The sequence below is a fragment of the Gobius niger genome, assembly GCF_951799975.1.
Source record: "Gobius niger genome assembly, chromosome: 4".
Taxonomy (NCBI): Eukaryota; Metazoa; Chordata; class Actinopteri; order Gobiiformes; family Gobiidae; genus Gobius; species Gobius niger.
In genome coordinates, this window is record NC_136855.1 from 34,584,500 (window position 1) to 34,688,281 (window position 103,782).

The 103,782-nt window shown below is 41.6% G+C and overlaps 5 protein-coding genes across 5 annotated transcripts; 2 read left to right on the plus strand and 3 right to left on the minus strand.

Moving 5' to 3' along the window:
- The first annotated feature begins 13,904 nt into the window (after window positions 1-13,904).
- lrrk1 (leucine-rich repeat kinase 1) lies at window positions 13,905-50,824 on the plus strand. Its single transcript, XM_079554647.1, has 37 exons — window positions 13,905-14,039; window positions 14,394-14,578; window positions 16,605-16,779; window positions 16,873-17,052; window positions 18,356-18,492; window positions 20,240-20,466; window positions 20,545-20,672; window positions 21,973-22,136; window positions 22,294-22,431; window positions 23,122-23,234; window positions 23,335-23,405; window positions 23,501-23,630; window positions 25,825-25,937; window positions 26,053-26,267; window positions 28,035-28,199; window positions 28,913-29,085; window positions 29,219-29,339; window positions 30,468-30,627; window positions 30,815-30,993; window positions 33,257-33,354; window positions 33,455-33,626; window positions 34,089-34,258; window positions 35,632-35,771; window positions 36,098-36,320; window positions 37,917-38,086; window positions 39,200-39,403; window positions 40,764-40,903; window positions 41,790-41,927; window positions 42,004-42,198; window positions 42,335-42,486; window positions 43,707-43,824; window positions 45,238-45,354; window positions 45,435-45,629; window positions 47,617-47,831; window positions 48,570-48,989; window positions 49,155-49,280; window positions 50,595-50,824. Exons 1-37 carry the CDS (start codon window positions 13,967-13,969, stop codon window positions 50,776-50,778), a joined length of 6,024 nt encoding a protein of 2,007 aa, XP_079410773.1. The 5' UTR covers window positions 13,905-13,966; the 3' UTR covers window positions 50,779-50,824.
- A 5,190-nt stretch (window positions 50,825-56,014) lies between these two features.
- chsy1 (chondroitin sulfate synthase 1) lies at window positions 56,015-63,650 on the minus strand. The gene is made up of 4 exons (XM_079554697.1): window positions 62,875-63,650; window positions 61,676-62,171; window positions 58,059-58,475; window positions 56,015-57,243 (listed from the first exon to the last, which is right to left on the minus strand). Exons 1-4 carry the CDS (start codon window positions 63,183-63,185, stop codon window positions 56,071-56,073), a joined length of 2,397 nt encoding a protein of 798 aa, XP_079410823.1. The 5' UTR covers window positions 63,186-63,650; the 3' UTR covers window positions 56,015-56,070.
- A 370-nt stretch (window positions 63,651-64,020) lies between these two features.
- On the minus strand, window positions 64,021-68,149 carry selenos (selenoprotein S). Its single transcript, XM_079555912.1, has 6 exons — window positions 67,950-68,149; window positions 66,455-66,589; window positions 66,126-66,232; window positions 65,808-65,891; window positions 64,890-64,959; window positions 64,021-64,651 (listed from the first exon to the last, which is right to left on the minus strand). Exons 1-6 carry the CDS (start codon window positions 68,032-68,034, stop codon window positions 64,572-64,574), a joined length of 561 nt encoding a protein of 186 aa, XP_079412038.1. The 5' UTR covers window positions 68,035-68,149; the 3' UTR covers window positions 64,021-64,571.
- A 1,478-nt stretch (window positions 68,150-69,627) lies between these two features.
- Window positions 69,628-73,738, minus strand: snrpa1 (small nuclear ribonucleoprotein polypeptide A'). The gene is made up of 9 exons (XM_079555767.1): window positions 73,523-73,738; window positions 72,780-72,927; window positions 72,483-72,561; window positions 72,107-72,153; window positions 71,931-72,033; window positions 71,065-71,144; window positions 70,793-70,868; window positions 70,564-70,657; window positions 69,628-69,834 (listed from the first exon to the last, which is right to left on the minus strand). Exons 1-9 carry the CDS (start codon window positions 73,602-73,604, stop codon window positions 69,719-69,721), a joined length of 825 nt encoding a protein of 274 aa, XP_079411893.1. The 5' UTR covers window positions 73,605-73,738; the 3' UTR covers window positions 69,628-69,718.
- A 5,641-nt stretch (window positions 73,739-79,379) lies between these two features.
- Window positions 79,380-93,399, plus strand: LOC306961679 (mucin-2-like; the record flags this gene model as incomplete). The annotated part of the gene is made up of 16 exons (XM_079554523.1): window positions 79,380-79,437; window positions 79,513-79,563; window positions 81,734-81,998; window positions 83,241-83,352; window positions 83,533-83,620; window positions 84,772-84,881; window positions 84,963-85,191; window positions 86,705-86,830; window positions 87,148-87,265; window positions 87,426-87,564; window positions 89,382-89,562; window positions 91,196-91,333; window positions 91,497-91,661; window positions 92,594-92,688; window positions 92,763-92,889; window positions 93,140-93,399. The coding sequence occupies 16 exons, from the start codon at window positions 79,380-79,382 to the stop codon at window positions 93,397-93,399; spliced, it is 2,262 nt and encodes a 753-aa protein (XP_079410649.1).
- Window positions 93,400-103,782: the final 10,383 nt, after the last annotated feature.

A 103,782-nucleotide genomic window follows, 5' to 3' on the forward strand; every position in this document is an offset into this window, starting at 1 on the left:
TAGGTGAGAGTGGGAACGTAGATCGATCGGTAAATCGAGAGCTTTGCCCTCCGACTCAGCTCCCTCTTCACCACGACAGACCGATACAGCGACCGCATCACTGCTGACGCCGCACCGATCCGTCTATCGATCTCACGCTCCATCCGTCCCTCACTCGTGAACAAGACCCCGAGATACTTGAACTCCTCCACTTGAGGCAAGGACTCCCCACCGACCTGCAGAGGGGAAGCCACCTTTTTCCGGTGGAGAACCATGGCCTCGGATTTGGAGGTGCTGATCCTCATCCCGGCCGCTACACACTCGGCTGCAAACCGCCCCAGTGCGTGCTGAAGGTCCTGGTTCGTTGAAGCCATCAGAACAACATCGTCCGCAAACAGCAGAGATGAGACTCTGAGGCTCCCAAACCGGACACCCTCCGGCCCCTGGCTGCGCCTAGAAATTCTGTCCATAAAAGTAATGAACAGAACCGGTGACAAAGGGCAGCCCTGGCGGAGACCAACACGCACCGGGAACAGGTCTGACTTACTGCCGGCAATGCGAACCAAGCTCCTGCTGCGGTCATACAGGGAACGGACAGCCCTTAGCAGAGGGCCCCGGACCCCATACTCCCGGAGCACCTCCCACAGGGCACCACGAGGGACGCGGTCGAACGCTTTCTCCAGATCCACAAAACACATGTGGACTGGTTGGGCGAACTCCCACGAACCCTCGAGTACCCGATGAAGGGTATAGAGCTGGTCCAGTGTGCCACGACCAGGACGAAAACCGCATTGTTCCTCCTGGATCCGAGGTTCAACTATCGGCCGGATCCTCCTCTCCAGCACCCCGGAATAGACCTTACCGGGGAGGCTAAGGAGGGTGATTCCACTGTAATTGGAACACACCCTCCGATCCCCCTTTTTAAAGAGAGGGACCACCACCCCGGTCTGCCAATCCAGAGGCACTGTCCCCGACCGCCACGCGATGTTGCAGAGACGTGTCAGCCAAGACAGTCCTACAACATCCAGAGACTTAAGGTACTCAGGGCGAATCTCATCCACCCCCGGAGCCTTGCCACCAAGGAGCTTTCTCACCACCTTGGTGACTTCAGCCCCGGTGATGGGCGAGCCCACCTCCGAGTCCCCAGCCTCTGCTTCCTCATTGGAAGACGTGACGACGGGATTGAGGAGGTCCTCGAAGTACTCCTTCCACCGCCCGACGACATCCCCAGTCGAGGTCAGCAGCCCCCCACCCGCACTGTAAACAGTGTTGGTGAAGCACTGCTTCCCCCTCCTGAGGCGCCGGATGGTTTGCCAGAATCTCTTCGAGGCCGACCGATAGTCTTCCTCCATGGCCTCCCCGAACTCCTCCCAGACCCGAGTTTTTGCCTCCGCAACCGCACGAGCCGCAGCACGCTTGGCCTGCCGGTACCTCTCAGCTGCCTCAGGAGTCCCACAAGCCAACAAGGCCAGGTAGGACTCCTTCTTCAGCTTGACGGCATCCCTTACTTCCGGGCGCCACCACCGGGTTCGGGGATTGCCGCCGCGACAGGCACCAGAGACCTTACGGCCACAACTACGAGCAGCCGCATCGACAATGGAGGAGGAGAACAGAGTCCACTCTGACTCCATGTCCCCCGCCTCCCCCGGAATCTGGGTGAAGCTCTTCCGGAGGTGGGAGTTGAAGACCCCACTGACAGAGGGATCCGCCAGACGTTCCCAGCAGACCCTCACAACACGCTTGGGCCTGCCAGGTCTGACCGGCTTCCTCCCCTGCCAGCGGATCCAGCTCACCACCAGGTGGTGATCGGTTGACAGCTCAGCCCCTCTCTTCACCCGAGTGTCCGAGACACGCGGCCGGAGGTCAGATGACACAACTACAAAGTCGATCATCGACCTCCTGCCTAGGGTGTCCTGGTGCCACGTGCACTTATGGACACCCTTGTGCTCGAACATGGTGTTCGTTATGGACAAACTGTGACTAGCACAGAAGTCCAATAACAGAACACCACTCGGGTTCAGATCGGGGAGGCCGTTCTTCCCAATCACCCCCTCCCAGGTCTCACTGTCGTTACCCACATGGGCGTTGAAGTCCCCCAGCAGAACAATGGAGTCCCCAGTCGGAGCACTATCTAGTACCCCTCCCAGGGACTCCAAGAAGGCCGGGTACTCTGCACCGATGTTGGGCCCGTAGGCCGAAACAACGGTGAGAGACCTGTCCCCGACCCGAAGGCGTAGGGACGCGACCCTCTCGTCCACCGGGGTGAACTCCAACACGTGGCGGCTGAGCTGGGGGGATATGAGCAAACCCACCCCAGCCCGCCGCCTCTCCCCGCGGGCAACTCCAGAAAAATGGAGAGTCCAGCCTCTCTCCAGGAGTTGGGATCCGGAACCCAAGCTGTGCGTGGAGGTGAGCCCGACTATATCTAGTCGGTATCTCTCCACCTCCCGCACAAGCTCAGGCTCCTTCCCCCCCAGCGAGGTGACGTTCCATGTCCCGAACGCCAGAAGCTGTGCATGCGGACCAGGTCGTCGAGGCACCCGGCCTCGACTGCCACCCAGTCCTCTCCGCACCCGACCCCTACGGATCCCTCTGCGGGTGGTGGGTCCACAGGAGGGCGGGCCCACGTCGTCCCTTCGGGCTGGGCCCGGCCGGGCCCCGTGGGCAGAGACCCGGCCACCAGACGCTCGCGTTCGGGCCCCAACCCCAGGTCTGGCTCCAGGGTGGGGCCCCGGCTGCGCCATGCCGGGCGACGTCACGGTCCTTGTATAGTGTACGTCCATGGGGGTCTTTTGAACTGCTCTTCGTCTGACCCGTCACCTCGGACCTGTTTTTTGAAGAAGAATGAATGTTTATTCGGTTACAAAAATATAAAACAAAAAGTACAGTATGTACTGCAAATTCGTCACAGACAAGGCGGGTAACCGAAAAGGTGTAGGCTGAAGCCGTGGCTTATTTTTCCTACCCTGTTTACAAAACAACAAAACAACATCTACCCATCAAAGACGTTACAAAAAAAAACAAATGTATACAATATATTATATATATATACATTCACACATATACAGTACACATTTTTTTTCTTTACTAAAATAATAATATGGTAAATTGTAAATACAAATGCTTGTTTGTTTCTCTATTCCAATTTATGCACAACAGTAATGCATGAGCTTAACTTAACCACATTTTCTTAGGCATTTTTTGTATATTTCTCAAAAATTAAGGTTTTAAACTGTTTTTTGAAATAATGAATGGAATTGCTCCTTTTAAGATCATTGTTGAGATTGTTCCACAAGTCGACCCCTTTGACCGAAATAGTGTTCATTTTAAAGTTTGTTTGGACCATTTGTTTTTTAAACATGTTTTCTCCTCTCAGGTTGTATTTCTGGTCCCTGTTTGCAAACAGACAAAGTATATTTTCTGGCAGTATTTTCCTATGGACTTTGTACATAAAGACAGCGGTGTTCAGGCTGACTAGATCACAGAATTTAATTGCTTTAAATTTGCAGAATATTTCGTTTGTTGGTTCATTATACGGAGAATGATTGACTATCCTTATGGCTTTTTTTTGTAAAATAAAAATAGGTTTTGTGTTTGTAGCATAGGCATGCCCCCATATTTCAACACAATAGGTAATGTATGGAACAATAAGAGAGCAATACAGAATATACAGAGAGGGTGTATTTAGAAAATGTTTGGCTTTATGTAATATAGCTATTGTTTTGGACAGTTTTGATTGAACATGAGCGATGTGTGGTTTCCAGGATAATTTATGATCTAATAATATACCAAGAAACTTGTTTTCATTCACCCTTTCTAGTACCACATCATCAATCTTTAGGCTCATGCTAGTTTTAATTTGTCGATTACTGAATATAATATATTTGGTTTTACTTAGATTAAAAGCTAGTTTATTTTGATCAAACCATTGCTTGATTCTAGATAGTTCTCTGGTCACATCAGTAATTAGTTGGTGAAGATTGTCCCCAGATACATACAGTGTTGTGTCATCTGCGAATAAAACACATTTTAACAAATCGGATACCTTACAGATGTCATTAATGTATAAAATAAACAACTTTGGACCAATCAGGGAACCCTGGGGCACCCCACAGGTTACTTTACGCATTTCTGATTGGTGGTCATTAAAATGTACATACTGGTATCTATTGTCAAGATAACTTTCTAACCATGAGTGAGCACGTCCTCTAAAACCAAACTGCTCTAGTTTGTTCATTAACAGTTTATGATCTATGGTATCGAAGGCTTTCTTGAGGTCGACAAAAACACCCAGAGTAAAATGCTTTTTGTCTAATGCAGATGCTATATAATCAAGTAATTTAATAACTGCCATTGAAGTTGATCGTCCGCTCCTAAATCCGTATTGATCATCACTTAATATCACACTTTTTTCCATGAAACTATCAAGCCTCTTCAGAAAGAGTTTTTCCAGTATTTTAGAAAATTGGGATAATAGTGAAATTGGTCTATAATTTGAATGTAGGTGACTGTCACCACTCTTATAAATGGGGATGATTTTTGCAATTTTCATCTGATCTGGGAAGACACCCGATTTAAAGGACAAATTAAAGATATAAGTTAGAGGTTCTAATATTAAGTGGATTATATTTTTTACTAGTTTCATATCGATATCCGTCCAATCGGTTGACCTTTTATTTTTAAAGTCATTCACAATTCCCAGTATTTCATTTTTGGTGATGTCAGACACATACATAGAAGAGGTGTTCCTACTGATACGTTCACAACTCTTTATGTTTTTACTTTTTGAATCAGCAATACCTTTTGCCAGATTGGGGCCAACGTTAACAAAGTAGTCATTGAATTCGTTCGCCACCTCCTTAGGATTTGTAATAAGGACTTCATTGTCGTTTTTGAAGTAACTTGGACACTCTCGTTTGTTATTTGTTTTTTTTATAATTTTGTTTAGTATTTTCCAAGTTCCTTGCATATTTTGCTTTTGTTGTTCTAAGAGAGTGTAAAAATATTGCTTTTTACTATTTCTGATAATACTTACCAATTTATTTTTATATTTTTTGTATTTTTCTTCCGACTCAATAGTCCTGTTTTTTACAAACTTTGCATATAATGTATTTTTCTTTTTGCATGCTTTTTCAATGCCTTTTGTTATCCATGGTTTTTTTGCTGATTTGTTTTCTTGGTTATGGATCTTCTTCATTGGACAGTTGATATTATACAGCTCTGTAAATCTGTACAGGAAAGTATCATATGCCATATTTGCGTCAGTAGTTGCGTAAACATCACACCAGTTTTGGTTACTGAGCTCCTTTTTGAATTCTTCAATATTTTTTGGCGTGCAGCTTCTTATGAATTTAGTAATGGTCTGAGATTGATTTTCTCGTGTAAAAAAATTTGGAAATATTGCAAACACTGGCAAATGATCACTAACATCCCTAATGAATAAGCCCCCAACGACTTTTTCCTCGAATCTGTTGGTAAAAATATGGTCTATTAGTGTTGCTGTTTCTGTTGTAATTCTGCTTGGCTTGTCAATGACTGGACATAAATTATTGCTGTACATTATGTTTATAAACTCAGAAGTACCTTTGAGGACATGTTGATTAAGTATATCAATGTTGAAGTCTCCACACACAATTTGTACTTTATCAGTGGTCATGTTGTTCAGCAAATCTGCAATTTTTTCATTAAATGTTGGCAAACTTGTACCTGGTGGTCTGTACACACAGCTAATGATTATGTTTCTGAAATGTTCTAGTTCAATTTCCACTGTTACACAGTCCAGAACATTGTCTATGCTGTATGAAACATTTTTTACAATTTTGCTTCTTAATGATTGATCTATATACAAAGCAACTCCTCCGCCCTTTTTGTTGTTCCTATTGATAGTATACAACTCATATCCCTCAAGGCCCACGTCACCCACTTTGCCATCATCAAGCCAAGTCTCTGATATGGCTATTATAGTGAATTTTTTAAAGGACTTCAGAAATTCTTTGATAGCAGAGTAATTTTTGCAAAGACTTCTGCTATTGAAGTGTATGACGGACAGAGCACCCAACATTTCCACACTCTTGTTGAATTCTTGTTCTGTGTAATAATTACAGTTTATGTCAAGATTGTTATAATAATGCATGTCCGGGTCAATTTCATTGTCAAAATCATACTTCTTAAGTTCATCCCGGTCAGACAAATCATTTCGGATTGTATTCCCCAATTTCTTCACATGTTCGTCCATAACACTACAAGGGCCTTTATCCTTTATGTAAGGAGTAACAGTGTTCACTTCAGATCCTTGTGCCGCCATATACACATCTTTTGTTGCAATTTCCTATGATATGACACACAATTGTCTGACTCTCTCCAATTTTGCCCAAGCATTTCCGCTTTGGTTTCCACATACCTGTTGAAGTGGATCATCACTTGTAGCTGTCCAATTCTTGCAGTTTTCTTATTATGGTTGTCTTGTTTTGATCTTCTCCATTTGGTCGGATGTACACCTTCCCATTCCTTGTCCATGTTGCTTGTATTTTGTCTTGCTTCCTGAGTATACGGCTCCATTTTGCTATTTCAGCATTTTTCTTTGTTAAATGCTCGTTTATGTATACTCCGGTACCTTTTAGTTTTCTAGTCTGTCGCAGTAGCTCAATCTTGTGCTTTTGCGAAACAAACTGTACAACTATGGATGGCTTCTGTTTGCGATCCTTGTTTGGGATTGCATGGCAGCCAGAGATATTGCTCTTATTCAGGTTGATTTGTTTACTGCTTAAATACAGCAAAACCTGTTGTTCCAATGTCTGTAATTCTTCTGGGGGAGAATCCTCACCTTCATTTGCTCCGGCTGCTGCTCTTGCGTAGCTCCGGTGCTTGGTCTCTAATCCAGTAATGATGACATCTTTACTCAGGCTTTGTTGTTCCAGTGTGTCAATCCTTTGTTCAAGTTCTTCAATCTTTTTGTCTCTCAAATTTACTGTTTCTCTCAGGCTACGTATCTCTTCCATGAGGGCCAGGATGTTTTGTTGTGAAGTGGCAACTTTGCTGATCTCATCTGCCATAAACTTTAGGGATGCCTTTATTTCATCCATCTCGGCTTTTCTTGTTGCCATTGATTTTGTGCACTGATGTGTTCTCAAGGATCCGAATATCTAGGTAGATTTGTAATACTGCAGTGATCACAGTTACAATGTGCTTAGTAGGCCTGGAGGCCTGTGGGCCTTTGCTTCACTTACAGTTTAGGTCCCAATATCCAACTGTTTGCCATGGGAGACCCTACCAGGGGCATAAAGCCCCAGACAACATAGCTCCTCGGATCATTCGGGCACTCAAACAACCCCACCACGTTAAGGTAGCAGTTCATGGGGTTGTCACTTTTATCTTCCCCTTGTTATTCCACAATCCCATTTAGTGGTTGGTGGTGGTCGGAGGAACCGTTGGCACAGATGTGAGCAGCCTCGCTTCTGTCAGTCTGCCCCAGGGGAAACTGTGGCTACAAATGTAGCTTTACCACCATCACCATGGAGTAAATGAACCCCCTCCCTTTCATGTGTGAAGCCTTTTGGGTGTGACTTGTTTCATATGAAAAGCGCTACACAAATAAGATTTCCTTCCCTTTTTTCCATCAAGCGAGTTGGAGACAATTTTCATAATTTGCATCCAACTCTCTAAATATTTACGGTTTTACTGATATTACTGTGTGTTTTATGTACAGTATTTACAATATACAAACTCAAAACCATCATATTCCTGCTCAATACCAATAGCTCACATTATTCGTGTCCAAATCTAATTTTCAGACACTTTTGCTTTTATGTGTGTCCTGAATGCCAGGAGAGTTTCTGACTCCTTTATTTCTTTCTGAAGTGCTTTCCATAAACTAATTCCTGTCGCTGTGACGGTGCGTTCTGTCGCTCTGGAATTGACTTTCTCCTTTTTCAAACCTTTCTTGGCTGTGCATTGGCAATATCTTTTTATTAGCTTTATTCAAAACATGAAGAATATTACAATCAACTATACCATCAAATGTGCGCTGAAACGAGATGATTTGGCGACAGTGGCTCAGACGGTAGAGCAGGGTGCAAGTCACTCAAAAAGTACAATCAAAGTTGTGTTCATACTTTTCACCTCATAAAATACTGTATTTGAGCTTCCAAGTACCACCTGGCCTCGATAGATCAAATCAGGACTAAACCTGTTCCAGAAAGGTCTGAAATACACCTGATCTGGGTTAAATTATGTCGTGAACCATGTCTTAACTGGAAAAAACTATCTCCAATTAAAGTGAATACAATCTGAAACTAGGGCTGCTCGATTATTGAAAAAATAATGATCACGATCATTTTAGTCATAATTGAAATCACGATTATTCAAAGTCTTTTTTTATTTATATATTTATTAATAATAATAAAAAACTATGCTGAATATTTTCTGTTTTCTGAACAGTCATAAAAGTACAAATGATTTCAAGTTTGCCTCGATTAAGGAGAGGTCTCTGTTTCACACCTGCCCCCTGCTGGCCAGCCCTCACACCTGCGCAAGTAAACAGAGCAGCGCGGCCTGATGACATCATCACACAGCGCTGTTTGTTTTTATGTCAGGGAAAAGTTTGAGCCATAGCACGTGAAATGCGAAGGCAAAATAATCCCAGCGCCATGAAATAATGCAAGTCTGCTTTGCAAAAACAAAACTTTTTTTTTTTTTTCAATTATGCTAATTTTGTAATCGTTTAGTGTAATAATCGAAATTGTAATCACATTTCGATTAATTGCACAGCCCCTTTCTGAAGCTGCAGATGGCCTTGAGTATCACCTGAACAAACCCCAGTACAACTCACAGTTTGAAACAGTTTCTTAGCTAAGGGCCAATGTTTTAGCCCGATTTAAACCGATTCACTCCAGTTCATGCCCTCAATTCTGGCAACAATTTCATTTTACATAGAATAGGGCTGAATCACTTTGAGGTGTTGTCCATTAAAGCAGACGCAGGCAAACCAATTTATTCTTTGTAAGAGAAAATGTATTTTGCCATGTCTCGTAAACGCAGCAATTTCCCCTTCGTGGGTTAGTCTTTAAATATAGCATGTGTTTATCAAGCAGTAACACAGAAGTAAGAGTCTAAATCTAAAACGACGCTACTGTCTGACAAAGCTGTGCATTTAATTAATACAAATGGGAGAAACTGGTTTAAATACTACGATAATGTGCCCAAACGTTGCAGAAATAACAAAGAAACACAAAGCGTATCTGTCTGTGTATCTGTATTGTATTTACCGTGAAACAAGTACGCCAATTTTGCCGAGCAATTGTAGAAAAGAAAACAGTCTCCCTGGAGCTTTCTTGTTCCTCTCTGTAACGCACAGGGCCCCTTGTTGTGGAAATGGCAGCGGTTTCGGAGAGTGTTTTTTTATTAAAATGTGCATAATATTCTGTCCACTAATGTATTCCATTGTGCGAGGCAGAGGAGCCACCTGCTGAGCCAGTTGTGCATAATGGTCCAGATGGCTTTGGAGACAAACACCAAAACAGTAACCCGTGTCGGAGAGACAGTAGCATCCAGTATTTAGGCTGGACAGATGACTGTTTTTGTGCAACATGAGCGAAAGAAAAACGATTTAGTCCACGCTGCCCATTTATCCCTGTTATGCTGCATTTCAACTTGGTGCCAATTTTATGCTAAACGTGCCTTTTTAAGCACAATAATGACTAAAAGAAAACTTTAAAATCTATGTATACAGTATGTCGTTAAAGGGACTATATCTGCTTTTTTTTTTTTTTTTTACCTCTTAACACCCGCCTGAACCGAGAGCATTTTCTCCAGCTTTACCCAAATCCTGTAGGCCAGTGTAACACCTCATTTGAACGCTAAGACTTACAAAACTCATCTCATTTTCATCGCTTTTTGTCACATTTTTGTCACATTTTTTGGTCACATTTTCTGTCACCTTTTTCTACATTTTTCGTCACTTTTTTTTGTCAAATTTTCATATTTTTTTTGCAACATTTTTGTCATTTTTTTTGTCAATTTTTTGTCACTTTTTTTTTGGGGCATTTTTTGTCACTTTTTGCTACATCTTTTGGTCACTTTTTTGTCATGTTTTTCTAAATTTTTCGTTATCTTTTTGTAACACTTTCATCATTTTTTTGTACATTTTTTGTCAAATTGTTGTAATTTTTTGTAACATTTTCCCCCCCACTTTTTTGTAACATTTTCATCCTTGTTTTCGTCTCAGTTTTGTTGATATTTTCACTCCATTTTCCAGAAGCTTTTGGATTGGGGTAAAGCCAAACTGGAGAAAATGTGCTTTGTTCAAGTGGGAGTTAAGGGATTAAAGGAATGAAATTATTTTGTCCTCCTTTTGTATATTATTAACTTTGGCCTGCCGTGATAACAAAATCTAAAGTTCGATATATTGAGGCAGAAACTGCGATAAACGATATTATTGAAGACCTCATAAAGCAACAGAAACTAAATCTAAAGCTTAAAAATGAGGGTCAAGCTCTGTTCGAAAAGTGCTTAAAATATCCCACAATTAACATGAAATACAACGAGACACAACTTACTTTGGGTAAAAAATAAAGTATTACATTAGAAACACTACAAATACTGAGCCTTAAAATGTATTGCTCATCTGTCATTTATCAAAAGATATGTCGATATTGTAATGATCGTGACGGCCCATAAGCATTTGTGTCATTGTCATGAACTTGCAGGGTAGTTTTCGAGCATTTCTAAGAAAGTGACTTTGGAGAGGGACCTATAAACTCTTCCATATGAATGAAGAATTGGGATGCTACAGATATATTGGGAAAGATAGGAATGAGTTTGGACCACAACTAACATTGTAATTTAGTGGCTTTCTTTTTCACTGTTTGTAATAATAATACAAAAATCAGACCATCGCCATTCATTCAGTCACACTCACACAGGCAAGGTGGGTGTCTTGTGTGTCTTGCCCAGGGACACAACGACAATCTCCCCCTGTGGGAGCCAGGAGTCCAACCGCCGACTTACAACGACCATCCAAGCCACTGTTGGCCCAATAGTGTCTCGCTTCACGTCCTTCATTTATTCATTCTGTCACTCTTTATTAAAGAGACTAGATGCAAGTTGGTCATTTTTATACTCACTACTGCCACCTCTATATTAAAGGAAGAGTTCACAGTTTTTGCATACTGAGATATGTTCTTACCTGAGCTTAGACGAGTTGATGCGTACCTGTCTGGTCTTTGTGCACGTGAAAGAGCTTGGTCGCTTCTAGCTTCACCCCGTTTGGAGCCATAAGAATACACTGGGAGAGGCCAAATGCTAAAAACATTTCTGGTCTTTTTGTGTGACTGAGGGCACACAAAAAGACCAGACAGGTATGTATCAACTTGTCTAAGCTCAGGTAAGAACATATCTCAGTATATAAAAACGGTGGCCTGTTCCTTTAAGGACAGAAGTGCGGAAACATGATCCATCGATAAGGGAAATAATATGTAATATATATATTTCAAAAATCAAATATCAAAGTTGAACGTGTCCAAAAATAATCCCAAGAGCCAAAATGAGAAGACTAAAAGGACAAGTCACTCATTGTGTTGCAGAGCCATGTTGCAACCACTAGATGGAGCCACAGCCTTACAAAACACACACAGGAGCGCTGCAGATGTTACTGCTTGTACTTGGTTTGCGTAACTGTTCTCAAGCCGCGATACAACTGTGGACTCATGAGGTTATGTTATGTTTTGAGTGGATCCTTAAATGTGTTCATGAGCAAGACACCTCACTCTCCCTACCCATTCGGACGAAGTCGCACAATAATATTTATGTTTCATGTGCAATGAAGCGGTGTTCATTTCATCGACTGAAATATTTTGTCATCATTTTACTCAGAAGCTAATGTTTTTGCTGACTAACATCGAAACCTCAAATTGAAATGATGTGAGACTCTTTCAAACTGTCATGGAAGTTTGGATTATTTTAGTCTCTTCTTTTATTCATGGTTTTAGTCTCATAAACAACTTTTAATTTAGGTTTAGTCTAATTTTAACCTCTTAACTCCCGCCTGAACCGAGAGATCTTTTCCCTCACGTCATCAGATTGTTTTTCCATCATTTTTTTGTCGGGCATTCAACTCATTTTTGTAACTTTTTTGTCATTTTTTTGTGTGTCATTTTTTGGTCAATTTTTTGTCAATTTTTTATCACATTTTTGTCATTTTTTGGTCATTTTTTGGTCATTTTTTCGTCATTTTTTGTAATTTTCTTGTCAAATTTTTATCACATTTTTGTCCAATTATTGTCATTTTTTTGTCATTTTTTTGTCACATTTTGTCATATTTTGGTCATATTTTCGTCACATTTTCGTCACATTTTCGTCAATTTCTTGTGATATTTTTGTGACATTTTCATCATTGTTTTCGTCTCAGTTTTGTCTCTATTTTCACACCTTTTTTTCCAGAAGCTTTTGGATTGGGGTAAAGCCAAACTGGAGAAAATGTCCTCGGTTCAGGTTAAGGGGTTAAATCAGCAAAAATCCCACTTCGACAAAAATTATAATGAAATATTTCAGTCGACGAAACTTTGCAACAATTCCTCCCAACATCGCTCATATTTGACGCAAACTGAACCCGATACCTCGGCCCACTCCGCGGTTGATGTGTTTCTCCGCCCCCCAGTTTCCAGGCTGCCGCTGCCGCGTCCATCGTCCGGGGCCGTGTTGCGGTTTGACACTGCGCCGCCGCCTCTTGTGTGTGAGATTAGCCTCGGAACAGCTCACGTCTTTCTCTAAACCTCCAACAGCCACGAGCCCCGGTTCACAGACGAGCTCCGTTTCCTGGGATTGACCCAGTTCTCCGAGCGCCCGAGAGAGCGACGCCTTTGTGGAATCAGGAAGTTTACGTGTCGGGTTTTGTTTTGACACCGAAGGATGCGGCGGCGGCGGACTCCCAGTGCTGTAAGTAAGCTACATAAACGTGCCTTCTTGGACTTGGCTATGGAGGTTATTCTGCGGTGGCGAAACATATCTGCAAGTCAACAACGGCTGGGACGTGAACAGTCAAACTTTACGCACAGTTAGTTGGAAAAGGAGCAGTGGAACCTATTAGGCGCACGCTTTTCTGTGCGTGACTCAAGAAGTTGGCTCACGTTTCAGCCTGGTAACCTGGAAAATCACTGCAATGTGTCTAGCGGATATGTGAAATCTAACTAATGTGTACAGCTGATATATAAAACATGATTTAGCCGGGTGTGTATGGCTCTGCGCACGCACCATACAAATCAAACACGAGCGCATTCAAGTGAAGCGAGTTTGAGGAAATGTTTGAATAGAAATGTGCGTGACTTTGAGAATGAACGACTTGAATGAAATATTGGCATTGTGTGATCTGTTTTGCTTTGGTTAAATGGTGAAGAAGACGAGCGCTCAGACTCGGGGCAGGAAGAATCATCATCGCGTGCTTTCATAAAGAATGGCTGGGTATCACCTTGCCAGCTCAAACAGTCAACAAAAGCCTGTTTGGCAACGCACGATGATAAGTAGATTAGGGAAAGACTGTCAACTTGCTTCTGGCATGCAACTACAAAAGGTTTAACTCATGAAAGTCTTCAACAAAAAAAGTAATAAGATTAAACAAATGTAAAATTAGGACTCCGGAAAAACAAGAATAATCATCGTGAGGAAGAAGTGACAAAAATGGACTTGAATGAAATGATTAAACCTAAAGTTTTAGTAGGTTTGGGCTTGTCTTAGATGAGATAAAACTTCTTGTTGCCAGTGGAATGAGCACATTTTTTCTTCATTGAGGTTATTTCAGGTATCATTTCAAGTGGGAAAAAAGGACGTATGCTCGTACCATTTTTATCTTATCTTAGATTAGTTCAAACTGACTCAAACTCGACATAAGATACCTTAAATAAAGAAGTAATTTATCTGATTTTTTTCCCCTGTTTGCAGGTGTGTGAGACTGGTTTGGAGGACGGATGTGCTTCACTGTCAAAGCGCCTGACTCAGAATGTCCTATTGGTCGGTTAAAGAGGGCCCGGACCCGGACCCTGGGCCCTCCAAAGTGGAGATGCAGCAGAACAGTAGGTCCCTGCTTTTTATCTAATGGCTGGGATACGGTTGTTAACTGACTTCAAGGAACATGCCACCGTTTTTCCATACTGAGCTGTTACCTGAGCTTCGATGAGTTGATACGTACCTGTCTGGTCTTTGTGTGTGCCCGTGGAAGAACGTGGTAGCTTCCAACTTCACCTCGTTTGGAGCTATTGGAATACATGGGGAGAGGCCAAACGCTAACAATATCTTTGGTCGTTTTGCGTGACTGAGGGCACGCACAAAGACCAGACAGGTGCGCATCAACATATCTCAGCATGTAGAAACGGTGGCCTGTTCCTTTAAGGTCGGAGACAATGGTTGAGATGTTCTGTGTGTCACAGGTCCCGGTGAGAACGTGGGACCTCCCCCGGCTTCAGACCTGGACCAGGGCTCAGCCGTGGGCTCCGCTCCCACTTTGGAGAAGATCCAGTCCACATACGAGTCTGGAGATCTGGAAGCGGCGCAGGAGCTGATCCAAGAGGCCTTCTGTAGCGAGTCCAGCGCGGGTCAGCCTCGGATCAATGGGGTGAGGACGGTCACACTGTTAAACTGGGCGTTTTACAGGGGGTATATGAAGCATACAGTGCACTGGTTTCAGCTGTAGGATGCAGCAACTTAAAATGGGGGTCGCCTGCTTTTGATCGGTTAATCAGCTTGAGACCCAACCAAAATCATCTAAACATAGACTGTGCCCTAATGTCCACCCTATAGCCCCTAACTCCTCAGTTACTACATAGCGCCGCACTATGTAATTGACTTTATAGTGCACTCATTCTGTTGGCCATTCAGACTCGCAGATCTCTTGTTTCTCCTCACTGCAGATCACATTTGGGTTGTAACGTGTTCTGTGCTGTGGAGAAGGTAGTGAGTGTTGTGTCTGAGTGGCCAATAGAGTGCGTCCTCTACATCTACTATAAATTTCGCCACGTCGCGAATAATGTATTTCTGTAATAAACACCGACAATATTCAAAAGACTCTTTCATATATATGGATAAAGATTAGTCAGATCAGTTCTACATGGATTTAACATGAATAAAGAAAACGGCTTGGATTGTTGCCTTTTTTGTCTGAGAGGGGAGGCTATCCATCGTTTAACGGCTCAAGCTAACGCTCAGCAGCTAATGCTAGCTACTCTTCTTTTTATGTGGGTGGTTTATTCATGATTAATACACAACACGATATCAAAACGTTGTTCTCATTCAATCATGTGTGGTCTATATTGACCCATCTCGTGACCATCACTACTTTTCAGAATCCTTTGTGTGAGATTTTAAATTGGCTTTACTTCTTTCTCCTGGACATTCGGACACCACTACAAAATGGCGTGACCAATATTCAGTGCACAATAGGGAATAGTGTTGACATTCGGACACACAGTCATCAAATTCGTCAGTTATGTAAAATGATTATATTATATAAAATGTTGGGCACAACCCGGTGGTTTGAGAGTCTATGGGTCTTTCCGAAACCGTTCCCTTCCCTCTTCCCCTGCACCCTTCCACTCAGGCCTCAGTGAGGGCACTTTCAGAGGTTCACTCATCAGAGAAATTCGAGCAGTGACTTTCAGACGCACAGCCCCCCTTTCCCACGGCCTGCACAGCCCACTAATCCTGCAAAAATCACAAGTTCGACTGATCATACTTTTAAATGAACAAAATGTTCCCTTATGAGTTTACAAAGTAATTCAGATCAACATATGTCATACTTATGTTATATAATTTTGCCGGAACGCACAGTGTTGGCGGTTTCGGTGAGGGAGGAGGGAGTGGTTTCGGAAAAGCTCTAGATGTGTCTTGTGTTTGGTGCTCTGGTTTGGTTTGTAAAATGTGATTAATGACCAACTCTCAACTACAAACCAAGTCTACCTACGGGTATAAATAAAGTTACATTGAACAATGGCTCCAAAAAAAAGATCAAATTCATACATTTTTTCTCCTTTTCTGAAATACAACAATTCACCGCTTACACTCATCTCTATAAAATGTCACATTAATTTGTCACATTAATCTATACCTTTATCCCTAGAATGCACAACAGCACTGAATTCATCCATAATTCTAGCCAATCATTTGTATGAGTATAAATACAGTTACCTGAACCTTTAAAATACACATGATTCATTGATAAGCACTGAACTGGAAAACTCCATTGTCAACACATTCGGTAGCATTATTAACAACAGAAAAGGGTTAATGTGCAAGTGACACATTAGGCACATATTTTGCTAAAACATAGTTCTATTTCTATTAAGATTTTACCCAGTTCAGTTTTTACCATTTTTGTGATGTTCATAGTTTCACTTCCTTATTGGACACCGATGGGAAGTGACTTAGATAGAGGTGAGTCAAACTGCTATGAAACTTTACATCTATCTATGTCACTTCCTGTCAGTAGCTTTAAAAATTGTAATAAAAATAACTTTTCTGCCCAACATTTCTTCATAAAACTGCTGACATCTAAAGAAGTCATAATATTATTTTCAATAGCATATGCACTTTAACGTTGACGAGCCAGGCTTTTGATTGGCTCATGGTTCTAATGTGTGGTGCAGGTGGATCTCCTGCGCGTGGCTGTGCAGCACGACGACCATGACAGCGTGCGGTACCTGCTGAAGGAGGCCCGGGTCTCGGTGCCTCAGGAGCCCACAGACAACCACCCGGCTCTGCTCGCTGCGCACCGTGGACATGTGGGGCTCGTCAGGCAGATGCTCGACTCTCTGCCCAACGGTAAGATATGCTAGTCTTCCTGCATAGACACAAATCTGTTTATCTTACTCTGGCTCTGTAATATGACGCCGTTCTTGTTGTTATATTTTTGAGGTTGTGCCGCAGGAGAGGAGCTTCTGCACTCCCTGCTGACCATGGCCTGTCAGCAGGGACACTCGGAGCTGGTGAAGACGCTGGTGGACATGTACAACGTAGACGTCAAGGACTGCGGTCACTACAGCCAGGAGTTCACCCATATCACAGAGCTGCCCCTGTATGCTGCTGCTAAGGCCGGTATGAGGCTCTTCCTTGACATCTAAGCCAGTGTTCCCAAACCTTTCGAAGCCATGTACCCCCTGAAGCTTTGGGTGACCAGTCCTGTACGACCTCTGCTTTGATTGAAAACACTGTGAATATAACACATCCGTTATTACATTGAACTCAAGCAAGTTTTCCACATATAAATAATTTCAGCTTGTCTGGGTGATAGGTCATTAAGAATATGTTGACCTAATGAAATAGTCTTCAAAAAAATTAAAAGAAATTGTCAGCGTTGAATTATTTTAAGAACGAGGCTGTTGGTGTAAAGGGGAAAAGCTGTTTTACTTTGACCCAGTTGGATCAGGACTCTGCTGCCTTTGTCGCTCATTCAGGTTCAGTTCTGGAGTAAACAGCATTAAAGGGATATTTCAGGATTTTTGAAATAGGGCCTCATTTCCTAGTAATGCAGAGTGTGATTTCTGGAAATTTTGTTTTGTTTTTTAATTCATGCAGTCCTTATATTTGAAGAGTTTAGTGGTGCTAGGCTAGTGCATGTCTATGGTAACTAGTAGCCTGCATTAAAAACCTCTTCAAAATCATCGGGTAGTCCTCCAAACGTTGCCATATCTGATTTGTAGAAAGCTCCTTTGTGAATTCGCAGGTAAACAAACTACTGTAGATCATGTAACCTAGCAGATCACTCCGCCGCTAGCCGTAGCTTACAACCAGGAAGCTGATGCTGCTCAAATAGAAGTTCTTTTAAATGCAAAATGGTTTTATTTCAAAAATTATTCAGTCATCACAGACATTTATATCGGTAGTGGTTATACTCGTGTTATAAGTGATTTGCCTCAGGTGCACTGTGCTTGGGTCAGACTGTTTTTAATGCAGGCTACTAGTTACCATAGACATGCGCTAGCCTAGCACTAGCCTAGCGCAACTAAACTCTTCAAATATAAGGACTGCATGAAAAAAAATATCTCCAGAAATCAACAACACTCTGGATAACTAGGAAATTAGGCCCTATGTCGACAATCCTTAAATATCCCTTTAAGGTCCAGAACTACTACATCCCATTTCTATTAAATTGTGTGAACATATTTTTTTCCTTCAAAATGTCTTTGCGTATCACCACACTTTGGGAATCACTGATCCAAGCCATTTCCCAGAACACCTCAGTGAAACAAGATCTTCCACCTCGAGGGGTTTTCCATCAATAAAATTCAAAATATCCCTCGACAGGAAAGACAGGATTGCATGCAGCTGAGCAGCTTTCTGTGGGCACGGTGTAGTTGTCACTTCCTCTTTGAATGTGTGTTTGTTTTATTTATCGCAGGTAACATGGAGATCGCCGGCTTCCTACTGCAAAACGGAGCAGGTTTCTCATCTTACACGCTGATCGACCACCCACACTTCTGCAAACAGCTCCTCCAACAGAGGGTCTCGGAGCGCGACCACATAGACGGGGAAAAGGTTTGTCAAAACATCCCCTCGTGCAAAAGCTATGAAACACGAGGAGCTGCCACAGTGTGATTTGGTTTGTTTACCCTAAAATTGCACACGATTACAGACTTGTATCAGTACTACTTTCTCAGGCAGGGAAGTAAAGTTTGCCATCAAAATGTAACCAGATTCTGCCTGTGTCTAACACGAGAAGTTCTGCTTTTGTTGCAGTTATCTGGGTAAAAAGTAGCACCAACATTACATGCTTCAGGACTTTACATCTAATGAAAACTGGGCTGGATGGAGGGTCAGGCGTGAGATGCCACTTCAGTAAAAAAAGTACATTAGTTCATGAGCAGAGGCAAAAAAAAAAAAGTGTAGGGACTTCAGTAAGCATTTGGTGATAATGCTACTTGAATAATGTGTGTAGAAGAAGAAGAAGAAGATCTTTATTTATATAGCGCCTTTCACAGACATATAGTCACAAAGCGCTTTACATGAGACAATTGTACATTCACTCCACACTCGGTGGTGGTAAACTACGTTTGTAGCTTCAGTTTCCCCTGGGGGAGACTGTCAGAGGCGCTTTAATTACTCAGTACTGAGTAGCTGAGTAATTATAATGCATAGGTTTAATTTTAATTTTCAGTGTATTCTGACAAACAAACTTTAAAGGTGCATTATGGAACATTTTATGCCATTTATTATTCTAGTTTACATACCCTGGCAGTTTTTTACAGTTTTTCAAATAATATGAAAGATAACACGTTTTTTTTTTTTCAGTCAAAGTTAGTGGTTGTGTGAAGCCATAAATCATAATAAAAAAGGAAGTACCAAAATGACCCGGATCCAAAGTTTACATACCCCAGTTCTGTGTATTGCCCCGTTTAACATCAATGACAGCTTGTGGTTTTTTGTGTTAGTTTGTGGAAGGTTCTGTATATAATCTAATGGTAAAGCGACCCATTCCTCTTGATCATAAAGTTTTGATCACTAACTATGAGTGAACATTTTTTGTGTGTTATCTTTCGTATTCAGAAGTTCTGCCAGGGTATGTGAACTTTTGAGCACAACTGTGTATATATACGTATATATTTGTGTGTATTTTACCTTTTTGTGACCAATGGCTGTATGGGTGGTTAGCAGTGAATACCTACCAGAAACTCTAAAAACAATTGATCCTGGAACACCTACAGGCCACCGTGATGAAAAACAAAGGCACTATGCTTATCACTCATACAGCTGCTGGGTCACTAAAAGGTCAAATATGCACTTTTTTTTCCACATAAAAAGTTTCATAATGCACCTTTAAAATCAGGCAAACATCCTGATGTTTTGAAGAAAACTTAGAGAAATAAAACAAAATATACTTCTTAAGATAGTTTTAAACTAATTTGACTTTTCATAAGTCAACGTGAAGCTTTTATCACGTACACAGTTACTCACTCAAGTAATGGTACTTTTAAACTAAACTATGACTCAAATGGAAGCAATGATGTGATAAAACATGTCCTTGTGCAGATGCTTCAGTAAGACACACTAAGACACCATTTCTCTGGTCTTTAGGTGGCAAGTGGCATTTAACAAAAATCTAGGGAGAAAGAGCCAATAAGAAAGAGTTTTAAGGCAGTTCTTCATTGTTGCCTCATCATTATAAATCAATCACAGGCTGATGGAAAGCGAAGAATATGATTGAGGGATGACGTATGAACCTTTGCTAAAAGCTAATTGACTTCAGAGTCTTGCCGTGTCATTCTGTGTATGTGTGTGTTTGCAGAGTGTCGACGTGAGCTGGACCGGGCTGCATCTGCCCTGGTTAGAGCTCACCTGGTTCATGGACCTCTCAACACGGATCACGCACCTGGACTTGTCGACCAACAGCCTCACCGCCTTGCCCTCTGTCGTGCCTTGGGGCCTGGTGCACTTGCAGAGCCTCGACCTCCAGGAAAACCTCTTGAGCGAGCTGCCGCTGGTGGGCAGTTCTCATGAGGTCCTCTGCACAAGGTACCGAAGCTACATGCAGTTAACAAGGCTTCCTTCGCTTTCCCTCCCCTTGGAGTGAACTTTGTTGCTGTGTTGCAGTTTGAAAGTGGTGAACGTCTCTCAGAACCGGCTGACCTCTCTTCCCTGTGGACTGCTCCATCTCACTCACCTGAAGACACTGTGCGCCTCCAAGAACCAGCTTTCTGACCTCTTCCAACTGCACACTGGTATCTTCATTTCAAATCATTTCAATGATTTTAAATCATGTTAATCACAGCAACCACTTATACAATTATTTGCAGCTAAGTTAGTAACTGTTAAAGGTATTTTACAAAATCAACTTTTCAGAGCTTGTTCTCTCATCAAAACCACTCCTGGAGTTGTGTTTCAATCCACTCATGCATTTTTGAATCTTCCCCAGAGGCTTATTTTTTACAGTATCACTTTTTGGGTTCATTTTGTCAGACACTAGGGTTAGAGTTTTTTACACCATGGCCACTACTCTCAAACAGCTCCTTCTGAGGTCCTATGTATCCAGGAAATGCTTTCATCACCTCTCGATCTCTTGCTTAGCTCAATCCTTTCATAGTGAAGTAAAAACTCTTACTTCAACCCACTCCTTTTCGAACATATGCTTTGTATTGTTATAGATTGCATGCATTTTTATTATTTTTAAGTTGTTCTAAATAAATTAAAATAAACTCTGGCCATCGCTTCACAACAACTGCACAGACCGCTGTGGAGTGAAGGGGAGTGAAAGAAGAAGGAGGAGGGGGTGGGGGAGACTTGCTATAGCTTATTCATTCTCCTGATAAATGTGTGTTGCACACAAGATTATTGAGATTTCCGTGTCTCATTGAATCCATCATCAGGGCAGCATGTGCAGAGGGGGGAAAGCCAGGTGAGGGGAAGGGGGCAGGGTAAGGTAAAAAAAAAAAGTCTAGTATAAACACAATTTAACTGGAAATATCATTCTCAGGATTATATTTGTTCAGTATTCCAGTCAATCAATCAAGTAATCAGTCAAAGTTTATTTTTATAGCACTTTCCAACAACACCAAGGAACACCCCAAATTACTACAACCCAGATATAATACAGTGAATCCAAGGAGTAAAAAAAACAAAACTGTGATCTTAAAGGCTCACTAACTTTTAATCGCTTCACTAGTCGACTAATATAAAATGTAAAATAGTTAAATAGTCATTAGTTGCAGCCATAACCAAAGCCCTTCCAGCTCCTCTGGGAGATGCCGAGTTGTTCCCTGGCAGCTTCCCGGGGCCTCGTCCTCCCGGTGGGACTTGCCTTCTGTGCACCTCCTTAGGGACGTGTTCAGGAAGCTTTCTAATCACGCCTCAGCTGGCTCCTCTCAGTGGTTTCCGTATTGAAGGGCAATTTTGACTAATATTTAAAATTGCCCTTCAATATTGTACGTGTCAGTCTGCACAAGTGGGATGGTGCTTTTGCGCCTTGCGTTGTATGTTGTGCATGTTTCTGTGTAGATAAAACTGTATCTTTTCTTTCGTCAGACACAAACTGGATCGGCCTTCGGCGGCTGGAGGAGCTGGACGTGTCGGAGAACTGTCTGAGCATTCTGCCTCCGAGCATAATGCACCGCCTTAAAGCTTTAAGGATCCTCAACGCCAGCAAGAACAAGCTGACGCAGCTGACCGAGTCGTGGGGCTGCCCACTGGTAATGGTGCATTCATGTGCATCTTAGAAACTCTAGACAAATATATATCAATGTATATACAGTATCAGAAGTGTGGGTGGAAACACTGCCCAACCACTCTTTTGAGTGTGTGCTAAGAGTTGTATCAAATGGGAATGTTGTTGTCGTTGTTGTGCAGAAGCAGTGCAGAGCCTCGGGTAACATGATCAAGAATCTCCCTGAAACCATCTCAGTCCAGTGGAGAAAACATCTACAGAAGCTGGACTTCTGCAACAACAAACTCACGGAGCTGCCAGTTTATCTGTTTGAACTGGAGGTACGACAGACACGAGAGCGAAATCTTTGTTACAACTTTCCCCCAATGCTTTATTCCGCCACAAACTGTCAAACTTAAGATCTTCTCTACATAGTCTATTTAAAAATGGGCTGCAAACAACCAGCCGAGGGCCCTTCTGTTGTGATATTTAAAATAAAAACTTAGAAAATAATGTGTACTTCCTTAAACCTCTACTTCAACTATAGAGTATACAAAAATACATATTTAAAAATCCTTTTTACAATAGGAGCAAACTTGGACTTGGCTTCTTGATGGCCCAGTGCTTCATGAAATAAAATAGACTTGTTGAAACGGTCGGAGGTCGACAGAACAACAAAACATTTTCATCTCACATTTAGAACAGCAGATAAGAAAAAAAAAAAGAATGAAACAAGAATTAAATGAATGAAACAGGACAAAAAAAATAATAAAGGAAAAAAGGGTGGCACTTTAATATTGTTTTATCACCCATTTTGTTTCCTACATTCATAGTGTATTCATAGTTCACACAATGTAAATATATCATAAAAAGTGTTTCCGAACTTTAGATCAGTAATGTATGTTTTTTGACAAAGGAATAACTTTAAGAATTGAAAAGAAAGCTAAACAAAAGCCATTTTCCCTCAATACCCCCTCTTCAGTTCACATTATACTGCAGGATCATTTCTTTCTTTTCTTTCCGTGAGCCAGGCCCTCGTGTCCCTGCATCTGGGAGGGAACCAGCTGACCTCACTGCCTCCCCCTGACGAGTGGAGGTGCTCCCAGCTCCGAGTCCTTGACCTGTCCCACAACCTGCTCGGAAAGTACGCGCGCCGCACATTCTGCTAGCGTAAAAAAAAAGGGGATATCGGGCATCGGCTGTGGAGTTAATGTCGCTTTAACTTGATCTTTTTGAACATTCAGGAGTGAGGATTCGCCCAGATCTAAAAGACTGGCCTTCTTCTACACATGGACAAAGAGAGACACTGACACGGGTATGACTTCCATCCGCTGTGTTCAAGTTGGAATGTTCTGCTGGTGTACGACATAATATGGCTAATAACTTGGTCTTGTTTGGTGTGTGTGGCAGCCCCTTCTGTGACGCTGCCTGCCATGCTGAAGGACAGTCTGGAGGTGCTGCTCTTGAACGACAACCAGCTGGAGGCAGTTCCACCGTCTGTCTGTTGTCTGCACAGCCTCACCGAGCTCTACCTGTCCAAGTGAGTCACCGCTTCACAAACATCTCTAAGCAGGACCAGCAGCAGAACAATGCTCTTACACAATTTGGCTGTAGAGTCAGAAAAATGACCAAGCCGTTTTTCTGGGACCAAAAAGAGGAAGGGCAAGAATTGAAAAAGATTTTGGACTTGTAATAGGTTGAGATAAAATGTCATTAAAAAGAAGCGCAAATATCACTATTGGAGAGTCGGTCTCATACCCTGTTTACAAAGAGCTACTGTATATGAAAGCATGGGCAAAATCTCACATTAGAATAGAACTGAGTGGCCTTTTTTCTACAGCAATGAAAAACGCATTGTGAGGCGTCATTGAGTGAAGCCGATTGCCTGGCTCTGCCATAGTATTCCCTGTCCATTCCACGCAGGGAATTAGTCTGGTCACAGAGCAATTGAAGCAGTTTGAACGGGCGGGCCTAATGTGCACAGATTGTCAGTGAAATAAACCAATAAGCAATTAGCGGACGTGACGACAGCTTTAGTCCAATTCACTAAATATGAACTGAATATAAACTCACGCGGAGGCAAAATCCTCGACTACTTCATCCATGATAAGTTTTGGCTAATGTTAATGTTAATTCAACTAACAACATAGCGTAACCGTGTCATTTTTCTGTGACGGTCGTGATTGGTTCGGCCTTAACCGCCAATCAGCAACTTGTTCACCGTGCATGGCCAGACCCATGGTTTATCAGGCTAGGAAGGCAAAGCACTTTAATCTTAAAGCAGTACTAAGTAACTCTTCCCCCTAGAGGCCATAAGCGCAACTGCAGGTGTTGTAGCAAGTTACGATTTTTTAATTTATTAATTGTCTTGGAGAGTAAATACTACGCTGACAGGAAAGGCGAAGAGAGAGAGGGTTACTGTGCATCCAATTATACAATAGAATTTTTTTTTTTCACTCAAACTTGGCTGTAAATACTGTTTAAAGTGACGTTAGCCCGCAGTTAGCTTTGCCCGTTAGCATGTTAGCTTCTTCTTCGTGATTACATTAGTGTGTATTGCTTTCTCCGCACCGGGGGCAGTCAAGTTGCAAACATGGTTTTCTGGCCAGAGACACCAGGGGGAGATGAAAGACCCTCCAATCATCCCATAAACACTTATATTACCCCCACAGGGACTACGGAAAGGATTTATTAAGGTAAATAAGTTACTTAGTACTGCTTTAAAGCAAGAAAGCCACCGGTTTGACCCAAACTTGGTGATAGTAAGGTACTTGTATAACCATGTCTGTACTGTTGGCTGCCACTTTGCGCCTCTTCACTCATCACCAACAACAATACAGCATATTACACGGGCAAGGTGAGATTAAAGTGCCTTGCCCAAGGACTCCCAATGAAGGTTCTTGAGTCATCTTCTTCAAAGTTTTTTGGATGAGAGGCGAAATGTTCTACAATTCAACTACAGAGTACAGAAGATGACTCAACAACCTTCATAGAAGATGGACAACTCAAGACTGAGAGCCTACACTGACATCTCGCCCAAGGACATAAGGACCTGAAACTGACCGCTCTACCGTTGTCACTCCCATGTCAATGTTTACAGGTTGCTTGCACTTAAGTTAAAGTTACAGTGCAAACAACATGGTACAGTAATGTCAATCTGGAAAGGTAGAGCCTATATCGAAGCGGGTGGACTTTTGGGGGGATTTTTTGCTGGTGTTGATTAAAAGCACCTCTTTTCACAGTCAAGTTTCAAAGCATATATAAACCACAAACCACCAGACGAGAGGTTATATTGTTAATTGGTATGGAAAATGATAACAATGATAACGGCTTACACTTTAATTGCACTTTTTAAGCCTGTATCCCATGTTTCTCAAAGCGCTACACTGTAGTTATTATTAATTCACTGCAAACTATGTGGTGGTAAGCTCCTATTGTTGCCACAACTGCCCTGATGTAGACTTAAAGACTTCGACCACCACCAATCACTCACAGCACTTTTATTCAGGCGGTGGGTGAACAAAAAGACAATCTGCACCGACTGGAGCCAGGATTTAAACTGTCAACCTCTCGGTTACTGGACGACCTGCTTTACTGTCTGCTTTATTTTCTGCTCATTGTTGTCGACGGTAGACAATATTGTTTAAAAAAAAAGTGAAAAATTTAAATGTTTGACAAGGTTTTTTTCAACAATTTATTATCACCATATTTACCAAATTGTGGTTCATACCCAGTAACCCAGGAATCCGAGAGCTGCCAGAAGAACTCGGTCAGCTGTCAAACCTGTGGCAGCTGGACATAGAAAACCTCAACATCACCAATGTTCCTCAGAACATCCAGAGTGAAGGTACAGCTTTGTCCTTTCAAATGGAAGACGCTGGTGGTTTTGTTGCTTCTTCTGATGTGGACGATATTTTCTGCGGCCCTAAAGCCAAACAATCTCTCTATAATAATCTCTGCAGGTACTTTGTCTCTGCTGGCGTTCTTGCGAGCCCACCTCCGTAAGGCCGTCCCCTGTCGCATACTGAAGATGGTTGTGGTCGGACCGCCGCGCCAGGGAAAGTCCACTCTGCTGGAGGCGCTGCATACGGGACGCTCTTCTCAGCCCGGCTCCCTTCACTGTGGCATCCTCACCTGGGCGTGGCACCTGGACAGACCCAGCGCAGGCAAGGGCAATGTCAGTGCACACGGCAAACAGGACAAAACTAAACACTAACAGGCTGATTAGGCCACAGTTGTGTTGTTGCCACAAAATTAAGTTAACACTTTCGTTTTAATGATTTTCATAGATTAAATTGGCCCAAGTTTATTTTGAGCCTTAAAACCACACTGCAGAACATTTCAGATTATTCAATATATTGCCAAAAGATTTAATGCCCTGAAGAAGACCACCTTTGGTTGAAACGTGTTGCCGTGTTCATGCATTAAAAAAGGGACTTTTACTGTAAGTATCCTCTCCTTTGTATATTGCTGTGTGTTTGGTCACCCATTGTGTGCAGAGGGCAGTAACTGATCACAATCCTTTGCTCCAGACCTTCATGTTTTGTGTGGCTTTCAGGGCTGACGTACAAAGCATAGAGAAAGTTACATGGAATTGGTTTCCATTGCTGAATAGCTGCATCCAAGCCACACATCAAGGCAAGACAAGGCAACTTTATTTATGCCGCGCATTTCGTACACAAGGCAGCTCAATGCGCCGTATCACCAAGTGCAATGCAAAGCAGTGGATCCAGTGGTGTAAAGCACAACGCCAGTGTCCTCTAGAGAATTTTCCATTTGAATATCTGACAGAAATGTCTTGGTTTGGTGATTGCCAGGAGAATGGTACATTATTGTGCCAAGTGTAAAGTTTGGTGGGTGAGAGTTTATGGTATAGGGTGGTAATAGTATTTGACTTGACAGAGGCTTGTTTGGAGCCGATACGGGTGGAAGAAACCAGCATTATGTTTTAAAAGATTTTAAGATTGATCAGCCCAGCAAAATAACGGCTTTTTAAATTGAAATAGAGAATTATGATGTGGGAGGAGTGCCTTGGTTTATTGTTTTTCTTTTGAGTATTTGACCTTAATGATAATAATGCATTGGTTTTGTATAGCGCTTTTCTGGACACTCAAAGACGCTCCACATTGCACTATTCGTTCACTCAATACTCGGTGGTGGTAAACTACTATTGTAGCCACAGCTGCCCAGGGGTAGACTGACGGAAGCGAGGCAACCAGTCTGCGTCATCGGCCCCTCCGACCTCCACCAACCACTCACTACATTCGCTAGGCTTCCTGGTGTTCCCAAACAGTCTCCCATCCAAGTCCTGCCAAGCCCTTCCCTGCTTAGCTTCCAAGGTCTGACGGGATTGGGCAGAGCAAAGGCGGCATGGCCACAATACCTTAATCAAAACAGTCATTTTGCCCTGCTAAGTAAAAAAAATCTGTCAGAAAAATAAGTAAATTGAGATTCATTATCAAATTTTCAGTGCAATGTGACACATATTGTTCATTTTAGTGTAAAAATACTTGGCAAGTTAAAATTACTCAAACTGAGGTCAAATACTATTATTTGGAGTAATTTTAACTTTTCAACATTTCCTGTTCCTACATGACACTGCACCAGCGCACAAACCAGGTCCATAAAGACAAGGATGAGAGTGAGAGAGTTTGATGTGGATGAACTTGGTCCTGACCTCAACCCCACAAAACACCTTTGGGATGAATTGGAGCAGAGACTGAGAGCCAGGTCGTCTCCTCCAACATCAGCCTGTGACCTAATAGATCCACCTCTGAAAGAATGGTCAAAATATCTCATAAACACACTCCTAAGCCTTATGTACAGAAATGTCTTGATCAAGTTCTTTTCAGTCCGTCCACATAATCAGTTGGTAATTTATTTCTTGTAACTGCCTTTTTTGTGCATGGCCATTTTGAACTCTGGCCTGTCCTGTTGTTTACAGAAGGACTATGTGGACTTTAATGTGTGGGACATAGGAGGGAGGACCAGCATGTCCACAGTGAACCACTGCTTCTTCACTAACAAGGCCCTGTACCTGGTGGTGTGGAACCTGGCTCTGGGGGAGGAGGCTGTGGCCAACCTGCAAACGTGGCTGCTCAGCATAGAGGTACTGACTCGCACCTACAGCACATGCTCACAAAACAGTACTTACCATGCATGATAAGTTACTTACCAGTAACTTATCATGCAACTATTTGGAGCTTTTAACCATGTTTTAGCATTGTTCCTTCATGAAAACTGGACTTTACGTAATATATGACATCATTTTCGTAGGTTTGAGTAATTCTGTTTACTTGGGGTCATCTACAATTCTTGGATTTTGTGCGCAATAAGTAGAAGCCGAAATCCCCCCTCTCATTTTTTTATTACGATTATTGATTTGCTACCTTGCCTGTAACTAAAAATGGTGGCTTATATTTAGTTTTGAGTATTTTCAATTAAATGAGACGCTAAAAGAGTCCTTTCTCTAGTCTCAAAACACTTCTTTTTCACTATTGTATACTTTGCTGCTTAGAAAGTGCAGTATTGATTTAAAACAGCTGAATCAAAATGGCTAGTAGTTTCACTTCCTGATTTTCATGTGATCTCCCCATCAGCCCCTCCCACCCCTTCTTCTGTTGCTCCCCTTCGCTGCACAGCTGTTTCAATAAAGAGTAAAAAAAAGAGTGGCAGCTTGTATGACTGTAATGAGGCTATAGCAAGTGTTTTACTTAGCGATGAGATGATTCTAAGATCACTCAAAGATGTGCTAGTGGATCAATTATGGACTGTTCCCTGGTGTTCCACACTGACCCATGTGGTGTGGTCATGCACTTACAGGCTCGCGCTCCCAACTCGACGGTGGTGGTGGTCGGGACGCACCTGGACCTGATAGACGCTCGGTTCCGCATAGAGAGGATGGCCACGCTCAGAGCCTACGTGCTGGCTCTGTGCCGGTCTCCATCCGGTGCAAGGGCCACGGGCTTCCCAGACATCACCTGCAAAAACATCCAGTAAGAGCAAACTCCTTCATCGATTGAACTGTAAATGCTTTCAGATTCACTTGGAGCCACCTCTTTCGACTGAGTTAGTGCTCCCTGGTGCTAGTAATTGATTAGTAATTGATTGTTGGATTGTGGCTGACAGTGAAGTGTCCTGTACGACTCTGGAGGGAGTGGATGACCTGAAGAAGCTGCTGTTCCACGTGGCCCTCTCTATGAAGGACAACAGTGGCTCCTGTGGGGGCTCGAAGCTGATTGGACGGCTGGTGAGCTCAGCAAGTTATTGTCCACTAGACTGTATATAACACAATTTAATATATGGATTTACACGCCCACTTTTTAATCAATAGTTTGACACATGTTATTTGGTAAAAATACTGAGTACAAAGAAGATACCATCTTTTCATCTTCTACATAAGATCCATTCTCTCTTAAAGTCGCTCTTATTACCCAGCACTTTTTAATCCTAGAGTAATGTTATTTTGAAGAATGGGCGGTGTTTGTGCTTCACATCTAGAAGGTGCTTGGTTTAGAGCTTGCATGTTCACCCCCTGCATGTGTAGGTTTCCTCCAGGTGCTTTGGTTTCCCTTTCCACGAAACATGTACAATAGTTCAGGATGAGAGAGAGTGAGTTTGAGAGAGTGAATGCGGGACGATGGATGAAAATGAGCTAATGCTTTGATTTACACAAACTTAATGAACTAATTTCGTGATATATCTAAGCTAAAAAATACATTTCATTACCTGAGCATAATTCACTGTCTCAAACTTACAGGCATCTACTTCATGAATCATATATGAAGTGCTCTCATTCTTCTCCTTTTAGAGCTGTTTAATGTTGTAGATATTATCTGTTTATTAGCACACACTATCCCGACCAAATAAATAAACAAGAATCAATAGTTTAACTCTATTAAACTGTTATTCTTTCCACTTTCCCAAAATGTCTAAGAGACAAATGTTTAATGTTTAATCTGTAACATGAATCAGATTATTATACGCATTATTTTCACCACATACGTTTTTGCTTTAAGTAATTATTTCAGTGACTACTTTGTATTTCTATTTATTATTAGATTATTTTTAAGTAACATGACTTGTACTCGAGTATATATTTTGATTGCTTGACCCACCACTGGCTGTGACTGCTGCAGTGCCAACAAACACCACAAGGAAATCCTATTAAAACCCTACCTTTTAAGTTATGCATTGTCTTTTTGGTCAAGCTTTTTTCTGAAAAGTCTTACAAAGCTGGAGGCGAGTCGCTGCATGACTTTACAATCAACTGTGCAAGTTTATATCCCAGAAACTCTTCCTGAGAGCAGCATTTGCCTCTGAAATGTCGGCTGATGCAGTAAACATACGGTTTTATATCGTGTCTGCTCTTTTTCAGATCCCCCGGAGCTACCTGAGCGTGCAGGAGGCTGTGATCTCAGAGAAGCTGAGGAGAAGTTCGTCTGAGCAGGTCCAGTACCTCTCTGACACTGAGCTGGAGAGCCTGGTGCAGCAGAGCCCTGACAGCGACATCAAGGACTACCAGGACCTCCAGACGGGTACTGCCAGGCTTAAGCTGCTGCCGTCACATCTGAGTGGCACTGTTGTTATTGCTGTTTTATTCTAATTAGAAGTTGGTATTGAGAATTTCAAGTGTACGACATGCTGCTCTCTTGACTCTCTTACCTAAATCCTTAATTCACTGCATGGATTGATAAATACCGAGCGCTTTTGTTGCTTCTGCAGCCATTGGTTTCCTGATTGACACCGGGACGCTGCTGCACTTCCCGGACACCAGCCACGGCCTGTGCACCCTGTACTTCCTGTGCCCGCTGTGGCTGTCCGAGTGCCTGGAGCGCATTCTGGATCTGAAATCATCCCGCCCTGTGATCAGGAATGGAGTCATCAGTACGGGGAACCTGCGGGTATGAGCCGCTAATGTCATTGCGTTACGTTAACATATTTAACGCTTAGATGTTTTTATCAAAAGATTAAAGTTAGTTTTATCACCTAAAAGAAACTTTTGACAATTTATTTGAGCTTTAACCCCTTAACTCCCACCTGAACCGAGCACATTTTCTCCAGTTTGGCTTTACCCCAGTCCAAAAGCTTCTGGTAAAAAGCTGTGAAAATAGCAACAAAACTGAGATGAAAACAATGATGGAAATGTGACAAAAAAGTGAGAAAACATTAACAAAAAAGTGACGAAAAATTTATGAAAAAGTGGCAAAATGTCACAAAAATGTCACAAGAAATTGATGAAAAAATGACAAAAATGTGACAAAATGTGACAAAAAAAATTACAAAAATATGACAAGCATTTGATAAAAAAAAATGACCAAAAAAATGATTAAAAAAAATGAAGAAAAAATGACAAAAAATGTGACAAAAAATGACCCAAAAAATTACAAAAATGTGACAAAAAATGACAAAAAAATGACAAAAAAGTTACAAAAATGAGTTGAATACCCAACAAAAAAAATGATGGAAAAAAAATCTGTTGACGTGAGGAAAAAGATCCTTTCGGTTCAGGCGGGAGTTAAGAGGTTAAACGCTTTAAACATTGTTATGATGTTCCCTCATCAAAACCATACAGTACCTGTACAATGTCAGTTCATTCAGGCAGGTTTGAGAAATCCCATTCCCTTTGGTCTTTTCTTCTCCTACTGCTCCAATCTGTACTTCCTGCTGCAGAATTTAATTTTGGAAAAAGTACAGTAATATTATTCTAAAGGACTTTATGTGACTAATTAGTTTTTCTTTGCTAATATGCTGGGAAAAGGTGGTATGTCCTGTAATGTACTATCTCTGTGTGTGTATTAATTGAGCTTTGAACAGGGGCGTGCTGGGACCTTGTTTCGGCCTGGGAGTTTAATGATTTATACCGGTCCGCATGCTCACAGAGTTTTGGCTCAACTCATAGGGCGTTGGCTTTATGAATCAAAGTTTGTAGGAACGGTCTCCGCTGATAAAACCTTCCCTTTTCACGTGGGTCGCTGCACACATTGTCTGAGGTCAGCTCCACAGTCAGCACCAAGTTCTGTAGATGAAAAACATATTATTTATACACTTATTCTTCATTGATTGTTGTCATTTTTAGAGAATTAACAATGGTGTTCGAGAGGATAGATGAAATATGATAATAGCGATTTAATGTTATCCTCTAGCAATTGCTAATGCCTTTCTTTTCTGTTTCCCTCTTTACTCACACTGGACTGAACCAACTTGAACTAAAGCGGAGGGGTGTTCCACTGACACACTCTTAAAGACCGCTCTGGGTTAGTTCAGCTGGTGTCTCCCTGCCACAATGAATGAAAAGTGCGATGTGTTCCTTCTAATTTTGATGAAGTTCAATACATTGAGGCAGGAAAGTATTGCGATAAACGATATTATTGACTCTAACGATACTAGAAACTGTCAACTAAAGATCAGAGTAAACCGTTGTTCTAAAAGTGCATCATCATGTCCTAAAATACCACACAAGCTGCAATAAACATGAAATATAATGTAACTCAATTTGCTTCAGTTAAACATCAAAGCTTAAAGGGACTATATGGAGTTTAAAAATGTTAAAATTAAGTATTTTCCTCCCTCTACATGTTCCAGCAATGTCCTAGTGTGTAGAATGAGCCCAGACCTATTCACCACAACTGCCTCTAAAATTCTGCACTGTCACTCAAAAAGGTGTTCATTCGGGTCCGAAGTGCCGTCATGCACAAGCTTAATATAGAAACTGCAGCTACGTGTAAGACCTGAGGTGGCAGTAGTGAGTGTAAAATGACCAACTTGCATCAAGTCCCTTTAACAAAGGAAAAATAGGGGGTAAATGCTAATAAATGTACAGATGATAAATATTGAGCCCAAAAATGTATCGTCTATATGTTTTTTATTGAACGACAAGTCGATCGTGACAGATGATCGTGACAGCCCTAGGCTTGCATTACTTAGTTTATATCTCCAACTGAAGCCCGGGCTCCTGCTGCAGCCCCGTTAAAGCCTTTAGGCCTGGAATAGCACAGCTGTGGGAGTCTGTAATTAATTAATTGTTTTTTTCTGACGGCCCAAAAGAACTGTGGCCCACCGGGAAATGTCCCGACACTCCCGAATACCCAGCACGCCACTCTACCTGAATGCCCCTCACATCCACCTTTTCTCAGTCTTTGTAATATTGCGGTGCACATCTTGCAGGATCTGATGGTGGGGACGGGCTTCACTCAGCAGACAGAGGAGCAGTATTTTCAATTTCTGGCCAAATTTGAGATAGCACTTCCCGTCGCCAACAATGGGTAACTACTTTATTTAAGAGCATGTTTGGTCCTGTCTGGATTTTTAACAATTTAGGATTTAATCGTTTTCTGTGTTTGTTTCCATTTTCTCGGTGCGCAGTTACCTGTTGCCTCACCTGCTGCCGCCCAGGCCTGCCTTGGACATGCACTCCCTCCAGCAGCCCTCCACCAACTCCCTGCAGCGCCTCTTCAAGATGAGCTTTGTTCCCGCGGGATTCTGGGAGAGATTCATCGCCCGCATGTTGATCAGTCTGACGGAGATGGACCTGCAGGTACTGAGCTGTCCTTAATTGCTGGGTTGCAGGTTCTAGAATATGATTATGTCATCGGACACAACAGGGGGCAGGAGCCAGTTTTATTAACAGCATTACACTTTCACAAGTCGTAGCTAAAAAGAAAATGCATGAATAAAAAAAAAAAGATCATTAATATCAGTCACTGGGTCCATGATCTTTCTGTACAAGACCAAAAATTTCCTCATAAACTAAATAATTTTTCCTCTATGTAATAGTATTGGCCTTTAGATTGCTGTGATGTCACCTGCAACCCGGCAATAGGCTTGTTTTGATTTGTACCAAGACTTTATTATTGAATTATTATCGACATAAACCAGCAAAATCAGAGTAAATACAGCATTATCAAAAGGTTTTTCAGTATTGCAAAGTCTTTAGAGTGCATCAAAGCAGTATTAACAGCTGAACAAGTAAAGTGAATGTGACTTTGTGTGTGCGCAGTCCTTCGAGCCCCACAGAAGGGCCCACAGAGCCAGCACCAGGGGCTCGGTGATGTACAGCTTTGCCGGGGCTTTACAGAGGAGCCGCTGCAGCACCTTCAGAGTGCGGCGCCAACAGACTATCTACTGGAGAGAGGGGCTGATGGTCGCCTTCCACGGAGGATATCTCAGGTGCACTATGTCACTGAGGGAATCTTTAGAAAGAAACTTTATTGATCTACTATCTGATCTGAGTCACTACACGAAGTGATAAATGTTGACATTTTTAGCCTGTTTTGTTCCTAAACATTTGAGGTCGTTTCCACACAGGCTCTAGTCAGGTCGACCTAAAGGGGCTGGCTCAGTGTGAATTGAGCCGCAGCTCTTTAGACTAGTCTAAACAGCCGCTCCAAGACCGGCTGAAACAGTTGGTCTTGGAGCGGCCTGGGGCGGAGTGGGTGTGGCGGGAAGGCGGCTGAATTAGTCTCACTTTCATTACCCTTTTTTGTGTGAAGAAATAACTTTATATTTCAAGGAATAGGCCACCATTTTTTAAATTCTGAGACATGTTCTTACCTTAGCTTAGACAAGTTGATATGCCCTCAGTCACGTAAACAGCTCATAAAAAAGGGAACTATATTGCAAGGCGTAGTAATATTATTACGCCTTGCAATATAGTTCCCCTTTTTATCCGCTTAGAAAATCGACATGTTAAATTTTGTGTGACTATACTTGGATCGTGTAAAGGCTAATGTAGCCATATTTAAATAGGGAAAGAGCTTTGTAGCAACTAACTTCACCTCAGTTTGGAGCTATACCTATGCTAACGCTGTCTGTGCTGTTTACGTGACTGAGCGCACGCATAAAGACCAGACAGGTACATATCAACTCGTCTAAGCTAAGGTGAGAACATGTCTCAGTATTTAAAAACGGTGGCCTATTACAGGATGTTTGGATAATCAGCTTTAGAATAAGTTCAGTGACAGCTGATCTTTGTTATGTGGCTGATGGTGTAACGTTTGGTGTGGGCACATGTGAACTAGGGCGGTGTCTGGGAGGCCCACAAGGCGCTCCAACATGTGTTAACCAACGTTTTTTCCATGAGTAAAATATCCAGGAAATGGCTACAACGACATGTTTTGTTCATTCACAAATATTTATATATTTTTGTATCCACGTGTACTGCGAAAGAAGACCGACGCTTTAATCCAAATATGGTCATTTCCTTTCTGTGAGACAGACGCGGCAAAAAAGGCAGTTTTTGTTGCTAAATTTGATGTAATAATAATGAACATAACAAATATGCCAAACCGGGGAAAACCTTAAATTTAAATGTGTCAGCTTTGTTTTGATTAAAGCCAATACTACGCTATGGCTGGGGGACTTGTCCTGACTTTTACCAGAGATACTTTTTACTGAAGGGGAAGACGTCAAACTTTATGCTAGTTTCACGTCGATGGCCCCCAAGATTCTGCATTTTGAATCTAACAAAGCAGATTTTACATCTCAAATCCGTCTGTTTGCCCTGTTTGCCGAATGACACTTCTTGACTTGGTGTGTTGCAGTGTGGAGTCAGCTGAGGTGGACTGGAAGAGGAAGAAGAGCGGAGGGATCCGGATCACCTGCCAGTCTGAGGCCAGGGACTTTTCCGCCATGGCCTTCATCACCGATCATGTCAACTCCCTGATCGAGCAGTGGTTCCCCGGTCAGTCCCTCTGCCAATACTCTAATACTCTACTCCCCTGTCGCCCGTTGATGGTGTTGGTGCTCCGTTTCCTGATTCCGATGGCTTCTTTTATCCAGCTGTTGAATTTGTTGGTTTCAGATCCGATAACCCGCGCCTCATCCCGGTCCATAATGTGATTATTTCTTTGCAATGATCTGAAATAGCCGATTTTAAATTCTCTTTTTTTTGTCCACATTCACTACAAACACAGGCTGCTTGCTCCATCTGGCACCAGCCTTGAGAACACAGTCATTCTTTACAAACACTAAAAGAGTCTATACTGACAGTGTGTTCTGTGTCCTCAGCTCTGACCGGCACCGAGAGCGACGGGAGCCTCCTGATGGAGCAGTACGCCCCCTGCCCGCTGTGCGCTCCTGGGCCAGAGCAGCAGGGACACTACTTCAGTATGGAGGACTGTGTGTTGGCGGCGGTGGACAGTGAATGCATCTTCTGTCCACAGCACCCAGAGCGGCCGGTTCTCCTGCAAGAGCTGGTCCCCGAATTCTTCATGACGGACTTCCCCTCTCGGTAATCAGAGATGTACAAGAATGTACAGTATTGGTCATTTTTTCTTTATTTTCAACACTATTTACATTGTGTGATTCTCATTAAAGACATTAGACTTTGATCAAACACTGGGGATTATGTAGAGAACAAAGCAGAATGAAGTAGCTCAAAATATGTTGTATGTCTAAAATTCTTGAAAATCTCCGCCCTTTATTTTTGTAATTTTTTAAAATGAGCTTCATAAGGCAGTCACCTGAAATGCTTTTCAACAGTTTGTGAAGTCAAAACCCTTTCTGGTGACTACTTTGTGAAGCCCATTGAGAAAATCCATCCATCCATCCATCCATCCATCCATCCATCCATCCATCCATCCATCCATCCATCCATCCATCCATCCATCCATCCATCCATCCATCCATCCATCCATCCATCCATCCATCCATCCATCCATCCATCCATCCATCCATCTATCCATCTATCCATCTATCCATCTATCCATCTTCCACTTTTCCGTTTCTGGGTCATGGGGGCAGCTGTTGGAGCTGCCCAAATCACATTTTACCGGCCCCTTATGGCTCCTCCTGCAGGTGGTGAATCCACAGAAGGACGGCCTCATGGTTCTAACTGGGCCTGTTGGTCTCTCATTAGGGGCTTCTGAACGGTGACGGTTCCAGGAGAAAATGCAAAAGGAAAAGGCGGCTATTTTGAGAAATCCATGAACCAAATCCATATGGGTTTATTCATAAATGAAATGCTTCCGTGAGAAACTACAATGTAAATAGTGGCTCAAAACACATTTCCAGGAAGGTTTTTGAAAAACTGCATTCAATGAGAAAAGTCCCACTGAAATTTCAGAAACCTTTTTTCGGAGGGTGGCCCCAGAGGGTGACCTATTGTACATTTGTTCCACAGTACTGAGAGGAAACCTATACAGACACTGGGGGATACAGAGACACAGAAAGTTGTGCTCAAAACAGAGGAAGGCGCGTGAAACAGAGCTTTTTAAGGCCAATGGATGGACGTTTACTTGTTCTTCTTACTTGGAGGCAGCACAAAACCAGGGTCTCATTTGTTCCGGTCTGTCACTGTCGCAATATTATGCAGAACTATCATGAGGCAAACCAATCAAATGCTGCTAAAATACATATTCTGTATTTAAAGTCACAATGCCCGCTGGTAAAAGCATTGATTTTTCATGCAGTGGTCGATGTTTAAATTTCAGCTAGTTTTCTCCCTTATTTACAGTTTTAATGTCAGTGTAAAAAAAAAAAAAGACATAATTCCCCTTGTTCTACCTGGCAACAAGCACTTTATTTTAGATTTAAAGTTAATACTTTCTTTTAAATGGCCTCTACAATAACACTAAAATAAAAAGCAACAGATAATATTTTTATTTTTTATGTTCCCTGACCTTCACTGCTTGTTGTTGCTGCTGATTTGTAATTCATGACCAAGTTCTATGTGGACAACAGTGGCATTTTGTATGAGCCGACATCAGGGCTGAATCGCTTTGACCACACACATACATATTCACTATATTGAAAAACATGAATTATTAATGGTAAAGTGAGCCTGAATAATGTATAAAAATGTCTCTGCGCCTTGTGTACTCCTCAGCTTGTTCCTGGAGCCGTCCGAGCTGGAGTTCTCCGAGGAGGAGAGCAGCATCCTGGGGCAGGGGGGCAGCGGGACCACCATCTACCGCGCCGTGTACCGCTCGCAGCCCGTGGCCCTCAAGATGTTCTCCTTCAGGAAGTTCAGCCGGGAGCGCCGCAGCTCGGACTCGGGTACTTTGATTTACTCACTTTGGGAACTTTTTACAAGCATCGTTTCTCAGTCGATGTATTATTGTTTGTACGTGACCTAAATCAGATCTTCTGTTCAAACTTCACCGTTAAAAATCAGACTTTATATGACGAATGGAGCCCCAGAGATACAGTCATATCTAAGAAAGAATAACATTTCACTCTTTTGTCAGTCAACTTTTTCAATCCGAAATCCCCACAAAGAAACACCATTGAAGATTGCAGTACTTTTCCTTACCACAAGGTAGCAACAATGCACTGCAGAAAAAGAATAAAGAACTGCTATATTTAATTCAGTCTTTTATCTTTTTATACTTCCCAGCATCTAGCACTGCTTGAGTTTTTAATATAAAAAAAACAAAACATTTAATTTTAATATTTGTATTACTTGTATCTATCTTTATCTCTGGTAGAATTAGTTAAGATAAGATAATCCTTTATTGATCTCAAAATGGAGAAATTCACTTGTTTCATTAAAATAGACAGGAAACAGTTAAATAGCAAAAAAAAAGAAAAAAAAGTGAGATCTTATGTACAATGAGTAAAAGCCAAAATCTTAAGGGGCAGAAATAGAAACAATAAGGAAATAAAGAATAAAATAAAAGTAGAATACACCAGTGTTAATTTCGTCAACTAAAATATTTAGTCTTAATTTTAGTCAAAGTGATATTTTTGACGACTACAATTGGACTAAAACTAAATTAAACGTTTTTCATGAGACTAAGACTGTGACTTTTATTTTAGTCGACTAAAATAAGACTAAATATAAATGAAAAGGAGAGACTAAAATCATCCAAACTTCACTGACCGTCTGAAAGAGCCTCAGATCGTGTAAATTCACAGCCAAAGGAGCAGCTCTGAGCTTTGTTCATGTGGAGCAGCTCCATGAAGCAGAGGAACAAGATTAAATATGATTATAATAAATATTATAAATGCAAAGTCGACTAAATTTACTTGTAATTGTAGTCGACTAAAACTAGACTAAAATTGAAGATTTTTTTTTTACTAAATCTCGACACCATATCTCACACTGGAATACGCACCATCTCCCTAAAATAGTGCTCTTCTTCTCTGGTGGTTCTCCTCCACGTGCAGACACCATGCTGAGGCACCTGCAGTCCGCCGACGCCTGCCGCAGCTTCTCAGAGTTCCGTCAGGAGGCCACCATGCTGCGCGCTCTGCACCACCCCTGCATCGTGTCCTTGCTGGGCATCAGCATTCACCCTCTGTGCTTCGCCCTGCAGCTGGCGCCTCTGGGGAGCCTCAACACGGTCCTGGAGGAGAGCAACAAGCGGTCAGGTGAGACTGTCATTTACTTTCACTATCCAAGGTTTCATCAACGTAATGGAGTCAGGGTTTTCTTTGGCTATGCTTGTTCTAAAGTCCGAAGCCATTGTTTGTTTAGCCATAGTTGTCTAGTTGGTCATCAGATAGAAGTAGTAGAAATGTTTTGACTTCTTGAGACGGGGAATGTCAAAATGTGACTTTAAATTAGCTGTTAAAATCATAAGCTTGCAAAAAGAGAGTTTTTTACATTTTTAAATGAACACCTGATTGGTCACGAAAGCCACTCAAAATGAGGCGTGCGAGAACAAACTTAAAGAAAAAGATCAAGCTTTCTCCCTCTCCACAGGACTGGACCTGATTGGCCGGTTTACAGGAAAGCTCGTCTCATTGGTCAAAGCGGTCGCCCGGGGATTCTGATTAGTTGCTCAAATCCGCAAAGGGAGGACTAAATATTTTTATTATGTAATATAATTTACATTATGTCACATTTCAGGCGCAGGTGGTCAATTATACACAATCTATCAAATTTGTAAAACCTTTAAACTTACAGACTCTCACTTTAAAGAGCAACTAAAGACCAATCAAAGCCACATTTGCGGTTTGAAATTGCTGCTGATGTGGGTCTGCACCCATGTCAAATAAAAACATCTGACATCTCCAGAGTGCGCTAAATGCTGCTGCTTTGTGGCATGGATCTATAATAGTATAAATAGCTTTGTGGATGTAATACAGAAAATCTGCACTTGCGCTTCCTCCTTCGCTGGGGAAGGATCCGCTTTTACAAAAAAGTGGAGGTTCACGAAATCTAAATTCCATATACTTTTTAGCCATGAGGGGCAGTGCACACACGGTTTGAGATGGTTTCAGCCTCTGTAAGTGAAAAATATATTTGTTTACACTATAATGGCAAAAGATTGACAGCAGATAACACTCTAAAATCATCAGATATACAGTTTATCAGCAGAAAGTTGGTTTGGCCCTTAGATGCTTTTTAAGTTTTTGTCTGTGCATAATTTATAATATTACCTCCTATAATGTTTTGCTCTTATGTCTGATCTTTCTAAGAATTATAGTGTTCACATGCTTTTTGATGATTCATTCTTATGTTTAGAAAATGTGTCCAAACAGTAGAAAGTCAGTACTGTTTTGAAGTCTAGGGACATAACACATCAAAATGGAAATCAGCATTTGGCTACTTGGCTAGTGTTCATGTCAAGCCTATGGAAACTTTAAATGAGTTGCTTGCTATCATTCTGCTTTTCATTACATATAAAGACATGATAATGTGCACAGATGGTTGTGATTCAGTTGTGCTACCCTTTTGAAACCTAAGACAAGTTGAGTGACTGTATTTTCTTTTATATCGTTCTAGGTGTGAAGTACATGCCGCTCGGCCACATGTTGACCTTTAAAATGTCCTATCAGATCGCTGCGGGACTGGCCTACTTACACCGCAAGAACATCATCTTCTGTGACCTGAAGTCCGACAACATCCTGGTGTGGTCCCTGGAGGTCAGTGGCCCTGTGTCCTGTACTTGTGTGCATACGACAGGTTTCTGTTGCTTAGTTTGCTGATAATGCCCGCGGTATGTGCAAGGTGTCAGTGACATCTGCCATAGGAGGAAAGAGAATTCCATATTCCAAAAGATGGAAATGGTTCATGGCCTTTATGTATATACAGTATGGTTGCTTGGTGACAGTTTTCCTTGTGTTTTGTCAAATTCTTTGCTGATTTGTCTAAGCAAAATACCCTTTAACTCTAAGGTGCAGCAAGTTATTTATAAAAATCATTCACTAACCTCAGATTTATGGGTATTTAGTTGTGTAACAATAATGTTAAAATAATTGAAATACTGTTCAGTTTCACCTTTTTTTTAAAATCTGAAATATTTCCAAGTACCCCCTGCTAAGTGTTCATGTACCCCCTGGTGTCCCCGTGCCCCTGGTTGGGAAACATTGGTCTAAACTGTCATAAAGAAAAGAAATATAAATCCAGAATTGTTTCACAAAAGGCAATAAATTCAATTAAAAACATGTTTTGTATGACTGGATTTTCACAGAGGGATCGAATAAACAGTAGTTGGTCAACCATTAACCTTTTAACCCCCACTGAAACGTCCACATTTTCTCCCAAACAAAACTCAGACAAAAAACGTAACAAAAAACGACAAGACCGTAAAAAAAAAAAAAACCAGAAAGACAAATACAAAAAAAGCAACAAAAAAAGCAGCAAAAATGACGAAAACGTGAAAAGATTTTGCTGTGTTTATAACTCACCCGGAGGTGGTAAAAACAAATTTACTTTTTAACAACAAAAAGTCAGGTACCCCAGCTTTAATAGTATAAAACTCTAAAATGATAACATTTTATTGATAGTATAAATCCACATTCCTCTCAGGTGCAGGAGGCCGTGAACATAAAGCTCTCTGACTACGGCATCTCGCGTCAGTCGTTCCGTGAGGGGGCCCTGGGTGTGGAAGGGACCCCGGGATACCAGGCCCCCGAGATCCGCCCCGGCATTGTCTATGACGAGAAGGTACAAGCTCCGGTTTTACAGTCAGGATTTATAGTTATTAAGGAGCTCATTTTACTCTCTTTTGTTCTGTCCTGAGGTGGACATGTTCTCCTACGGCATGGTGCTGTATGAGCTTCTCTCGGGACAGCGGCCCGCTCTGGGGAACCACCAGCATCAGATCTCAAAGACACTGTCCAAAGGCATCCGACCTGCTTTGGGACGTCCCGAGGAAGTGCAGTTTATCTGTCTGCACAACCTCCTCACACACTGCTGGGACACTAAGCCAGAGAAGGTGCGCTCAAGCTCTCTGCGGTTCTGTGTGTAATATAATAAACTCCCCTTCAGATCAGCCTTTAAAAGAAACAGTAAAAGAATCCCGTGATAAATCAACCTGCAGGTGAACTCAAATGTGCTCTTGTGCTGCGCAGAGGCCAGTGGCTGCTCGCTGTGTGCAGGAGATGCGGGAGCCTTCGTTCCCCTGTCTGAAGTATGTCCTCTCCTGTGGGGCCCACGCTCAGCTCTTCCTGTCCTCACTGCAGGGGCCCTCAGTCGTCTTCTGGGACGGCGCCAAGGCTCAAAGGTTTGTTCCGGCCTTACTGGGTTTTATTCTCTACTACAACCACATGAACCCACGGGGGGGTGGCCAGGAGTAGCACGGGCCGTCCCTGGAATCTCATTTGAATGAAGGCGAGACACTGCAGGTCAATTGGGATTTATTCTTTTTTTTTGGAGATATCGATTTTCTTTAAAATATTTTTCCTGTATTTAGATCAAAATAAGGAATTTTGTGCATAAAAATGGCCATAATTGACAATATTTTCTATTCTATTTTATCAAAATAATTATGGAACCAGTTTGAAGTTCATGGTTTTATTGTGTGAAATATGTTTTTGGATATCGTGTTAAGTTTTTAAATACAGTTTGTTGAAATTTGTAAAGGGGGCGACAGTGGTTCCTTGATGTAAATCGCTTTGAGTCCCTAAAGCAGGTAGAAAGGGCGCTTTATCAATGCGACCATTTACCATTTAAAACACAAAATCAAAAGGTTTGAAGTTCGATATATACGGTATTCAAACATCCCTCTGATAAAACCTTCAAAATGTCCAAGGCTGCAAAGTTTAGAGTTAGAGCTAAAGTGCACATATAGATGAAAGAGTGCAATGAACCTAATTTTGACAAAATAGGCTGTGAAATTTTACATACAGTATGCCCCTGTATATTTCTCCCTCGTCTTTAACTGTAGCTATGGCATGGCAGCAGCGATGTTTGACAGTAAAAAATGTCATAAAATAAGTATTGCAAAGGGTGAGGTTCATGTTTTTTTTTTTTACAAGATGTTAAGTGAGAAAACTAGATCCAAATCTCAACATTGACCACTGCATGAAAAATCAAGTTTTGTGTCTCGCCTTAATTGTATTATAACCCAAAGCTATATATAAGCATCATAATACCTGCAACTGTACCAGAATGCGGAAAGGTTCAATTCTCAATTCAGACATAGACCGAGAATAACATAAGTGCCCCCTCTAGGCAACCCAAGCGACAAAAGTTTCTCTGCTCGTGCGTCATCCCGTAACCTCCAAATGTTTGATATTCATTTGAAGGTTTTCACTCTGAAACATGTTGATATCTTGTGCCAGTGTGAGGTATTTGGCCTCTTAACTAAATAAACAGGATTATCTGGTCCACTCCGAGACTAAATAGCGATAACCCCATAACACTCTGCAGTTTCCAAAAAAAAAACCTGTGTTGCCTTGATATAATAACTCCCTGTAAGCCTGAATGTGATGTTCTCTTTAGAAACTACAGTGTGGTGAACGTGGAAACTGGCCTGATGGAGGTGAAGAGCCTGACGTGCCCAGGAGACGCCATCAGCTGCCAGCTCAAAGTGGGCAACTCCCTGTGGATGGCCACTCAGGTGCACAGCTACACCGGATTAGTATAATGTGTCTGCGCTGTCGGGCAGCCAACACACTCTCGGGGTGTTTTTGCAAATAGACTCGAAACTTTGGCACAGCTACTCTAGATTTGGTATAGGTCATTGACTCTGAAATGTTTTGTATGGATTCAATAACAGAAGCACATTTATAGCACGTCACTCAAAAGACTCTTGAGTCCTATATCAATCAGAACAAACTTTATCACTTCTCTCACCATTAATGAAAATATTGTAGTGGTTCTCCTGTTGATTTGGTAGAAGATGACACTGTTTCTCACTCTTCTGTGTGATTTAGCTGAGGGATTAGCCTAGCAGGGATAGGCAATGTCAGGCCCGGGGGCAAAATCTGGCCCTCCAGCATACCACCTCTAGCCTCCAAGATGATTTTGAGAAAAATTATTACGCAAATCAGAGATGAAACACCTGTTAAAGAACTTAAAATGTGGAAGAATGTCCCACTAGTTCATTAACGATGTACAACATTGGCATATGTTAACAGCGCTTTTCTTCGTGCTACACTCGGGAGGTTTGGCCCTTGGTGTTTTGAGGGTGAATCAAATCAGCCCTCCATGGCACATACTTGCCTACCCCTGCCGTAGACTGTATGTTTTAGGCCAGGGGTAGGCAACGTCAGGCCCGGGGGCCAAAACCGGCCGTCCATCACCAAACTCTGGCCCTCGAGATGATTTTGAGAAATATTATGACCCAAATCAGAGATCAAATGCCTGTTAAAGTACTCTAGAAATGTGAAAAATACTTCAAAAAATACCTTAAAATGTCTTGGCAGAGCACCCTTTTCGGCCATAATCCTAAAAGAATACTCATCTATAGGTAGAAATGACTTAAATCTACTTGAATTAAGAGATTAAATCTAAAGTTGGAGTAGATTTGGTCTGGCCTTAGAGCAGATAAAACCTATTCTCGCCAATGGAACAAGCACAAGTGTTTTCTTACTTCAGATTATTTTGCATAATTTCAAGTGAATAATAAAACATTTTTACAGTAAAAGATAATTTGCCTGATTTCCAGTGGGATTTCTATTTGTTCCATTGGCCGACTCAAATTTAGCATAAAAAAACCTTTATTCAGGTGATTTTAAGTAATTTATCTATATGTATGTGATGTACAACACTGGCATATGTAGAAAGTGATGCTTTACTTCAGTTGCTTCAATTGGAGGGTCCGGCCCTTGGTCTTTTGACGATGAAGAAAACCAGCCCTCCACCGAAGAAACTTGCCTACCCCTGTTTTAGGCTGATGAAGGGAAAAGGAAACGCACTCCAGCCAAGGGGAAAACATGCAAACTCAAACAGAAACAGACAGAGAAGGAATGTGTATGCGTCCCACTTTTTACATTTGAATCTCAGTAATTGTTGGCGGTTGTTTGAACAGGAGCAGGAGGTGTTGATCTACAGCCTGAAGGACATGTGTCCACTGAGCCAGCCCCAGAAGCACTTCTCCTGTCCGGCCGTTGTCACCTGCTTCCTCCTGGTGCTGCCTACCCAACAGGTTTGACTAACTTACACTTACAAACTATTGTAAAAAAAATCTGTAAAATGAGTTGTTTGTGTTGTCTGTGTGCCCTGCAGAGCCTGGGCCGTGTATTTGCCGGCATGTCTGACGGCCTGATCGCGGTCTACAGCCTGCTGAACGACCAGCCGCTGGAGGGAGAGACCTACATCTGCTCTCACTCCATCAACAAGGGGCTGGGCGTGCACGAGGCTGACCCGCGGCAGAAAGCGTACCCCGTGAACGCCATGGTGCGGCTGGGATCAGACAAGGAGGTGAGACATTTGGTCGGCCTGTCACGATAACAAATGTGAAGTTCAATATATTGAGGCAGGAAAGTATCGCGATAAATGATATTATTAACGATACTCTGTCAACTCTTAGGCATAAAAATGACAGTAAACCTTTGTTCTAAAAGTGCATAATCATATTTTAAAGCCACACCGCGTAAGATTTCACCCAATAAACAAAATTGAAATACAAGCATTTATTTTATGATAGATATTTTCACCATTGAAAAACACCTGATGCAAACATGTGCTTTTGCTCTGAGCGGCTCACGTCTGCTTAAACATGACTTTAACTTTACCAGAAGTGGGTGCGTCTCCAGCTCGTTTCCATGGAGATGTCGACTAAAGTCAGTAGTAATGTTCATTTTGACAACATATTTTAATTTAGTTTTAGTCTTAGTCTTTTGACTAAAATGTAATTTAATTTTAGTCCAGATTTAGTCAAAAAAATCTTTTAAATTTTAGTCTAGTTTTAGTCGACTAAAATTGCATCTCAATTTAGTCGACTAAATTTAAGACTAATTTAGTCGACTTATATTTATAATATTCATTATAATCATATTTAATCTCGTTCCTCTGCTTCATGGAGCTGCTCCACATGAACAAAGCTCAGAGCTGATCCTTTGGCTGTGAATTTACATGATCTGAGGCTCTTTCAGACGGTCAATAGAAGTTTGAATGATTTTAGTCTCTCCTTTTCATTTTTATTTAGTCTTATTTTAGTCGACTAAGATATCTGGACATTTTAGTCATAGTTTTAGTCTCATGAAAAACTTTTAATTTAGTTTTAGTCCAATTTTAGTCGTCAAAAATATCACTTTGACTAAAATTAAGACTAAATATTTTAGTCGACGAAATTAACACTGGTCAGTAGATTTGAGAGTTAAACAGGCTCATCCAGATCCATTCTTTGACTATCCACTGCAAAAATATAGCATTTTCTGTGTCGAGCTGGTCATTGAGAGCATGTTTTGTGTTGATGGTACAGTATAGTCCAAAATGTTACACAGTGTGCCTTTAAAATACCACACAAGCTGCAATAAACATGCTATACTATACTAACTATAATGTAACACAATTTGCTTCTGTTTGAAATCAAAGGTTTACAAGAAAAAATAAAGGGGAAATGCTAATAAATGTGCCCAAATAGGTAAATAGGGAAATAAATTACATTTGGAAATATCAATTCTAAACTTTTGCTGTAGATTACTGACACAAATATGAGGGGGAAACATTTGTTGCACATTTTCTGTCATTTTCTGTTTTCATATAACAATAAGACATGCATAAAAATAGCCAACATTGCTGATATTTTCAGCGAAGAAATCTAAATAATGGGCAGAGCCAGGTTCGATTCCCACCTGGAATCCTTTCTGTGTGGAGTTTGCATGTTCTCGCTGTGTCTGCGTAGGTTTCCTCCGGTTTTCTTCTTCTTCTTCTTCTTCTTCTTCCTCTACCACTAAAAACATGTACAATAGGTTCACCCCTGGGGCCAGGACTGAAAACTAGATTCCTAATCCCAGTGATATAAATAACATGTCAGATCCTGTTTAGTTTTTGAATACCATTTACTATTTAAGTTTCAAAGCTCAATAAATCAGGCTAGGACTTAGATATTGAAAAAAAAAACATATTAAATAGTACAAGAATGGAAATTGTGGAGTCTATTGGAGCTATGTAAGTGGAGATGTTGCAATAGTGTAAAGAAAAACTTTAGAACTTTGTAATGTCTGTGCATGCCCCTGTGTATTTCTCTCATCTTGAGCTGCAGCCATGGCCCAGAAATAAAATTGGCATATTTGGATTACAGCGACCAAACACATTTCTTCTGTACACTTTGAAAATTGTGTATTGATCTAAAAAAGTTTATTGAAAATTTCCCTTGGCCTTTCTTCCTGGTTCAACAAGCTGCTTTGTAACAGCACAGTAATCCCACAGCCAGCGCTTTCGTCACACTGCCCTGTCTCCTCAGCTGTGGTACTCCAACGGGCCGGGCGTCCTGGTGATCGACCTCCTCCGACTGCAGCCCATCCGCAGACTGGAGCCCTACGCTCCTCCCTCCAACATCGTGTCCATGACAACCAGCTTCTGCCTGTGGGGGCAGGAGGCCGTGTGGGTACTGGACGACCTCACCAATGCAGTGCTGCTGTATGACGCCGCCTCCTACCAGCTCTGTGCCAAGTACTGGTGAGTACAAGTACACATAACCAAGTACTGCAAAGTTCATTTTGACAAGAAAGTTTAGTTTAAGGATTTAGTTTTAATCAAGTTTGTCAGCAATATTATTACTTTGACAAAAATGACAAAGAAATGAACACTAACTTAACACTAACCAAGAACTAGCAGCAATTGTGGCTCGCTGGTTGGTCCATTCATCCACGGATTCACAGGTCATGGGTTTGAGTCCTGGCTCTAAATTGGGCAGACTGTCCTTGTATCCTTGGCAAACATGCGTCAAAATCTTGTATATATGAAATGCAGTGAGTGAGTTGTTAATGTTTGAAGGGGCCGATGTTTTTTTTAAATTCTTTGTATAACACTCACTTTACAACTGCAGTACTTGGACATGAAAGCCCCTCTGCTTCCTGCAGTTAGAGTTCTATAGCAGGTAATAAAGCTGAGCAGGTCGTTCAGAGGAAATAGTGTATTGGTGAGAGTGCCCCCCCAGGTGTATTCCCAGCTCACACCACACACAATAATGGCCACAGCTGACTGTGACTGCGGACACTGTAGAGGAAGAAACTGCTACATTAAACAGGATAAATAGGGGAACTATATATACACCTTAGGAGCACTTCAACCTCCGCGCAGTAAAGTGACGATATTTCTGTGTAAGTTCAAAGTGGTTGGAGCCGTGGTCTGTCATAATGCATCAAGTCTTCTTTCATCTTTTGTTTGTTTGTGCTTTGTGTGTGTTTTCTTCAGCTGTGGAGATAGCAGTCCTCTCCGAGATGTCTTCCCGGTCCAACATCCCACCTGTCCTCTCTCCACGGCCCCCGCAGACCCCGGCGACACCAGAGCCGAGAGGGATCAGCCCATGGTGATTACGTACATGTGCAGTGCAAACGCCGGGGCTCAGTTCATCCAACCGCAGGACTCCGTCACGTCAGAACTCTCCAACCAGGACGGGTCCACCAGCAGCACGGAGCCCAGCCTCTCCACGTCCTCCAGCACGACCCCCAGCCTGGAGGATACCCTCTCCACGTCCCCCAGCACAGAGCCCAGTCTGCACGGGTCCGACAGGGGGCGGGGGGACGAGTCGCCTGTGGAAGCTGACCTGAGCGGGAGCGCTGGACTACGGGCTGTCGCTGTCCTCTGTGTCGGAGAAGCTCTGTGGATCCCCAGGTAACACATGAACTCACATACATGCCACATCGAGCAACAACATCAGCCCCCGTCCTGGCTTTATCATTACAGACAGACAGAACTGTTCACTAAACAATCCTTTTTATTTATTGGTATTTGATGGACTTTTTGGTAAGGGACATATGTGTGTCCTTGTATGTGCAGGTGTGGAGGGGACGTGCTGGTGCTGGAACTGCAGCCAGGGCCCCAAGAACCAGGGCAGCCAGGGCCCCAACAGCTGCGTGGCCGTGTCACTGCTGTGCTGCTTCCACCTGAGGGAGCTAAACTAGGGTAAGGATAATGGACACCGGTATGATAAAACATCTTTAGGGAAATGTTCAATGTGAGGGTTTGTGTTATAAACATTCGGCAACTATCGAGCGCAGGTATTTGTCGGAACTACATTCCACATGTTTATGCATAACAAGGGCAGATGAGCCACACAACGTGCTGCAATCCTTTTCCGGACAGTTTACTGAACCTGTTGAAGCTCTTAAAGAAGTGGAACTTAGTAATTCGACACTAAAACCAACATCATGCCATGTAGTCTACTGCACTGATGACAGAGCAGAAAGCACAGTCATTACTGTTTTACAGCAGCCACAGCTGTGTTCTGCCTAAGAAGGCTGTGTGTGCTTTCATGTGACCCCTGACCTGTGTCAGTATCTCCATAAAGGGCCCCAGAACGACCCCTAATGACAGGACAGAGCCTACTGCACCTGTACATTGGGTCCTTAGGGCATCCTCTTCTCTCTTCACAGAACACACACATCACACGACCTCGTCAGATTCTTTGTCAATTTCAAGGAAACCACCATTCAAGGGTGGACAAAGTCTTTTTTTCCTATAACTTGAGTAAAAGTACAGGTACATTGGGGCTAATATAACTCAAATAAAAATAAAGGTCTCTCAGTCATTTTTTTTCTATTTACTTTTTTTTTTTGGAGTGGAGCGGAATTGGTTTTATACTAGACTTGTACATTTGTAGGGAAAGTCACTTTATTTTATAGACATTTTATCAAATTCATGAAGTTGCAGGCTAGTTTTCTAGCAAGGTGTTTTTTCTGAAATTGACCATGAAAAGTGACACTGCAGTAAAATGTGCCTATAAACTTGACGCTGTGAAGAATTCAGATGCTACAAATGTTAGAAATGTTGAAAATGAGTTTGGACCACAACAAACATTTTAACTGTGACTTCCTGTTTCAATGTCTCGATTTAAAAAAACAAATCATAAGGCCTTTAAGTTAAAGTATTTGCTGTAGATCATATTCAAAGAAGAAATTCAAAACATGAAGATCATGGCTGACTTTTTCACCTGTACGGCAACATAATGGGGACAAATCTTTTCCTTGTGGCAAATCATTGGCTTTGACAATACATCTGCACAGCGCCACCTGGTGTTCTGGAGTGTGCATCATCAGCCTTTTAAATTGGACAAAATATGCTGCTTTTTTTCTTTTTTTTCTACTTTATAGAAATGTAGTGTAGTAGAAAAGTATTATATCTATCTGTGAAATCTAGTCAAATTAATAAGTTAACCCTATCCCTTTGAGTATACCGACGTGTTTATTGAAGAGAGTAAAGTAAGTGCTCTGTCCGCAGCTCTCTGGAGATGGCCTCAGTGCTGCACCGGGACTCTGTGGTGTGTGCTCATCGGGACAGCGCCTCCCAGTGGACAGTGTGCGTGTGGAGGGCCTGGGGCGGTGAGCAGCTCCAGCTCTTCTACAGCGGCTGGGAGACCCTGACCCAGCAGGAGAGCAGGCTGAGAAGGACCAGGGAGCGCTGAGAGTAGAAGGAACTACGTTTACATGCTCACACTCCGCTCAGGGCAACGTAGCCCCAAAGCTCAGATTTTAGCCTTTGTTCACTTCTTTTTTGACTCCTTAGCTTTGGTATATCAAGAATAAAATCAGATGAATGGAGACACGCAGACGCCAAAGTGGGCAGTGACACATAACAGTGTAAAATTAAGAAGTGTTAATTTCCAACTGCCGGCTCAAGAAATCCAGAAAATGCAGATGCAGAATAAAGCCCCAAAAGGGTATTTTATTTAACCAGGAAAGCACACTGAGATTCATCATCTCTCTTTCTGCAAAGTCTTAGCCCCAGACGAGAGCCTATTGCACGTGGTTTTAGTAGTAGTAGCTTGGGGATATAATATGGATAATATGGGCAGCGTTTTAGTGAGAGTTTTCAATGACATGTACTGTATAGGCCAATTATCTGACCCTAATGGTGATGCTTTTGTTTTCAGCCCATTTTAATCTAACACAGCTCGTTTGATCCCAGAAGTGAAAAACCTCCTTCTTTGAGGTTCTTCTTTTAAAAAAACAAAAAGTAATAGTATGTAAGTAGTAGTAATGTATGAGGAAATTCACTTGCAGTTGCAGTGCGTAAAAACAAAAGACTAAAGACGACATTCTCCACAACAAATCCAGACATTGTCCAATGAGCAGCACGCACGCCTGGGCACAAACCCATACCATAGACTCAAAAAGCTAAGATCAAAGTATAATTTCCTGAATAAATACATCCTCTCTGTGCTTTTGGTGTAGGAAAAAAAGGGTAAAACATGGCCATGAAAATTAAACGTTTACCATTTAGAATTTTTCAGTGGCTATCAGGTTTTTCTGAAAGTGTAGGAACCAGATTTGGAGCTGGTATCACAATATGAACAATTTTTGGCTTTAGCTGCTGCGCTGTCACTCAACATGCCTGAAAGAAACAAAACCCAACCATTATTGTCAATGGAAGGAACATTATATTCACTACTTAGAAGAGAGACTCATTTGTCGTGGTTTTCCTTGAACAAAACCGTTGTCGGATCATACGGTGTTTCTGCATCACCGCCCAGAGTGTCTGAGAAGTGTGTGAAGTTTTTTTGTTATTTGGAAATGTGTTCGAAGAATCCAAAGGAACAATGCACAAAAACACTGCTGCTGTGGACCTCATTCAGCCAAAAAACGTCTGGTGAGTCCCTTGTTTTTATGTCCTTTCATCAGAACAAAAGGCACCAAAAGCTATTTCCTGAATCCAGTTGGACACATGAATGCAACAAGCTCACTTTTTTGTATGACTTGTCCTGGAATATGCTCTTTTGATATTATTGTTGATGAAGACCTTTATTTTTAGTGTAAGTTAATATTGTAACATATCATTTTTTGTTAAATAAAGAATCTTGTGGTGATGGTTTGTGTTGACTCTATGGGAAAAATCCAGCTTTATTTTACCGGGTAGCGTGTGGGGTGAGGGACTGATGGAAGGCCCGCCACGAGGCTGTGTTTCTGATCGCCCGTTGATTTTATGGATGCCTTCAGGCAACTTCTTCTGCAACCTTGAATTCCCCGACTGATTTCCCTTAGAGTGGACGTACACTGGCCTGCGTGCTCGCCTGATTTAGCCCTTGTGATGATTCCCTGTGGATTAAAACGTTCATCCACAGACCCTGTGACACCTACAGAATAACATCCAAACCCACATTACCAACATACCGGTCAACATGCTTGAAAGAGTGGACCAAAACTTAAAAAATTATCAGTGTATTAACAATGGAGGCCGACATTTGAAAGATATACATACATTTTTTAAATTAAATCTCCTTTGTTGTGTGACAGGCAAAAACATATTTTGAAATGTGTCCAGTTCATTTCATTTTCATTTTCATTTCATTTTTTCATTTCAAGAAGTTTCTAAGGGTGATTTTGGATGTAAAAGGTGAGGAATGGGAACAAAGTTGTCTTTCAGAGGTAACTAAAGTCATCAAGTCAAGATTATGACGAGACTGACGTATGTGGGGAAGATTGTGGATTTGTGCATAGAGCTACATTGGATCATGACATGGTGATCTCTCCAAAATACATTATATACACAGTATTCAGCTTTTATGTTTTCCCGCATATTTCCAATATGACGATTCTGATCATAGTCTTTTAACAAGTTGAAAGACTTTTTAATCAGGCTTAGATTAAATAGTGACCAATCACATCAATGTTTCTGATCAGCTGCTCAAAAAATGAAGGTTTTGGCTCCTGGCATAATTTTAGACCAGGTTTAGTCCTGATTTGAACTTGATCTAGGTCTGGAGTAGCCTGGCTATTGCCAGACAAAATATCACGAGTTACATTTATATGTTGTGCAGTTTGAAACGATTGGAGCGCACACAGCAGCATGGGTATTCCCAGGCTAGGTCTGGAGGTACCAAGAAGGTGAAATACTTTGAGTAGTTACTTGTAAAAGGTTTGGAGAAACTCTGATATAAACTAGAGTTCAGGATTGTGATGTCATAGCGCTAAGCATGATGGGATTTGCAGCAACAATAATGGAAATACTGAAGTTCACATGAAAACACTTGCACTACAGTGTGTTAGCTGCTGAGTCACAACTGGTAAATACATCTTAATACATCTATTCCACGGCTTTTTTCTCCACTTTTCATACGTTTTTAAAATGTTTGCTAGTATCCACAAACATGGCAAATTTCCATGGTAACAGTGAATTCATAACATCCCATCCCGAACTCTACAGGCTGGCTCCATAGAGTACTGACATAACTTCATGCCTCTTTAAAACAGAAAGATCTCACTCTCTACGGGAATAAAGACACAGCTTTCAGAATAAAGCTTTTATTAAAATGTGAAAATGTGCACAGCAACATTCATCTCTCACAGACAAAACTCTCATCCCAAACCTTGCAGTTATCTTCTGAACGGGACAATCCTACAGAAATAAGTTACGAATAAAACCCGAAACATTGTGAACAAAGGAAATAACTGAATAAAATGGCAAACTTAAAAGGTATTTGAAAATATAAAAGAAGAGAGATGGAGACGAGGAATGGATAAAGTTCATTAGCGTTTTAGGTTGGCACTTTTTGGCAACAATTAAATGTAAAGAACCAAACCTTGATGATTCTCATTTCAATATCGAAGTCACATAAATGGATATGCACCACACAGATATGATGAAACAGGCAAGCCCTTTCAAAACGTCCTCCCAAGTGCCCCCTACGAAAACAACACAACAACCATCGGATTCATACTTTAGCAGTTCATATTGCAGTCTTCTCTCCAATGTTAATGCTCCATGACGGGTTTGACTTTAAAGTAAGTTACAATTGCAATATTGGTCAGAGAAATCAGAATTAGTTTTTCCCCAAATAAAAAAAAACATTCAGCCCTACTTAAAGAGGTACGCAAAACTTTAAGCACCTCCTGGTCATCAGAAGAAATGACTCTTCTGCTTCCTCACCACAAAAATCTAAAATCCTCCTGTACGTTTCAAGTGGAAGATGTTGGAACATCTGTCCAAGCCTGGGGGTGGAAATGAATTAAATGAATTCCAACAAATTCTGGAGGCAAACATAACAGCAAATGTGAAGAAACTGAAGTTAAAAAGAAGATGTCTTCTACGAATGGGTAATGATTGTAAACACAGCTCAAAATCCACAATGGGCGACCTCATGACGCGCTGTCGGAAGGTTTTTCCTAAACATCATTAAAGATCTGTGGACGGGCGTGACAGACAATCCGGAAATCTCTCAGAACAGGGTTTGGAACTTGGATACTTGCCAAAGGTTTCGTCGACTACAACAATTGTCATAATTTTAAGTGATATTTTTGCTGAATACAATTAGACCAAAACTAAATTAAAAGTTGTTTATGAGATTATAACTATGACCGAAATGTCCAGATATTTTCATCAACTAAAATATGACTAAATACAAATCAAAAGAAGCTAAAATCATACAAACGTTCAATGACAGTTTGAAAGCGCTTCATATAATTTAAAGCAGGGTTAGGTAAGTTTGCTTGGTGGAAGGTGGATTTTCTTCATTGTAAAAAGACCAAGGGCCTAACCTGCTATATTTAGCCATAACTGAGTGTTCTGTTTGGAAATTTTGAAAGAATTGACTATTTCTCACATTTCTACTTACATTAGTACTTTGAGCTCTGATTTGTGTAATAGTATCATCTTTAAAATCATCTTGGTTCTGTGCTGGAGGGCTGGATTTGGCCCCTGGGCCGGACGTTGACTACCCCTTTAATAAATAAATGCACAGTTGACTAAAATAATCTTGGATTTAGTTGACTAAAATTGAATATAAATTTCACAAAATCTTGGTTAAAACCTTTTCTGTTTTGAAAATGTAAAAGATGGAAATAAAACCTTGTGTGAAATGTAATCTGGGGATTTCTCATACCTTTCATTTCAGCTTCACTGTTCACATTATGACCAGAGGTGCCCAAAAGTTTGCATTCCACTGTAGTACATTCATCTATGTCTATTTGGTCTGCTGCTGAAATCAGATGCCCCCAGGTAGTCCTACTTTTGTTACATGGTCTCGGTTTGAATAGTTAAGGCTATTGAGTCAACAGTGTGTGTTTCTTAAATAATAATAATAATAATAAAAACATTTCAAAAGGAGAACAGTTGCAAATAAATAGGTAAGCAATGAACCACAGCTCAGGCCGGTGCGGGATAACGTACGCGAGTACATTTTGACCTTTGAGAAGCTAAAAGAGTGAAACAGATTGCGTCCCGGTGAAATCTCTGTAACATTGCCAAAACGAATCGAACGAAAAACAAAAAGAAGCTACATTTTCTTGAAACAGGAACATACATCCTTGATAGGAGTGGGTATGTGAAATAATCTGCCAATAGAATAAGTAGCTTAAAATAAGAGTGGAGAAAACTTCTTGCTTATTGCACCTAAAATAACATAAAAAATATTAGTGTGCTTAAAAAAAAATGTAGTATTAGGACTTTGGGAATTTTACAAGAAAAATAAACCTCTTATTCCATTGGTAGATATGTTTTACAGAATTATTCAAATTAACTTCCAAGCACAGTAAGGAATGTGGATTTTTCAGTGTGTATAACTGCTTTACACATGACACATTGCACTGAGGTCAATTCATTTTGGATTTTTTCAGAAATAAAATGTTTTCATTGTTTTCAGTACCATAAAAAAAATCAAAATCAAACGCATGAAACGTTGGACTGCGTGTACCACACTTTTAAAACCTCTGGCCGCCTCTCGTGTTCATGTCCCGTACAACCCGAGTGCGCGGCGTCGGCCTCACAGTTTGTGCTCCTGCGGTCTGACGGAGCCGTTGTTGCTGTAGCTCTGCTGGTTCTTCTCCAGCCACAGCTCGGCCAGCTGCTGCGTGGAGCCGTGCGACGAGGCCCGCGAGCCCAGGCACATCTTGTACTGCTTGGGCTCCAGGTTGGGGTCACACACGACCGGGTGGTGCACGTGTACGATGCCCGTGTCTGCGCTGCGGAACAGCCGCACGCCCGACTGGATGAACTTATTGAACAGGTCCACGTCCTCCATCCCCCAGCCCTGGATGGAGGTGTCGAAGCCCCCCGCCTTCACCAGGTCCCCCTTGTACACGCACACGATGCCGAAGCCGTAGGTCCTCCACAGGCCGGTCTTGGAGGTGAAGACGTAGTGGTTATCGCTGGGCACCTTCCCGATGTAGACCACTTTGGGGTCGTACTGGCTGAAGATGATGGGGAAGTACGTCTGCTCCCCCGGCGCCGTGTTGTCCCGGCAGCGCTTCAGGAAGTCGCTGTTGAAGAGCAGGTCCACGTCGCAGTAGAACAGCAGCGAGTCGTTGGAGAAGTGCGAGGAGCCCGCCTCTAAAGCCAGCGCCCGGGAGAAGGCCCCATCCACCGGGCGCACCTCCATGTCGGCGCGCGGGTACTTCATGTGGTACTCCCGCATCAGCTCCACCTGCTTGATCCGCTCGGGGTTATCCGTGTTGAAGAGCAGAACCACCAGCTTGACGTTCTGCTTCGGGATGAGGCACACGCGCTCAAAGTTGGCCATGAAGCGCACGAAGATATCGTATCGTCCCGACAGAGGCACCAGGATGTTGACTTTCTTCTCCTTGGGCTCCCGCTGGTCTGGACTCGAGCTGCCGAGCTTGAAAGGCACCAGCATCTTGAGCGAGTTGGACAGGAAGGACAGCGAGTCGGACTCTTGGTTGATGTGGCTGGAGAGGGCGTGCGCGTCCATCTCCTGGTCTTCTCGGAACTGGATCTGGCTGAAGGTCTGCTGGAGGTAGGCGTGTCTGCGGACCGGCACAGTCATGGTCTTTCCTTTGTGCTTCTTGTAGAGCAGCAGCAGGTCCAGCACGTACTCTGCTCCGTACAGAGGGCTGATGCGCCGGTACCCGTACTGGATCTCTTTGAAGTCGATCACTCTGCCTCGCGCTTTGGCGTTGGCGTTGATCATCTCCATCACCTGGTAAAATAAAGCAAGCTGATTAGCCCAATTTGAAAACAAAGTCATTCAAAGCGGTTTACAAGGTTTAGAAGGTTGTGTTGAAAGTATTTCAGGGACACTTAAAGTGATTAATAGATTCCATGTAATTGGTCACATCAGCCTGCAATTTGATGTAACGTCAGTAATATAATATAATTATTTAATTTCTAAAGTCCCACGCTTTGCTGATCTCAGCAATTAATCAGCCCAATTTTGCAGTTTAAGAGGCAATGGATAAAAAAATTATATTACAAGCAAAAAGTGCAAATGAAGTACTTTCATTTCTTCTATGCACAGCAATATGTAACCATTTACAGCCTGGAACTGAGCATTGCAAGTGTTGAGGCCTGTCTTACATCTTCAGGAAGACTCTTCCAGATTTTAGCAGCGAAAAACTAAAATGCTACCTCAACGTGTTTAGTCCTGACTCTGGTCCCTGTAGGAGACCTCTCCCTGAGGTTTATAATTATGCCTCTAACATGTCATAGATATACTTTGTCACTGAGCTTACTGACTTACACAAGTAGAGGTGTTTTAAGTCTATTCTCTGAGAGACCGGAAGACCTGAGCACTGGACAAATATGGTCCTATTTCCTGGTTCTCATCAAGAAACAGGCAGCAGCTTCCTGGTTTTGAGAGGCCAGGGAGCAGGCCATTACGTAGTCCAAACCTTCTGTTGACAAATACAACACTATACTTTTATTTCTGACAATGAGTTTTAGATGATAGTCCCTGTTATCAAATGAATGTCACTGTTAAAGTTCAAGCCTGTGTCCATTATCGCCCCTCATTACCTGCATGATGATGTCGTCCAGCGCCTGTCTCTGTGCGGAGTCCATGCCGCGCCGAGGGGGCAGGCCGTTGGACGAGGAGAACAGGTACTTTCCCGTCAGAAAGTCCCACTCCAGCACCTCGTCGCGCTGCTTGGGATGAAAGCGCATGAAGGAGGGGGGCATGCCCAGCTGCAGGTCCTCGCGGCTGGCCTCACCGGCTCCGTAGCGCCCCATCTGCACGATCTCGCGGTGCAGCTGGATGGTGCGGTGGCGCAGCTCGGCGATCTTGCGGCTGAGCATGTAGCTGTGCAGCCGATACTGGTAGGGCGGGTTCTTGTTGGGGTGCAGCGTGATGGCCCGGTGGATCTTACTGTTGTGGAGGTCGCGGATGTAGCCCTTCTTGTTGGGTTCATAGTTCTCATAGAACAGCTGCTGCATCTGCACAAAATAAATAAAACAAATGAATAATACAGAACAACCAGAACCACACGAGAACATGCACACTACCTGTGTTACTACAGTTTTCCCAGTACCTGCAGCAGCTATTAATACAAACTTCTAAGAAATCCCCCATCTGTCCAGCATTCCAGGCTCAATTATCATTTGACTTGTAGACATATTTAGACACATGTACAACTACAGTCCTATTGCTAGCCAGGCTGAGTGGGAAACTCCGGAGAGCATTCCTTGACGAGCCTCTAATGTTGGCTCTGATTTGTGAAGCACAGAAAAAGTGATTCGCTGTGGCTCAGCCGCTTAGGAACCGTGTTGATGCATGTGAGTTCTCATTGACTCCTCGAGCCTCGTGTCCTCTCTGTACTGTTTACATTACACTGCAGTTACACCAGTGCACAGACGCCTGAAGCCCAAGGGTCATTCCAGGTAACACACACACAAAGGGAGCTTTTACATTGCGTCGCCTGGGAGTGCCGACTTGTGCCCAGCTGAAGTACGCAGGAGTACCAGCACAAATAAGGAGTCAAAGTAAACAAGGGCCCAAAGGCGTAGGCAATGTTTTAACCAACTGGCCATGCTACAATAAAGGTCTTTAAAACCACTCATTTACTCTGAGTGCCTCAGTTTTCAGTCAATTAACTTTAAGTACAAACTGCTTTAAAGTGAATGAATGAAAAGTAAAAATTATTCATAACAAAAATCCAAAATGTGTACCTAATACTTCATTACTTTCCACCACAACAACATATTTTACATGAATGAAACAAAACATAACAAGATTTTCCTGATGACACATTTTTAAACCATAGAAGTTATTATTTTCACTTCGTTTATTTATTTATTTAATTATTTTTTGGTAGATGGTCCATTCAATTCCAGGCTCAAGCTGGACAGGTCACATGGCTGATGGCTGGAGGACCATATCTTTATTGTCATCTACAACATTGGATTAGTCACATCGCCGATGCACTGTATGCAACATTGGACACACGACTTCAAGCAAGAGTGAAGAATGCCACTGCTCTGAACAGAAACATCTGAAAGCTTAGGCTCTAATCTGCTCTAACGGGATAGAGCCAGCTTAGGCACACACACAAAACACACTCAAGTCTGTCGTCACCACTGCTCTGAGAGGCCCCTGGCTCCAACACCGGGGGTTCTCAGGGGCCCACGGCCACAACAAAGTTTACAGTAAGGCCTGTTGTTCTCAGGAATTAATGTGACTTTACCGTTAAGTCAAGTCACCTTATTTACTAAAAATCCAAACACTTCAGGCAAGATCAGATAAAACAACTACAGTTTATCACAAGTCTATAAATATTGGAATAACACTGAGCAGCAAGAGGGTCCCAGGTCCCATGTTTTAGCAGAGGCGAGCCGCTCAGAGCAAAAGCACATATGTTTGAGGTATTTTTCAATGGTGAAAATATCTATCATAAAATAAATACTTGTATTTCAATTTTGTTTATTGGGTGAAATCTTACAAGTTGTAGCTTTAAATCTCATATTTGGCTGCTTTTAGTCAACATCTCCACGGAGACAAGCTGGAGACGTCCTGCTCCCAGTAAAGTTACAGTCAGATATAATATTCTTGTCCATACAATGAGCAGTTACCAACACATAACTAACTTATAACCTGATAATTAAAAAGCCCCATGTTAACAATTGAGTTACTTACAATATATTTTAAATGTTTTTCCGCATACTGTGCAGCCCTAACAGGAGGTATGTGTTTGATGATGTTGCCTTGTTGTCTTTTTAGGGGAAACACTCCTGGGTGCGGCTCTGAGGCTGTGGCCACAGAGCTGAAAATAGCAGCTCCCTATGCAGTATGCACTCTCTCGCTCTCTCACTGGGAGGGTCCTGTGTGAGCCTGGGGGAATCAGACTTTGGGGATTTTTGGGCCAAACAAGTAAAAGAGCAGGAAGAGACATTTGGCAAATTGCTGGGGCCGGAACACAAACCCAAGACGCCGAGGACAGGACAGTGTTCTGTACGTGGCAACAGCTTTATCCCTGGTGGGACAAATATCAAGGTGTCTGCGTAAGCTCTCAATCATACAGCAGTTGAGATGTAATATGATATGTAGGTAGGCCTATTATTTAATAATTCTTACTGTTTATTGCATTTTGCAACTTGCACCAACATGTTGTGGTGGAAAGTAATGAAGTAAAAACATTTTTAATGTGTACTTTTGGAAGCATTTAGATGCCCACTCTAGCCAGAACAAACCTGATACCAATCTTTGGTTTGTATGCTAAATGGCATTTCATAATTAAATTATATGCCATGATATATTCCTATAAATCATAAATCATTTTAAACTTGCATAAATCACTGCGAGTTTAAAATCTATATTTAATGATTTTTACTACCCTTTAGTTCAAATAGAAGACAGTATATCTTCTGTTGTACAGAACCTGATTTGGAATTTACATATGTAGGAATCCTGTCTCTTTCCACACTTCACTGTGATGAAACTGAAGCATAATTAGTCATTAGTAGAACTACAGTTCTAAAGCTAAATGAAAGCTGAGTTTAGAGAGTATAATCCTGATCTAAACCTGCAAATGAATGAATGAATCAATCAATCAATAAATCACTCATGTTTGCGCTAAAAAAAGTGGATGGTTTGAGTTCATAAAACTTACATGTGTTTTGTAAAAAGAAATCCGCAAACCCACGCGCTCCACCATAAACTGTCACCTTTTTCACAAAGTATGCGTTTGTATATACCGCCACACCTTTTTAATTACAGATCTGCATGATTCACGTGAATGTTATTTTACAAGGTCAAAATGGCGAATTTCATCTGAAGGCGACAGATTTGCATCTATGACTAGACTGTCTTGCGTCAGAGGGAAACGCACAAGTACAAACAAGAAGCCGCGAGCAGAACCAGTGGAAACAACTGTTCAACACACATGACGACACAAGAAAGACGGCAAAGCACAGAGAGAGGTGAATGAAACACTGGAAGAGCCTTATTAAAGTATAAAGCTGAAATCGTCAAATTGGAAAAACAAAGATAAAATTGAATCAATCTAACTTCAAATGTGTCATGGGTGTCTTGATCTATAGTAGAGCAAGGTAGAAAATGCATCTCAAGGGAAACAAATAAAGTAAAGCACAGGTAGCTTGTTAATGGTAAATATAACAAACTCCACACATCTGACACTGACCTCATAGGACCAGACGCACTGGACGCCTGCGAAGCGCCGCACACACCTCCCCACCTCCACGTCCTCATGGGTGGTGTACATCTCCTGCAGACACTCCTTGATGTGCGGCACCATCCTACGCAGCACCTCCCGGCTCATGATCACCCCGGGGCCGCCCATGCAGAAGTTCTCCCCGGGCTCCAGGGCCAACTTGCCCAGCTCGTCGCGGGCCCCCATGCCGGTCTGGCCAAGGAAGATGGCCTCGCTGCTGTTCAGGCTCCGCAAGAAGCTCTCCAGGCGCTCACTTTTAATGTACACGTCATCGTCCGCGCGCATAAACCACTCGTACTGGTCCAGGTAGTGGTCGTGCATGTACTTGAGCATCATGAAGGACTTTTTCTGCGGCGGGTACGAGTCGTCCACGTTTTTCAGGGCGATGATGGGGATAGGGATGGAGGTGTCCGAGCCCTCGCTGGAGAAGAACTCCACTCGACCCGGGATGGTCTGAGCCCATGTCCTGAACACATAGACACAATGGTAATGACATGGTAATTACAGACTCCACATTTTCCAGTCTTGTGCTCCTTTACTTTCCATCACAGTCTCCTCTATGGTGTTCCAGGATCAATTGTTTTTTTTTTTATTTAGAGTTTCTGGTGGAACTGATTTAATGAAGTAGGCTCAGGATCGTGTGTACTTAGAGTATCAGTAGCTAAATGGCACTGACTCAAGTCACAGTAAAACAAAACAAAAACAGTAGTGAACATGTAAAATGTTTTAAAATAGGCCCAAGCGTTGCCTTCATAATGGAGGGAAAACTTTGTGAACCACAGTTATGTCAGATGAGATAATAGGCTCTTGTTCTTTCTTGTGAAACTGCTGTGGTCTGGGGGGTGACCAGATGTTCAGCTCAAACCCGGACTCCCACGGACAAGATATCAAAACAAACCCTTCATTTATTTTGAACACTTTGGTCAATATATTTTTCAGTGGATCTGCACTTTTCTCACAGATGAGATGTAATACGATATCTAGGTCTATGATTTGATCATTCTTACAGTTTACTGCATTTGCAACTTGCACCAACATGCCCCCACTTTGACCTTCAGTATGATCACTTACAATATACTTTGACTGATGGAAAAAATGTCATGTCGTGTAACAATCCACGGTAAGTAAAGGTTGTTTTGCCTCTCAGCTCAGACAAAGGCAGTGCGTACCTGTGCGCTGCCACAGCCCTGGTGTGGAGGTATTTCTGAGCCGTCATCACACCCACGAACAGGAAGCTGTTGGAGCGGGCAGCAGGCTTCTCTGTAGCCGCTGAGCTGTTCTCCTCGGTGGGCCACAGCATCCCCCCGTAGCTCTCTCTCGAGCCGCGGTTGAGTCCACAGCCGGCGGTGGTGTCTCTCCGCCTGTGTCCGGCCTTTTTGAGTTCAGTGGCTCGGGGTAGGATGAGTCTGGAGGCCAGTGTGAAGCCCACAACCAGCCCCAGCAGAACACTGAACCACGCTCTCCGGCCTCGGCCTGCCATTATGACCGAGAGAATTGTGTCCTGACCAAAGCTGATCGCAAAGTCAAGAAGTCGGATCCAACGCAGCTTTCCAGCAGGGCACTCAGGCACCGCTAGCAGCCTTTCTGAAGTGCCTTTTCCCCTGTTGCCCACGTAGCATCACAGCGCTCTACTCGGACTCCGTCCGAACACTTCGTAGCCGCGTTACGGTTACCGTTGACTCTGAGCCGAACATTAAAAGCCGATAAACAACTTAAACAGCGCCGTGCCGTTGTTCCGAAAGGGTCTAAGCGATGTCTCCCTTCCTGAAGTGTTGAGGAATGGCTGCTGTCCGACGTGAGTTCGCCGTGGCAAAGCTTGTAAAGTAGTTTGATCCCTAGCGTTTTCCGTAGCAGTGATGCGCAAGCAGCTGCTCGTGTGATGTGTTCAGGCCTTCACGGAAACTTCAGCCTCAATCACACTTCGGTCGATTTTCAACCACAGCACAATAAAGGCTCTTTTTGCAAAGCACCAGCAGCTAACTCCACTCCCGATTACGCATACGCACACCTCCTCTTCAAGAAACATGTTAAAGAAAAAGAAAAAGCCTCTCAAGCTGATTCACGTGCCTTCCCAACTAGTGGTGGTTCCACATTCCGAGAATACTTTTGAGTTTACTGGTATGATAGACGGACCGTGTTTCGTTATTACCATAGTTATTACGCATGGAACTATAAGTAGTCTTTTGTTTGTTTGTTTGTTTGTTTATGCCATCTCTGTTGACTTAATCATGATTGTATCTTAAAAAAAAAAAAAAAAAGTATGCAGAAAAAAAACATTTTGTTGTGAAGATACACACATTTTATTTAAAAATAAATTTACAATATCTCAGAATATCCACTTCGGTCAAAAGTGCCCATTTTTAGCTAAAAATGTAATTGAATATGATGAAATTACCACACTGATCAGTAGAATCAGCCTTGGCTTTGATTATCATTTCCATCTCTAAAGTTCACTACATAAGCACAATGTCTTTCTCAGAGCTCATAAAGATGTCTTAAACTAACCATGAATTATTGACTGCATTCTTCACCTCACATAAAATAATAATTTCCTAAAATAACTTTGGTAGGGCTACAACAGTAACGTTAATCTGGTATATAGTATTATGCCAATCCACACTGAAGTCATCACCCAGGCCCAGCGGAGAGCTCCATTTACAGGCCTGGCTTCATTTAGAGGCGAATGTGCCACTACACAACAACATGGGCCTTGCAGAGTATTTATGCAGGTATGAGTGTGGACAAATCCATAGAGAAGAACATAGATAGAGAAGCCCAGTTGTTGATGCACACAGCGCCCTCTGTCAGTGTAAAATGCTTGGTGAATGTCAGAGCACTCCTGTGGAGCGTCTGACAGGCTTTAGTTTCATCCTCCGGATGAGGGGCCCCTGCGACCAGGCCTCCAGGCACACGCTCCGCCTCCATCACCAGCCAGAGGGTTATAATCTGCACATAAAATCCAAATTTACCATACAATATTTAAGAATGGTACCTCATAGAGGAGAGCTGAGTAAAGTAAATCACTCTTTAACACGCTTAACAACCTAAAACATAAACAAATGGATACTTTTTCTATTTATGTTTTTCTTCTCTTCCAAAACCAATCCAAGTAAAGTGTCTCTTTACCCAGCTCTCAGCATATTGGAAACATTTACACCAGCCACTTTTCTTCACTTCAACCTACCTGCGCCGCGAAGAGGTTTTTTGTCCGCCTTTCTCTTAATAACAGTGGTGGCCAATTCATCCTCTGTACTCTATAATGTAAATACATAGTTATTAGTTCACTTATAAAGACAAGCTGGTAACACCTACCACATTATCTGTAATAACTTGTATCAATGGGCTACATACAGTCATACGCAATGAAACAATGTGTAATATGTATTATTCTCCAGGCCCTGATGAAGGTCCAGTAGGATTGAAACCCTCACAAATAAAGGCCTTTTTAAAAGTGCCTCGGACTCTTTTGCCCATAATTTAATTGCTTAAGGGCTAATTAATATTTTTTAATACAGTATCTTGTCGTTGAAGAGCACCTGATGTTTTTACTATATCCCACACTGATTATGACTCAGTGCAGCGCTGTTATTGCTGGTATTTATCTGAATGTATATTAGTAGTTATGTAATAAGACATAAGATCCCTCCTCCCTCCTCCACATTATGTACCTCCAAACTACTAGAACACATTATTCCATTGTACATGTACCACCAAAGTACACATTATTAGATTGTTGCAAAGCAGATTACATTGCACTAAATTTGGTTAGGTACAATATATAAAGTTAAGCTAAAGTGTAACTGAAAAGCCCAATAGAGCTTGGGATTGTGTCACCATTATTGCATTGCTTACAGGGATTGCATAATAACAAGCCTATGGAGATTTTTAAATGTAAAATACTGGTGTAAGTGTTCATACAAAAGCATTTGGGCACTACTAAGTTGCTCCATGGCTCACATATACCTTTTTGTATAGTTTTGAATAACGTACATATTTGGACTTTGCTGGTCCCTAACTAGGAAACGTGGCAGATTTTGTCCATTATGTTTCATAACATTCACTCCTGAGCTCAATAAGGTGAACAAAAGCGTTTGGATGTAACCTGAGAGGCGTTTCCTTTAGAGCTCTTGCCCTGCACCATGCTGTCCCAGTTTTCGATCTTCTGCCTCCTTTTGTCCTCCTCCTGCTACTCACACAACGGTATTTTGTCAACATACGACAGGTCATGTAGTCTGGGAATCATTAAGTTTTCATAATCTCAGAAATTACAAGCAATGCTGTATAATAACAATGACTTAGATTCTGGGAAGTGTGCATGGCAAAGAGTGGGGATCAAGCTGTAAACTGAATTGTTCTGGTCAGTTTTAGGTTGCTCAATAATACAAGCTGTTATAATTCTGTAAATATGTTATTTTCAAACCTGTTTCTGCTTCTCTTTGAACAGGGCTGCTTTGGCATCAAGCTCCTCCTGCATTCTCATCCGAGCCGCCTCTAAAGCTTCCTGCCGCTGGGCCACGAGCGATGCATCTGTCAACATATAACAACAAAATAAAACCTGCATAACGCTTATTTGTTTTTACACTCAAAGATACATTACATGGACAAAACAACAAAAAACAAAATACAGTAAAGGCAAGCAAAAGCCAGCTTCAGTCCCTAGTTATGTGCACTTTGCAATGAATGTTAATTTTCAAAAACAACAATACTTCATAGGCAAATCCCCCAAGAACACACAGCCCCACGACCTACCCTGGTGCGTTGGCGTGGCAGAGGACCGGGTACTTCCCTCTGACCGGTTCTTTTTGACAATGTACTGAATGAGCAGGAAGAGCAGTGCGGCAGCAGCCAACACGTACCATCCATACAGGGACAGGAGTTCACCAGCTGCAATGGAAAAGAAGAGAAAAAATATGTAATCATTCGCTAATGTGGATGGATTAAAATGCTGTCTTGTGTGCGGACTTCTTTGTTTAACATCTTGTATTTTTTTTGTCCTTTGTTTGTATTCCGTCTTTCCTCTCCATTTTATGCATCCGTTAGAACTTTAAAATGTTTTTAAGACAAGAGACTCCATACCACGTTTGTTTAGCTCAATAGCAAAAGCCCATCAATAAGATGTCCATTTTAACTCAAACCCTTGTGCGTCTGTATCTTCTTTAAACTAGTCTAGCATCTAAAACATGAGCTATCACATCCCTTTTGCACTTCCTCAATTTTACCTGTATGCTGTATAAAGACAACCCCCATAACATTGATTATCATTGAATCTGTGGTGGGTCTTCGTGTGCCACTGGGTAGTACTTAGGCTTCCTTCAGGTGGAATTAATGTACAAAAAATAAATTAGAGGTTTGTTTTTTTACACTTTATCAACTACTGATCGAAAAACATATCATGAAAAATCAAGCGCTACAAACTTAATTTTGTGTATATTCAAAGTTGAATGGTACCAATTTGGCGGAATGACCCATTGGCCATGATTGGTGGTTTTAATGCTTTGGTAAATATGAGTTATTTAGAAGGATAACATCAGTTGTATGTTCATGAAGTTGCATCATTTTAATTTTATTTCAGTGAAGCAGCAGATGCTATTGACAGGAAGTAAGATAGATAAAAGGTAACGTTGTCTCATTTCCCATAATGGTGTCCAATAAGGAAGTGAAACTATAATCACAAAAAAATGTTCAAACTAAAGAAAGCTGGGTACAATCTTAGGAAAATCTTCAATATAATTGTGTTAACTTAGCTACGATTGTGTCGAATGTGTCATGCGCTCTTTAAGTTAGGTGTGAAAGGTTTGAGAACCACTGGCATCCACCCAACCTCAGCAGCTTCACTCGTTTCATTAATCGGTTATTTACTTTCTCGAACCCACAACATGTAAAGTGAAAGAATAAAAGTCCGATTAAACTCACAAACAGCACAATCAGCATCTCCATTTTACAAACAAATAATCTAAGCGTATCATGACTTCTGGCAGTCACTAACTTTAGCAGGGTTATGAGGAAGCTAGTAGTGTTCGGGGCTAATAATTGGGAGAATTTGGGGGGGAAATTGTTCTATTTTCACTTGACATTTCATTAAATAACAGCTCTATGCCATAGTTTTGCAAGCTAGGAAATAAAAAAGTATCATACGTAACTCTCAATTCTCCAACTACAAGAATAGGGACAGGTTTTTGGGAATTGTTTACATCAGCATGCTAACAATGCTAAAGCTAGCCGCGCTGACGTGTCGGCGCTTTACCCGCAGCGGACACGGCGCCCAGGTCCTGGTTCTGTAGCGGCCGCTGGTTCTGCTCCACCGGCGGCAGCTCGTTCTGGTCCTCCATGTCCGCGGTGTGAGGCCCGGTCAGTCTACGGGCTAGACTCCTCCGATGATCATCCAGCAGTGCCCCACAGGAGGAGCACACTTTTTGGTTTGTTTACTGAGGATGACGTGTGCGCTCTCTGTTGGATGGTAAGTGCGCCATCACTCGTTCAAGAGTCTCATTGGTCAATCTGTGCAACTGGTGTGTTTCACTCATAGATTTCACTGTGAAGCTGGGGGAAAACAATATTCCACCAATTTAAAAAAAAATAATATGGTCCCCAAATCCAGTGGTTCTCACATGGTGGCATGACCCATTATGAAGTTATTATGGCAATCTCTGTTATCAAAGATCACAAAAAAAACATCAAATCATATTAAAGGCACTATATCAACTATATATATTTTTTTCTTCTAGAAATGGAACAAAATTTGCTTTGTTCTCCATTATTATAATAATGCATTGGTTTTATATAGCGCTTTTCTGGACACTCAAAGACGCTTTACATTGCACTATTCATTCACTCCAAACTCGGTGGTGGTAAGCTACTATTGTAGCCACAGCTGCCCTGGGGTAGACTGACGGAAGCGAGGCAACCAGTCTGCGCCATCGGCCCCTCCGACCACCACTCACTCACTGACTCATTACATTAGCTAGGCTTCCTGCTGTTACTAAACGGTCTCCCATCCAAGTACCGACCAGGCCCTTCCCTGCTTAGCTTCCAAGGTCTGACGGGATTGGGCATTGCATAGGCGGTATGGCCACAATTATTGTAAACCATTTGTGGGAACAACACTGCAACTCATAACAAAGCATTTGGAACAATTGTATGTGACCCTGCAAGTTAGGCAAGGTGCTTATAAACGAAGAATGAAAACATGAAGAATTGGGATGCTATAAATATGTTGAACATTTAGGAATATCTTTGGACAACTAACATTGTAGGTTTGTGGCTTCCTCTTTCATTGTTTGTTATAAAAAACAAAAACAAATCAAGTATGGGACCTTTAAGCATGGTTCATAGTCAACAGTAATAAAAATATATATATATATATCAGCATTTTTGGCAAAGGCCTTTGACCTATTCAAACTGGTTCTGCGACACACCAATTGAGAACCACAACTAGTCAATAATGACATCAGTATTCCTCAACAATTAGCACAACACATACACCGTTTTGTATACTTATGCTTCCGTATAATTCAACATGGAACTATAGGCCTACTGTTAAAAAATGAAGCTGAAAATTATTTAAAAATGGCAAAAAAAATTACTCCTACCAATCATGCAACTTCGGCCTAATCTTATCGTTTGTTCAACCGAAAGTTTTACAAACAGCTCTGCTTCTTACTGTGAAGAAGGTGAAGTGTTATATTCAAGGACAATCACTGTGCTCAAGTGAGAGTTGAACTGCTCCATAATGGACAAACTTATTACAGCACTGTGGTGTGGTCCCCATACATTTTTGTAGGCCACACCAAGCTTCTGATGCATATAATTTACTGAGTAAAATAAAGCTCATATGTCTGAGTTTGCAACCTTTAGGAATATTGCCAGGACAGGAACAAGTAAATGACTAATCACATAACCACCAAATATAATGACACAGTAGAAGCACCTAGTAAAAAATTTAATCAATTTGATTTTACAAAACAAAAAGTCACAATAAACATAAAAACAAAAATAAACTGAAAAGTCAGTCCTCTATGAGCCGTTCATGTGAGACTCTTGCTCCATGTCCTCCTCTGTGTCCTGATGCATCGCCTCTTGTACTTCCTCCTCTTCCTCTTCCTCCTCCTCCTCCTCCACCTCTTCCCCTCCTGCACACAAAACAGCACATTAATGTTTTTTCAAACAGTCCAATAAAGTACATTTTAGCTCAAGATCTTGAGATTCTCTTGTGACACAGACGGATAAGGACAGCAGACAATTCATTTTGGTCATTGATTATTCTGATTTCCGACGTATCAAATTTTAATCTTCATTATCATCATTTTACTTATTTTTTACAAACTTCTAGCCACATAAAACCCCGTCTGTTTAAACCTTGTTTTTGTGATTCAAGTCTGTACTGGAGCACCTTGTGGTTGTGCAGAGTGTCTGATGTGTTTGTTTTTTCAGTTTCTATTTTTCCTTTCTTTTGCTCCATTGGGGACATGAAATAAAAACATCTTATGTAAGCCATACATAGAATTTTTTTTCCACCATCCAAAAACCACTATATTCTGAAAAAAATGACATTCAGTACTTGTTTCTGTTGATGGTCAGCCAAAAGTAACTACATAGATAATTATTGAGGGTGGTGTCATGGGGTCAGTGACAAAATATGATCATATTCATTTAGTTTGTAAGTTTCACTTAATTTAGCATCAGCCTCATTTAATTACACACAATCCTCCTTTCCCATTGTATTCCATTCCGAGTCCTCTTCACTTATGTAAATACGCGCCTTATATATCCATCACTCAATGTCTGTAATGTCTATCACTTAATAAAAACAAAAAAAACAACCACACCGTATTCGGATACATGCATTTGTCTCAATTTACCTTGTCGGAACTCTCGTCCAGGAATCTGTCCGGCCTGAAGCATCCCCTTTAACCTTTCCACTTCGGCTAGTGATGAGGCGTTGGCTATTGCTTTCTGAAAAATGTAAAAGATACCATTTTAAGTGTACAGTAAATCACAATAAGAAAGCTGCTGTCAGGAATTTACTGTCACAACAACACCAACAAATCCCGCACAGCAATGAATTCCTCCATGTTTTATAACACAAACCTTAATGGCCTCTACGTCTGCTTGTGAAGGTCCAGCACGTTTCTTATCCTGCTGTGCCCCCACCCCTGGAGTGAACCTGTCCACCAGATTCAGAAGGAAAAGAAAAACCTTCACTTTTTCCAAACATAGATAACATTTTGCACAATGCGTTCCACAATAGAGGTCATAAACTATTATAGCAGTGATAACCACACGGTCTCTGCTACGTTAAATTCCAAATACTCTGACCAAATATGTCATTAGCGTACCCTCTGCTCCCCATGTACACTTACGTTTTGGTCCTCTTGGCAATGTCCTTCGCCAGCTGAGCCCCTCGTTTGCCCTTGAACATTTTCTCAGCCTCTTGCCGCTCCTGCAAAGAGATTGGGTCGTGAATGCCTATCTAAAATGTCTCAGTTATTACCCTTCCTCATCAGCTGTTCCCCTTTCAGGTGGCACCACAGTAACAGATGCTTCCATCAAATCCTATCCTCTGCATTTTCTACACTCCAACAGACTTTATGTCCTTTCACTACATTCATAAACCACGTCTTTGGCCCCCCTCTAGGCCTTGTTTTTTTCAGTCAGTCAGCTCCCACATCTGAATTCTTCCACCCATGTCCAAACAATCTCAATTTGGACACATCTGCCTTTGACTTTACGGCCATAACATTCACTGTTTACCGTCCCTTTACTGTACAACATCAACATCATACCCATTATATCTAACCTGCTTCCCGTGTCTTCACCTCTTTCAGCCTGACTCATGCCTGACTCACTGAAATTATTTAATACAATAAAAAAAGAGGCTCTGGAACCAAAACTACAGCATAAGCAAACAGAAAATCTAACACATCTACAGAAGGGACCAATAAGTCGGCTCACATCTGGCCCATACACATTTCCCAAGTAGGTCTCTAGTTCCATCTTTAGTAGTTTGCTTGCAAGTAGGAAATTCAGACTATTCCATTTTATCAATATCCACCGCTTACTGGACAAACTTTTATTTTGCAAGAACTGCCCCCTGTAGTGTCTGTCAAGGACTAAATGTTATAGCCACATTTAATCTCTGTTAAAACTATTTACAATCCATGTAATTTACTACAGTAACACCAACCATGAGAGTAGAATCATTGATAATTTTCGGTGCAGGACTTACCTTAAGCTTGACCTTCTGGAAGTCCAGCACGCGAATCTGTGGCATCTTGTTGATGACATAAAGCCTGTAGTGCTTCTTGTTCGTTACTGGGTTTCTCAACAAGCTGTGAAAACATGTCAAGTCAGCTTATTCTCCTGAACATGTCGGCTGAGGCTTGTGCACGTTATTATATTTACCTGAGGAGGGAGAGAGTCTTTACAGTGGCCAGTGGGTCCAAGTCACCCTGTAACAAAATGGACAAACTATTACACACAAAAATCGGAACAGACAGATTATGAACAAACACATGATTTAGTGAAGATGTACAGGCTGAAATAATTCTATGCACTTGTTTACTTTTTGCTCTGAAATAATTGGTTTGGGGCCAAGATCTGAAGATTGGGAGGGGAGGAAAAAGTGTTGTTATGGGTGGATTTGACGAAAATCAGACACCTGTGTGAACAGTATAATGCACAGCTGATACACGACTGTCTGGGACTCTACAGTAGTGTTCGCCTCCTCTACACATGCAGCCGTCAGAGGTTGTGGAGACAATAGGGCCCATGGACTCACCAGTTCCTGGATGTTGTTATTGGTCAGAACCAGCTCCCTCAGACATGGCAGAGACTGATCCAGATTCTCACCTAAACGGCTAAAGACATGAACAACATTAAAGCCTAAACAAATACCACAGCTCAGAAACGTTTGGCATTACATTTCAGAGCAAAAACACGCAGCAGTTAGTTGCAATGACCTTTGAGACAAGGAACAACCTAGACTGTATTAAACCCAACACAGAAGTCAGATTCTGCATTAGATAATATTGAGTTGTTCTAGTCCGTGTGAAGGATGGACTAAAGATGGACTCACCAGATGCGATTGTTGTTTAGTAGCAGTGACTTGAGGCGCCTGAGCAGAGGAAAGCCGTCCACTTTTCGGATTTCATTATCAGAAAAATCAATGGTGTCGAACTGGTCAAGAGTGGCCCCCAGGTTCTCCAGCACTGGGATTTTATAACCTGAACACACAGAACATACAAAGCCACAAGGAATTTAGAAATTATGTCAGAAACTCTTCACTTTTTCATTTAACTTATGACAGAAATATGCAGATGTAAACAATATTTCTACTTAATGCGAACATGTAGCAGAATATACATCACTATATTGCTTAGAAATGGCGAATGTTTTAGAAAGATGACAAATATCTTACCCAGGAAAAGTCCAGACTAAGTCACTAAAATACTGAAAAAAACACCTACAAAACTGAACCTCTAATTATAACTTCACTAGTTTAACTGTCTAGTTACCATTTAAGATAATACATTGTAGCATGTTTGTGATTGTGTAACTTATTTCATCGCCAAGTGCGTTGTGTGTTGCTAAATAGTAAAGCTCTCGCCGTGCACTCACACATGCATCATCATGTTTATGTTGTTGGGAATACACCAGAGAAACTGCAGTTCCATGTCGACTATATTACAGTAACCTAAACCCAACTTTGTCCCTGCAAAAGCCCATAGATGCAAACAGTGTTGTGCACATCCATGCCCCGGCATTAGCATTAGCCCGTGTGCTAACCGCGCTAGCACCCCGCCGTTCCCGTGGCCATACCTCGTAGATCCAGCTCTCGGTCCCGGACAGGGTTGGTGAACTGGGCCGCCTGCTCGATCAGCTCCGCCGTAAGCTTCACCATGATGTGTGCACCCCGCGAACAGCCCGCGGTCCTGCTACGAACCACAAACAAAGCTCAGCGCCTGGGTCGTTTCAGCGCCTCATTCACGTTTCACACAACGGAAGGAAGTTCGCCTTCTTCGCTTTGAGAGCACAAGGGAGCACGAGCGGATAAGTGCACGTCAGCGCCACCGGCAGGACGTCAACCGCAATAGCAGTTTACAACCACAACAAGCAAAACCCGTGCTTAGATGCCCATCATTGGCATTTTTAGGCAAACGCAAGACGCGGGCGGTCAGACCTATCGTCATGTCAGGTAAAATCTTCATCGACGTAGAAAAAACGTCGATGAACTGCACGTGAACTGAGCACATTTTCTGCAGTTTGGCATTACCCAAACTTTTCTTGAAAAAAGTGTAAAAAAATAAAAATGAAAAAAAGCGACAACAACGAGAAGAAAACGAGAATGAAAATGAAACATAAAAAGGTATAAAAGAGACAAAAAAAACAATAGAGCAACAAAAAAGTGACAAAATGCAACAAAAAAGTGACAAAATGCAACATAAAAGTGACAAAAAGCAACAAAATGCTACTAAAAAGTGACAAAAATGCAACGAAGAAGTGAAAAAATGCAACAAAGAAGTGACAAAAAACACACAAAAATGTGATAAAAAATAAGGCATTACACTGTAATCTGTAAACTCCAGACGAGAAGCTTTAGATTTTGGTAAAGCTGCACTGAAGAAAAAGTGCTCAGTTAAGGCGGGGGGTAAGAGTTTAAAGGCCCTATACCTGATTTTTTGATTGCAAACAATGAAAGAGCAAGCCACTAAATTAAAATCTTAGATGTGGTCCAAAATAGGTAACTTAATTCTTTACAGGGACAAGTTTATTATTCAAATGTTTTTTAATTTGTTGCAAGCTGTTTTCCCCAGAAGTGAGGTTAAAATACAGTAAAGGAGGACAAAATAAATGTCATTCCATTTCTAGCATTAAAATCAGGTATCGCTCCTTTAAAGATAAGGCAACAGTCGCAGCATCACAGACCGCTGTTAATCTCTTGGTTGGATTACCCTTATCCAAGCACCCACATTGATAGTACTCAAGCTACAAGTTTGTTTAGAAACAAGTAAACAACAGTTATCATTATTTGATTATTTTCTTACTGAAGTATCATGTTTAAAGTTGTATCTGATCCTGATTGGTTAACAGCAGATATCTTATTTTTTATTTTACTTTTAGCCTATCTATTTTATGTTTACGCACATTTGTGATTAACTGTTAAACAAAAATTCTGGCCTATGTGTAAACAGGAACGATTACAACTTAAAGGGGCCAGATGCAAGTTTGTGATTTTATACTCACTACTGCCACCTCTGGTCTTATGCGTAACTGCAGCTTCTGTATTAAACTCGTGCATGACGGCAGTTCGGACCCGACTTTTTGAGTGACAGTGCAGGATTTGGTGAGCAGGTCTGGGCTCATTCTACACAATAGGACATGGCTGGAACATGTAGGGGGAGGAAAAAACACAATTTTAACATTTTTAAACTCTGTATAGTCCCTTTAATGTTTCTGACGGCTCTGCAACCTCCTTACCCCCCAAACTCTTCAGTTTTCTTAGGAGTCAGTGACCTCTGTTCTCAGCATCAAGCAGGTTGTCCAGCTCTTCTTCAGCTCCATGTGCTTTGCTCCAGTTTCTCTCAAAGGCCTCCTCCATCTTGCCAGGGAACAGTCAACTCCAGCAGGATCACTTGATTTGTTAGAAAACACAAGCTCCAATTATCTTTCCTAAATTTAGTCTCTGGGATCCTCTTTGTTACGCTTTCTCTCTGCCTTCTGCCAGTTGTGTGTGCGTTTGGCAGCACTGCTCCTGCCCTGTTCAGTCGCCTCTTTTCAGCCTCTAAACTGCTTTTCTGGTTGCTGATGTTAGTGGCTCAAAATACTTGTGCCGACGACAATCTGAGTCAGAGTCGGAGTCTTCTAACATGTCATGTGTTTTGGTCTAAATCACAATTTCCATTTTAAGGTTATCCGCTTCTTCTGAAAGTCTACACTTAAAGGAACAGGCCACCATTTTTCCATACGGTGATATATTTTTACCTGAGCTTAGACGAGTTGATACGTACCTGTCTGGTCTTTGTGCGTGCCTGTGGAAGAGCGTGGTAGCTTCCAACTTCACCCCCGTTTGGAGCTATAGGAATACATTGGGAGAGGCTAAATGCTAATGCTAATCTTTGGTTGTTTTGCGTGACTGAGGGCCAGTGTTAATTTTGACAACATATTTTATTTTAGTGTTAGTCTTTTGACTAAAACGTACTTTCATTTTAGTCAAGATTTAGTCAAAAAAAACCTTTTTAATTTTAGTCTAGTTTTAGTCGACTAAAATTGCATGTCAATTTAGTCGACTAAAATTAAGGCTAATTTAGTCGACTTATATTTATAATATTCATTATAATCATATTTAATCGTGGTCCTTGACTTCATGGAGCTGCTTCCACATGAATAAAGCTCAGAGCGGTTCATTTGTCAGACTGTCAATAGAAGTTTGGATGATTTTAGTCTCTCCTTTTCATTTTTATTTAGTCTTATTTTAGTCGACTATAATATATGGACATTTTAGTCATAGTTTTAGTCTCATGAGAAACTTTTAATTTTAGTCCAATTTTAGTCGGCAAAAATATCACTTTGACTAAAATTACGACGAAATATTTTAGTCGACGGAATCAACACTGCTGAGGGCACACACAAAGACCAGACAGGTACGCATCAACTCGTCTAAGCTCAGGCAAGAACACATCTCAGTTTGAAAAAATGGCGGCCTGTTCCTTTAACTGTGATTGGTGAAATCTGACGAGACAGACCATAGCATTGAATACAGAAAAGGCATCGAAATGTGAGCACAGAGCTGCATTAAACATAAAATCATCATTATTGTCACATCGCTCGGCCCTGGCCTGAAGCTCAAAGTCGAGTCACGAGTCACTGCCCTCTCAGAAACACAATTTGATGTTTGCACCACCTTTAATCTCTTTTGAATGACCCTGCCCTTTGCTGTGTAACTTATGACTCCTGACTATCCCGTGCGTACGAGACCTTGTGCTCTTTCGTATCTTCGCTCTGGCTCCAGACTCGTGGCTCCTGGCGCTGGGCTCATGTTTAGTCTCTCCGGCTCGTCCTTGGGGCAGTCACTTCTGCGAGGGGCTGCAGCTCGGGGCGCCTCTCTGTTCTCCACAAACTAAAGTGAACAATTGATGGATATTGACTCAGACTTGACGGATTTACTTCTTAAATCCTTGGCACTACTAATCTATGAATGTACACTTTTATAAGCATCTGTATTCTGCTTCTTTTGCACGGCCTGCTTTTATATTTTCATAATATATTTTGTTTTAATTTGACACATTTTAATTGTGGCTTCCTTTCTTAGTCATTGAACATGTTCGATACCTTTATTGTATTATTATCATTATTATAACTTAAGGTTAAGATGTACTTTTTAAAATATTTAACTTGTCTGTACATTTATCTTGTTTTTCTTTGATTGCACATCTCTAGCATTCCATTTTCCCACCCCCCGTGTGATTAAGAGCTGCTGAGAAAGAACATTTTACTTGTCTAATCTTAAAACAAGCTTTTTAGTGATAGCTGTACATTCACATGTCGCTAAATGCTGCTTGCAGGAGTCATTGGAAGGTCCATTATGTGGAATCGACATAAAATAATAAAAGAAAAGAAAAAAGTAGATTTTTTCCATTATTTCCATATTATATATATCACTTGTTATACCTTATTCTTTCAGGACACCCTGTGTGTTTTAGATCTGTAGGAGTTGTTAGGTTCAGATGCATCGAATTGAAAGGATTTTATCAATCATTTTAGCACGGTAGTACAGGGGTTAGCGCTCGTGCTTCACAGCTAGAAGGTCCGGGGTTCGATTCCCACCTGGACGGGGCCTTTCTGTGTGTTCTCCCCGTGTCTGCGTAGGTTTCCTCCAGGTGCTCCGGTTTCCCCTACCACTAAAAACATGTACAATAGGTCAGGATGAATGAGAGTGTGTTTGAGAGTGCGCATGGGGGACGATGGATGGAAATTAGCCCATGACTACTATCCGGTGTGGCTTGTTTACATGCATGAGACCCATGTATGTTCATTAACATGCACTGTCCCGACCAAATAAACCAATAAATATATAAAATACATTTTAGACACTTTCGATAAGAAAATAAACAACAAAAAAAGAATGAACATTGGGATTAATAAAAGAATAAAAGATCCGCACAACATTGTAGCTCCCAAGCTTTTTTAATGCTCACCGAGTAGTGACGTTTCGGGCCTTAGCCCTTCTTCAGACGTGAATATGGGGATTAACATTAGAAAAATGTTGTATGTGGTCCAATTGTTCAAAATACAAGAGCCCACATGGGCGTTTCCAGAGTGCCGATCACTAACTTAAAAATTCAAGTAAAAATAACTTTTCTTAATTAAAATTGCTTCTTCGCTGAAATTAAATGGTAATTATTACTTACAACAGACAGTATCCAGTCATATTTTCCAAAGTATTAAAATCTGTCATATGCACTTTAAGGAAAGAAGGAAGGAATGTATTCGTGTAGCGCCTTTCACAGACACGGTCACAGTTTACACAGGATTCACTCCATACTTGGCAGTGACTTTGATTCGATCTTAGCATTCAACTTAACATTCATAACTTGGATCGATCTCGTCCAGGAGCATTAGAGAAGACTGATAAAAGAGCTTTATGTTGTGGTCAAGTTTAATGCATGAGAATTCCCAATGTTGTTTTCAGAGAACATTATAAATAATTGGAGCCATTTGTGATTTGTAGTGTTTGGTGTCACTTTGAAGTAGATGATACACTGAATACCATTAGGTATTCACAGATTTTATTTTATTTGAGATCAATTTTTGTATATACAGAAGCCACCAGGTGTGTGAGACAGCACTTCCAACACCACTGTCATAATTTCATGATGTGTGGGGGAGATTTTTACCTCTTTTTCACCAGCTTTCCCCCAAATCTAAAAGCTTCCTGACTGCAGCTCACAGCCTCTAGGCCAGGGTAACGCCTCATTTGAAAGCTAAGACCTACAAAACTGATTGAAAATGATCTTTTCTCCTGCGGTGTTGCCACTTTTTTTTTTATCTATCGTGTTTTCGTCAAATTTTTGCCCTGTTTTTTGTTGCTTTTTTCATTACGTTTTCGTCACACACTTTTGCCACTTTTTTGTTGCACTTTCATCACTTTTTTGTCACGTTTTAGTTGCTTTTTTGTTGCTCTTTCCACACTTTTTTGTTGCATTTTCATTTTCAGTTGCATCCTCTTTTTGTCTGGTTCTTTTCGCCATTTTGATGCTTTTTTCAAGAAGCTTTTCGATTTTGGGAAAAGCCAGACTGGAGAAAATGTGCTCGGTTCAGAGTTTAATGCTATTGGCCCTTTTCCCTTCCAGAAAGTGTGTTTTGACACTTTTTTCTCTTTTCTCAACATGCCCAGAGTTCAATTCAAAAGGCTAAAGTCCCTATTAAAGACATAATGACCATGAACTGAAAACACATCTCCCTATGTCTGATACAATTCTCTCATAAACGGCTCCTTGCTGCATTTGATCAGAAGTTATCTTAGCTTAGATGATTTCACCAATGTCATCCGCAGTCACTGTGACATGGTCAGATAAGTGTCGCCGCTCGTATGCATAAACACAAGTGCCAATGAGCGCTGCTGTCGATAGTATAAAAGCTGCTGTTCCTCAACCAGGGGCACACACACGAACACACCATGGCGTACCGGCGACTGGGGCTGCTCCTGTGTGCCGCCTTGGCCCTGCTCTACGCCGGTAAGAACCTCTGTGCTTCAACATCAATCCTATGTTCACATGTTAATACTTCTGTCTGTTGCATTTCTTCCACAGAGGCCTCGCTTCCACAACACCTTTTCACCAACACCCAGGGGCCAAACCCAGGTGCGTACATCGCTCGCTTTACACACTGCAAACAGTTATCTGGAAATAAGTGACATTTTCTTGAAATAAGTGGATTTGACCTTAATTTGAGTGACTAATATCTGTCCATGAAGGAAGTTTTTTTACACTATACAGAGTTTAAGAATATTGAAATTAAGTATTTTCCTCCCCCTACGTGTTCCACCCATGTGCAGTTACACGTATGGCCTGAGGTGGCAGTAGTGAGTACAAAATTGCCAACTTTTGCATCTAGACCCTTTAAAAGTTAGAAAAAGGATCTCATTGCACGCAAAGTTAGATAAAAAATCTTAATTTACTTGAAAAAGTAAATTAACCGAGGACGTTTTCTCTTGTTCAGCTTCACCCAAATCTAGACTATAGGCCAGAGTTACGGCTTATTTGAAAGCTAAGACCTACAAAGCTTATCTAAATCTTTTTCTCACATATTTGTCACAAATTTCTTACCTTTTCCTCACTTTTTTTTTTTACTGTATTTTTGTCATGATGGAAAAGCAACACAAATGCCACAAGAAAATGACAAAAATATGTTAAATAAGTGACAAAAAAATACACGAATATACGAAAACATGACAAAAATGTGACAAAAACGGTTACATTAGTTTAGTAGGTCTTAGCTTTCAAATGAGGCGTTGCACTGGCCTATAGGCTGTAACCTTATGGATTTGGGTGAAGGTGAACTGGAGAAAATGCACTTGGCTAAGAGAGGGGTTAAGGGGATAATTTAATTGTAAACCAAAAAATCCGCTGAGGTGAGACTTTTTTATTTATTTTTTTCCCATTAGTTTCTGAAATTAATGACACATTTGCATATTTCAAGAAAATGTCACGTATTTATTGATGACTTTTTGCTGTGCGTTGCATCTGACTTATAAAGAGGTGTTTAGGTTATTTACTAGTTAGTGCATGCCTTTCAAATATGCACATTTTAAAAGTAAAGTAATTTGACTTTTCATAGTCAGTGCATACTTGAGCAATGTTATTTTGAAAAATATCAATCCTCTTTCTTGTGTATAGTTTGTGTTTAAAATTAAGATATTTATTTTCATTGTTTTTATGGATTCCATGTATTCCATGTATTCTCTGGAAATCTCTGAATTTTTGCATCAAAATAATTAGAAGTTTCCTTTTTTTAAGCCTCAAGTGTCTCCTATATCATGATCAAGAAAATACCATGAAAATGTATTGAAATGTTATTATTCTGTGGAAAAAGCGGAGCGATACACAAACAACATTTATTTACGTTCAAAGAGAAGCTTTTGTAACTTTCAGATTTACTCCTAGTGGCAAAAACTGAGTAGAGTAGCTAAATATTGACTCAAGTAGGAGTAAAAAAGTACTCGGGGAAAATCCTACATGAGTACTGTGAGTACTGAGTGACTTTTTGAAGAAATTGTATTTCTTAGTATTTCTTATCATATGGTACTTTTTACTTCTACTTGAGTAAACTTATAATGTAGTATCTGTACTCTTCCTTAAAATGTAACTTTTTCCGCTGTGAGTAAATATTGAAGCGACAAATGCTTCATTTTGATTTAGGAACTAGATGTAGCTCGTCTTGTGCTCCTCCTCCTTATCCTTAGAATCATTTTGTTTTTCTGTATTTTTTCTTGGAATTGTCTTTGGAAATGTAGTATCACGATTTCCACATGATTTTAGGTTTTGTTTCACACCTGCAAGATGATTTAATGTTAAAAAGTAAGTCTCTGGCCCATTCCTGTGCAGAGTTATGGATTTTTAACAAAATAACCAGTTTGCTCAATCCAGCCACTAGGGGGCAGTTTAAATTTAAAAAAGGAAAGAATTCCACACGTGTCCAGCAGAGGGCACTGACATAATAAGAGATCAGGATATAAACAGCATATTATAGCCACGTGGTAAATGGTCAGTCTGCCCCTGGGCGGCTGTGGCTACAATAGTAACTTACTGCCATCGAGTGTGGAGCGAATGAACAATGACTTTATGTTGCACTTTGAGAAACATGTGACACAGGCTGATGAAGCACAATAAGTTTAAGCCGATATTTATGAGGCCACAGTCCTTGACAATATATGCGGCCCGGGCTGAATTTCGGCCCTCGACCCAAACGAGGTTCGACACCCCTGCTTTAAAGTGTACATTACCTAATCTGTTTCCCTTCGGGTCCCTCCAGGGTCTAACTGGGTTCGCAAAAATCAGGCCTGCAGCACGTGGGGGAAGTACCGCTACAAGATGTTTGACGGAAACCTGTTTCAGCTGAAGTCAGACTGTACCTACCTGCTGACCTCGTCCTGCTCCAGCCCGTACCCGGAGTTCAGCGTGCAGATCCGCAGAACTGAGGGGAAAGGGGGGCGGTCCATTGTCAACTGGGTGCTCCTCACTCTGGACGGGGTGACAGTGGAGATCACGCTCAACAGTGTGCTCGTCAATGGGAAACAGTGAGTTACATTTTATACTCTAGTGCAGCAGTTCCCAAAGCCCGGGACATCGTGCCCCCGAATGAGTCAGAAAGCCCCTCGTGCCCACCCCATAATGATCATTTACTCTATTGAAAGAAATGTGCCATTCATTTACTGCCTAGAATTGCATATAAAATAACAACTGAAAGCCAAAACTGTTTTAAAGAAGTACTTAAAGGGGCAAGATACAAGTTGGCCATTTTATACTCACTACTGCCACCTCAGGTCATATATGTAACTGCACCTTCTATGTTAAGTTCATGCATGACGGCACTTCGGGCCCGAAGTAACAGCTTTTTGAGTGGCAGTGCAGGATTTTAGAGGCAGTTGTGGTGAACAGGTCTGGGCTCATTCTACACATTAGGACATGGCTGGAACATGTAGGGGAGAAATATACATAATTTTAACATTTTTAAACTCCATATAGCCCATTTAAGTATATATATGACAAAATACATATGAATTTCTTTTTTTTTTGTTACTATTTTTTGTCATAGTTGACTAATGTCACCATTAATTGTCTTTAAAAGAGAAAGGAGCTTATTTGAAAGATATATTTGAGAAAACCTCAACAATAAAAAAAATAGTGTATATATATATATATTCTTTTTAAGGTGCATTATGCAACAATATTTGTGCGTACCGTATTTCAGTGACCCAGTGGCTTAGCGCCTTTACTTTCCATTGCGGTGGCCTCTCGGGTGCTTCAGGATCAATTTTAGCTCAGGTAATAGGGTTTCTGGTAGGTTTTCTTAATAGAATGTATATGTCAGTCAGTATCATCAGTGAAAACCTAGCTACTAGAAAGAGTCTTAGGGGCCACCTGAGTAATGGGATTTAGTTCTTCAATCTGAATAAATCTCGACTTGGCTATTTAAAGGGAGTATACAGAGTTTACAAATGTTAAAATTATGTATTTTCCTCCCCCTACATGTTCCAGCAATGTCCTAATGTGTAGAATGAGCTCAAACCTGTTCACCACAACTGCCTCTAAAATCCTGCACTGTCACTAAAAAAGGTGTTAATTCGGGTCCGAAGTGCCGTCATGCACGAGCTTAATATAGAAGCTGCAGTTACGCATAAGATCTGAGGTGGCAGTAGTGAGTATAAAATGATGAACTTGCATCTAGCCCCTTTAACATTGTGCTGTGTTTCTCTGACAGTGAATTATGATATTTCTTGTCTTGTTCAATAATTGTTGCTGTATTTGTGTGTGTGCAGATGCAAATTACCAATGACCTATTCCGGAGTGCGTGTGGAGAAGACCCATGCCTACATCAGAGTCAAGGCCAAGCTGGGACTGATGGCCCTGTGGTGTCCACATTGCTTTTTGGTAATGACAGATTAACCAATATTCTTATTCTTTGTGACAGTACCTATTTAAAAGCATGATTTAAGAGGACTTAAGAGGTAACTGTACCATTTGTGGCTCTTGAAATGTCCCATTTTTCATTCCCAACTCACTTCTTGTCGAGTTGCCAACTATGAAATCATTATTGTTCTGAACATTCAGGTGGAGCTGGATTCCAAGTACCAGAGCCAGACTTGTGGACTCTGCGGAGACTTCAATGGGGATCCTCACGGCGAATTCTTTAAAGATGGTCAGTTCATATACAGTACACTGAGAAGGAAAAATTAAAATTAACGCTAGAGATTAGAACTTTTCGTTTCATGACTAATGCAATATTATACTATATATATGTGTATATATATAAATATATTTTTTTTTTAAATCAATGTTCAAAAACCGCACAACTGCTGTAGTTGTAGGGTCTGAATCCTTATGTCACTATGAACTTCTATTTTAACTTCTATTGTAACTCCACATCCACTGAAAAAAAAATATTTTGCGATTTTAGAAGATGAGTGAATGTCACAATTGATTAAAGATATAATAAGATTTTTTTTTGCATAAATAATTTTGGATGGTAGGGTCTTAAGGTTAGGTTTTATTTATTCCTACCTACCTCCAAATATCACCGCCATTTCTGTCCAAATCATTTATTTATTTACTTATATTCTTACGTACTTACGTTACTTCAACATACTTTCTTCATACTTAAAATTTCTTACTTACTTACTTACTTCAACTTACATACTTATATACTTAAACTTGCTTCAATGTACTTGCTCATACTTATTTAAAATACTTACTTAAACATACTTCCTTTCTTATGTTCACTTAAAATTACTTGCTTGCTTACTCATACTTACTTAAAATACTTACTTAAACTTACTGACTTAGATTTACTTAAACATAATTCCTTACTTCTATTGACTTAAAATGACTTGCTCACTTACACTCATTTAAATACTTAAACTTACTGACTTTAACTTACTTAATAGTAATTTATTACTTCTTTATTTACTTAAAAATACTAAAATACTAACTCACTTACTTAGAGACAAGAGACAGAGATTTTACACAATTAATAGAATAAAATACAAGCATTTATTATATTATTGATATTTTTATTGTTGAAAAACACCTGAAAAATGAACAAACGTGTGCGCTTTGATAACTTTAATACTTTCTTAAATATTACAAGATCTTGAAATGCTTCACAAATATGCCTGAACATTTTACAAATGACATGTAATTTAAAGCATATATCATTAACTCTTTACTTGCAAACATTTATTCATTATTTGTTTTACAGTTTGTAGGTGTGACTTATCGCAAAGAGTGTATTTATTATTGTTTCTTTGTTCATTCTTTGCCGTTGTGTCGTTTATATACTGTCTTGTCCAGGGAGGGAACTGACGCTCTTTGAATTTGCGAGGCTGTGGAGGAGGGACAATCCTGAGGACAGCTGCCCCGATATTAACCCAGAGCCCACCCTTCCCGGCTGCATACAAATGGTCAGTAGTTCTGGTTTACAAATCTATAAATCGTTTGCTTTGCGGGACCCATGTACCTGACGCACACCTGCCTTCCTCCAGCGGCCGATGTGTGAGAGCCTCCTGTACGCCCCTGCCTTCAGGACCTGTCACTCTCTCGTGGATGTGGAGCCCTTCATTGTGGCCTGTACCGAGGAAAGCTGCCACTGTTCTGCGAGCTCCACGCCGCAGGAACTGTCCGACTGCGTTTGCGACACGCTGTCGGAGTTCTCCAGACTGTGTGTCCTTAGAGGAGGGAACCCTGGGCCCTGGAGAACCAGAGATCTCTGCTGTATGTTCCCACACCACAAGATCACACACAACATTCATCATAGCATAATTACTAACATTTTAAACTGTGATAGGAAATATAAACACTTGGGGTGGGTTAGTTATGGCCTTTGTAATTAATTAATCACATTTAAAGGGACTATACGGAGTTTAGAAATATTCAAATTTGTATTTTCCTCCCCCTACATGTTCCAGCCATGTCCTAATGTGTAGAATGAGCCCAGAACTGTTCACCAGAACTGCCGCCAAAATCTTGCACTGTCACTCAAAAAGTTGTTAATTCGGGTCCGAAGTGCCGTCATGCACAAGCTTAATATATAACCTGCAGTTATACGTAAGGCCTGAGGTGGCAGTAGTGAGCATAAAATTGGGGGTTGCATTTATTTTTTCGAGGTACATTTTTGATGCTTTTTTGTATTTTCCTACATTTTAATTAAGTGGAGATGTGAGACCTGTGTGATCATTTCAAACACTTCAAAGACAATAGCAATTTGATTAATTTTGTGCTGACCCAGGACATTGGAGAATGATCTTTTTAAATAAGTTCATGTTGGCTTAACTGTGTTGGCTTAAAAGTTTGACAGTGAAATGTTTTTTGGCTCATCCCTAAGCAACATCTGCAGGAAAAAGCAAACTGAAAAAGTGCCTGTGCCGCTAAAATAAAGTGCGATTAATTATGATTAATATTTTTAGATGCATTAAACATTATCCATCAATCGATTAATCAAACTTTATGTATAAAGCGCTTTTCATAGTGAAAGGTATCACAAAGTGCTTTTACAACATTTAAAACAATACGCCTGGCACACCCTCCCATATATATTATAAATTAGGACTAAATAAATAGATGTCAGTTTAAAGCTAAGCTAAAAAGGTGGGTCTTGAGTCTGCTCTTAAAAACATGAACGTTCTCTGCAGCCCTGAGCTCTTCCTCAAGTCGTTCCAGAGACGAGGGCCGTAATATTGGAAAGACGCCTCGGTGTGAGTCTTTTTGTTGACTTTAGGAATAACCAGGAGACCCCTGCTGGAGCGAAGGGGCCGTGAAGGTTCATAAGGTAAAAGCAGTTCTGAAAGATAAGAAGGACCAAGACCATTAAGACATTTAAAACCCATTAAAAGAACTTTAAAGTTGATCCGGAAACACACGGGGGCCGATTCTAAAACCGGTGTAATGTGGTCCCGCCTCCTGGTCTTTGTCAGGACACGAGCTGCTGAATTTTGTAAAAGTTGTAAACCTGAGATACTCTTTTTGGGAAGACCAGAAAGCCGGGCATTACAGTAGTCGATACGACTGGTGATAAAAGCATGTATTAGCGTCTCCGTGTTGGCCCGAGAGAGAATGGGGCGGACTCTGGCTATGTTCTTTAGATGGTAAAAAACTATCTTTGTGATATTCTTAATGTGGACTAAAAGTCAGCTCAGAGTCAAAAATCACACCCAGGTTTTTTCATATGTAATTAATTAATCGTAATTCATGTTGGTGGTAACATATTCCTTTGCTGGTGTGTGCTCAGGGAAGCCCTGTCCTCAGAGGATGGAGTTCAGAGAATGCTCCAGTCCAGTGGCGGACACCTGCTCCAACCCTATAGCCAGCAGCACCACTGACGAGCCATGCATAGACGGCTGTTTCTGCCCCAAAGGTGAGACTTCTATTGCAGTGTGGCACAGCAACGGACTATACTGTGAAGCAACAGTCACTGAAATACACGTTGTTAATACAAAAAAAAATCATAACCAATTAGTTTTTTCTCAGCAAATTGTGTCAGAGCTAAACTTTTAAAAACACTAAATCAGGACCCAATGTTTTATGTTTTAGTTACTGTGAGTTTTTGTTTTAGGCTGTGATAACAAAAATGAGTAGATCTCAGTCATCTAAGTTGGCCTGTTTCTACAGTAGTTTCTGCTGATCCCATACGTAACGTGAGTGTCTGAGCAGCTCTTGTGTGAACGTCCACAGGCACAGTGCTGGACGACCTGACGGAGAAGGGCTGCATCCCAGTGACTGAATGCTCCTGTAACTACAATGGTAACCTGTACGCCCCTGGGCAAGGATACTCCAACAAGTGCCGCAAATGGTGAGTCTTGAATATGTGACTCTGTTTAATACCTCTGTTTGAATGGCATAACAGGCTTTATAGACTTACTTTCCTCAGAAATCTTTTCCACACTTAATAATAGAGAAATATTTGAAAAGTTTCTAATGATCTCTAACATATTGTTCGCTTTTGTGTGCAGTGTGTGTAAGAGCGGCCAGTGGGCGTGTACAGAGCTCAACTGTCCTGGCACCTGCTCATTGCAGGGAGGGGCCCACATCAGCACGTTTGATGGAAAAACCTACAGCTTCCATGGAAACTGCACCTACACTATGGCCAAGGTAACTATTCACTACACAGCTGGATCTACAGTGCTTACCTAAGTCTACTTCAATCTGCAATTTAGAGCAGTAACACTAAACATGTGGATTTACCACTGGTGCATTCACATTGTGCTCCTGACCTGCATCCTGGTTTCAGATTTGGGGATGGGTCCTGCTGGGTTCTGCACCAGAGTTAATTTTCAATCAGCTGAAATGTTGCATCATAATTTTTGTCAAAGTCATATTTTTAACAGACTAAAACTTAAAGCAGTACTAAGTACTTGTTTACCTTAATAAATCCTTTCTGTAGTCCCTTTGGGGGTAATACAAGTGTTAATGGAATGATTGGGGGGGGATCTTTCATCTCCCCCTGGTGTCTCTGGCCAGAAACCGCAATTGTAGCTTCACTAGCCTGATAAACCACACCCACCTTCTTTCTGCACGAAAGAAGGTGGGTCTGGCCACGCACGGTAGACAAGTTGTTGATTGGCGGCTAAGGCCGAGCCGAACCAATCACGACCGTCACAGAGAAATGAGAAGGTTACGTCACTCGCTGCACCTCTATGTTTTTTGTTCAATTAACGTTAACATCAGCCAAAACTAATCATTGGATGAAGAAGTCAAGGATTTTGCCTCGCGTTCTCCGCGTGAGTTTATATTCACTTCATATTTGTTTAATTGTACACGGCTGTCGTCACGTCCGCTAATCGCTAATTGGTTTATTTCACTGACAATCTGTGCGCGTTAGGCCCGCCCCTTCAAACTGCTCCAATTGCTCCGTGACCAGACTAACTCCCTGCATGGAATGGACAGGGAAGAGTATGGCAGAGCCAGGCAATAGCTTCACAGCCACCGGGTAGATTTCACCAATACACACTAATGGAATCACGAAGAAGAAGCTAACAGGCTAACGGGCAAAGCTAACTGTGGGCTAGCGCTGCTTAAACAGTATTTACAGCCAAGTTTGTGAAAAAAAAAAAGATCCATTGTGTAATTGGATGTACAATATCCCTCTCTCCCTTTGTCTTTTCTGTCACTCTAGTATTTAGTCTCACGGACAATTAATGCAACATTTAATGCAGCAACATGCTATGACACCTGCAGGGGCGCTTATGGCCTCTAGGGGCACGAGTTACTTAGCACTGCTTTAATTAAAAGCTGTTAATAATGATTAAAGCTATGATTAAAATGTTCTGATATTTTCATTGGCTAAAAAACAACAAAATGTCCTCCAAAGTGGAGTCATTTTTTAGTGCTTCATTAGTGCACGTTTGTACTCCATATTTGGAATATTGATCATAATAAAAGCTGAATTGATGATTGCCGACATCTGGGGAAAGCTGAACACTATAGAAGCACTAAATGACACTATTTTGAATCAGACACCATGGGGGATCATTTGCACAGCTGTATTGCAGTATGTGGTATCTGTGGTTGATAGTTAATGCATCTGTACATTTGTAAATCCATTTACGCTGTTGTTCTGTGTTAAATTGTAATTTTTCAGCATATTTTATTAATTCATTTTTATGAAGGCCCTTATAGTTTAAACATATTTGTAGTTTACTATTCTGTACCAAGTTTTGTTTTATGTTGCACCAAAGAAAGCTCTACCAAATTCTTTAAACAGACATCCAGGTAATAAGCAAAAAGAAAAAAAAAATCGAGACAGCTGAGCATTTCATGACACTGACGACTTGACAAACTCACATTTTGTTGAAATTAACCAAATCCGGTCTATTTATATGTATTAAGAAATTAATCAAACGCACAGAAAAAAGTGACACAACCTAACAACAAAACAATGACCAAATAAACCCTCTCTTTTTCGGCAGGACTGCAACGATGAAGATTTCGTGATCCAGGTGGAGCTGAGGCAGTGTGGCCCCTCGGAGATGCAGACGTGCCTGAAGGAGGTGGTCCTGGCTCTGAACGGAGGGGTCCACATCATCACCATCAAATCCTGCGGGACGGTGTTGGTCAACGGCATCTACACGCAGCTGCCCTTCTCTTCAGGTCATTCTCTAACACAAACATCGGCAGACACCTATGCACACCTTTTCACCATGCACACGTAGCCAAGACCAGTATCTGCAAGAGAGACTAATCCATGCATTTGCCTTTTACTGTAATGGCCTGCTCATTGGCCTTTCTAAACGAGCTGCAATGAATCAAAAACACTGCTACTTTAGTCCTAATTAGAAATAGGGTTGCAAAAATGTGAAATATCGGAAATTGTACAAGAGAATTAACTGGCATTTATGTGAATTAACGGAAATAATTCAATCCTTATATAAATTTTAAATTCTTTTGAAGAAATAAATTATATTAAAAAAAAAAAGAGAATGGATGCTGAGGATGCAAAATTAAGATGATAGATTTTTTCTTTCTTCTTTGTGACAAAATGTATAACTGCATGCATAAGACATTGGCAGCTTTTACTGTTTATGTTTTGTAAATACACTCGGATAGGCGCAATAAGCTTTAGCTTCTGCCTATTCCATTTCAGAGTTTATGTTTATTTATGTCGTTATCTGTTAAATGTTTAAATGTCTGAAAACAATTTGAATCTGAAATATATAGGAATTAATGTGAATTAACAGGAAATAAGCACAACTTGCTTCTATACAGACAGTAATAAGACTACGAGTTAGAAACTGAAGCATAAACATTTCATTTAACAGTTAAACACTGAAATATCTATCACAGCAGTCGCAAAGAAAGTCTCAAAGAAATCTTCTTCGCTGTGTCTGACAGAGGACCATTAGGTTGTGGCCGATACAAAGAAGGACTTTTGGAAATGGAAAAGACTCATTCTATGTTTGGATCCATCTTTAAATATTATATCAAGTTATTATAAGTTATTATATCAAGTGTGTGCAGTATTACAATATTATGTTGTTTTAAAAGTCTATATTTTAGGTCTGTTCTGTTTAATGCAGCTCGGTGTAAGACAGGCTCCATCTCCTTGTACGTGATCCTAGTTACCTGGTGTGATAAAACAAAATCATGATATAAAACTCTGCCGTTCATCCCACCTCTTGTTAGAAAGAGAATTAAGCAGAGTTTAGGTGTAGGAAAGTTGTATATATACAACATGGTCCTCACATTTCTTGTACAGGTCTGGGGTGTGACATCACCCAAATACTGTACATGTTTCATGGTGCAAAAACATAATAAATGGGCAGATAATAGTTTATTAAGCCAAAAAAATAATAAGAAAAAATGTACGCAAGCATATTGACAGTTTTTCATTTGTGAAAATTCACAAAAATGTCCGTGATAAATTTCTATAGGACAGTTCCAGAAATTCATCATGCATTTTCCACCCTTTTACAACCCTAATTAGAACCAGGAAATCATATTACTGCTCATGTCTGTCCACTGGCTTCCTGTCACAATAGACTTCAAACCAGCAATACTTACTGTGTGCTAGTCTGTTCATGGCCTAGCACCAAAGCACCTGACATGTTATTAGACAATTAGAGACTGCTGAGCCCAGAGTAAGGACTAAACACTGTGAAGCTGTGTTTCGATTTAAGTAAGATGGACCTGACAATGTTCAAACTGATGATTAGATTTCTGTTTTTTGGATTGATTTTAGGACGATGATTATTCTCCCCTAACGTTCTGTTGTTGTTTTGCGCAGCGGGAGTAATTGCCCTCCAGGCCTCCTCCTTCTTCATCTCGGTGCAGACCTCTGTGGGCGTTCAACTGGTGGTGCAGCTTCAGCCCATCATGCAAATCTATGTGACAGTGCAGAGCCAGCACAAGGGCCAGATGTGCGGTATGTACAGATAACTGACACACATCATTTGGGTCCTAAAAAAACTGTTGTGCATAAAGCTCTCACTATTATAAACCAATGCCCAAATTTAACACTAATCTAGGTGTTGTATTTGGGTGCTTTGTAAAGTAGGAAGATTGTCCACTGACTGTGTGCACTGCAGGTCTGTGCGGAAACTTCAACGGGAACCAGGCGGATGACTTCCTGAAGCTGAGCGGAGTGGAGGATGCCACCGGCGTAGGTTTTGCCAACAGCTGGAAGACGTCTGTGACCTGCATCAACGTGTGGCAGGTGTATCATGACCCCTGCTCCCTCAGCCAAGAAAAAGGTACGAGAGCGGCTGCCAGAGGGGTGGAGCTACTGTGGGTGATCCAGTCTATGTGATGTGTGTGGGAGGAGAGTTTGTTTGTGCGGTGGGCAGTTTGTCATGTCCAGATAGTTCACAATGTGCATGGTAAACACGAATATGACACATTTTTGAACATAAAAATAGAGATGGAAACAACCGGAGATTAGGGGTGTGACAAAATATATCGATTGCAATTTTGCGATATTTTGTGGCGCGATACCGACTATTTTTCCAAGGCCAAAAAAGGTCAAGAATTCAGAATTCTTAGAGCACTTTTATGAGCCATGTATGCACGAATCGTGAGGTACCCACAGGTTCCCATCTGGAGACCCTTCAGTTAGATGTAATTTTAGTTTGTAGTTTTACCCCCTTTTAGGGCTCAACAACCCTTTGGGAACCACTGGTCTAAATTACAGGGTTTATTCAAAACTAGATCTAAGGAGACAGGGATGTTTATTAACTGCATTAGCAGAGGACATTACATCACCTATAGTAAATAACAGGTAATTGTAATTGGCTAATTGTTATATAAAGAAATAATAATTTCCATTTTGATTTGTTGTGGGTGGAGTTTGTCTGTGTTGTGGGCGGAGCTTGTCAGTGTTGTGGGTGGAGTTTGTCTGTGTTGTGGGCGGAGTTTGTCTGTGTTGTGGGTGGAGTTTGTCTGTGTTGTGGCGGGGTTTGTCTGTGTTGTGGGTGGAGTTTGTCTGTGTTGTGGGTGGAGTTTGTCTGTGTTGTGGGTGGAGTTTGTCTGTCTTGTGGACAGAGTTTATCTATTGTGGACAGAGTTTGTCAGTGTTGTCGGCGGTGCTTGTCTGTGTTGTGGGCAGAGCTTGTCAGTGTTGTGGGCGGAGTTTGTCAGTGTTGTGTGGAGAGTGTGTTGCTGATGTGTTGCTTGTATGGGTTTCCAGAAGACTATGCCCAGCACTGGTGCTCCCACCTGACGGATCCACAGGGAGTGTTCGCCGTCTGCCACTCAAAGGTCTGCCCAGAGGCATACAAGCAGGTGAATAGCACACACACGCACACACAACCTTTACAATGAGCGTTCACAGACTTACCTATGGCCTGGTGTTACAGAGGTGCATGTACGACAGCTGTAACTGCGAGGATAGTGAGGACTGCATGTGCGCGGCCGTGTCCTCATACTTCCACGCCTGTACTGCTGAAGGAGTCCAGATCTCAGGCTGGAGAAATGTTCTCTGTGGTAAGGATTTCAACACACATTTACCTTTTTGCTCATTGGCCATTGTGGTCTTTTTTCTATTTGGGTTTTTACAACACAATGTGTCACTTTTAGTATAAATTCAAAATAAAATAAAGATAAAAAGTGAAGGAAATTTAAAAAAACATCAAGCCGAGTGCTTTCCAAGAAAATTCAAGTGTGTGGCATCAAGTGTAGAATCCCTACAAACACCGACACCTAAACCTAAAATCCTGTGTTCTGCCCGGTGTAGGGAAATACGTCACCTCGTGCCCAAGTGGGATGGTGTACTCCTACAGCATCACGTCTGGTCCCGGGACGTGCCGCTCTAGGTTCTCCAAGGAGCCCTGCTGCCACATGTCCTTCGAACCCCTGGACGGCTGCGTGTGCGCCCCCGGCACCTTCCTGGACGACTCCAACAAATGTGTCACTCCCAAGAACTGCCCCTGCTACCACCATGGCAGGGTGTTGCCACCGGGGGAGAGGGTAGCGATGAAGGACAGCTTCTGGTAGGACCATACTTAAACCTCAGAGACAGATATTGTTAAATGATGTCAAGTTAGATTAGATTGGAGCTTTAGCAAGTCGTAATCGTAATAGTAATAGTAATAGTAATAGTCTCTCTCTGTTGGGATTCATCATATAAATTGCTTTCTATCTCGCTGATACCTCTTCAAACATCATCTGAATGCATGACTCTTCTGTTGGCTCAGCAAATCATATTTCAGTCTTTTCTCAAGTATTAAAGGAAATATATCATGCAAAACTGACTTTGTTATAACATTTACTCATAAAAAAACATACATACATATTTCGTAGATTGTATTGCATCATAGATAAAACAGAAAATTGTTCTTCACAAATTTTAAAGTCCATAATCCAACATTGGATTGTTTCCGAGCTGCATCTCGACTGCATCTGGAAAATAAAATATTATATCGTGTTTCAGTAATACGTGAACAAGAAAATGCTGCGTTAGTAAAATATGCACTGTGCTCTAATCCATCTTTGCACGTGAGAAAAAGCTTTGTAAAGAAGTAAGTAAGTGCTTTATTTGTCATTATACAATGTACAACAAAACTGAAAGCTTGTTTAGACCAACTCATTCTCACTGCTGCCTTCAGGGGGAGCTCAGTGCAAAAGTCTGCATTGCAAGCTCATGTTAAAAGTTGCTCTGGAGCCAGCTCTGGCCCTGTGTCTCTGTATCACTGTCTTATCCTTACGTAAAAATTACGAAACCTCAGTTATGCATGATATTTCCACTTTAATGCTTCTGAACTGAATGTTGATTTTAAAACAAAAACATAAAAAGTGAAGTGAAATCGCACCACAATTAGATCATTTATTAGGTTAATTTATTAGATTAGTTTAGTTTAGTTTATTTGTTCATTTGAGCAGTTAAAATTCTGCTCAAAAGGAGTGGGCCGAAGCAAAAGCTTATAGACGCCCACCCCGAAATCATTACAATAAAAGTGTATATCACAACAATAGTACCAAAGAACATATTACAAAGTACTAGAGCCTTGGAACACAGCATGCACACACATGAACACAACGTACCCGTCTGTGATTTAACACATTATAATACAATGATACATTAAGCAACATCATAATTGGACTTGCCTCCTTAGCAAGGAACCTGTTACATTTCAAAGTGGACCACCCTTACAAAGCACTTAAGGGAATGTTCATGTATTTAACAGAATTTAGCAGAAGAGAAGCGCAGCACAACTACAACAACAGTCTCGTTACATATACAATGTTTGGTACAAAGCAAGCTACAAACGGCGAACGATTGTTCGCCGTTTGTATTAAAAGATTAAAAGACTATTTTCCTGTATTTAATCAGACTTTTTGAATTAAAAACGTTTGTTTTGCTGTGACATTAAATATTCTATCTATGGTTTCAGTCAACTTGAAAACCAATAAAAACATGCCATGTTTGTTTGTACGTGTTTGGTAATGTTCCTTCAATGTTCCTCCAGCACCTGTGAAAATGGCTTCATCAGTTGCGTTGGAATCCCTCTGCATGTCGTGCCTCCAGGTACATTTTAATCAAACCTTTGTTCACACTGGTTAGTTAATAAGAAGGTGTTATTTACGATGGTTGCTTGTTCAGTCATAAATAATTTCCAAAAGCTAACCAAAATGTCAAAAATCCCATTGGGGAAGAAAATGATCTAATGTGTCAGCACTGCCCATAAATTTACACCATCCATTAGACAGATTTTGTTGGCAAAAAAAAAAAAAATCAAATATTTACCCATTCAGACTGTAAGTTCCATCTATCCATCCATCCATCCATCCATCCATCCATCCATCCATCCATCCATATATTCCAACGAGGGGCCTCATTTATAAGGTTCATTAGACTGAGGCTTCAAACCTATGAAGGCACCTCTCTGCACCAAAAGTGGTCTATATTGACACCAAACTGAACAAAAGGAATCAAGGTTAAAGCACCATGTCTTGTTTTATGTTTCAGTGAAGTGCATTCCCCCCCTGGTCTACTTCCAGTGCTCAGAACACGGCATTTATGTTAAAGGAAAAGAATGTGAGAAGAGCTGCAGCACCTTGGACGCCGCCTGTGTGAGTACCTCTAATCTAGACCTACAAGCAAAACAATTTTATATGATACTGTGTAGGTTTTAGTTCCAAACATCATGACTTGTTTGTTGTTGTTGGTGGGATTGGTGTGGCTCTGAAGTGTCTTTTCTGCTCTGTTGTGCAGGTAAGCTCTGGCTGTGTGTCTGGCTGCATGTGCCCACCAGGGCTGATCTCAGACGATCGCGGAGGCTGCATCGAACCAAAGGAATGTCCCTGTATTCATAACGGGAAAAAGTTCTCCCCTGGACAAAGCATCAGTGTGGACTGCAACACCTGGTAGGTCCTCACTCTACACCTCGTGTGCCCAGCAGTGATGGGAACTCAAGAAGATGTACATAATCACAGTATATATAAGTACAGTTCTGGAGTATCTCTACTTTACTAGAGTAGCCTTTTTCTTAAAAACTGGTTACTTTTACTCCTCTACATGTCGAAAAGGGCTCAAAAGTAAAAAAGTATCAAACTGGCAGCATATTTTGTTCCATTTAAAAACTTTATGATGGACGCAATGTGTACACAATCTGTACTGTACCACAAACTTGGGCATGATCATCAGGTTTTTGAACCCACCAGCTTGTTGTTCATCACACAAAAAACGGATTGGTACTTTTCAATATATAAATATATATATATATATTTGTACCTTTGCACTTTTACATTTATGAGAGTAATATTTTGCCATATTTGGAGTAGCCTAAACATACTTGTTCTCAAGTAATGAAATCAAGTATTTTGACCGTGTGCCCCGTGCATTTTGTCACATCACCAAAACACTCATTGATCAGCATCCATGATATCCGACAGCTGCCGCTCCACTTCCACTTCACTATCTCTTTTCAGAGGGCAAGATAAAGAAAGTGGAAAGAAATCTGGCTATTGCAACCCTTGATTTACAGATTTACGAATGTTCTATAAAAAGGGGTGAAGAGATTTTATTGAATGTTTTTCCAAGTCTTTTTGAGTTTCCACTCATTTAAACTGCTGCCTGGGAATCAGCATGAGGCAGGAGAACACCCTCATAGTGCCTCTATAAAAGGTGGTGAGGCCTGCGGAACACTGTATAGGTGACAGTTTTGATGATGATAGATGTTTGTTTTTCTGCAGTGTATATTCCAAAAAAATTCACACACAGCAGTTCTCTAGCGATCAAGTCACTGTTAAGAAACTTGTTATGGGATTTTTATATTTCTATTTTCTTCTTTACTTCTGACTTTTTGTTTGCCTCACTGTCGTAGTAGATTAGGCTCGCCACTGTATTATCATCAGTATATTTAATAATGCAGTTATTGTTGAGTGTCATGGATGAGCAAGTTAAAGAGTGGGGGGCTGAGGACGATGCCTTGAGGAGAACCTCGATTTGTGATGGATGATAGTTCAAGATGGCGGCCTGTTGACGAGACAGGGTTGTTTTGCACACATAGCCATTTTGAAGTATATACTGCTGGAGGTGTTTTTATGTTCTGTGTGATAGATATACTGCAGAGTGACTGACTTTACAAGCAAACTGTTGTAGATCCAGGTTTACAGGGAGACAGTACATTTGAAAAGATGATCATATGAATGGAAATGTGATGTACAAAAACTGAGCAATTTCTTTCAAACCTGTTTGCCCTGTGTTTCAGCACGTGTAAGGACCGAAAGTGGGTTTGCACTCAGAGACAGTGTGACAGCACATGCACAGTGTACGGATCTGGCCATTTCAAAACCTTTGACCACCATCGCTACAACTTCGAGGGCAGCTGCGATTACATTTTGGTTCAGGTACTCACACAGACGATACCCTGAGCACTTTAGATTCAAGATTTCAAGATTTATTTTATTCGTCCCAAAGGAAATTTGTTTTGGACATACACGCTGCCACATAAAAAATATAAAAAAATACAATTACATAATACCATCCAATCCAGAACATTACAAATAAACAAACACTCCCGTCAGATATCCACAGGGGAAAGTACACTGGCTCAGTGTCACAGGAGAGAGCACTAACGTCTGTGTTGTATGTCTTCCAGGACTACTGCGACAGAAACAAGGGATCCTTCAAAGTAGTGCTCGAAAATGTCCCAAGTGGCAGCTCTGACTCCACATTCTCCAAGAACATCAAAGTCCTCCTTCAGGTCTGTGGTGAAACTCCTACCTGTACTTTCTTGTCAAATTTGATTCTATAGTGAAGTTAGTTCTGTTCTTTAATAACTTAGTCTGGACTAATTGCAACATGTACAGACCATTTGTCTTCATAATTGTCCTTATGGCTGTGATTGGCTGTGCAGGGTTCAAAGCTGGTCCTGACCCAGGGGAGCTATGAGCTGGAGGGCTCAGCAGAGCCGTTCCACTTCACTACCATTGGGTTGTACCTGGTTGTCGAGATCAACAACGGCCTTGTGCTCATCTGGAACCGCGAGAGCATCCTGTTCATCAAGATCCGCCAAAGCTACAAGGTACCGTCAGTTCAGGCCAGTTCTTTATAGGCAGATATCACACTGTTGTTTTCGACTATTTTCTCAATTTGTCAGCCCCAGCTGATCAAAATGCTAATAATGTAGCTTATAATAATTTAATCTCAGTCAGTACAAAGTTACTGATGAAATGATTGATCGAGCTCTGCATTTGTCTGTTTTTTGGCATTACTTGTCCTTGTTGTGTCCAGGGCTGTGTGTGTGGTCTGTGTGGAAACTTCGACGGAAACGCCAACAACGACCAGACCACTTGCTGCGGAGCCATGGAGGTCAACCCGCTGGTATTTGGAAACAGCTGGAAGGACTCTCCGGATTGCCCCGACGTGCCCCATATCCCAAACCCATGCGTGTCCAACCCCTACCGGCATTCCTGGTCCCAGAAGCAGTGCAACTTCATCCACAGCTCGGTCTTCTCTACCTGCCACTTAGCGGTATGTACATTGCGCGCACCTAACAGCTGTCAGGTGTCTAAAACCATGTAGGTGGAACCATTTGCAGTCATTTGATGGCATTATATATTTATCTGTTACTGAGCCATCAGAGCTAAAAATATATATATATATATATATATATATATATATATATATATTTTTAAGAAACCAATCAAACTTTACAGGGACTAGATGCAAGTTGTCTTTTTTTTTTACTCACTACTGCCACTTCAGGTCTTACGTAACTGCAGATCCTATATTAAGCTTGTGCATGACGGCACTTCGGACCGAAATTAACAACTTTTTGAGTGACAGTACAGGATTTTAGAGGCAGTTGTGGTGAATAGGTCTGGGCTCATTAGGACATTGCTGGAACATGTAGGGATGAAAATACATAATTTTAACATTTTTAAACTCTGTCTTGTCCCTTTAAATACCTATGCAAATGTGTCCATAACGTGGTGAAGTTCAAATGGCTCTACATACATTACTGTATCTGCAGGTGGATCCACTTCCATACTACGAGGCCTGTGTGTTCGACACATGTTCCTGTGAAACCAAGGGAGACTGTGATATCCTTTGTACAGCTGTGGCGGCCTACGCCGAGGCTTGCAACCAGGCTGGCATCTGCGTGGACTGGAGGACCCCCAAATTCTGCCGTATGTTCACAAACCATTCACACGTGCCAACCAAATCACAGTATGGATACACAGACTGGTGCACACATACTGCTCTCAGGGAATGCAGCGGGGACATATTTATATATATTTATTTCTGGAGGGGGAATTAGAATTTTGTGGAACACTTGCTTTATCCTTAACTGAGATTCAAAGCTGTCAACTCCGTAATGATACGTGAGTTGACTCATAACCTGATGCAATTTTAATAATAATGCAATTTATGCTATATATTTTCAATGTGTATAACATTTACAAAGTTTAGAAAAAACAAAAAACTGGCACATATAAAATGCAAGTATTTCCCTTCTAAAACATGCAATACATTGCCATGTAGCTAGTTGTTTTGCTATTATTATCTGTGGTCCTCATATATTTAGATTATAATGCAATGTCCTGTCTAGTTTATTGAGTTTTATGAAAAAGTCTGACAAAGACTTAGACACTACACTTAAAGTCTATGTATGTACCCCTGTCATTTTTCCTTTCTTTTTTGGTAAATATTTGCTATATGTGCATGTTTGGTTTCTTTTGTTCAGCAATCGTCTGTGATTTCAATAACCCATCGTGTGAGTGGTATTATAAACCCTGTGGTGATCCTTGTATGAAGACCTGTCGGAACCCTTCAGGCGCCTGCTCCAGTGATATCCCTCCTCTGGAAGGTAAACACTCGGGTCACTCGCCCAGCACAGTCTGCTATTAAGATTGTTTTTTTCTATGTATCAAGTATCTGTCTTACAATTTGGTGTCCATCCATTTTGATCTCACAAGTCATCTTTTATCCATCAATATCATTCCTTGATTTACTTCCCCACACAACGTCCATGACAATTATATGGGCCTGATTGACTAAGTTGCCTGTATGATCTAAAATTAGCACATGCCATTTTGTAGTCTGTTGCACCTGATTTATCATTAGATTTATGTTTTTAATCTGATATGTGAACGAGTTTTCACATGTTTCTAGCTCTCACATGTGCTGTTTAGGGGCATGCATACACTGTATGTGGACACACATGGTCTGTTTTTTTTGGTAGTTATACGGTGCCAACAAAAAGTTTACTGTACTACAAAAAAAGTATTTGAACCACAAGCTTGCCATGCGATCCAGTCCCTGTACTTCAACTAACGTGGGTCTACATTAGCACTAATTTTAAGTTGATTGGGGAGATTGTAAGAGTTTGTTTCATACTGTAGGTAAGAATTATTTTAGCATCCCAAAGTGTGGGACTCATTCCGCTTTCTCATTGAAACATAAACAACCTCTACATCACTTTGTTTTCTTGAAATAGTTAGTTCCATAGCATCTATTATCTGGAAACACTGGTAGGTTACATGAAATCACTTTAGAGACAAATTAAGAATCATATTTTACTTAGAAGAGTTAAAATGGGGCAGAGATCCAACAACATCCATGAACCTCCTCTAAAAACTTGAACCTCAACATTCTTCTACCCACGTATTCAACTCGTTCAATCGATGTTGCCTTCTTCTTATCTGCTATGTTCTTGTTCTTTAAACAGGTTGCTACCCGAAATGCCCACCACACCTGCCATACTTTGATGAGGTTGCCATGATCTGTGTCATAAAGGAGCAGTGTGGTTGCAAGGACAACAAAGGGAACCATTACAACAACGGCGATACCGTCCCGACATCCGAAAACTGCCTTGTGTGGTAGGTCATGAAGGACTTCTCAATACTTATGTTCACACCGTTGCTTTCCTAACTCTTTCAACATCCTCTTTATCCACGTTTAGCACATGTCAGTCCTCCACCATACTTTGTGAATACAGCTCCTCAGGTAAACCAAAGACAGTTCAGTATCCGTGTTTTATGATTTAAAGTGCCTGTGTGTCTATTATGATCTTCTTGTGTTCCCTAGCCTGCGTCTGCATGTATAATGGCGTCCCGCACCCCTTTGGAAGTGTCTTGTATGACACCAATGACGGACACGGGAACTGCTTCATCGCCCTGTGCGGGCTCAACGGCACCATTCACCGCAAATCATACCCCTGTCCGGAAACGCGTCCAACCCCCTACCCAATATTTAATACACCTTGGCCCAGTTAGTAGCACTTTTAGCATATTTGAATTGACAATATATTTTTTAGACATTAGCAAGTACTTTTAGTGTTTTTATGTATGTATTAGGCTAATTTGGTTGGTATGTCATAGAATAAAATTATTGTGTAGGTTATTGCTCCGAATGCCTTCTTCTAAATAGTTGATGAAATGCTCAATTATAATTCTCTCTCTGACCAAATCTAACTCTACATTTGTGTGACCCCACAGAGCCGAGTCAAAACTACTTCTGGACCCGTTGGATCAACTCGGACCACCCCAAATATGGCTCCAATGGTGGAGATGATGAGACCATTGCCCGGCTTTTGCAACGTGGCTATGACATCTGTGCGCATCCTGTCGAGGTGGAGTGTCGGGCTGCCCTGTACCCAGACAAGTCGCTAGCCGATCTGGGACAATCTGTCACGTGTAACACTGCTGTTGGAGTTCTGTGCCGAAACAACAATCAGTTTCCTCCCATGTGCTTAGACTACGAAATCAGGATGAAATGTTACAAACCAGACTACATCACTGAACAGCCTACCACCACTCGCCAGCCCATAACTGAGTCAACCACCACTACCATCGAATGTCCTGATGGCGGACAGGCTGAGTGGTCACAATGGTTTAATCTCGGGCACCCTACTCCTGGGGCCTTTGGCCAAGAGGTCGAGTCCATTCAGGGCATCATCGCCGCTGGATTCCCCATTTGTTCATCTCCAGTAGCCATTGAGTGCAGAGCAGTTTTGTACCCAGGACTGTCCCTTGCTCAGTTAGGACAAGTAGTTACCTGTAACACAGATATTGGTCTTGTGTGCAAAAATATTCAGCAAGGATACAAACGTATGTGTTTTGATTATGAGATTCGAGTCAAATGTTGTGAATGCCATACAACTGCCACCACCACTTGCGACCCCACAACTGACTCAACAACCACTTGCCTCACCCCCCCACCTACTACCACCGAATGTCCTGATGGCGAACAGGCTGAATGGTCACAATGGTTCAACCTCGGGCACCCTACTCCTGGGCCCTTTGGCCAAGAGGTAGAGTCCATTCAGGGCATCATCGCCGCTGGATTCCCCATTTGTTCATCTCCAGTAGCCATTGAGTGCAGAGCAGTTTTGTACCCAGGACTGTCCCTTGCTCAGTTAGGACAAGTAGTTACCTGTAACACAGATATTGGTCTTGTATGCAAAAATATTCAGCAAGGATACAAACGTATGTGTTTTGATTATGAGATTCGAGTCAAATGTTGTGAATGCCATACAACTGCCACCACCACTTGCGACCCCACAACTGACTCAACAACCACTTGCCTCACCCCCCCACCTACTACCACTGAATGTCCTGATGGTGAACAGGCTGAGTGGTCACAATGGTTCAACCTCGGGCACCCTACTCCTGGGCCCCGTGGCCAAGAGGTAGAGTCCATTCAGGGCATCATCGCCGCTGGATTCCCCATTTGTTCATCTCCAGTAGCCATTGAGTGCAGAGCAGTTTTGTACCCAGGACTGTCCCTTGCTCAGTTAGGACAAGTAGTTACCTGTAACACAGATATTGGTCTTGTGTGCAAAAATATTCAGCAAGGATACAAACGTATGTGTTTTGATTATGAGATTCGAGTCAAGTGTTGTGAATGCCATACAACTGCCACCACCACTTGTGACCCCACAACTGACTCAACAACCACTTGCCTCACCCCCCCACCTACTACCACTGAATGTCCTGATGGCGGACAGGCTGAGTGGTCACAATGGTTCAACCTCGGGCGCCCTACTCCTGGGCCCCGTGGCCAAGAGGTAGAGTCCATTCAGGGCATCATCGCCGCTGGATTCCCCATTTGTTCATCTCCAGTAGCCATTGAGTGCAGAGCAGTTTTGTACCCAGGACTGTCCCTTGCTCAGTTAGGACAAGTAGTTACCTGTGACACAGATATTGGTCTTGTGTGCAAAAATATTCAGCAAGGATACAAACGTATGTGTTTTGATTATGAGATTCGAGTCAAGTGTTGTGAATGCCATACAACTGCCACCACCACTTGCGACCCCACACCTGACTCAACAACCACTTGCCTCACCCCCCCACCTACTACCACTGAATGTCCTGATGGCGGACAGGCTGAGTGGTCACAATGGTTCAACCTCGGGCGCCCTACTCCTGGGCCCTTTGGCCAAGAGGTAGAGTCCATTCAGGGCATCATCGCCGCTGGATTCCCCATTTGTTCATCTCCAGTAGCCATTGAGTGCAGAGCAGTTTTGTACCCAGGACTGTCCCTTGCTCAGTTAGGACAAGTAGTTACCTGTAACACAGATATTGGTCTTGTATGCAAAAATATTCAGCAAGGATACAAACGTATGTGTTTTGATTATGAGATTCGAGTCAAGTGTTGTGAATGCCATACAACTGCCACCACCACTTGCGACCCCACAACTGACTCAACAACCACTTGCCTCACCCCCCCACCTACTACCACCGAATGTCCTGATGGTGAACAGCCTGAGTGGTCACAATGGTTCAACCTCGGGCGCCCTACTCCTGGGCCCTTTGGCCAAGAGGTAGAGTCCATTCAGGGCATCATCGCCGCTGGATTCCCCATTTGTTCATCTCCAGTAGCCATTGAGTGCAGAGCAGTTTTGTACCCAGGACTGTCCCTTGCTCAGT

Coding starts and splice junctions, on each gene's coding strand:
- snrpa1 (XM_079555767.1), bottom strand. CDS start 73,604: ATGGTGAAGCTTACGGCGGAGCTGATCGAGCAGGCGGCCCAGTTCACC. Junction 72,928..73,522: donor CCGAGAGCTGGATCTACGAG/GTATGGCCACGG, acceptor CTGTGTGTTCAG/GTTATAAAATCCCAGTGCTG. Junction 72,154..72,482: donor ATAACAACATCCAGGAACTG/GTGAGTCCATGG, acceptor ATTTTGTTACAG/GGTGACTTGGACCCACTGGC.
- selenos (XM_079555912.1), bottom strand. CDS start 68,034: ATGGAGGACCAGAACGAGCTGCCGCCGGTGGAGCAGAACCAGCGGCCG. Junction 66,590..67,949: donor GGGCGCCGTGTCCGCTGCGG/GTAAAGCGCCGA, acceptor TTTCCATTGCAG/CTGGTGAACTCCTGTCCCTG. Junction 66,233..66,454: donor TGCCACGCCAACGCACCAGG/GTAGGTCGTGGG, acceptor ATATGTTGACAG/ATGCATCGCTCGTGGCCCAG.
- lrrk1 (XM_079554647.1), top strand. CDS start 13,967: ATGTCCTATTGGTCGGTTAAAGAGGGCCCGGACCCGGACCCTGGGCCC. Junction 20,673..21,972: donor CCTCTTCCAACTGCACACTG/GTATCTTCATTT, acceptor TTCTTTCGTCAG/ACACAAACTGGATCGGCCTT. Junction 25,938..26,052: donor TCAGAACATCCAGAGTGAAG/GTACAGCTTTGT, acceptor TAATCTCTGCAG/GTACTTTGTCTCTGCTGGCG.
- chsy1 (XM_079554697.1), bottom strand. CDS start 63,185: ATGGCAGGCCGAGGCCGGAGAGCGTGGTTCAGTGTTCTGCTGGGGCTG. Junction 58,476..61,675: donor AGTGCGTCTGGTCCTATGAG/GTCAGTGTCAGA, acceptor TATTTTGTGCAG/ATGCAGCAGCTGTTCTATGA. Junction 57,244..58,058: donor TGGACGACATCATCATGCAG/GTAATGAGGGGC, acceptor TTATTTTACCAG/GTGATGGAGATGATCAACGC.